This window comes from Microcebus murinus, chromosome 19 (genome assembly GCF_040939455.1).
Source record: "Microcebus murinus isolate Inina chromosome 19, M.murinus_Inina_mat1.0, whole genome shotgun sequence".
Taxonomy (NCBI): domain Eukaryota; kingdom Metazoa; phylum Chordata; class Mammalia; order Primates; family Cheirogaleidae; genus Microcebus; species Microcebus murinus.
Window position 1 is genome coordinate 328,095 of NC_134122.1, and position 108,769 is coordinate 436,863.

Genomic DNA, 108,769 nt, shown 5'->3' on the forward strand with positions numbered 1-108,769 from the left:
TCTGGCCGGGGCGCAGGGGCTCGCCCCACCGCACGCGCGGGCCTGAGCTGGCCGCCTGGCCGAGCCGGAATCCCCAGGCCGGGACCCCCAGGCCTTCGCACCAAAAAGCTGCTACGAGTATGTGTAAAGACACACTTTTATGGAAACGTGAAATAGCTCCTTGTATGCGGTTTTAGTATGCGATAAAGGTGGCGGGATTAACTCCTCACACTTCGCGCTGGAATGGATTCCAAGCAGATTAAAGATAAGCATAAAAAAGGAAACCCTAAAAGCGCTAGACGCTAGAAGAAAACTTTGGGGGGGGGGACTTTGTCAGAGCCTGGGGGAGGAGGCTTTTCTGAGTATAGCACTAGACGTCGGAGGTAAGACTGAGAAATTTAATATGGGAAAGGAAAAAGTTTTCTGCAGAGAAAAACTGCTTAAGTGAAGTTCAAGAAACGAGCCATAAACGGGGATGGGGGATGTGCTGGCAACTCACGCCAGGAAGGGCTAATCTTAATAATATTAATACCAAAGAGCTACAAATCCATAATCCCACCCAGAAATGACCAGAGGATCCCTCGCCAACTGGGTTCCAGAAAAGGAAATGCAAATGACACGGGGACAGGCATCAATCCCGCTCGGAAGGGAAATGCAAATTAAGAGGCACTGAAATGACTTTTTTTGTTTCACCTAATTAATCGGCAAAGATCTAAAAGTTTGACCACTCCAAAGGGGTGAGGTTTTGGCAAAGAGACTCGCTTCAGTGTAGCTGGTCAGCGTCAGGGGGAGCCGCGGGGGAGCCTCCGGACTCCACCAAAGTAGAGCACAGCGCCTGGGATGCAGTCATTCCGCTCGCGTTGTCCCCGCAGCCCTGTTCACAGCCTGTGCGGCTGCACGTGTCCACGGGTGTTCAGCGCAGCACACGCCTACACGTTGGGCATTAGCCCATGGGCGTTCAGAGCCTACGTGTTCGCCCACAGCTCAAACACCGCACTCCAGTGTGGCTGCAAAAGGGGAAATGGGGAGCGCTTTGCACCGGTTGGAAACGGGTCTACCAGATACAGCACTAGCTGGTAAAAAAAAAAAAAAAAAAAAAGGAACGGGCAGGACAGTGTGCTCAGAAAGCTGCTGTTTTTGTAGAAAAAGGAGAAAAAGACATTTCATTTGTGTGTATCAAAGGCACAGAGTAGCCCTGGAAGGATCCAGCAGCAGCTACTCTGGCTGACCCTGGGGGAGGGGGCCTGGTGCCGGGGAGGGTGGTGGTGGTGGTGTCAGCTATACCAGTTTGTGCCTTTCGAACTGTGTTTGGTGGTGGGCAGTGAGGGTCTGGGGTGGGGGAGAGGAAGCTGACCTAGAAAACCCAAGGCCACAGAAGGCCAGAGAAGGGGAGGTGGAGGGTGTTGGCCAGGGAGGAAGGAAGCCCTGGGTACAAAGCCATCAAGAGATCCTTTGTTCCCCTGGAATCTGGGCTGGGCCCCCTCAATCCTGGCTGCAGGGGGCTCCCAGGTGGTTCTCAATTTAAAGGGACAGAGGTGGATTTTGCTGAGTGGTGATTTTACTGTGCCGACGCACAGCCCCCACTGAGCTGGCTCCGAGTCACGCGAGGACAGCAGCTGTGGTCAGCAGCACTGGGACTGTTCCATCCAGGTCCACTCCCTCCCTGCTCCAGCTGGGCTCAGACCCCCCCACACACACACTGCCACCCCACAGCCCTCCCCTGAGTGTGTCACCTTAGTGAGGCTCCTGTGCCCAAGTTCCCCACGGGGAGGAAGGGAGGCAGCAGTCTCACCCTGTGTTGCATTGGAAGGCTGGTGAACTTGCAGGTGAACAAGAAGCCCCGGACTCTGCTGAGTAGCTGAGCGTTAGCAGTGGGAAGGACTCTGCAACACGAAACGCTGCTCAAGTACTGCTCAAGCACGCTGGGGGTCAGGGGACACACTGAAACCAGCCACCTGGTCAAAATGCAGCTCGCACAGCTCGCAACAGACCCTTAGGTCTGTTGCCTCACACAGCCCTCTCAGGCAACAGGCAGCTCACACTTCGCTGGCAGGAACGTGAGCCACCTCACCCTTTTGAAAATTAATGTGGCAATATTAAAATGTAATGCAACACACAAGAGTGCAGCGGAATCATTGATGGTTGCAAAAACCTGGGAGCTCTGTGAGGGGAATGGGTGAATAAATGATGATATAGATATGCTCTGATTTTTTTTTTTTTTAGACAGAGTCTGTCATCCAGGCTGATGTGCAGTGGAGTCATCACAGCTCACTGTAACCTCAAACTCCAGGGCTCAAATGATCTCCTGCCTCAGCCTCCCAAGTAGCTGGAAATACAGGCACACACCACTACACCTAGCTTCTCAATTTTATTTTTTAAATAAGAGACGGGGTTTCACTATGTTAACCAGGCTGGTCTTGAACTCCTGGGCTCAAGTGATCCTCCCATCTTGGCCTCTCAACATGCGGGGATTAGCTCAATCCTCCCCACCTGCTGACTGAATGGACCCCCTTGTGGCCAAAGGAATATCCTAAAACTAAATTGCCTGCCTCCAGGAGGTCCGACATGCCTCATCATGCCTCCCTCCCTTCTTGGAGACATCCTTTGTAACCCATTAACAGACCTAAGGGTATGCAAGACAAACCTGCAGGTCCTCAATTCACACCACAAATATATGACTTATCTCTGATCTCTGACAAACAGCTCCTTAGGTTAAAACATTCCAAGCTGGCTGGGCGGGTGGCTCACGCCTGTAATCCTAGCACTCTGGGAGGCCCAGGCGGGTGGATTGCTTAAGGTCAGGAGTTCAAAACCAGCTTGAGCAAGAGGGAGACCCAACTCTACTATAAATAGAAAGAAATTAATTGGCCAACTAATATATATATAGAAAAAATTAGCCGGGCATGGTGGCGCATGCCTGTAGTCCCAGCTACTCAGGAGGCTGAGGCAGCTCAGCCATGGCACTCACTCTAGCCTGGGCAACATAAGCGAGACTCTGTCTCAAAAAATAAATAAATAAAAAATAAAACATTCCAAGCTGGAGGATGGATGCACTAGAAGTTCTGACTCAGCAGGGGGTGGTGGGGTGGTGGTGGCAAGGGCAATATATGTAACCTTAACAATATTTGTACCCCCATAATATGATGAAATAAAAACCCCCACAACATTCCAAGCCTTTAGACAAAGCTTCATGTCTTTTTTTTTTTTTTTTTGAGATAGAGTCTCACTCTGTTGCCTGGGCTTGAGTGCAGTGGCCTCAGCCTAGCTCACAGCAACCTCAAACTCCTGGACTCAAGCAATCCTCCTACCTCAGCCTCCCAAGTAGCTGGGACTACAGGCATGTGCCACAATGCCCAGCTGATTTTTTCTATATGTTTTTAGTTGTCCAAGTAATTTCTTTCTATTTTTAGTAGAGATGGGGTCTCCCTCTTGCTCAGGCTGGTCTGGAACTCCTGAGCTCAAGCAATCCGCCCACCTTGGCCTCCCAGAGTGCTAGGATTACAGGCATGAGCCATGGCGCCCAGCTTGTTGTTCATGCTTTTGATGTCATATCTAAAAATCCTTTGCCAAATCCAAGATCATGAAGATTTACCCCTGTTTTTTCTTCTAAGAGTTTTATAATTTTAGTTCTTACACGTAGGTCACTGATCTATTTTGAGTTAATATTTTTGTATATGGTATGAGGCGAAGGTTCAACTTCATTCTTTTGCATCTGACTATTCAGTTATCCCAGCACCATTTATTGAAAAGACGATTCTTTCACCATTGAATGGTCTTGGCACCTTTGTCAAAATCAGTTGACCATATGTTTAGGGGTGTATTTCTGGATGTTCAGTTGTATTCCATTGGTCTATACATGTACCCTCATGGTATGCAGCACCACACTGTCACTGTCTAGATTACAGTGGCTGTGTAATATGTTTTGACATCAGGAAGTACAAGTTCTTCTTTGTTCTTTTTCAGAAATTTCTGGCTATCCTCGGTCTCTTGTAAGTTCACTGAATTTTAGGACCTGCTTGTCAGTTTCTACAAAAAACTCAGCTGAGATTCTGGCAAGGATTGATCAGTTCGAGAACTGCCATCTTAACAATGTTAAGACTTCCAATCCATGAACATGAAATGCTTTTCTCTTTATTTATATCTTTTTAGATTTCTTTCAACAATGATTTGTAGTTTTCAGAGTATAGGAATATGAACTCAAAAGGGAAATGAGAAAATACTTTGAGATAAATGAAAATGAAGACACAACATATCAAAACTTATGTAATACAACTAAAGCAGAAATTTATAGCTCTTACTGCGGAAAGTAGGAAAGAAGAAAGCTCTTAAGCCAATAACCTAACCTCCCACTGAGACACTGGAAAAAGAAAGCCACTTCTTTTTAACATTGTACATTTCTATTTAACATTGTAGGAGATTTCAGCCAGAGAAATTAGACAAGAAAATGAAATAAAAGGCATCCAGAGTGGAAAGGAAGAAGTAAAACTACCTCCATTCCCATATGACATGATCTCATATGTAGAAAATCCCAAGAAATTCAGCAAAAAACCCTATTATAACTAATAAATGAATTCTGCAAGGTTGGAAGTTACAAGATTAATATACAGAAATCAATTGCATTTTATACACCTGCAATGGACAATTTAAAATGAAATTAAGGGCCGGGCGCAGTGGCTCACGCCTGTAATCCTAGCACTCTGGGAGGCCGAGGCGGGAGGATTGCTCAAGGTCAGGAGTTCAAAACCAGCCTGAGCGAGACCCCGTCTCTACCATAAAAATAGAAAGAAATTAATTGGCCAACTAATATATATATATATATAAATCAGCCGGGCATGGTGGCTTGTGCCAGTAGTCCCAGCTACTCGGGAGGCTGAGGCAGGAGGATCGCTTGAGCCCAGGAGTTTGAGGTTGCTGTGAGCTGACTCACTCTAGCCTAGGCAAGAAAGCGAGACTCTGTCTCAAAAAAAAAAAAAAAAAAAATGAAATTAAGAAAACAATTACATTCACACTGACAAAAAAAACAATATATGGTTTTCTAAATATTCATTAAGAAAGACCTAGCAGGAGATTACCTATTTCTTTTTATTTTTTTATTTTTTAAATGTTCTTTTTATTCCCTGGCATATTATGGGGGTATAGATTTTAAGGTTTCAATAAATGCCCATTCCCCCCGCCCCCCGAGATTACCTATTTCAAACAATAGCATGTCTTGGCATCTACACTAACACTATTGTACCTGTGATTGCTGTTCGTGCAAAAGTCACAGCCTGAATCTATGAGCAGAGCTTGTCCCTCACATTCACAGTCACATCTGAGGCCAGTAGGCAATAAAGGTGGGGTTTTCCCCATTCAAATTCACGGACTAAGGGGAGGTTGATAAACCCGGGGCTAACCTTGCCTGTGACAGTCGGGCTCCCTCTAGTGCCTTCCTCTTAGGGACGGTGTCATCTCCAACGGAGCCCAGGTCTGGCCTGGCACTCTGGGAGGCCGAGGGGGGCGGATCATTTGAGCTCAGGAGTTTGAGACCAGCCTGAGGAAGAGGGAGACCCTGTCTCTACTAAAAAAATAGAAAGAAATTGGCTGGACAACTAAAAATATATGGACAAAATTAGCTGGGCGTGGTGGTGCATGCCGGTGGTCCCAGCTACTCAGGAGGCTGAGGCAGGAGGATCGCCTGGCCTGAGCCCAGGAGTTTGAGGTTGCTGTGAGCTAGGCTGATGCCCAGGCAATAGAGTGAAACTCCGTCTCAAACAAATAAATAAATAAATAAAAATAAAATAATAAAAAAAAGGGACCCAGGTCCAGGAGAAGGATGTGGTTCTGGAAACTCTGGCTGACCCTCCTGCTAACAGGGCAGCATTAGGATTTGGGTGGACCTTCCCCCACTAAAAATATTTTGAAAGATATCTAACGATGCGTTGGTATAAAGACTAATATAATCCAAGCTGGATGCATTATGATTATATTTTGTTTTTTCTTCTTATTTCAACAGAAATCGACATTAAACATTCCCCCAGCCATGAGCGGTGGCTAGCGCCTATAATCCTAGCACTCTGGGAGGCCAAGGCAGGAGGATCACTTGAGCTCAGGAGTTCGAGACCAGCCAGAGCAAGCGCGAGAGCCCATAAAATAGCAAAAATTATATCCTAAAAATAGAAAAATTATCTGGGCGTGGTGGTGCCCACCTGTAGTCCCAGCTGCTCCGGAGGAGGCGGAGGCAGGAGGTTGCTTGAGGCCAGAAGTGGGAAGTTGCAATGAGCTGTAATGACATCGCTGCACTCCAGCCTGGGCAGGACCTTGTCTCAGAAAAAAAACAACAACACTCCCACGTGCCAGTGAGCCCCGGGCTCTGCAGGTGCGGCGCGCCTGGAGCGTGGGTCAGCAATGCTGCAGGGGCAGACCCGGAGAAGGGCTGTAGCCATGGGGACGGGCCAGGGCCAGGGGGCGGGTCTGCGGCTGGTTGGGGGCCGGGCCGAGCGGGCAGATCCGTGGAGGGCTGGGGGCCGGGGCGGGGCCGGGGCCGGAGGACGGGCCTGGGGCCTGGCACCGCCCTCCCGTCCCGGCTCCGGGCCGCGCTCCCCTCCGCCCCGCGTCATGGGCGGCCTCTTCGGGGTCGCCGCGCTGGTGGGGCTGCGCTGTGGCCTGCGCGCCCCAGGCCCTGGCTTGCTCGCGCGCACCTGCTCGGGTGAGTCGGGCCGGACGACCCGGGAGGCCGGCGGGAGGGCGCGCCGCTCGGCCTTTGTTCGCGCACGTGCGGCGGGGCAGGCCGGGGGTGGGGGTCCAGCCAAGTCTGAAGGCGCAGACTCGGCGTGGCGCTCTCCCCGTCTCCGAGTTCCTCTCCCGCCTGGCCGGGGCCCTGCTGTCCTTCTCCCCAGAGTGCCTCGGATCGGCGGGGGGCCGAGGGCCCTGGAGCAATTGAAATCCAAAGGCCTGGAGGCCGGACAGGGCGGTGATGGAGGTCAGCTCGGCAGGGGGCTCCTGGAGAGGCTCCTCCCCTGCAGGGGAGCACTCCCCAGGAGCCGCTGTGGCTGGGCCGTCTCCCGCCGGGTTAGGCCAGAGTGGGGACACTAGGCCCTGCGTCGGCCTGGCCCACTGCTGCCAACTCGCGGGGTGCTTCCTGAGAGCCAGATATCATAATGTTCTTTCCATAGGCCCTGACAAGTGACTGCCATCTTCCAAGGCACAGAGCAGCTGGCGGCAGAGCCCCCAGGCTACATACAAGAGGGACTGAACTGGCTTTGGGGGGAGCAATCAAGCCAGGGGGTTCCTCTCATGGGCCCCACTCAGTCCTGAAGGCCCGTGGTGGGCACCCAGTGCCTGCTACTCAGCACTAGCTGTGGTTAATTTTCCCTCCCCGAGGTGAGGCCGGACATGCAGCCTGCCCGGACCCTAACTCGCCATTTCTCCTTTGGTTCTGTCCACCCTTTTTCTGGGACATCCAGGGTCTGGGCTCTTTTCAAAAGCAGCATTTGACCTTGGACCTAATGCTAGAGGGTCAGCATCACTCTGGGAGGGGCCTGGGGCTGTAGGAGGTTGGCATGTCTCCTGGCTCCCCGGCAGTGCCCCTCCAGAGGAGACAGGCTGGGGCAGAGCAAAGCTCAGTGCCGACCCTGGGTCTGGAAGCATCTGGCATTGGAACCCCCCAGCAGCAGAGTTCCCCACCTGGCAGGGTGTGAGAGAAGAAGCCCTCTAGAGTCTGCTGGCTGCAGACAAGAACCCTCTCCCTGCCTTCTCCATCTTCAGGCCCCTATTGTCCCTGTGTCCATGGCCCACCTGGTAGAAGAAGTTCACTTCCACCTGGGTCTCTGCCATGCCTTCACCTCAAATCCAGAGGGTGGTCTGGGTTCAGACTGTCTGTGCCATCACGCAGAGGGACAGTAGTCAAAATCGAGGCCAGAGTTGTGTAGCGTCTCCAGGCCTCCAGCAGTCACTGAGCGGGGCTGTGGCTCCCTGGCCCCTAGACTAAGATGTCTTATCAGGGGAAGCTGGCTCCACCTTGGGCAGCCTCTGCTACTGCCTGAGCAAAGCTGTGGCCCCTCCGACAGGCTAGAAGACCCTGGGACATTCTGCCTTGGTATCCCTGACAGGCGGTGCCACGGGGGGCTCTTTCTGGCTCTGGGTACCATGCTTGTCTCTTGCAGAGCTGCCCTGAGTAGAGGCAGACACCCTGAAGCCCGGTGCTGACTGGGCCCTGGCAGAGGAGTCCAGGTCAGGGAGACATTGACGAGTGAGGCAGCAGCAGCCCTGATCCCTCCTCTTTTAAAGGAGGGCCCACTTGGACCCGGGAGCGGACCTTGGTGGCGGTGAAGCCAGATGGGGTGCAGCGGCGGCTGGTTGGGGATGTGATCCAGCGCTTTGAGCGGCGGGGCTTCAAGCTGGTGGGGATGAAGATGCTGCAGGTACCAGGGCTCACGGCTGGCGGGTGTCCCTGAGGGGATATCTCAGGAATGTCCTGGGTTTGGCAGTGGAAGCGGGTAGGGAGGCATCTGTTCTGTGGCTGGGAACTCATGTAGGTGTTATCTTCAAGGTGCTCTGAGGTCAGGGCACCACAGCCACCTGCCCAGTGCCCAGAGTTTACTCTCTGGGGGCTTCTCTTACCCATCTCCCTGTACCACCCAGGCGCCTGAGAGTGTCCTTGCTGAGCACTACCAGGACCTGAAGAGAAAGCCCTTCTACCCAGCCCTCATCAGCTACATGAGCTCCGGGCCGGTAGTGGCCATGGTATGGCGGGCAGGGGCAGTGGAGGGCCTGCAGGGGTGTCCTCCCCCAAGCAAAAGGAAGCGCCCTGGATTGAGCCTGGGAGCCCTTGGTGCTCTCCACTTCTCTCCAGACTGAATCTCTCACTGCAGGTCTGGGAAGGGTACAATGTGGTCCGTGCCTCAAGGGCCATGATAGGACATACCGACTCGGCGGAGGCCGCCCCTGGGACCATCCGGGGAGACTTCAGCATCCACATCAGCAGGTATGGGGCCCTGACACACTCAGCTGCCCACTCGGGGGCAAGGAGGGCCAGTGTTTGGGGTGACGGCTTATTCCTAAGGCAGATCCACAAGACCTGGGTGTCTTGCTGTGCTGAAGGTGAAGCCAAAAGACTTATGGTGGGATACCACAGCTTACGTCGCTGGAGCTTTCTTCACGACCCTTTCCTGCACTTAGGAGGAGATGATGCATTTGCTTTGTGTTGTGTGTGTACTCTGCCGTCATTGCCTGTTACCTGACTAACTGGCCAGACACCCCTAAGGGCTGGCATGGGACAAGCTGGGGGAAATGAGGTGTTCAAAAGCTGGGGTCTGGGCTGGTGCAGGAGGTTGTGAGCTAGAAGCTGAAGCCAGGCTGGAACCTGGTTTCCCAGCCCTCTGTTATTCTTTCTTCTCTGCACAATCGCCCGCCTTGTACCCCTAGACAGGGGGCAACAGGGGAGTAAAAGATGGATCCTGGGACTCCCCAAGGTGCACACTGCAGCCTGAGCCTTACCTTTCCCTCCTGCCACCTGGCACAGGAACATCATCCACGCCAGTGACTCCGTAGAGGGGGCCCAGAGAGAGATCCAACTGTGGTTCCAGAGCAGTGAGCTGGTGAACTGGGCAGACGGGGGCCATCAGAGCAGCGTGTACCCAGCCTGAGGGCTCAGGCTGCCCTGGGCCACCCCAGCGTCCAACCAGGACCAACTACCTCGGTCAACAAGAACTCACGCCTATGCCCATACCTGTCTCCCAGATCACTTCCCTGAGCACCTGCTGCACCCCAGCCTGGAGGAGTTTGAGCCACTAACTTCACGTGCCTTTCTGTATCCAAACCAGCATAAGATTGCGCCAAATCTTTTCTCTACCAAAGTGCCAGACAACTTTTGGGGTGTTTTCCAAGGTGGGTACTGTAACCGCTTCTCCCCCAAAGCGGAGATATTAAAATTCACTGTGCTGGACATGGGGGTGGTGCACTCATTATGAAGTCATAATGACTTCTGCCATCTCTGAGGTAGGAATGACACTTTTATGCAAGTAGTAAGCAGTTTAAAAATGAAGGTGGCCAGGCACAGTGGCCTATGCCTGTAATCCCAGCACTTTGGGATGCTGAAGCGGGAGGATCACTTGAGCCCAGGAGTTTGAGACCAGCCTGGCAACACAGCAGGACCCCATCTCTACAAAAAAAAAAAAAAAAAAAGTAAGAAAAACTAGCTTGATGTGGTGGCATGTGCCCGTAGTCCCAGCTACTGGGGATGCTGAGGCGGGAGGCTGGCTTAGCCTAGGAATTTGAGGATGCAAGGAGCTATGATCATGCCACTGCACTCCAGCCAGGGTAACAGAGACTCTGACTCAAAGCAAAAATAAATAATAAAAATGAAGCTTACTGTCTTGCACACTCAGGAAGGGATCCATAACTTTGTGGAATGTATGAGCCAGACAAGGGTCCAGAGACCTCCAGCCTGAGACCTGGGGGAATACAGGCTGAGCCCCAGGGTTGGTGCTGTGCCAGGAGGAGCAGCCTTCCCTGAGCGGGTAGGAGGCTGCAGCTGGAGTGGGCAGGAAGGGGTAGGAAGGGGCTGAGAGCCCCCAGGGCAGAATGAGTCTGGTGACCACAGACCTCCCCCACTTTGTCGCCCAAAGCCGGAGGGAGCTGCCAAATATCCAGTTGTTGCCACGTTGATGCCACACATAACACCCCACCCCTGGGTCCGGAAGTCAGTGCTCGCTGCTACAGGTGTGTCCTCGGGCCCTCAGCACAGGTAGCAGACCCCGCCAAACATTTCACCTGCTGAAGCCAACTTGGGCGTCACTTAGTCTACTTTCTGACGTGTTGGTGACGGTTGCCTGCGTCCCGGGTTCAGGGCATCGGCCACTGCCTGGTTAGCCACGTGGGGCACGGATGAAGTGCCAGCCGCCCTTTATTGGTCACCAAACCGGTCATGCAGGGAACTGGCCCGAAGGAACGCACGCGAGGGAAATGCTCTCGTCCTTTTCCTCTGCTTTCCCGGCGTTAGTTTGGCGTTAGTTTCCCTTCCCTCTTCCTTCGCCGAATTTGTGCAACAGGGAAGGGTGAGGTGCGGGGGCGAAGGGCCCAAACTCCCCAACTCGGTGTTCGAGGAGCACGGCTGGGCCCGCGGCGGCGGTGGAGTCCGAGAAGCCCCGGGCCGCCGCGCGAGCCCGGCCTCATAGCGGGAACGGGGAGCGTCCGATGCAGCCGGCAGGCTCCGACCACGGCGCGGACGCCCAGGACGGGTGAAGCCCGCGAGGAAGGCACCATCCAGCGCCCGCACCGCACTGCGCCTGCGCCCGCTGCGCGCGCGCGGCCCGGACCGACCTCGAGTCCCAGCATGCCGTGCGCGGGGACTACGAGTCCCAGCATGCTGTGCGCGGGGGCGGGGCTTGTCCAGGAAGAGCGGTCGGGGCAGTTCACCGGCCGGGTCCCGCAGTCCTCGCTGCTCCCGCCGTGCAGGGTGCCATGGCGCAGCCGCCGCCGGACGTGGAGGACGACGCCTGCCTGCCCGAGTACCGCCACCTCTTCTGCCCCGACCTGCTCCGGTGAGCGCCCGCCTGTCCCGCCGCGGTGGAGTGGGCTGGCGACGGCTCGGGTGCTCGAAAGCGGGTCTCGCCTGGTCACCTTCTGAGCAGAGTTGTAGGTCGAAGTCACTTTTCCTGAAGACCCAGAAAGCCCAGAAATACCAGGTTTTGAAAAGCAGTTTCTTCTTTTCTTCCTGTAAAAGTCGCGCACGTTCCTTCTCAACAATTCAGACCGAGCGGAAGCGCCCGGTTGAGAGGGTCAGCGCCGTCCGTGGCCACCCGCCTGTCCCCCTCCGTTGACAGCGATCTTCTAAAAGAGCCTCCTTTTTTCTGCTCTCAGGGACAAAGTGGCGTTTATCACAGGCGGTGGCTCTGGGATTGGGTTCCGGATTGCTGAGATTTTCATGAGGTGAGCACTGCTCTGGAGCTCCTCTAGGGCGTGGGGCGTGGACGTGCCCCGCCTGCCCAGCAGAGTCCAGGTGCCTCCTAGAGGGTCTCAGGAGTTAGGTATTGGCCCAGGGGGGAGGCTGGACTCGGGTCTCCTAGAGGCCAATGGAGGTTTTATGGCTCTGGTCTTGGGGCCTCCTGGGGCCTTAGAGCTGGGGTCAGGGCTTGTTGTATCAGACACCCCCCCCCCCCTACCGTGCAGAGCACATTGCCTCTTGGGACACAAACAAGTTCTGTGACCTTTGGCCAGGGTTAGCAACTTGTCACCCTACCTGGCAGAAGCCCAGAGTTAGGCTGAGGCTGGGGGTGAGGTTCCCCCAAGTGCCCCTACTTTAAATACCAAACAGGTGAGTCCCACAGGAAGAGGTTGGGTGAACTTGTCTTTAAAGCTGAGGCTTTGAGCATGTTGCTTCTCTGAGAAGAGCCTGGCCATCTATGCTCAGGGTTGTTTTGAGGATTAGATGGGCTGTTGTAGCTCCCAGGGACCTGCTTAGCAGGCAGTAGTTACCTTTGTTGTTACTGTGAGGCTGCATTTGTCAGGGTGTGGGGCAGGGGAGGCACCTGCTCCAGAATGGGCTCTGTGCCCTTCACTCCATTTCCATGAGGGGAAGGGGGTTCAGGCATGTGGGGCTGAGCCAGGGGGACAAAGCAGACCCCAGGCAGATGTCTGGGCTGCATCTGTGGGCCACAGCTGTCTCTGCATGCACAAGGAGTTTAGGGTGGGGTCTGCAAGCCTTTGTGAGTGGGATGCCCCCATCCCAGAGGGGCCCAGCTCAGAAACCCGGGAGTGGGCAGCAATGGCATTCGCCTGAGGTTCCTCCATAGTTGCTCAGCCCTGCTCAGTCCATGCCCTCTGCCAGCCGTGCCTTCAGCCCTTAATTGGTACTTTTGCCAAGAAACTCTTGGGTGGGATCTCTGCCACAAGTGCCTGGGCAGGAGCCCACCTGGGAGTGCTCCTCATGCCTTGCTGTCCTCATGCCTGCCTCACGCCTCTGGTTTTGCAGGCATGGCTGCCACACAGTCATCGCCAGCCGGAGCCTGCCCAGAGTGTCTATGGTGAGGGTCTCTCCTGTGGTCCCATCCACAGATAGCTGTGGGGGGCCCTGAGCCTGGGCTAGGAGGGTGCTGAGGTCCAGGGGATAGTGACAACTGAACCTTCTCCTCTCCCAAATATGGAGCTTTGGGGAAGTGATTCCTGGGTCCTGTGAGGGGCCCTCATATTGGGGGATAATATGGCCACCAGAGAGATCTCTGGACTTAGTAGGGTTGTGAAGGTGTCCCACCTACCTGGGTCCTTGACCCTGGCCAGAATCTCACCGGTGCCACCTCTGGCAGGGACAGAAATTCAGGTGGGGCTGCCCTTGACCAGTGATGGTAGAACAAAGGGAGGATTCTGGGCAGGGGCAGGGGGCAGATAGAGAGCATGGGATGTCTTACAAATGCCCCACCAGAGCTCGTGGCCACGTGGAGGCTGGGCTCCCCAGAGTGGGTCCAGCAGCAAATCCAGGGTTCTGGTAGAACCTAGACATGTCATCTTCATAGACTCTGAAGGCTGTTCCTCCAGGCTGAGGCTGCTGGGCTGTCCACTTGTGTCTTTTTGTCTGGCTTCTAGGCTGCCAAGAAGCTGGCTGCTGCCACTGGCCAGCGGTGCCTCCCTCTATCCATGGACGTCCGAGCACCCCCAGCTATCATGGCTGCTGTGGACCAGGCGCTGAAGGAGTTTGGCAAAATCGACATTCTTATTAACTGTGAGTCAGTGTTGAACGAGGCTGGGGGGCTTCTGGCAGGTCAGCAATACCATTTGGAGGCCCCAGAACTCTGGTCCTTGCATGGGGACCGTGCCAGAGTGCCTAGGTGCCCACCTCAGGCACAGCTGCAGTTGCTGCAAGTACCGGAGGTGAAGACCCAGGCTCCAGGCTCTGTCTTGGGCCAGGCTCTGCTGCTTCCAGGTGGTGGGTCAGCACGGCCTCCACTCAAGCCACTGGCCGTGAATGTGACTGATACAGGCCCAGGGGTACCTTGTGTCCTGAAATTCTTCCTTAAAACAAAATAATAAGCAGGGCCTGGTGGCTCACGCCTATAATCCTAGCACTCCAGGAGGCCAAGGCGGGCGGATCGTTTGAGTTTAGGAGTTCAAGAATAGCCTGAGCAAGAGCGAGTCCTCATGCCTAGTATAAGTACAAAGAAATTAGCCAAACAACTAAAAATAGAAAAAATTAGACATTGTGGTGCATGCCTGTAGTCCCAGCTACCCGGGAGGCTGAGGTAGGAGGATCGATCCCTTGAGCCCAGGAGTTTGAGGTTATTGTGAACTAGCCAGATGCCACAGCACTCTAACCCAGGCAAGAGAGTAAGACTCTGTCTCAAAAAAAAAAAAAAAAAAATAGACCTTATTTTTTTAGTACAGTTTAAGATTTACAGAATCGTTGAGCAGGTAGTACATGGAATTCCATATACCCACCCCCAGTTTAGTAACATCTTGCATTTGTTACAGTTGGTGAACAGTATTGATTTGTTATTACTAACTGTAATCCACAGTTTACATTAAGGGTTCTCTTGCTGAAAATTTTTTTTTTTTTTTTTTGAGGTAGAATCTCACTCTGTTGCCTGGGCTAGAGTGCCATGGCATCAGCCTAGCTCACAGCATCCTCAAACTCCTGGGCTCAAGTGATCTTCCTGCCTCAGCCTCCTGAGTAGCTGGGACTACAGGCAAGCGCCACCATGCCCAGCTAATTTTTTCTGTGTATTTTTAATTGGCCAATTAATTTCTTTCTATTTTTAGTAGAGACGAGGTCTTGCTCTTGCTCAGGCTGATTTCAAACTCCTGACGTTGAGTGATCCTCCTGCCTCAGCCTCCCAGAGTGCTAGGATTACAGGCTTGAGCCACCAGCCCAGCCTGAAATTCTCTTTTAGAACTATCCTGTGCATTAGTTTCCTGGGGCTAACAGAGCACCACAACATGTGTGGCTTATAGCAACAGAAATATAATCTTTCTCAGTTCTAGGGGCTAGAAAGTCCAAGGTCAAGGTGATAGCAGAGCCAGGCTCTCTGAAGCTCCTGGGGAGAATCTGTTCCATGCCTTTATCTTAGCTCTGGTGTTACTGGCAGTCCTTGGCTCATAGATGCATTGCTCTACTTTCTGCCTCTGTGTCAAATGGGCTGTGTGTCTCTGTGTCTTCTCTCTCTCTCTCTCTCTCTTTCTCTCTTTTTTTTTGAGACAAAGTCTCACTTTGTTGCCTAGGCTACAGTGAGTGCCGTGGCATCAGCCTAGCTCACAGCAACCTCAAACTCCTGGGCTCAAGCAATCCTTCTGCCTCAGCTTCCCAAGTGGCTGGGACTACAGGCATGCACCACCATGCCCGGCTAACTTTTTCTCTATATATTAGTTGGCCAATTAATTTATTTCTATTTATGGTAGAGACGGGGGTCTCGCTCTTGCTCAGGCTGGTTTCGAACTCCTGACCTCGAGCAATCTGCCCGCCTCAGCCTCCCAGAGTGCTAGGATTACAGGCGGGAGCCACCTCTCCCGGCTTCTGTGTCTTCTCTTATTATGGGGACATCAGTCATTGGATTTGGAGCTCACCCCAATTCAGTGTGACTTCATTGTAACTTGGTTATATCTGCAAAGACCCTATTTTCTTTCTTTTTTTTTTTTTTGAGACAGAGTCTTGCTTTGTTGCCTAGGCTAGAATGAGTGCCATGGCGTCAGCCTAGCTCACAGCAACCTCAATCTCCTGGGCTCAAGCCATCCTACTGCCTCAGCCTCCTGAGTAGCTGGGACTACAGGCATGCGCCACCATGCCCGGCTAATTTTTTGTATATATATGTTTTTTTAGTTGGTCAATTAATTTCTTTCTATTTTTGGTAGAGACGGGGTCTCGCTCAGGCTGGTTTCGAACTCCCGACCTCGAGCAATCCGCCCGCCTCGGCCTCCCAGAGAGCTAGGATTACAGACGTGAGCCACCGCGCCCGGCCCTTTTTTTTTTTTTTTGAGACAGAGTCTCGCTTTGTTGCCCAGGCTAGTGTGAGTGCCGTGGCGTCAGCCTAGCTCACAGCAACCTCAGATTCCTGGGCTCAAGCGATCCTTCTGCCTCAGCCTCCCAGGTACTGGGACTACAGGCATGTGCCACCATGCCCGGCTAATTTTTTATATATATATCAGTTGGCCAATTAATTTCTTTCTATTTATAGTAGAGACGGGGTCTCGCTCTTGCTCAGGCTGGTTTCGAACTCCTGACCTTGAGCAATCCGCCCGCCTCGGCCTCCCAAGAGCTAGGATTACAGGCGTGAGCCACAGCGCCCGGCCAAAGACCCTATTTTCTTTTTTTTTTTTTTTTTTTTTTTTGACAGAAGAGTGTAAGCTAGAAAAAGACCCTATTTTCAAAAGGCCACATTCACAAGTACCAGAGGTCAGGACTTCAGTGTGTCTTTTTGGGGGACACATTTCTATCCATGATATCTCAGGTCTCTGTCCTGTCCAAGTGCAAGGGTCTCCTTCCCTGTCCAGCTTGGAGCACACTGAGGGTCCATATGCTCTACCTGCCTGCAGGACATACGGGCTCCCTCCTGCAGCCTCCCTGCAGGGCCACTGGCATCCCTCCCCCCAGCGCTCCAGCACACCTGCCGTCTCCTTTACTCTGCAGGTGCAGCTGGGAATTTCCTGTGCCCTGCCGGTGCGTTGTCCTTCAACGCCTTCAAGACTGTAATGGACATCGATACCATTGGCACTTTCAACGTGTCCCGCGTGCTCTATGAGAAGTTCTTGCAGGTAGGTGTCCTCTCGGCTGGAGCCTCCCACCTTCTGGTCACCTGCTCACTGCCCCCCCAACCCCCGTGTGTTGCAGGACCATGGAGGGGTGATCGTGAACATCACTGCAACCTTGGGTAACCGGGGGCAGGTGCTCCAGGTGCACGCGGGCTCAGCCAAGGCAGCCATGGGTAGGGGCACCCCAGCCTGCCACCTGGGTTCTCTGTGGGCCCCATTCCTGACCACACTGGAGGCCGGCCATCTCCAGGAGAAGCTGGGCCCAGCTGTGGGCAGCGGAGAGGCCTGGCCTTGGCCCTGGGCTCCCACCCACTCGGGCCACCCCAGAAGGCAGAGTGGCCCTGCGTCCTCCCCTGATGTCCACTTCCCTTCCACGCAGATGCAATGACGCGGCACTTGGCTGTGGAGTGGGGCCCCCAGAACATCCGTGTCAACAGCCTTGCCCCCGGCCCCATCAGTGGCACAGAGGGATTCCGGCGCCTGGGTAAGCCTCTTGGGGAGCGCAGGCCTCCCTTGGATCCTCCCCTGGGGCACAGGCTGCCCATGGAGGTTTCTAGAACCTTGGCAGGTGCATGTTGAAAGCCCTGTGCTGGTTCCTTGGCAGCTGCACTCCTTTGCCCGCTAGGCCTTGGTGACACCGAATGACCCCGTTGTTCCCACATGTGGCTTGGGGAAGGTGCTGGCTGGGGGAATGTTGGGGTCCTGCAGCTCACAGGGTCCTGAGCTTCCTGCTGTCCTCCAGGTGGCCCCCAAGCCAGCATGAATACAAAGGTCCTGGCGAGCCCCCTGCAGAGGCTGGGGAACAAGACGGAGATCGCTCACAGCGCACTCTACCTGGCCAGCCCGCTGGCATCCTACGTGACAGGTGCCGTGCTGGTGGTGGATGGAGGGGCATGGCTGACATTCCCAAACGACATCACGAGGCTGGCAGATTTCGAATCCTTCTCTGCTAAGCTCTAGGTGAGTGTCCTGGGGTCACCTGTGTCCGTGATGCTCCTGCCCTTGCCCTGCTGGGCTGCTGTGGAACTGGAGGGCAGGTCTCTGCAGGAGCGTGGCGGGCGTCTCCCTCGTCCCCATCCTCGCTGCCCAGTGGGCAGACGTCCCCAGGCTATGTGGGAGTGGGGCCCTGTGACCTAGGCCTCCGCTGGCATTTCTGACAGGCGCTGGAAGGCTGAGGCGGAGGAAGTGTTCGGAATGGGGAGCTGCCCTGAGCCTGCTCCTGAGCTCTGGGATGCCTCCTCCCGCCCCACCCCCAGCAGAGCCCAGCACCACATCTGAGTCCAGCCCTTCCTCCAGGGACTGGGCTGTCTCCACAGTCTCCCGCCCCACAGGCCCACCTCTGGGGCAGGAGCGACCAGGCAGGGATCCCGGTCCGTGGCCCTGGCCATGGGAGCATCTGACAGAGGGCCAGCTGGGAGTGGGGGGACAGCCAAGGTGCTGAGGTGTCCCTGGCTTGCCCAGCTGCAGCCCCTGGCTGGCCTCCTTTCTCCCTGCGTGTGAGCAGTGGGTGTCCTCGGTAGCTCCTGCCTGCCTAAGGTGGAGGGCATGGGGCACTCTATGCTCCGTTTTCCCTTCCTCGCTCTTGGCCCTGGGGAATTTGTGTCCTCAGAGGGAAGTCAAACCAGAGAGGCTGGAGGTATGCATCTGAGCCACCACCAGGCCCCGTGTCCTGGGCCCCTTCATGAGGGTGTGTGGGTGGGGGTTGGGATCCTCTGGCTGGATGGGGTACCCTCCACGTCCGCCTCGAGTGATGTAGGCTGGGGTTGCTCACCGCCTGCCCTGGGACTCGCATGGTGTCCTCCCCACAGGAGCTTGTCCTCAGTCACTCAGGGCTCACTTTCCAGGCCCTCGGGTGGCTGGTCCCTGTCTCCAGCACCTTCCCTCAGGACCAGAGGCATTGGGAAATTCTAGCCCCTCCTTTGTTCATTGGGTCCAGGGCCTGAGGGGGTTACCGTGTTTCCCCAAAAATAAGACAGGGTCTTATGTTTATTTTTCCTCAATAAGACACCCTAGGGCTTATTTTCAGGGGATGTGTTATTTTCCCCTCAAAGCCTCAGCTTGCAGCATGCACAGGATGGCTGGGACCTGACAGGGGGAGCCGACCTTGTTGGTGGGGCTGCCTGCACCTTTCTGGTCACCTGGGATAGTAGCTGTCACAATGGGGCAGATGAGAAGGGCTGCTCGTTACTGCTCCGTGACGAAATGCATGGGTTGTGCAGACAATGCTGCATAGCCACACCCATCGCTAGGTCTTACTTTCCGGGTAGGGCTTATATTGGGCAAATGCTTAGAAATCCTGCTAAGGCTTATTTTATGGGTGGGTCTTATTTTCGGGGAAACACGGTACTTGGATCCTGTGCCTTGTTTTGGTTCATTGGTTAAACTTTGAGGTGCCCTGAGCTGCCAGGAGCTGTAGGACGGCCCCCAGGCTGGACTGCAAGTGCCGCCGCCTTGCTGTTTCTGCACTTCCAGTTTGCATCTGCATAGTTCCTACAATCTTGCCAGAAAATGTGTTTTCTTAAACCAAAAATCTTTTTAATATAAAAATACCTATTTATTGGGCTTTGCAAAAGTTTTTAGAAGGAAAAAGAAGATGCTTGAAAAGAATCAGTGGTGATAGTCACTCAGAGGTTGGGGTTGTGTTTCCTTCCTGCCTTTTTCTGTGATGTTGAGAACATTCTTCCCACCTGGTGCCTGAAGCCCTGGTCCTCAGGCAGTGCACCTGCTCCCCTGCTGGAGGCAACCTGCTCAGATGTGGCTGAGACTGGGGGCCACGGTCCAGGACCACCAGGCCTCCTCTGCCCACCTGCTGGTCGCCGCTCTCCTCGAGCTGGTCACTGCCTTGCTTTTCTTCCTCTTGTGAAGGTGGCCCAGCCCCTCTGCACACAGAGGGGTAAGCAGTAGGCTGGAGGGAGGCTGGCTGCCTGTGCCCTCCCTTCCCTTACGGATGGCTCTGGGCCCTGTGGTCCCCACTCTGTTTTTCCACACTCCCAGCTCACTGCTGTCCCGAATCCCAAATGTGTTCAGGCCATACTTTCTGAGAAAGGGGAGAGAAGTGTAGCACCTTGGCACACGCAGTATTGGGCTTACAACTGTTGAGTCACCTTTAGGGAGATGCATTTCAACGTGTGGCTCCTCACCTGTAAAGCAGGAGCAGCCGTAGTCCCCCAGGAGGCAATGTTAGAAGTAGGGTGCACTTACCTGCCAGCAGCAGCTCTGTGGGGACCCCACAGCAGTCAGGACTTAGCTGAGGTCCTTTTCCTGCCCAGCACCATTGAGCCACATCCCTGCACACCTGGTGTCCAACGTGGTCAGCCTTCTTAGAGAGTCCAGACGTGGCCTCTGTGGGGCTTAGCAGAGTAAGTGACTGAGAACTTACAGCCACAGGCAACACCAGACACTCCGGTGCACCCTGAGCGTGGAATTAGCTGGACTAACAGTTGACATCCACACGAGTGCACTGTCTGTAGAAGCCAATCACCTGACCTTCACCTGGAGCCTGTCTGTGGACCTGTGTCTGGAACATGCATCCAGGGTGTCCACCAGCCATGACAGCCAGGCGCTATTGCCTCTGAAGTCTGGGATGTACGGTTGACATGGAAACCTTGTGCAGCACGCAGCTCAGGTTTAAGAAAAATGGCTATCTGCCGAGACCCTTCGGCGTGCTAGCCCAAGAGTCTGGAGGCAGGTGCTCCAGGACCAAGCCTTTTCAAAGCTTTTTTGTACACACACAGTGAAGTCACTTGTTCATCACATGGCTGTGGCTGTCAGTTTGGTTGCAAGAAACTGGCTTCACTCTGTTTGGCTGAGTCTGCCACCCAAAAGTTATAGACACGCCCGGCAGGTGTCTCTTGCCCACCATGAAGCTGGGGAAGGCAGGTGAGAGAGAGAAGGGCCAGGTGTGCACAATGAGGAGAGGCAGTGGGGCTGTGGGCCGTGGAGCTGTTGTTGGCCTTGGTGGTGGCATTTTATACCACAGCAACTGGCGAAGAAGTAGGCTGTCCCCATTCGCATCAACAGTCTCTAAAATTCTCTTCAAATACACCATATCTTGAAAACATAGAAAATGCTGGGTTGCCTGAAAGGAAGGATACTTTTTTATATGTGAACCTTGGTCAGAGAATTTTCTGAAATTGTAGCTGTGGAAGCTGCCAACTCTGAGCTTCCCCTTTGATCAGGATGAAGGTGTTGAATTCCATCCTTTGAAAGCCGTGCGTAAAAACATTAGCCAACGCAGAGGAGGTACGGGGTTCAGTCCCTTCTCTATGTCTTCGCCAGTGTTTCAGGGAGCAGGTGCACGTTTTAAAAAGTGTTGTGTCGTGTGCTGTGTCTGTTGATGAACAAATGAACGAGCTTTCTTCACCCTCTACCTGTTGTGAGCCACACAGTTTACTTCTGAGACATCATCGTGATTCACAGGATGCAGTGGACATCTGTGTGGGCCAATCTTTGTATATACAGAAAGCAAAGATAACCTGAGGACGGCCTAAGTAAACAGTGCTAATTGGGGGCGTTCGTCTGTGCTGCCTTCCATGGCCATGGTACCTGTGCCTTGTGTGTGCTGCAAGCGCCTGGCAGTAAGGTTTCCCATGCCAGACTGCTGCGTGGCTCTCCCAGCCACTGGGCTTGGCCCTTTCCCCACGTGTGTCTCACCCTCCCAAAACATACACTATCTTCCTCCCTTTCCTTCCCAGCCTGGGCACTGTGGTACCTGCCAGGGCTGAGCCACCCCAATGGGTCAGAGGAGACTTGGGCTGTAGGAAAGCTCGCTGGGACATTTGTCCACCGAGTGTGCACAGGCGCCTGCTCTATCCAGGGGTGCTTAGGACAGAAGTGCATGTGTGCTGCCCTCCCAGGGAGGGGCTGGTGCCTGCCTGGCTTCCTGTCTTCTCTCTGCCTTGCACGTGGCCTCACTGGTCACTCAAAGGCAGCGAGAGCAAGACGATGAGTCCCCAAGAACCACATCAGTGGTGAGGTTTGAGGGCTGTCCTTTGACCCCAATGTCATCTTGTCCTTATCTTTTGGGACAAACCAAGCCTGCCTTGCAGCAATCAAGCGCCTCCCCCCACCCCTGTCCCCAGGCTTGGCGAGGGGCTGCTTATAGCACACGAGTTGGCACCACTGCTGACTCACCAACCAAAGTCGCTTGCCACAGGCCAGTGTCCCCCAGTGTGCTGCATTTTCAGTGTGCATCTGTGTGTTCCTTTCCAGTGGTCCAAGGAGTCTTGGGTCTGCCTCCCTGGTGCCTGGGAACCTGGGAAGCCAAAAGGGCAGTTGGAAAATGGCAGATCATCCCTGACAGGTGTCTGTCAAAGAAGGAATGAGAAATGTTTGTCAGAAATGTGAAGAATTAACTTTTAGCTCTTCTATTATCACATGTGATTTGAACAATTTTTACACAATGGGGAGGAGAATGGTGTGACCCAGGCCTTCATCTTTTTGGAAAGTGACAGGCGGCTAAGAAGGGAGCTCTGCTCCCTGCACAACCCCCCTGCGGGCTTCGGTGCCCTCCCCAGCGTGGCTGGGGGGAGGCGTGGTGGGCACAGAGGGGGCTCTGAAGAACTCCAGGCGCAGTGGGGGCTGGAGATGCGTTGTCATCAAGAAGACAGGAAGCAGGTGCTAGCAACTTCAGAGCAAAATGTTAAAATAAGAAAATCTTCAAACCCTCTGGCTGAGTCAGGAGGAGTTAAATGGTGCCTTACAAACTCATGTTCTATTTTTACTCTAAGAAATGTACTTTACCAAATTTGAAGGTGAGACTAAAAGTCCTTCCCCACTGAATAAAATATCAGTAAACACAAGTCAGGCTCTGTGCTCTCAACTGCTGGAGACCACCGGGAGAGTGTCATCTGGACCTAAATTTGACTTCTCGCCAAGTTCCTTACTGAATACAGATTTTAATCTAGTTTTCGAAGTTGTAAATTAAAAATATTTGGCAAGTAGTTTTTGTTTATGACTTTATTGAGGTATAATGACACGTTAAACCACACATATGTGAAATGTGTAATTTGATGAGTTCTGACACGTCTGCGCCGTCAGGCCCTCAGTGCACTCAAGGCCTTGAGTGTCCCCAGCACCGGCCGGGTGCTTCCCCGTCCCTGAGACCCCTCTGTCACCCGTCCCACCCCTCACCCCGAGTGACCGTGAATCTGCTGTCGCTACAGGGTAGTTTGCATTTTCCAGAGTTTTGTGCCAGTGGAATCATGCAGAATGTACTCCTTTTTGTCTAGCTCCCTTTATGGAACATTATTATTCTGAGATTTATGCACAATGCTGTATGTGTCCATAATTCATTCCTTTTTATTGCCGAGTTGTCACCTATGGTATGATGTACCAGTTTATTAGTTCATTTATCTGTTGATACACACTTGGGTTGTCCCCAGTTATTTTGAGACAGTCTCACTCTGTTGCTCTGAGTAGAGTGCTGTGGCGTCAGCCTAGCTCACAGCAACCTCAAACTCCTGGACTCAAGCAATTTTCCTGCCTTGGCCTCCCAAAGTGCTAGGATTACAGGCATGAGCCACCCAGCCTGATTATATGTTTTTGAAGTTTGCAAAAAATGGTATTACGTGGTATGTTATCCTGTAACTTGCTTTCCTCGCTCAGCCGATTGAGAAGTGTGCCCATGTCCATGTGCGCAGATGTTCATTCATCTAAGCTGCTACATGGTCTTCGTCCTCAGACCTCACCGAAGGGATTCAGTTCTTCCTTCAGGGACACGTGAAACCAGCGTTTAAGGCACGCTCCTCCTGTCTCCTTGTGGACACCTGCACCGAGTAGGTGCTGAGACAGGAGAGTCCAGCCTGAAGACCATTCAGGCCTTCAGCTGTGTTAGTGATGCCAAATGCCCAGGTTCTCTGGTGTTATCAGACAACCTTTCACTCCGTCACGTGCTGTATTTGCACATTTCCTTGATTTCCCAATGAGGCTGAGCATCTTTGTTATATGCTTATCAGCCATTTGAATTTCTGAATTGAATATAAGCATTGAATGAATGCTTATTTGTAGTCTTTGCTTTTTCCTACTGGGTTGCTGTTTTTGAGGAATTCCTTGTGTATTCTAGAAATGAGTCTTTTGTCAATTACATCCACTCTAAATATCTCTTCCCAGTTGTTACCCTAAAATTTACATGTTGAAGTCCTACCCACCAAGGTGATGATGTTTGGAGATGGGTCTTTGGGAGGTAATTAGGCATATGTGATCATGAGGGCAGGGCCTTTCGATGGGATTAGTGCCCTTATAGGAAGAGACTATAGACAGCCTACTTGCTCTGACTCGAGGACACAGTGAGAAGGTGGCTGCTATGGCTTAAATATCAGTCCCCTCCAAAACTCTTGTTGAAATTTAACCCTTAATGGGGCAGTATTGAGAGGTAAGGCCTTTAAGAGGTGACTGGAAAAAGGGGTTATCAGGGGAGTGGGACAGGTGGCTTTATAAGAAGAGGAAGAGAAGCCAGATGTGGTGGCTCACACCTGTAATCCCAGCACTTCAGGAGGACAAGGTGGGAGAATCACTTGAGGCTGGAAGTTTGAGACCAGCTTGGGCAACAATATATATCCCATCTCTACAAAAAATGGAAAAAAAAATTAGCCCAGCAAGGTGGTACACTTCTGTAGTCCCGACTACTCAGGAGACTGAAGCAAGAGGATGGCTTGAGTCAGGAGTTTGATGTTGCAGTGAGCTACGGGGGCACCACTGCACTCCAGCCTGGGTGCCAGAGTGAGAGGAAGAGGAGGAAAGGAGACCTGAGTGAGCGTTCTTGGCCCCTGGCCATGTGCTGCCTCGTGCCATCTCAGGATTCTGCAGAGCCCCACCAGCATGAAGGCCCTTACCAGATGCAGCCCCTTGACTTTGGACTTCTTAGCCTCTATAACTACAAGAAATAAATGTTTCTTTATAAATTACTCAATTTCAGGTATTCTGTTATAAGCAACAGAAAAGACAGTGACCATCAGCGAGCCAGGAAGTGGGTACTCAACAGGAACTGAACTGGTTGGCACCTTGATCTTGGTCTTTTTAGCCTCCAGAACTGTGAAAAATAAAATAAATGTCTGTTGTTTAAGTAACTTGGTCTCTGGTTTTGTTATAGCAGCCCAAAAAGGCCAACACATTAATGTCTATGATGTGTCTTTGTCCAACAGAAGTCTTAACTAAAAAAAATTTATTAAGGTATAATTTACATACAGTAAAAATTACCCTCTGTAGTGTACAGTTCTGTGAGTTTTGACAAATACATACAGTTTTTTTTTTTTAATACATACAGTTTTGAACCACCATTACAATCAAGATAACAGAACAGTCCCTTCATTCCAAAAACTCTCCCATTTGCAGCCCCCAATGATCTGATTTCTGTCTCCGCAGTTTTGCAAGGCTTAAAATTTTTAATGTATTTAATCATTCTTTCCTGTTAATGGTTTGATTTTTATTTTTTTTCTTTTCATTTTTAGTGACCCACTTGATTTTTATTCTTATAAAAGAAGACATTTTCTTGCTCCAAGGACATAAAGATATTTTCCAATGTCTTTTTTATTGTTTTTTTTATAATTTTATAAAAGCTTTTTTCTTTTATAATTTTGTTTAAATTATTATTATTATTATTTTTTTGAGACAGAGTCTTACTTTGTTGCCCAGGCTAGAGTGAGTGCCGTGGCGTCAGCCTAGCTCACAGCAACGTCAAACTCCTGGGCTCAAGCGATCCTGCTGCCTCAGCCTCCCGAGTAGCTGGGACTACAGGCATGCGCCACCATGCCCGGCTAATTTTTTCTATATATATTAGTTGGCCAATTAATTTCTTTCTATTTATAGTAGAGACGGGGTCTTGCTCTTTTTCAGGCTGTTTTGAACTCCCAACCTTGAGCATTCCGCCCACCTGTGCCTCCCAGAGTGTTAGGATTACAGACATGAGCCACTGCGCTGGGCCTGTTTTTTTTTTTTCTTTTTTCAGTCTGTGATGAATGTATCCAATGTCTTTTAAAAGTGTTAAATTTTGCTTTCTACCTTTATGTCTTGATTACTCTGTGATTATTTTGCATCTGATGTGAGGTAGGGATCTAGTTGTAAGGTTTCTATGTGGATAACTGGATCCTCTAAAGACTATTAGAGTGTGGGCTATTGTCCATCCTTATGACCAGAAAAGCCACCAAGGTAAAAATGATGGATCTGACTACTCAAAGATTTGTTTACTCTTCCCCATCATAGGACCCCCACAGGGTTCATGGAAGTGTCACAGGCAGGGAGAAGATATCTGCAACATATAAAACTAATGAGGGATTTTGGGGGGAAAAAATCAGAGAATGCAATAGAAAAATAGGCAGGTACTACAACTGGGTGGTTTGCAGAGGTGGGATCCCAGGTGGGCAGCGAATACAGTAAGAAATACTCAACCACCCTAGCATTCAGCAAGTACAAATAGGACAACGATAAGATGCCACCTTATGTTCACTGGACTAGCAAAAATGGGGAAAATCATATGCAAGGTCCCCCCCAAAAAAGAAACCCAAAACAAAACATATGCAAGGTCTACTATAATTGTGTATTTCCTCTCAGTTTTTTTTTTTTTTTTTTTTTTTGAGACAGAGTCTCACTTTGTTGTCCAGGCTAGAGTGAGTGCCGTGGCGTCAGCCTAGCTCACAGCAACCTCAAACTCCTGGGCTCAAGCGATCCTCCTGCCTCAGCCTCCCGAGTAGCTGGGACTACAGGCATGCGCCACCATGCCCGGCTAATTTTATATATATATATCAGTTGGCCAATTAATTTCTTTCTATTTATAGTAGAGACGGGGTCTCGCTCTTGCTCAGGCTGGTTTTGAACTCCTGACCTTGAGCAATCCGCCCGCCTCGGCCTCCCAAGAGCTAGGATTACAGGCGTGAGCCACAGCGCCCGGCCTACCCCAAGTACCTTTTATTTATTTTTTATTTTTTTGAGACAATCCTGGCTCTGTTGCCTGGGCTAGAGTGCCGTGGCATCAGTCTAACTCACAGCAACCTCAAACTCCTGGGCTCAAGTGGTCCTGCTGCCTCAGCCTCTTGAGTAGCTGGGGCTACAGGTATGTGCCACCATGCCCAGCTAATTTTTATTTTTTTAAATTTTTTAGCAGAGATGGCGTCTCGCTCTTACTCAGGCTGGTCTTGAACTCCTGACCTTGAGCAATTCTCCTGCCTCAGCCTCCAAGAGTGATAGGATTACAGGTGTGAGCCACCACACCAGCCCCCCCCCCCCAAGTACCTTTAGAAGGAGAGATTCACAGAGGGAGGATTTTACAAATACTCATCCAGTCCTGAAAACCAACAGATGTGCGCTACACCCCACCCTCCCTTATCTTCTGTGTACCTGTTAACTTGTTAATTTAAAAATGTGGCAGGGCAAGGTGGCTCACACCTGTAATCCTAGCTCTCTGGGAGGTCGGGGCAGCGGATCATTTGAGTTCAGGAGTTCGAAACCAACCTGAGCAAGAGCGAGACCCCAGCTCTACTATAAATAGAAAGAAATTAATTGGCCAACTAATATATATACACAAAAATTAGCTGGGCATGGTGGTGCATGCCTGTAGTCCCAGCTACTCGGGAGGCTGAGGCAGCAGGATCACTTGAGCCCAGGAGTTTGACGTTGCTGTGAGCTAGGCTGATGACACAGGACTCACTCTAGCCTGGGCAACAAAGTAAGACTCTGTCTCAAAAAAAATAAAATAAAAATGTGTGCACAGCTGGGTGTGGGGGGCTGCCTCCCATGGAGCTGGTGCACATCATCTGGAATACTGCAGGTCAGAAACCGCCACAGACCTCAGAATGGCTGACTAGCTGACTGGGAACTTGTCACTTTTAGTTCTTCAAGGACAGTCTCTTTAACCGTCCGAGCAGGAAGGTACACGCTTCCCATGCTGTGGTTCTGCTTGGGCACACCCGCCCGTCCAGCCCTGCTCCGGTTCTGCCGCCTACAGCCTTAGCACACACCAGCAGAGGGATTCTGTCGGTTTTCACCTCGCCCCCGCTAACGCCCTTATTTAGAAAGGTTAACACATCACTGTACCTGCCTCTGGACTCTGAAAATTTCATCTGTCCAAAGGCATCAGTCCAAATTCCAGTTCTTGCCAAAACTGGAGGTGATTTTGGTTTCCTTTGAATGTGGTTCTCACAGGAAAATGAGAATATAGTTCGGGGAGGCGGACCTCTCGCCTTGCTTCTCCCAAAGCCAGCCTCGATCTGGTGATGACTCAGCTAATTAACATTAACAATGCGGCTCCGACAGTGCACTTGGGAGCAGTTTCGGGGCCTAGCCATCTTGCCAAAGCCGCTTACGAAACCCGGCCTGGGCCGGTGCCCACGTGTGTGCGACTGCGAGTTCGCGTCCCCGGACAGCCCAAGCTCAGCACCGCTGGGGCCGCAGCTCGGCGGCCCAGCCCGCCTGTGCCCGCGACCCTGCCCGGCGTCCTGCGGTCGCTGACGACGGGGACGCCAGGGACAGAGGCCAGAGGTCAAAGGCAGCCTCGGCGCTTTGCAGGTTGGCCGGCCTGGCGAGCGACACCGGGCACCCTGCCGCAGGAGCCCTGGGCAGAGGTCTAACGGAAAGGCCTGTGTTTCACTGCGTCCTCTGGTGACCCGCGAGGGCCTCCCGCCCCGGCGCAGACCCGGCCTCTGCCGCCCCGCGGGCCTCCTCCCGGCTGCCGGGCAGCGGCGCGCCCGCCCCCGTCCCACCGGGCTTTGCCTGTCGGCGTGTGCGCCTTTGCTGGGCCCGCGCGTACGTGCGCTCGCCGCCCGCCCCGGTGCAGCGGGCTCGTCCGCACGGCGCGGGGGTGGCCGTCGGGCCCGCTCTGGCCTCGCCAGTTCCCAGGCCTGAGCCGCGCTCGCAGCCTCCGGGCACTCCCGCCCCGGCGGCCGCGGTTCGGATGCCCGGCCCCAGACCGCGGAGGCAGACACGAAACAACAAAGACCAACCGACCCACTGTTACGCCGCGGACACGCCACCTTCGCTCCTGCCTTTATAGCAAGCCGGCGAGGGGCGGGGCCGACGGCGCCGGGACGTGCTGACGTCAGGCCCGACAGAGGGCGGGGCCGCGGCGGCAGCGTTTGCTCGCTCGGTACCTCAGCGCCTCAGCCGCCTCAGCATCCTCGGCCTCCTTCCCGGGCTCTTCGGCCTCGCGTCCCCTCGGCCCCCGGCGGCCGCAACGCCCGCCGCCCGGCCCTCGGCGCCCTCTCCGGGCCGCGCCGCCATGGGCCGGCGCCCGCCGCGCCGCCAGGCCGAGGGCAGCTGAGGCGCGGCGCGAAGATGGGCGAGGGCGGAGCAGGGCCCGAGCGCCAGCCGGAGCAGCCCGGGCGTCCCGCGCGCGCCCGCCCGCGCCGCCGCGGGGATGCCCGCGCCCGCCGCCGCGCCCTGAGCGCCTTTGTCTGCCGCCCGCGCCGCCCGCCGCACCACTAGCCTCCCGGGCCCGCGCCGGCCGCGGGCGCGCCCGTGAACATGGAGTCGGCCCGGCCGGCCTCCCCCCCGGGCCCCCAGCCCCGCGGACGCTGCAGCCGCGCGGAGCCGCCGGGGCCGCAGCCGGGGCCGGGGCCGGGCGGGCCGGAGGGGGTGGAGGCCGCCCAGCGAACACCGAGCCCCGCACGGCTGCGTCCGGGAGCGCCCGCCGCGGGCGCGGAGCCGGAGCCGGAGCCGCCGGGGCGCGCCGAGCCGACCCCGGGGCTGGAGGAGCGGCCTCCGGACGCCGGCCCCGACGTGCCCGGCCCGGGCGCCTCTGGCCTGCCAGCCGTCCAGGCCGTGTGCCCGGACCCCGACCCCCGCCCCGAAATGCAGCTTCCAGAACTCGACCCGTTTTTCTCCTGGGCTGAGGAGCCCGAGGATTACGGCCCCCCGAGCCTCCCGGAGAGCGTGTCTGTCCGCGTGCGGGTTTCCAGCCACGGCTGCCAAGTGCACGGCGAGGCGGACTTATTCCCCGCCTTCCCCGCGCCCGCGGCGGGCGAGCTGGCGCCGGACGCGGGTCCCGGGAGCCCGCACCCGTCCTCGGACTTCAGCCAGGCCCCCGCGCTTCCCGGCGAGCCCGCGGGGTGTCAGGAGGACGGCCCCCGCCTCCGGGCCGTGTTCGACGCCCTGGACGGGGATGGGGACGGCTTCGTCCGCATCGAGGACTTCGTCCAGTTTGCCACGGTCTACGGGGCGGAGCAGGTACCGAGCGTGCCCAGGCCGGAGCGTGCGGGCCGGGCAGGGGCGCGTCTCCAGGGGGGTCGATGTGGGACGGGTTGTCGCGGCCGCTGTAGTCGAGGGGCACGGAGTTAATACCAGTGAGTCCTGGTTTTCCTTTCTATTCACCACTCTGACTTGGAGTTTTGGTTGAATTTCACTGAAACCCCTCTTCCCCCTTAAGACGAGGTTCAATTCCGGGGAGTCATTTTCATGTCCTCCCCCCACACACCTGCTGGATCTTTGTAAACTGAAGTCAGCTCTGGCCTGGGTACATTCTCCTAGGCTGCCTGATACAAGTGCCCCTGCATGGCGAGGTGCCCGGCGGTGCCCCCCTCTGAGGGCCCAGGTGTGGCTTGGCTGGAGTAATTTACCCAGATTAAGGCCAGAGGCCAGGCCTCGTTAGCCCTGAGACCACACCAATAGACACCTGTCTTGAGCAGTTACTTTACTGTGTGTGATTGGCATAGGTTCTGTGTAGGGTCCCTGTTTCATTGTTCGAAGACATTGAATGCTTATAGAAGGTCCAGGAATTAAAAATTTCACTTTGGTACCTTTGGTGAGGAAGGGAAGTGAATGAGCCTTGGAGCTCTGTGGCAGATACAAACACAAAATCTAGCAGCACTCCATCAGGGCCACCTCCACTGTTGCAGGAGAGGTGACACGCATAGACAGGCAGCAAATGCACAGTGCAGCATGGCAGGGTCCCACACAGTCCCCAGGGTGCCAGCTGCTCAGCGGGAAGGTGAGCCTCAAGTGCCAGTCCTTCCTGTCTACCTTAGCACTTAATAAAGTTTAAGTGGAGGTGATAGTAGGGTGTGATCTGCTAATAACCAGGTAGACGTTGAATAAAACCTGTGTTCACTTTTAAATATTTTACTTAGTAGAAGGAAATCCCTGAAGTGCTGGTCTAATTTTTGTATTTTGTTGACTCTTCTCACTGGTAGACATTTGTTAGGTGGGTGTTCAAGTTCATATGCATGTTTAAACCAAGAGATCTATAAGAAAACAGATAAGATTGACGCAGCACTATTTAGGGTGTTAGTCATAGCATTAAGGACCTTTATAAGGGATCTGTGTGCCCTGAGTATTTACAGTATCTGTTGAGCAGTCAGGGTGATAACGAACTGGGTCCTAATAAACTCAGCAAGGGGCCCCTTGCTGAGTTTACAGCCTCAGGTGATGTGCACACAGGTACTTGGAGGGCATCCTGTGATGCTCACATGCTTAGCTCTGGGTTGGAAACTGTCAGGATGGGTGTTCCACCTCTTAGTCCAGTGGGCAAGGAGATAAGTGACTGATAATTTCCTGTGTGGATAGCTTGAATTGTGGTTGCTGGTCCAGGCTCTTTGTGTTTCCTTCTTGCCCCAGGGCTGGAGAGCACCTTGAACATCCTTGGTGGTTTACAAGTGTGATGTGTCTTCTCTCCAGATGTACTGTTGCTTCCTTACAGCAGTCAGAGATGTTAGGAGAATTCCATGATTGCTCTTCCTTACCAGAGCCTGACTCTGGTGGAGCACCTTACAGCCCGTGTGGCTCATGCATGTTTTCACCAGATCATCACAACAGTTCTCTGTGGTGGTAACTAGGCAAAGAGGGTCTGTCCCCACTTCGCAGATAAGAAGCTGGAAGCCCAGAAAGGTTAAATAACTTTCTCAAGGCCTCACAGATAGTGCTAGAGCAAGGATAAAAAACTGTTTCTTGGCTCTTAACTCTTAGATGACCCTTCTTATGTTTCATCAAACTGACTTCCATAAAATTCTTTTATTTGAGAAACCTCTTTTGTTGTAACCTCCTTTATTGATCCTAGTGGGAAAAACTTTGGGTGGGCTATTTGGGGCTGAACTTTCTTGTAATCACAAAATAGAAATGAATGAAAATTCTTTGATAGTTCTTGGTGGGATTTGAAGTTTTGGGTGAGGCCCAGGTGACTCAGGGTTTGGTGGGGATGGGAAAGTGGAGGGGTTTCCTGTGGCCTTGCTGCTTCTGTCTTCTCTTCCAGACTGCTCAGGAAAAAGCAGTGTTGGGTTGGTGTGATTTCTCAGTGTGTGCACTTGGACTAGCTTCCTGAGATGGTGGAGGAGAGCTCTTGATTTCTTTGAGCCCGGTTACTGTTTTGCAGCAAATAATGGACAGGGAGATGAAAGGTCGATTTTTGTGTTATGAACCACCATAGCCGTCTTGCAGTTTCAGCAGTCCTGGTTCATCTGTAAACTCCTTGCTCCCCACCTCCACATTATTTTTGAAGCATATTCTAGACATTTTATCATTTCATCCGTACATGCCTCAGTATATATCTCTAAAAGATAAGGATTATTTTTTAAACATTAACGATTTTTTGAAAACATTAGGAATGGTTCAGATAAGCTGAATAATAGTAATAAAGACTGAGTTTTTGTACTTTCCACTTTGAGGTTTCAAAATACTGAGTTCATGAGAGACTCTTAGGCTGGTCACATTCCTGTCCTTGACTATAACAACTAGATTATCTTGATTTTTGTCAAATTTTCCGAGGCAGCATGTTCAATATCTTTTATATAATCTGTTTATGAAGGTAGCATTTTAAATTATTTAAGTGGATTATATGCATTTTTAATAGAAGCAGCTCCCATTTATGATACAGATGGCTTTTGTGTCTCTCCTTCCCTAGCAATGTCATGCTGTGTTTGGATCTCATTACATCATCTGGTAATAGATCAGGTGTGGTGTAGTGTAGCACAGGGTCATGTTAGCAGGCGTCAGCAGTGGAAGGAGAAAGAGGACTGTAGTGGAGCTTTTTGGTTGTATCTTCTTGAGACAGGAGTTTGTAGTCAGATGTGTCCAGGCATTAAGTGTGAAGTTAGAATAGGTTGTTTTTAAGACTTCTGCCATCTTTGAAGATGAACATGACCATCTTCATACTTAGAGGACTGGTGCTTTTGTATTCACCACAAACCCATCACAAAGTGGAGATTGTAAAATAAATTCTAATAGTGTTGTGAGAAAAGATTGTTTTTTTTTTAAAGAATTATAATCATAAAGATTATCTTCACACTTTATTTTGAAATAAAGTTTTTTATTTTAAGAGTCACTTTCTGGCCGGGCGCGGTGGCTCACGCCTGTAATCCTAGCACTCTGGGAGGCCGAGGCGGGCGGATTGCTCAAGGTCAGGAGTTCAAAACCAACCTGAGCGAGACCCCGTCTCTACCATAAAAATAGAAAGAAATTAATTGGCCAACTAATATATATATATAAAAAAAAATCAGCCGGGCATGGTGGCTTGTGCCTGTAGTCCCAGCTACTCGGGAGGCTGAGGCAGGAGGATCACTTGAGCCCAGGAGTTTGAGGTTGCTGTGAGCTAGGCTGACGCCACGGCACTCACTCTAGCCTAGGCAAGAAAGCGAGACTCTGTCTCAAAAAAAAAAAAAAAAAGAGTCACTTTCTGCTGGTATCACTTTGCTAAAAAAAAAGAGTCACTGATTCTTTCCAGAGAATCTTGCAGATGAGAAGCACTGAATGACCTTCAGTAACCTTGGTGGGCATTGTATAATATGTCCTCTTCAGTACTTGCAGAAGTACTGCTGAAGAAAGTGTTGCTGCTCAGATCTACTTGCTGTTCATTGCTGCTCCTCTGCTGATGGGCAGTAGGAAGTTCCCAGAGACATTTGGCTGTACCTTTTATTTGCCTCAGTGTAGTTTCCAGTCTCTCTTCCAGCTTGGGTTTGAGAGTAGGTGAATGTCTGTGAATGGGAGTGAATGGGTGTGTGTGTGAGAGCAGGTGTGTAAGTGAGCTGGTGTGTGTGCATAGTGTATGTGGGGTATACATGTGGGAGCATGTGTGTGCAGGAGGCTGGGTGTGTGTATGTGAGAGTGGGTATGTGTGTGGAAGTGTCGTGTGAGCCCGTGAGTGTGTGTACACTGGTGGGTCTGCATGTTGACTGAATTGCTAAAAGACAGATGAAACTTGGATATAGGCAGCTTTGTTAGTGTCTTTAAAAAAAATGCCTGTGTCATGTTATAAAAGTAACACGTTTATTGGTAAAAAAAACAAAAACAAAAAAAAACCCCAAAAAACTAGACAACACAGAGTACTATGGGATATAAAACAGAAAATTACCAATAATCTCACTGTCCTGAGAAAAACAACATTAGCATTTTAGTGCATTTCCTTCCAGACTTTCTGTTTTTGGAGACAGAGTCTTGCTCTGGTTGCCCCAGGTACAGTGTGTGGCGTCACTGTAGCTCACTGCAGCCTCAAACTCCTGACCTCAAGTGATCTGGCCTTGGCTTCCCAGAGTGCTAGGATTATAGGCATGAGCCACCTTGCTGGCCTTATTTTTAAAAACTTTTACAAAAGTTTTCAAAAGGTGCCTAGAGCTGTCTGTACGCACAGGTAAAAAGTCCTTCCATAGTCAAAGGTGAGCTAGCCTGTTTATGTTCTCTTTGGGGAGCTTATCAGTGTAGTTGTTGATGTCAGAGGCTTTTATGATTCATTGTTCTTTTTCCATTTTACATAATTTATTCTGATTTCTCCTTTAGCAAGTTTACCCAGTTTAAAGCCTGAAAATCAGGTTATGAATCGAGGTGGTACTTATTGGCTAAGTTTTTTTGTAGGCGGTTTATCTGTTTAGAGGAAGAATTGTTCAGTACATTGTGAAGACCTTTTTTGTTGCCATAAATCATTGGGTCAATAAGCAGAACAATGTGCTTAGGGGCATTTTATCAATCTTTTGTTTAGACTAGATCAAGTGGCCAGTGACAGATTAATGATTTTTATAATAAAAGTTATATGATAATTTTAATTTTACTAATGAGTTGAGTCACAATAAAAGTAATCAAAATTCCACATTGATTAGAGAGATTAACATTTTCTCTGAAAACGTACGAAAGTATCTTTAAAAACTTAAGGCAATGAGAACAATTTTTCTAACTTAAAATAAGGGTGGAAGATGGTTAGAAAGTGATTTGTGGAGAGACCTACCTGAGCAGAGGATGGTCAGCGTCCTGCTCCGCAGAGCACTGCTGATCTTTACGGGCGTGTGCAGTCTGATCCCTGGTTCTCAAGATTTTACCAGTGGAGGGACCTCAGCACTTCCAGGCAGTAAATGTCTGAGGGCATGGCTGGGCTTTCGCCCAGCGTGTTCTTGAGTTCAGGTGCTCTTGGTATTAATTTTATTTTATTTTTATGTTTATTTATCTATAAGACAGAGTCTCATTCTTTTGCCCTGGCTAGAGTGCAGTGGTGTGATCATAACTCACTGCAACCTCAGACTCCTGGGCTCAAGTGATCCTCCCACCTCCCGAGTAGCTGAGACTACAGGTGTGTACCACCATGGCTAGCTAATTTTTTCTTTTATTAGAGATGGAGTCTTGCTCTTGCTCAACCTGCTCTGAGCTCAAGTGATCCTTCTGCCTCTGCCTCCCAGAGGGCTGGGATTACAGGTGTAAGCCACCACACCCATCCTCAGTACTAATTTTAAAAAAACATGATAAGAATCCCAGATAAAGGGCTGATCTAAAAAGACTTAAAGAGGGGCTGGTCTGAGTACAGTGGTGTATACAGCTAATTGATAACAACCAGTTACACAGATTTCTTTGTTCCTTTTCCACTCCCACTGCTTCACTTGACTAGCCTTAAAAAAAAAAGTCAAAGGGGGCCGGGCGTGGTGGCTCACGCCTGTAATCCTAGCACTCTGGGTGTTTGAGGCAGGAGGATGGTTTGGAGCTCAGGAGTTCGAGACCAGCCTGAACAAGAATGAGATCCTATCTCTACTAAAAAAAAAAAAAAAAAAATAGAAGAAATTAGCTGGACAACTAATATATATATACATATATATAATATATATATAAAATTAGCCGGGCTTAGTGGTGCATGCCTGTGGTCCCAGCTATTTGGGAGGCTGAGTCAGGGGGATCACTTGAGCCCAGGAGTTTGAGGTCGTAGTGAGCCATGGTCATGCCACTGTGAAAATCTAAACTATTTATTAATCCATTTAAATAATCCATTATATGTTAACATAAATGACATTTTAATGAAAACAACTATTTCTGAAAATTAGGAGAATGGCTTGTTTTACATTTTTGCAGTTCTCTTTAATGTCTGACTTAATTGAAGAGAGCTAGATTCTTATATCTGATTGTGTAATGTATCTGTTGTATCATGTAGCCTCTGAAAACTTCACTGTACATTTGAGAGTGAGAAGGAAAGAAAGCAAACAATGTCTTAGAATATTATGAGGCTTACTTTGATCTTGGAGGCTCCTTCCCATGCCCCTGCAGCAACACCAGGGTCCCCAGGAACACCAGGACCACTTGTTGAGGATGGTCTCACTGCTCCAGAGTCCTAGGGAGCCTGTCAACATTGATTGCTGGGCCCCACCCTGGAGTCTGATGTAGCCCCTCTGGGTGAGGGCTGATAAATATGTTTCTGACCAGTTCCCTGCTGCTCCTGGTCTTGACTCACTCTTGGAAAGCCAATTCTAAAGTGTATTGAACATGTTTGGTCTTTAAAGACTTCTCCACCCCAGTCACATTTTAATACCATTCTTTTCCTGACTCTGTTGTATTCATTCCAGCGTGAATTTCACAATTTTTTAAAAATGAAAAACCAAATCCATTGCATTTTATTATTAATACATCTGAGATTCCTAGCCTGTATTTTTGCAAAAAAAAAAAAAAAAGTACTAAAATTTTGGAAAAAATCTCAATATTGGACATATCAATCAAATTAATTCTGTGGAATCTTTTGTCTTTTGTCAGTGACCTAGAGAAGGACATCATGAGGTTCCCTGGTCCCAGTAGATAGAAGCTGTTTGACTTTCTGGGATTATAGAAATATCCATGTGCAGCCATATGCTGAGGGGACTGATGTAAAATGTTCAAGTTTTTCAGTGAACCTCAGGTGTTGATAATCCTTTGTATGGAAGTTCTGCCTTAACATAACAGAGCAGCTCCATTTTAGATTCAGTGTCACAAGGTGTGTCTTGTCTAGGGTGGGAGATAGAGGCAGCCACGCAGCCCCATGTGGGAGACTGTGTTTGTGAGGGTTTGCCTTTGGTGTGTGCCTGGATGAGACCAGCCCCTAGGAGGGAGAAGCACCAGACCCCTTGCCGAGATGTGGCTGTTGGCTGATGGCTTAAGCAGGCACATACTCCTTTCTTTTAGGCCCAGGGTCAATGCGAGCGAGCCTGGTCCCACCAGCGCTGGGAGGAGACATGTGACAGAGAATCTTGCTGTGATCTTTCCTCTTTAAAATAGCACTTCAGCCATGCCTCAGCAGAGGATCTATCCATCTGCTCTGTGGCCAGCTCAAAGCGTCTTGGAGGGAGCCGCTGTTGGGTGGAGTCCTCATTTAGTACCTGCTCGCTGGAGAGGTGCAGGCCCGTGGCCTGATCCTCCTGCAGGAATCTCTCCATGGTTTTCTGTGCATTTGTGTACTTGTGCCTAACAGTGAGCTCACACCGCTGGCGGTGAACCTCTGCACCCTGATTGTGGCAGTGGCGTGTCCTCTGAAGCTGCGGTCCCTAACCTTTTTGGCACCAGGACCAGGGACCGTTTTCATGGAAGACAATTATTCCACCGACCAGGGAGGGGGGAAGGATGGTTTCGGGATGATTCAATCGCATTACATTTATTGTGCACTTTATTTCTGTTATTACTACATTGTAACGTATAATGAAATAAGGATATGCCTCACCGTAGGTTGGGGACCCCCGCTCTAAGGTTTTGCAGAGTTTAGGGGTTCAGCGTCTTCTGCTCCATGAGATGCCCCAGACGCAAGGCCAGCCAACTGGAAGAAGCTTTCAAATATTTTTTAGTTCTCGCTTCATTTCCGTTTTCGGGGTCTCTGGTTCACTTAAATCCATTTTGTGACCTTGGCGCTTGCTTGCCACAGGCGCCTGCTTGCACTCTGCCCGCCTGACAACTCCTGCAGCGGCTCAGCGGTGAGAATGGTGTCGGGGTACTGGAGCCTGTACCTAGCGCCTGGCTGACCCAGCTGGGAGCAGGGGGCTCTTGGGGCCCTAAACACCGAGGGCACATTTGGGGCCTGGTTCTACAGATGTCCACTTGGAGCCTGCCCAGCGCCCCTTGATGCCTCAGGGCTTCGGCGGTGCCTTCTCTGCTTACTGCCCACACGAGAAACTGCGACCTGGCGTGGAGGCCCACGCCATGCCTTGATCTGTCGTTGCTGGCATGGCCCTCCTGTGCTCCAGCCTCAGCTTACTGCACTGTTTTTGTACTTTAATTTTGTATTTCAGTTTAACTTTTATTATGTATATAGTTTATATGGTTTTTTATTTTTATTTTTTTTGAGATGGAGTCTCTCTATGTCATCTGGGCTAGAGCACCATGGCATCAGCCTAGCTCACAGAAACCTCAAAGTCCTGGGCTTAAGTGATCCTCCTATCTTGGCCTCCTGAGTAGCTGGGACTATAGGCGTGAGCCACAGCACCTGGCCTATGTATATAGTTTAAAAAGTCATATAGTAGCTGTGCTCTCCTTATACTCCTCCTCCCTCTCCCAGCCATGTTCAGTTCTTAGCTGCTTCCTTCTAATGTTTTGTTTTCAGTTTTGGTTGTTTCTGTTGACTTTCTCTCGTGGAAGGTGCACCCACATATTTCCCTCTGTCTCCTCATTCTTACATTATATTTAATCATAATTCTGGTTACATTTGCATTATTGGCATCTTATTTTGATTGCAGATACTGCTCACAGCTGACCTGTATAGTGTGCTGTGATTGCGTCTCCTCTCTGACACAGCGTTCTGCTTTTCCTGGAGTCAGTGGTCATGCTGTTCTCCTTGGCTAGTTTTCTGTGTCCCCGTCAGCAGCTCTCCCAGCCTCGGCATGTGTGCTTGCGCTCTCATTGTCCGCCAGCCCTGCTTCCAGATGCCGGCCACGGCCACCCGCTCTGGGTCTAGCGTCCTGCTTCAGGAGCACAGCTGGTGGTCTCTCCCTAGTCTCTGGCATTGGGGCATCCCCTGCCAAGGGAGGTTGGGGAGGACCTGAGATTCCACATGTAGGCTCTGAACCAGGCCTTTTTCCTCAGGTTCCACTGCGTGAGTTTGCTGGGCCTGCAGGGTTTTGTTCTTGTTGGCATCCTCGTGTGGTCCTGACGTTGTTTCCAAGTTCTTTGCTCTGAGCTTGCACCTGACTGTCCTTGTGCATCATCTGGAATGTTGGGGTCTCCCCTCTGGAGGCCTTTTTCAAGCAGACTTAGGATGGTGTTAAGATAAATGCCTGTGTTAGTTCACCACGTTTAACCGTGTTTAAGCACTTTTCTCTTTTCGGTATCTCATGCAAATGTCTATCAGAACAGGCTCGGACCCCCACCCACTGAGCAGCATAAGCAGAGCAGACATGGTCAGTGCTGACTCTTCTGCCCCTTTCCAGTCCCACCCCAGTGTGTCAGCAGATGGTCTGGTTTAGCCTTTCTCACTCTGTGTGTGTGTGTGTGTGTGCTAAAGTTTTCGTATTGACAGGGTCCACGTATGTGAAATTAGTTTCTTAGCCCTTAAATATCCCATTGTGTTGATAGACTGGTGGTCAGGCATCGTTTCTGTTGGGAGTCATGCCACTGTATCTCTACCCGTGCTGGTCACTTTTCGTGTACCTAACTTCCATCAAGACCTATTTTTTGTGTTGGGAAAATTGAGGTTATTGTCTTGGGCTTTGGAGTTGTAGATATTTGGATGAGATTTAGTTAGGCTTTCTTAGCATTTCAGAGCTTTTCTGTGGCATCCAAAATAGGTAGTGAAGGGAGAAGATAGTTCTTGGCTGTGCTTTTTGGAAATATGTCATCTGTTTCAGGAAAAGCTTCCTGCTGCTGGCGCTGAAATACAGTTCCTGAAGCCATAAGGGAGGCAGCAGGCTTGGCTGCCCGGGTGCCCTCCCCTCCCCAGGCTGCGGCAGGAGACCCTGAGGGTCAGCTGAGCTGCTTGGCTGTCTGTGAGGAACCCTTTTGAGGAGTGAGGTGCTCTGGTTGATGGCATTCTGGCCAAGTGTCTCTGGCCTTAGTGTTCTTTTGTATTACGTATGTGAGGGCTGTTTTTTCTCTCTACAAAATGGATGCTAAATTCAAGGACACAAAACAGTGTTTGGGCTTTGGCCTTGGACACACCTGGGTTTCATGGCCGGCTCAGCCACTTCTTACTCAGTCACTGGGCAAACAAGCGTGATGTCTGTTCACATCTTCCAGTGCCAGGCAGGGTCACAGTAGCTGGGGTAGAATGATGAGCAACATTGGCCTGTTTCCTGTCTTTCTTCAGGTATTAAACAGGTAGTCTCCAGTAATGGCAAACTATTACAGGTGCTGTGAAGGAAAGGCAGAGGTTGTTTTGAGGTTAACAGGAAACCTGACCTACTTAGGAAAGTTTCCCACAGGAAAGCTCTTTTCTTTTCTCTTCTCTTCTCTTCTCTTCTCTTCTCTTCTCTTCTCTTCTCTTCTCTTCTCTTCTCTTCTCTTCTCTTCTTTTCTTTTCTTTTTTTCTTTTGAGGTATCTTTTGAACTGAGTTCTGAAGCTATGTAGTGTTAGTGAGGCAAAGGGTGGGAGTGGAGGGAGCCTTCCTGGCTTCCAGGTGGAGGCCCAGCCCTGGAGAGCCCTGAATGGAAGGAAGGGGTACACCTTCAGAGAACCTCAGAACAGTGGGGTGGCAGGTGGAGTGGCAGGCAGCAGTGGGGCCTGTGGAGGGTGCTGGTCTTTATTCCAGAGCCTTTGTTTTTTGTTTGTTTGTTTGTTTGTTTTTTGAGACAGAGTCTCACTCTCTTGCCTGGGCTAGAGTGCCCTGGCATCAGCCTGGCTCACAGCAACCTCAAACTCCTGGGCTCAAGCAATTCTGCCTCAGCCTCCCTAGTAGCTGGGACTATAGGCACGCGCTACCTCGCCTGGCTCATTTTTTCTATTTTTGGCTAATTTCTTTCTATTTTTAGTAGAGATGGGGTCTCGCTCTTGCTCAGGCTGGTCTTGAACTCCTGAGCTCAGATAGTCGTCCTGCCTCGGCCTCCCAAAGTGCTAGGATTACAGGCATGAGCCACCTCGCCTGGCCATTCCAGAGCCTTTCGAAGGCACCAAAGAGTTTAAAGTAGAGGAGGGTGGGTGATGAGTGTTTCAAAAGGTGGCTCAGTTTGGAGAGGACAGGAGTGGATAGGAGGCGGGTCAGGACGCCCAGAGGGTTGGGCCAAGGCTGGCCACTGCTCGGACCAGGTGATGCCCCACATGCCCTGCAGCTGGAGCAGGGAGGGCCAGCTTAGGCTTTTCCTGGGCATTTTGTGTGAAGTGCTGGGTGGGTGGAGATCCACTGAAGATGGGCCGTGGAGGCAGGCAGCAGGGGCTGGGCCAGCTGCACGTGGGGTGGGTAGACCCATGGGGTGTCCTGAAGCTCAGAGAAGAGGATGAGGCTGAGTGCAGCGGTAGGAATGACTTCAACAGAAAGTCACACGAAGCTGTATAAAAGTGGCTCAGATAATAAAGAACTCACATTATCTCATGTGGGACAGACCTGAGGCGAATGACACCTTGAGGTGATCCTGGTGTCTGGCTGTCTCTGCTGCCCAGCGTGCTGTTCACTGCGTCCAGAGGCAGAACGACGATCCTCTTTCTCCATTGTGTCTCCTGCCCCCTTTGCTGGCTGTGTGTGCTTACAGGGGTGCCCCAGGCTGGCCCTGCAAGGGCTGAAGACGTTGGCTATAGCACTGCTTCCCAAGGTGGGGTCCCGGGATCACACACCGCAGTGCTGCCTGGGGCCTTGTTAGGGGTGCAGCTGCCTGCACTGCAGACTCCAGTAGGGTAGGGGGCAGGCATGGCAGAGCCACTGGCTCAGACCAGTCAGGGTCACTGTTGGCCTGGCTACAGCAGATCTTACCTTATTTTTCTTTTTGGTTGATTTATATTTTACTTTTATTATGTGAAAAAATTTGTTCTACCTGCTAGGAATCCCCTGTTCCCATTTCTATGGGTGGGAGCAGCATATTCATTGTATCTTTTCTTCCTAAATAGAGGCCTGCTCTGAAAACATTACATTTTCCTGATTGTGTCCTATATATTGTTATATTATTGCTATATTACATATTGCATGACCTGATAAACTGGTAGATAGTTTCAGAAAACAGAAAGTGCTAAGAATGTTTCCAGACCACAATAAGTTTCTGTGTTCTTTTATTTTCCTTTTTATTAAAGACTTTAGTAAATGGCTTTAAAAACTTGAGATAGGCTGGGCGCAGTGGCTCATGCCTGTAATCCTAGCACGCTGGGAGGCCGAGGCGGGCGGATCACTCAACTTCAGAAGTTTGAAACCAGCCTGAGCAAGAGCAAGACCCCGTCTCTACTAAAAAATAGAAAGAAATTAATTGGCCAACTAAAAAAATATATAGAAAAAATTAGCTGGGCATGATGGCACATGCCCGTAGTCCCAGCTACCTGGGAGGCTGAGGCAGGAGGATCGCTTAAGCCCAGGAGTTTGAGGTTGCTGTGAGCTAGGCTGACGCCACAGCACTCTAGCCCTGGCAACACAGTGAGACTCTGTCTCAAAAAAACAAACAAAAAAACTTGAGATAGCGTGTTGGGGATGGAACTGCTTTTTCACCCACTTCCCCCACTTCTTGGTGACTAGAGTACCTGGGCGTGTTCTGTTAGGCCTGGCCAGCTAGCATCTTTTTTTTTTTTTTTTTTTTTTTGAGACAGAGTCTCACTTTGTTGCCCAGGCTAGAGTGAGTGCCGTGGCGTCAGCCTAGCTCACAGCAACCTCAAACTCTTGGACTCAAGCGATCCTCCTGCCTCAGCCTCCCAAGTAGCTGGGACGACAGGCATACGCCACCATGCCCGGCTAATTTTTTCTATATATATTAGTTGGCCAATTAATTTCATTCTATTTATAGTAGAGACGGGGTCTCCCTCTTGCTCAGGCTGGTTTTGAACTCCTGACCTTGAGCAATCCTCCCGCCTCAGCCTCCCAGAGTGCTAGGATTACAGGCATGAGCCACCACGCCTAAAGAATCTTCTTTTTGCTGAAAGAGCGCCCCCTACCCTTGCTGCCAGCATCCTGCCTGGTATCTCTTGGTCAGGGGTTCATCTTTCTCACAAAGATGTTCAGAAGACACAGAGTCTTTTATCCCTGATGGGCAGTGTGTTTACTCCTGACTGTGCTGTGTGATGAATCCGGGAATTTTAGTTCTGGAGACGGGCTACACCGTGAGGGCCAGGCATCCTCATTACCCCTGGTGGTGCACCTGGAGCTGTGAGGTGAGGTAGGGAGCAAGGTGGTGAGAGCAGGTGCTGCCTGTGTGGGCACCTCTGGCTGCATCTGCTGCCATCCTGCTCAGCAGCCTCCCTCCAGGGTCCAGAACATGGGAAGGTCATCGTAGTCCGTTCTTTCTCAGCCTCACTTCCGGCTGCTCAGCAACCTGATGTTCCTGATCACTAAGTCGTATTTGTTCATTATTAAAACAACAGATGCCACAGAAATGCACAGTGTGGGACCCATTGATGAGGTGGTGTGTTCCCACTGGGTGCGTTCACCCTCTCCATGTCCCCTCCAGTAAGTTGCTGCTGATGCATTTAAAGGTCCACATGCAGCACTCTGGGAGGCCGAGGCGGGTGGATTGCTCGAGGTCAGGAGTTCCAAACCAGCCTGAGCAAGAGCGAGACCCCGTCTCTACTATAAATAGAAAGACATTAATTGGCCAACTAATATATATAGAAAAAATTAGCCGGGCATGGTGGTGCATGCCTGTAGTCCCAGCTACTCAGGAGGCTGAGGCAGCAGGATCACTTGAGCCCAGGAGTTTGAGGTTGCTGTGAGCTAAGCTGATGCCACAGCACTCACTCTAGCCTGGGCAACAAAGTGAGACTCTGTCTCTGAAAAAAAAAAAAAAAGATAAATTACTTCAGAAGGAGCTGAAGGTTGGCCACACTGACGTGTGAGGCTCTGCCCCCAGCTGATTACCCACGCTCTGCTCCTCCTCCTGCCTGGCTTGGCCACCATGCCACTGTTCGGGTGCTTCCGTGGGTTTTTGCTGCTGGAGCAGCGGTCCCAAGGGTCAAGCAGGGAGAATTGCTTTTCTTCTCCATCACGGTGCTTTCTTCAGATGTAGTGGCACAGAGGTGTGCAGAAGGCATTTTGTGTCTGCCTTTGGGTTTCACAGGTAGCACTGTGAATGACCCTCCGTGGGCAGGAGCCCATGTTTCACCCTGCTGCTTTCTCAGGTGGGTTTTGAACAAAAGAGAGAGCAGGTCTGTCTTTTTTTTTTTTTTTTTGAGACAGAGTCTCGCTTTGTTGCCCAGGCTAGAGTGAGTGCCATGGCATCAGCCTAGCTCACAGCAACCTCAAACTCCTGGGCTCAAGCAATCCTACTGCCTCAGCTTCTCGAGTAGCTGGGACTACAGGCATGTGCCACCATGCCTGGCTCATTTTTTCTATATATATTAGTTGGCCAATTAATTTTTCTATTTATAGTAGAGACGGGGTCTCGCTCTTGCTCAGGCTGGTTTGGAACTCCTGACCTCTAGCAATCCACCCGCCTCGGCCTCTCAGAGTGCTAGGATTACAGGCGTGAGCCACCCGCGCCCTGCCACAGGTCTTTCTTTATGGGTGTGATTCTCCTGAGAATAGGGAGAGATTCCATTCTAGAGAGGTTACTCTACAAGTGTTTGCTCCTCTCTTCACCATCCTCCACCACCACTCTTTTCACCCCTTCCTTTTTCCCTACTTGTTTACAAAGTTCTGTTTTATTCCAGCATTGGGTGGGTTGGCTTCACTGAAATCCAAGAAAAACAAGGCTGAGTTTTTTTTTGCTGCTGGAAATGAAAAGCCCTTTTTCTTTTGATTATATTTCAGTTTGGTTATGAAAAGCCTTTTTATAAGTAAGTCCATCCCTATCAGCATGGTTTACTTTGGCTGGTGAGGAGAGACGGAGCCATGATGTCACTGGACACTTCCTCTTTGTAATTTGATTTTTAAGAACTCTCTTCAAGCCGGGCGCGGTGGCTCATGCCTGTAATCCTAGCTCTCTGGGAGGCCGAGGCGGCCGGATTGCTCAAGGTCAGGAGTTCAAAACCAGCCTGAGCAAGAGCGAGACTCCGTCTCTACTATAAATAGAAAGAAACTAATTGGCCAACTGATATATATATAAAAAATTAGCCGGGCATGGTGGCGCATGCCTGTAGTCCCAACTACTCAGGAGGCTGAGGCAGAAGGATCGCTCGAGCCCAGGAGTTTGAGGTTGCTGTGAGCTAGGCTGAAGCCACGGCACTCAATCTAGCCTGCACAACAAAGCGAGACTCTGTCTCAAAAAAGAAAAAAAAGAACTCTCTTCAAGGAGCCTGCCTTGTGATGCATCCCACAATAAATACTAGTCAGTGAGGCTTAATCAGCACTTAGGATCAGCACTTGGCTTTCTTGTTGACTGAGGAATATACAGTAGGAGGAATCTTGGCATTTGTAATTTGTGAATCAAGAACCTGATGTTGGCCAGGCAAGGTCTCTCACGCCTGTAATCCCAGCCACCTGGGAGGCTGAGGCCGGAGGATCGCTTGAGGCCAGGAGTTGGAGACCAGCTTGAGCAAGAGCGAGACCCCATCTCTACTAAAAATAGAAAAATTAGCCAGCGTGGTGGCTAACGCCTGAAATCTAAGCTACCTGGGAGGCTGAGATGAGAGAACTGCTTGAGCCCAGGAGTTTGAGGCTACAATGAGCTATGTTGATGCCACTGTGCTCCAGCCAGGGCAACAGAGTGAGACCCTGTCTGAAGAAAGAATAAAAAATATCACATGGGCCTCTTTGTAACCCATATCTGAAGTTGGTTGTCCAAGTGAAGCAGGACACTGGCAGCACTTGAGGCAGGGCGGAGGAGTTGGTTTTATTTTAAACTTTACAGAGAGGCTTTTCTTAGTAGTCCCTTTGGAGGGACTTAAAGAGTGACCCCTGGCAGGCCATCTTCCATGTGCCCCTTGGTACTGCCTGCAGATTAGTGGGCAGTAGGGCTGGGGAGTCCTGTGTGCCGGGAGCCAGCCACTCAGTCCTGTCCTTTGTGGCAGGCTCATGTGGCATCTGCTGCTACTGATGGACTAGAGTCCAGACATGTCACACAGAGGTATCTCGGTGAGGATATTTTTGAGACGCACTTGAGTGACGACTTACTACAGAGTGCCTTTTATTCATGCATCTCAAAGCTTTGCTTTTTTTTTTTACCCGAATGATTTTTTTTTTTTTTTTTTTGAGACACAGTCTCACTCTGTTGCCCAGGCTAGATTGCCGTGGCGTCAGCAACCTCAAACTCCTGGGCTTAAGCGATCCTCCTGCCTCAGCCTCCCAAGTTGCTGAGGTTGCAGGTGTGAGCCACCGCTCCTGGCCCTGCATGATCTTAAGTTGGGATCTGTTACCAAAAAAGAGGGAAGAGACGCTGGACATGAAAGTCCACTCCGGGCAGCCACATACGTCAGCAGAAGCAGGTGCTCTTCCAGGGCATGGTCTGTGTTGGCCGTGTGCAGCCCATCTCAGACCATGCACAGCTTTTGGTTCGCTGAGCACATGTTTGCTGAGCATGGTGGAGAGCCAGGCACAAGTCTCTTTTTGTTCATCTCATTCAGCAATGAGCAGGATGGACCAAAATCCCAGTTTTTTCCTAAATGTTTTAGATAAATGGTACTTATAATGTGCCAGAGTAAAATAGATGTACTCTAAACGACTTAAAGGTCGTTTCATATAACAAATCCCTTTACCCTTGAATTTTATTATCAGAAACATTCTTCTAGTAAAAAGAAACTCCACCTGAAGATCACCCTCAGGAGAAAGTACACACATTTGTGACATCGAGTGGAAGTTAACATGACTGGTGTCCATCAAAGGCTAAACCTAAATCCTGTACTTATCTAACTGCAGAATTCGTCAGGAGAATCATACTCAGAACTATTGTCTGATTACCGTGAGTATCAGAGCACATCTGTGGCCAACAGAAAAGGGGTGAGAACAGCCGGGCACGGTGGCTCATGCCTGTAATCCTAGCACTCTGGGAAGCCGAGGCGGGAGGATTGCTCAAAGTCAGGAGTTTGAAACCAGCCTGAGCAAGAGCGAGACCCTGTCTCTACTGTAAATAGAAAGAAATTAATTGGCCAACTAAAAATATATATAGAAAAAATTAGCCTGGCATGGTGGTGCATGCCTGCAGTCTCAGCTACTTGGGAGGCTGAGGCAGGAGGATCGCTTGAGCCCAGGAGTTTGAGGTTGCTGTGAGCTAGGCTGACGCCACGGCACTCTAGCCCAGGCAACAGAGTGAGACTCTGACTCAAAAAAAAAAAAAGAAAAGGAGTGAGAATAAAGGTTTAAAATCAGCATACAGAGAATAAGCTTAGTTTGCTCAAAAATAGAGTGAATTGATTTAAAACAATAGGATAGAAATTGTATCTCAATAAAACTGTTGTTTTTAAAAAAAGTAGGGTTGATCTGGTAGGCTGTGATGGCTCCCAAAGATAGCCACGCCCCACCCATCCACTCAGACTGGGACACATGCCGAGTCCTCCTTGTGCTGTGCTCTGGCCCCTGATCTTCTCTGACCTTGTGTCCTGCCACCCACTCCCCGCTTGCTCTGCACCCGGCACACCTCGGGCACACTTCCTCCGCAGGCCCTTTGCACTGGCCGTTCCTCTGTCTGGGGCACTCTGTCCCCTACTTCCTCCACTCAGGGCCTCGCGAGGCTGCCATCAGGGCGTCGCCACGCTGTGTTCTTCTCTGGGGCTTGGGTTCTCCATGAGGCTCGTTCAGGTGCTTGGCAGAATTCGGTTCCTTGCGGTGTGGTGCTGAGGTCCCTGTTGTCTTGTTCGTTGTTGGCTGGGAACAGCTCTCAGGCCCTACAGGCTGTGCTTGGGTTTGGCCACATGGCCCTCTTGTGTACAGCGGCCTGCTGCTGCGTGGAGGCCAGCAGGCTCTGCGTGGCCTCACACAGTGACCATCCCATCATTCTCGCAGGCCTGGCCTACACTCAAGGGAGGGCATCTCGGAGATCTTAGGATTCTGCCTGCCACATCAGGCCAATCCCGGTCACTGCCCAGGCCACCTGCAGGCACGCTCACTTGTCGACCAGCCCACTGTGCAGACCAAGCTGCAGTGAACTTTTTAGTGCCCATTTTTAGGTACAAAGGGACAGTCAGGGACCTCAGATATCTGAGGAAAACCTCCAACAAGGGAGACAGAGACCAAGGAAAAGAAAGAAGAAAAAGCAGAAGGCACTTGAAGGGAACAGAGTCTGCAGAGCAGAAGAAAACTTGGAAAATAAAACTTGATTTAGGCCGGGCGCGGTGGCTCACGCCTGTAATCCTAGCTCTTGGGAGTCCGAGGCGGGTGGATTGCTCAAGGTCAGGAGTTCAAAACCAGCCTGGGCAAGAGCAAGACCCCGTCTCTACTATAAATAGAAAGAAATTAATTGGCCAACTGATATATATATAAAAAATTAGCCGGGCATGGTGGCGCATGCCTGTAGTCCCAGCTACTCGGGAGGCTGAGGCAGAAGGATCGCTCGAGCCCAGGAGTTTGAGGTTGTTGTGAGCTAGGCTGACGCCACGGCACTCACTCTAGCCTGGACAACAAAGCGAGACTCTGTCTCAAAAAAAAAAAAAAAAAACCAAACTTGATTTATATTGTCAGAAGTGAAAGGAGACAAGATAGCATGTACAGAGAACTAGTAATAGAAAGGACCCTCATAAATTAAAAATCAAATAAAAGCACTCAGTTAAAGGATTAAAAGATGAAGTCAACAGCATATTCCAGAACATTCTTTAAAAGGCATAGAGGCTGGGCTGGGCCTGCGTCTGTAGTCCCAGCTATTCAGGAGGCTGATACAGGAGGATCCCTTGAGCCCAGGAGTTTGAGGCTGCAGTGAGCTATGAGGAAGCCACTGCACTCTACTGTAGCCTGGGCAGCATAGCAAGACCCTGTCTCAATTTAAAAAAAAGAAAAAGAAAAGATAAAAGTTTCAAAGGGACATTTACACATCCATGTTTTTTTTTTTTGTTTTTTTTTTTTTTTTTTGAGACAGAGTCTCGCTTTGTTATCCAGGCTAGAGTGAGTGCCGTGGCGTCAGCCTAGCTCACAGCAACCTCAGTCTCCTGGGCTCGAGTGATCCTTCTGCCTCAGCCTCCCGAGTAGCTGGGACTACAGGCATGCGCCACCATGCCCGGCTAATTTTTTATATATATATCAGTTGGCCAATTAATTTCTTTCTATTTATAGTAGAGACGGGGTCTCGCTCTTGCTCAGGCTGGTTTTGAACTCCTGACCTTGAGCAATCCGGCCGCCTCGGCCTCCCAAGAGCTAGGATTACAGGCGTGAGCCACAGCGCCCGGCCCTACACATCCATGTTTATAGCATCCTTAGGAAGCTACCAGAGGAGGCTACGCTAAAATGAGTTAACCAGGAAAGGAAAACGGGACTGGCAGCACAGCGGGAGGTGGTGACAGGAACCACAGACTCTGTGGGACCCAGGGCGGCCTGTCTGTCCGGAGGGGGGCACCTGAAATATTCAATTGTATGGAAATGGTCTTGAGAGGTCTTTACAATAGGTGTTTACAAAATTAAGGCAGTGAAAAGGCAAGAGAATTTCTAAGTATGGGGGGAAAAATCTAAGAAAGTGTTACAGTGTGATAAGGTTCAGTGGTGGAAACTGTGTAGGCAAGGAAAGAAGCACTACAGAAAGACCTGGCCAGCCCCGGGGGTCAGGAGAGCACTGGTCCACTTCACTGTGGGAGGCCAAAATGAAGCATGTATATCTGAGAAGCCAAGACCAGCACTGGGGCATGGGGCAGGCAGATGACACAGGAGGCAGGACCAGAGGCGGCACTAAAAGAGCAGGAGGTGGGTGAGGAAACCTAGGAGCCGTGCGGCAACTTTTGAACTCCGCACCTGTATCTGATAACTGTCTAGTTTATTTTTCTTCCTCTTCTGCTTACTCTCAGGGGTCTAGGTTTGAGCCAGGATTTGCAGGGTGTCTCCGTCGGGGCTGATGGGGGCCTTGCTCTGGTGGGGTGAGTGAGGCCTCTGCTCCTCTGTTGTGTGCAGAGGAGACTGAGGGTGCAGAGGTGCCGAGCGTCTCCAGGTCAGAGGGCCCGTGAGCCGTGGGGTCCCCTAGCACTCCAGGGAAGAGCCAGGAAGGAGAGCTTTTTATTAGCCCCTTGGAGAACCCAGCCCTGGGGGTGGCCACAGACCAAGAGTGACCCTTGCTAGGGGCCACTCAGTTTCCTCTCCCAGGGCACAGCAGTTTCTCCATGATAACACCCTGAACTGAAGGGCTGAGCCCCCAGGCTCTGTGTCCTGCAGGGCCACACGCTTTCCTCTGATTGGCACAGTTACTTAAGAGTTAGGTGTGTGTATTCTTTGATTGGTTTTATAAATTCTGTTTCTTTTCCTCAGCGTGTTTGTTTAAAGCTTGATTCTATACACTTGACTGTTTTTCCAAGTATTCTCATGTGCATTTTAGGAGTTTACCATCTTAAAAATAACATGGAGACAGTTATGAATACATAATACTAAAAACCATTGGATTATACCCTTTAAGTTGGTGATTTTATGGTGTGTGAGTTATATTTCAATGAAGCTGCTAACAGAAGTAACCTGGGGAGTTGGCCTGCTGTGTCCCCCGAAGCAGCTGGAGTTCCCTCCCCCTTCCCCCACCTGTGCCCCACCCTCCCACACCCGGAGACCCTCACAGAGTGTGGAGCCTGAGCTTACTGGTGAGCAGCCATCTGCCAAAGTCCTGGTGACCACGGGAAGATTTCAGGGAGAGCAGGTCCGAGCTGGATAAGACCTGCATCCCTGTCCCAGGGCCTGTCAAGAAGAGGGGACCAGTCACTGTGATTAGAAGACTTAGAGATGGGCGCTGAGCAAGCTGCTTCTCACTGGTGGACACACAGCTGGGGATGTTTTAACATCTATGTTTTTTTTTTTTTTGAGACAGTCTCGCTTTCTTGCCCAGGCTAGAGTGAGTGCTGTGACGTCAGCCTAGCTCACAGCAACCTCAAACTCCTGGGTTCAAGCAATCCTGCTGCCTCAGCCTCCCGAGTAGCTGGGACTACAGGCATGTACCACCATGCCCAGCTAATTTTTTCTATATATATTAGTTGGCCAATTAATTTCTTTCTATTTATAGTATAGACGGGGTCTCGCTCTTGCTCAGGCTGGTTTGGAACTACTTGACCTCCAGCAATCCACCCGCCTCTGCCTCCCAGAGTGCTAGGATTACAAGTGTGAGCCACTGCGCCTGGCCTCAACATCTATTTTTGATGGATGAAAATGGATTCCTGAATGTGTTTTATGCCTCTCTGGTGACATGTGGAGTGACCTTTTCCATCTACAACCAGCACAATGCTTTTATTCTAGACGTTTCTAAACCCTCCCCCCAAACCAGGGAAAGCAAATCAGTTCATTACAGGTGATCAGCGCAGTTGTGTGACTTAGAAAGCTATTTTTGTACTTCAAACAAATCCTAGCTCTAAATGAGCACATTCAGTGTTGGAAAACTCTTATATTATTTAATCTACCTGTCTTACTTTTAAATTTAAGTTTAGCAGTAAACATACCTTGCCTTTTAAGTTGCCAAGAAAATAGACATTAGATTTACTTGAATGACTTCATTTTTGTACAGCAGGACCCTGTAATTTCAGTGTGCTTAAGGCATCAAGTGAGTGAGTCTTTGTTTTATGTTCACACAACCAGTTAATTTTAAAAACAATTTTTTTCCTCATCTAGAGCAATCTCTGAAACAGGATCTTTATTTTTTTGAGACAGAGTCTCGCTTTGTTGCCCAGTGAGTGCCGTAGTGTCAGCCTAGCTCACAGCAACCTCAGACTCCTGGGCTCAAGCAATCCTTCTGCCTCAGCCTCCCGAGTAGCTGGGACTACAGGCATGCACCACCATGCCCGGCTAATTTTTTCTATATATATTAGTTGGCCAATTAATTTCTTTCTATTTACAGTAGAGACAGGGTCTCGCTCTTGATCAGGCTGGTCTCAAACTCCTGACCTCGAGCAATCCACCCGCCTCGGCCTCCCAGAGTGCTAGGATTACAGGCGTGAGCCACCTCGCCCGGCCTGAAACAGGGTCTTTAAGCATAAATCGTCAAGCATAAACTCCCAAAAGTCACTTGCTGCAGTAGTTGGTGCTAAGCAGACTAAGAGGGGGTTAAAAAACTGTCTCTAGAACTCTGTCCAAGGTCCCTGAGCCCTGGAGTGACCCAGAACAGAAGCCAGCTTTCATGTGGCTGTAGGATTTGTGACATCAAGACTTTCTCTTTAGAGCTTGTAAGAATAAGTTTTCCTTTCGTTAATCAAAAATGAAAAACAAAGGGTAACCTTTCTTACTTGGTTTGTTCTCTGGGCAGTTGCACATATAAAATCACAGCTCAGAGGAATCTTGAATCATCTATCATTGTGTCTAGCTTTTAAAAGCCCTGAGAACAAAGTTGGGGCATTTTTTCATTCTTGTTTTTTTTCTGGTCTAAGAATTCAAACCAGCACCTGCTCTGGTGAGATGACAGCAGTGTGTGTCATGTCCTAGGAGAGGATCAGGTGTGGGAACTCAGAAGCATGAGCTCCCTTTGGCTTTGACTTAAATCTGGTTTAATTCAGGTTTTATATGAAATGTGTCACTAAAATATTTTCTTCAATAGTCTTACATTTGTAAGAATTTTTCAGTTATCTCTGTTAAAACAGACCAACCAGCAAGGCTCCCCCAGTTGAGTGTGTATCAGCTCTTTCCAAATATTAGTATCACAAATTAAGCTTCTTCAGAGTTCAACCCAGAATAAAGTATTTGTAGGTTCCTGCTGCTTGTGGGTTTTGAAACTATTATTTTCATAGGAATGTCACAGAACGATTGGAATTAGACTGTTACTTTAGACTGTACATGTATCAGGTCAAAACTTAATAACTCTGTTGCATGTGAAATACCTGTCTGCTAATGAAATTACTGTGAAGGAGGGAAGATATTACCACAAATGGACACTGCTTTGCTTCCACTGTCTGGTCGTCCCTGCTTATGCGTCTGTCCGCGTCACTAACTTCTGTGTTCTTATTTGTTTTTGAGACAGAGTCTCACTCTGTTGCTGGGCTAGAGTGCCGATGCGTCAGCCTAGCTCACAGCAACCTCAAACTCCTGGGCTCAAGCGTTTCTTCTGCCTCAGCCTTCTGAGTAGCTGGGACTACAGGCATGCGCCACCATGCCTGGCTAATATATATATATATACACACACACACATATATATATATATATATATATTAGTTGTCCAGCTGTTTTCTATTTTTAGTAGAGAACAGGCTCTTGCTCTTGCTCAGGCTGGTCTCGAACTCCTGAGCTCAAAGGATCCTCTGACCTTGGCCTCCCAGAGTTCTAGGGATTATAGGCGTGAGCCACCACGCCTGGCCTATTTATTTCTTTTTAAGACAGGGTCTCACTCTTGTTGCCCGGGCTAGAGTGCAGTGGCCTGATCACAGCTCACTAAAACTTCACACTCCTGGGCTGAAGTGATCGTCCCACCCCATCCTCCCCAGAGGCTGGGATGACAGGCTTGAGCCACCACACCCTGCTGATTTTTCTTTTTTTCTTTCTTTCTTTCTTTTTTTTGTAGAGATGGGGTCTAACTCTTGCTCAGGCTGGTCTGGAACTCCTGGCCTCAGTCAGTCCTGCCTTGACCTCGCAGAGTGCTGGGATTACGGGCATGAGTCGCCGCATCAGTAACTTCTAATGTGTATATCCTACTGCATTATACGAATGTTTAACTATTGTACTTAGATTTTTTTTTTTTTTTTTTTTTTTGAGACAGAGTCTCGCTTGTTGCCCAGGCTAGAGTGAGTGCCGTGGCGTCAGCCTAGCTCACAGCAACCTCAAACTCCTGGGCTCAAGCAATCCTGCTGCCTCAGCCTCCCGAGTAGCTGGGACTACAGGCATGCGCCACCATGCCCGGCTAATTTTATATATATATTAGTTGGCCAATTAATTTCTTTCTATTTATAGTAGAGACGGGGTCTCGCTCTTGCTCAGGCTGGTTTCAAACTCCTGACCTCGAACAATCCGCCCGCCTCAGCCTCCCAGAGTGCTAGGATTACAGGTGTGAGCCACCGCGCCCGGCTGTACTTAGATTTTGTTAGAGTCATTATATGTGACCTTCTTATCATTACTGTGGATTACAGAAATTCCTGTAAAAAATGCCACTGTATAAAGAAGACTGACACAGTGCCGAAAGGTTTGACTCATCCCCTACTGCCCCCAAACCGTGGAAAATCAGTATCAGTTTTCATTTTTTTTAATTTAATGCTTAACACGTGAGGTTTCTGTAGCCTGTCCCCCTCCTGTCAACTCCCTCGGGTGGGGGCAAGGGGTGTGTGGGCAGGAGTGCTGGGGGCAGACTCAGTTGAACCTGAGGATCTGAGTTCCCACCTCCAGCGGGGCTTCTTGAAGTTGGAGTGGTTTGTGGAAAAGAAGGAAACTGAAATAAATGTCACATCCAGTTCTCTTTCCTGTTGCCTGAGTCGAATAAAAGATTTTTATGCCACATCAGAGAAGTTATTTTTCTCTGTGGGATTGAGTTTTTATTCTGCAGAAAAGCTACTAACAACAACGAATGACATGAGGTGAGTGGAGGCCTCAGAGTAACCACCAGGAGATGTGTGACTGTCAAAAGGACTTAGATTGACACAGCCAAGCTTTTCCCAAACAATTTCAAGTCAGTTAAAATGTCCTCTCAACCCCAAACTTGTTTTGCAAGAATCTGACACGAAAGTTTCCACCATTTTTGTAATCTAATAGGGAAATACAGACAGGATGCAAGTATGCACTTCTACACTCTTGTTTTTTGTTTTGCTTTGTGTGTCTTTCCCTCCTTTTATGGTTCACTGAGGTATATAATTCTGTGGTTTAAAAAAATCTTACTGTTCTGGGAATTTTCAAGCATGTATAAAAAGTAGACACAATAAGTCCCAGACATAGTATAATTTTATTCATAAATGTAAATAATGCAGTATGTATTTCTAAAAGATAAGGATTCTTTTTCTTAAGAAAACCATTATCACATTTAAAAATAATTAAAATAGGCTGGAGTGGTGGCTCACGCCTGTAATCCTAGCACTCTGGGAGGCCGAGGCGGGGCGGATTGCTCAAGGTCAGGAGTTTGAAACCAGGCTGGGCCTGGTGGCTCACACCTGTAATCCTAGCTCTCTGGGAGGCCGAGGCGGGGCGGATTGCTCAAGGTCAGGAGTTCTAAACCAGCCTGAGCAAGAGTGAGACCCAGTCACTACTATAAATAGAAAGAAATTAATTGGCCAACTAATATATATAGAAAAAATTAGCCGGGCATGGTGGCGCATGCCTGTAGTCCCAGCTACCTGGGAGGCTGAGGCAGGAGGATTGCTTGAGCCCAGGAGATTGAGGTTGCTGTGAGCTAGGCTGACGCCACGGCACTCACTCTAGCAATTCTTTAATACCATCAACTATCTTGCCAGCACCATCCTAAGTTAATAAGTCCTAGCATTTGCTCTGTTTGCCGTGGTTCTTTTAAAGAAATAACACATTAGATGCAGGTGTAGCCTTTTGTGTACCCTTTCTCTTCACCTTGTCTTTCCTTCCCCTGGTCCTGCAGAAGTAACTGAAAGCTCCAAGCATGTTTCGGTAGAAAAATAGAACACAGATACCCTTCCTTGTCTCCTGTTTATAAATTGTGAAAGTGGTTTGAAATTTAGTCTTTTCTAATTTTATCAAGACAATTTGGTTTTTGCTATTCTCTGAAATCTAATTCAGGAGATTGCAAATGGTGTCTTGAGTGTTGGTGCTGGGGTTGTGAGCTCGTCCCTCTGGGTGTGATCGCCGGGGTGCAGGGCTGGTCAGCTCAGCATGTCTAGGGTGGCCTCTTGGGAGCAGCAGGGAAAACCCCTTGTGTGTGTTTAGCTCCTTCGTAGGTACTTAGAAAGGAGTGTGGACACAGGAGCTGGGCGAGTGTCATCAGTAATCAGGCTTTTGAGAGCAGCTTCTTTCCTGACCTCCGCTGCCCAGGGCTGATCTAGTGTGAAGGTTACTCACAGCTGGAGGGAGCTCCTGGGGACCATTTTGCTGGTTAGTACCATGGTTTCTGATAAGATAAGCTGAAGTGTGGTAGCAACAGGATGCAGAACAGGAGTAGGTTGTCCCCATGGGGGATGCTTTGCTGAGAGGTACGGTGGAACCCTAGTGCTGTGTCTCCACTGTGATTTCTTTGAGGAGTCTCTGGAGTGCTGGTTAACTGTGGCTAGAGAGCTTGTTCTGGTTCCTTTTCTTTCAGATTAGTGGGTTATGTTTCTGCATCTGTAGTAGAAATGACAGTTTTTTAGTGAATTTCTCATATTGGAATAATCCTGCCAGGAGCCAGCTCCACCCTCGGAGCTGGTTACAGAGTGGCGCACTCCCATGGCGCCTCTGTAGCTCACCGCGTCCACTTGCTGGCAAGGTGCCGGCCGGCTGCTCCGGTTGACGCCTCTCGGCTTGGTTTCCTGGCTCTAGTGGATTTTGCAGGGAAGGGCAACTGGTCTTATTTTTCAGTGTCACTTTTTTCCTGGAAGCCTCTGAATGGAGTACTTTGGGCTTGAAGAATTAGAACCATCCTCAGATCATCAGCTACATGGAACTTGATCTGTTCTCCAAATTATGAAGAAAATGTGGTTGAGATGGAGTTTTAAAAATGTATATTTTGACTCACCCTTCCTCATTCTAACATGGTAACATGAAAAGGCCTATTCATAGTTAATAATTTATTTAAAAAGTGTTTGGTTAATGTTTCAGAATGAACACCTTGGTACTTTGTGTTCAGTTAGTAGCTTGGGTACTGACATTTTTCGAAATCTTAAGGACAGATGGGCCAGTGTGGATTCCAGATGAGACGACTGACTCTTCAGGTACACAGCAAGATTCTCTCTAGACATTATGTGCTTTAGAAATGAAGGCTTTGTGAGATAAGAAGGGAGACATTTTATACAAACTCCAATTCAGTTGTTTCTAAGAAATCAGCTGATAAATGGACTTCCAAGCCCAGTGCCACGCTGAAACACAGGGCCCTCGGATCAAGGACGGTGGCTGCTGCCTCTCATCGTGGGGGCTGGAGAATCCCACGCTGGGGAGGCAGTCAGCTGGGGCCGTCCCTGTGAGTCTGACTTTGTGGTGTGTGTTGATGAATGGTGGTGAGGGGTTGAGCAGGGTGGTCTGGCCCTTTCTCTGCTATCCTCGGATCCGTGGGGTGTCAGCGCTCCCCGACTTCCTGCATCCTGGTAATGTGGCTTTGCTGACCACTCTCCTCCTTCAAGTCTTGAATCGGAGTGGCCGTGTTTTTGGCTTCTCTTTCTGCCTTGATGGCAGCCCCTGCTGGACTTCAGTGGTCATTCTGTGCACACGCACGGCTGCCCTGGGCTGTGTGGTGGCCCCTGCCACCCTGCCTCCCAAAGGTCAGCAGACGACAACTGTTGACGACTGGCCTTGAGGCCTTAGGGTGCTCTGCCTGCCCTGCCTCACTGTGCATGTCCCTGTCAGGGAGGCAGCCTCACTTCTTGCTCTTCTGCCTCCCAGCTGTCTGTCCCCTGCACATCTTGGCAGTTGTGCCTCTGAAACCCCCTCCTTTGCTTCCAGTGCAGGCCCTCGGATCTGAATCTTCCTGTCCTTAGCCTACCTGAGCTGAGGCCCTCTAGATGTGGCCCTGAAGTGAGGGCAGTAGCCCTTGCAGGGCACTGCTATGAGGAGGTGATGCTTGTGATGTCACCTCCCCCGGCAGCCTGGGCTCAATCCTGACGTTTCATGACACCATTCATTTCGCCTGGTGATCAGGTGTGGTCTGTCTGCCTCCTTTCCTGGACGAGGGCCTCCGTGGGGCCTTCTGTGGGGCTGCACCCACTGGGCTGGCCTTCCCCCCACAGAGCGCCCTAGGCAATGTCTGTGGGTTTGGGGCTTCTGCACTTCCAGCCCCCTTCCCCTGACCTCCCTCACGTGGGTCAGTGAGATAACTGGTTAAATCTTTTGCCCGCTTAAAAAAATTGGGTTGTTTATCTTATTGAATTGTAAGATTTCTTTATATATTCTGGATATGAGTTGTTTGTCAGATATATGTTTGTCATCTTTTGGTTTTATTAATGTTGTCTTTTGAAGTGTTTTTTGAAGTGAATGTAAAGAAAGTTTTACATTGTTATGAAATTCAGTTTATACTTGATGATATAAACCTTTCTTCTTCCTGAAGAGTTTCCTTCTCTGTAACATCATGTATGAATTATCTTACTCATACTTAAAGATACATTACAGATATAGTAAGTTTGAAAAAAAATTAAAAATAAAGTCTAAACATCAGAGAATTCACAGTAGAAAGCACTAAGGCACTAACACGTTCATAGGTTACTTTATTTTTTTTTTTTCTCATTTTGTGTGAGAGAAAGATAGGTTACTTTAAATTAGGATGTTGATTGTAGATAATAATACAGGTAAAGTAGACAGTTTATTTGTATGCAGGTTTAAAAGGAGGAGATCAATTTTTTGAGAGTTATAATTACATATAAAGTGTACTTTTTGCATTTTTCAAGAAGAAAATAATGATGTGATTCAGTGCTCAAAGCACTAGGTGTTGTGCTTTCCTTCCTTGTGTCAACGTGAAAGTGTGTTAATTGTTGCTCCACCAAAGCTGTCAGAAGTCCCTCTGTGTTGGGTGGGCGTCATTCGTGTACTTTCCCATGTAAAATTAAAACACTGAAATGTGAGAGGATGGAGAGTATCTAACAGGAGAGGAGCTTTGTGGTGACTTAGTAGTGCTCTAAGTGGTGCCAGAGGTGGGTGTATGGACTACTGTTCTGCATCATAGTAAAAAAGAATTATGATTCTAGAAGTAAATTGTTTTTTTTGTTTTGTTTTGTTTTGTTTTTGTTTTTTTTTTTTTTTTGAGACAGAGTCTTGCTTTGTTGCCTAGGCTAGAGTGAGTGCCGTGGCGTCAGCCTAGCTCACAGCAACCTCAAACTCCTGGGCTCAAGCAATCCTCCTGCCTCAGCCTCCCAAGTAGCTGGGACTACAGGCATGAGCCACCATGCCCGGCTAATTTTTTCTATATATATTAGTTGGCCAATTAGTTTCTTTCTATTTATAGTAGAGACGGGGTCTCACTCTTGCTCAGGCTGGTTTCGAACTCCCGACCTCGAGCGATCCGCCCGCCTCAGCCTCCCAGAGAGCTAGGATTACAGGCGTGAGCCACCCCGCCCGGCCGTAAATTGTTTTACTAATCACACACTAGGATGATAAAATACATTGGATTTTGAAATTCTTCCTTTAGACTATACAGGTACTTGTCTTATTTAATAAAAAATTATTTTTATTATGTAAAAAAAAAATCTGTTTGCCTAAGTTATTTTCTACCAAGGACTCTGCAGGGCTGGGGAAGCTCTCTCCGAACGGGCGGTGTGGGTTTACGCTGTGCAGCATATCCCGAATACTTGCCAGAAGGATACTTGAAACCTCGAAACTCCTGGGCTTCCCTCTTGAGGAGCACGGCTGTTGAATTTTTTCAGAGCCAGGATCTTATTTCCGTGATTCACGGTCCTGAGCACTGTTGGCAGCTCCGTCCCAGGGTGTCACTATCCCGTGGTTGGAGCTGTTTGTAGTGGCCGCCTCTGCCTCACAGATCAGGAGCTAGTGGCTCTTGTTTTCAGCACTGCACCTTGCAAGGGGTCCATGCATGATGTACCCCCACCCGATTTTGTGAAGGCTTTGGGTAACATCGTCTCCTTTGGCAATTGCAGGTGAAGGACTTGACTAAGTACTTGGATCCCAGTGGGCTCGGCGTGATCAGCTTTGAAGACTTCTACCAAGGGATCGCAGCCATCAGAAACGGAGGTCAGTCATCCCCGCCTCCCTCCTATCTACCTTCACTCCTCCAGCATCTTCCGTTTTCTGTGAAGCCCGTACAATACCCTTGGTTTTAAGATGATCTCTCTCCTTTCTTATCGTTGCGCCTCGCACCCTGTCTTCCAGACTCCAGTGACTTAACTATTCATCCATAATGTTAGAAAGCTACTGCCCCTTTCCTCAAAGGTTTATGATTGAATTTTTCAGACATACAAAAACACTGAAAGCACCCTACAGTGAGGGCCCACACAGGTGCTGACCGCCTGTGGTCTACGGGCCACGTTTACTGACTTCTCTGTCTCATCCTCCCATCTCCACCCATCCTTCTGTGTGTCCACAAGTCCGTTTTTCAGTGGGATGCATTTCGTATCAGTATGTTTTCGCACACTTTACGCTAAACTTAATTGTGCATATCAGTCATTAAATCGAATTTCAAATATTTGTTTGCAGCCTTTTTTTGAGTAAAAAGTTACCTACAGCAAAATGTACAGATCTTAAGTGTACCGTTGTATGAGTTTCTGTTGTTTTTTTAAGAGACAGGGTGGAGCGCAGTGGCATGTTCATAGCTCACTGTAACCTCGAACTCCTGGGCTTGAGGGACCTTCCTGTCTCAACCTCCCAAGTGGCTGGGACTACAGGCACGTGCCACCATGCCTGGCTAATTTTTTAAAAATTGTTTTGTAGAGAGGGGGTCTCCCTGTGTTGCCCAGGCTGATCTTGAACTCCTGGGCTCAAGTGATCCTCTTGCCGTGGCCTTCCAAAGTGCTGGGGTTACAGGCTGAGCCGCCACGTCTGGCCCATTCTGAGTTTTGACAGACTCCTGTGCCTATGATGCAGATCACTGTCACCCTGCAATTCCCTCGTGGCTCTTCAGTCAGTCCTTCCTTCCCGTCGGCACCTTCTTGCTGACATCTGTCACCTCTCTTTAACTTCACATAAATAAAACGATCACTATGTGCTCTCAGTGTGATGTCTTTGAGATTTGTCCATATGATTTGCACATGTCAGTGATCTGTTTCTGATGTAGAGCAGTGTTCTGTTGTGTGCTTGTACCATATTTTATTTATCCACTCTCCTGGTGATGGACTCCTGTTTGGGGCTATTATGAATAAAGCTTCTAAGAACAAGTGACGGTCTTTGTGTGGACACATGTGAAAACGTCCTTGGGCCCATGTCTCACAGTGGGATGGCTGGTCATGTACTGGGTGTAAACTTAGTTTCTTTTCTTTTTTTTCTTTGAGACAGAGTCTTACTCTGTTGCCTGGGCTAGAGTGCTGTGGTGTCAGCCTAGCTCACAACAGCCTCAAGCTCCTGGGCTCAAGCAATCCTCCTGCCTCAGCCTCCCGAGTAGCTGGGACTACAGGCATGGGCCACCGTGCCTGGCTAATTTTTTCTATATATTTTTAGTTGGCCAATTAATTTCTATTATTAGTAGAGAAGGGGTCTTGCTTTTGATCAGGCTGGTCTTGAACTCCTGACTTTGAGTGATCCTCCCACCTCAGCCTCCCAGAGTGCTAGGATTACAGACGTGAGCCACCTCACCCAGCCTTAAACTTAGTTTCTTAAACCACTACTGTTCCTCAAAGTGGCCATGCCATTTTACACTCAGCACTCACCCTACACTATCTTCTTTCAGTCATATTCTGAAGCTCTGAAGGGGCCTTCCCTTCTTGCTTCCCATCTTTGGCCAGGTGTTGTGGGGAGGGTAGCAGCCCCTTCCCTGGTTCCTGCACTTGTAGGTGAACCAGACCTCGGCTGGGACCCGCAGAGGGTGTGGTCGGTGAGGGATACCTTTGGACCTGAGCTCTTCTCTGCAGCAGTCTCATCTCTCCCCTCCCCAAAATTACTGCCTGACCGTGTCACTTAGGTGCTGGGTTTCCTAAAATACCAGTCTTCAGATGGCTCTGGGAACGTTCTGTGTGTTGTCACCTATCATTACCCTTGGTTTGACTACTGTTCTTTCACCCACAAATATGTCGTGGGACCAGTATGGCCCTGGCACCGGTCTTAGCCCTGGGGACTCTCTGGTGAATCAGCATCGGGGTGAGGTGCCACTGGTGTTTGTGCAGCAGGTAGGGGCCGAAATGAGAGCTGCACAGGCCAGCTCTGGGCAGCCAGCCCTCTCTGAGGAGGGGTGGGAGGAGAAAGGAAAGCATGATTGCTAGGGAAAGGATACCTGGCTCAGGTGAGGGAGCCATCCTGAGGTGGGGAGAGCTGGCCTGTGTGACAAGCTGGTGGTGGGGGGTGGGGGCTCCCAGGACAAGAGTGGAGAGACAGACCGCATGCCCTGGAGGCTGAGGTGAGGGTATGGACGACTTCCCAGGGATATGAGACCTGCACAGGGGCAGAGAGGCGGCTGGAGACCCTTGAGGAGGAGGCATTGGCAGGGCGGGAGATGAGCGAGCAGCTCCACCTGGTGTTGGGTGAAGAAGAGGATGATTGGAGGACCTCAGAGTCTCCAGGCTGGGATAGCAAGCTGAGGCTGGCATAGCTCTGTCTCTGTGAGTCCAAGTGATAAGTTGTAACCCTTAAGTATCTTTTGAGAGTAGATATGGGATTTAAAATGTCATTTAGGCTGCAGAAGTTTGAAGTTGAAGTGAGCTATGATCATACCACTGCATTCCAGCCTGGGCAACACTGTCTCCAAAACAAAAGTGAAGACGAAATAAATCCTTACAAAACAAAAGCTCACACCACCTTCATTGGGGCCTCTCTCCTCTCTGCAACTGCTCAGTAGCAGACATGAGTGACTCTTTAGCTAGCATACACTTGAACTCCGGAATCGACAGAGAAGAAACATTTGTTCAAGCGTGCACATCACATGTATAAAAACTGACCAGCAAAAAATAGAAAACATTAGCTGGGCAATTAAAAATAGAAACAAAAAATTAGCCAGGTGGTTAAAAATTAGTTCCAGCTACTCTGGAGGCTGAGGCAGAAGGATCTCTTGAGTCCAGGAATTTGAGGTTGCTGTGAGCTAAGCTGACCCACAGCACTCTAGCCCGGGCAACAGAGTAAGACTCTGTCTCAAAAAAAAAAAAAAAAAAAAACTGACCAGCCATCAGACCATGAAACAAACTCAGTGAACATCGAAGAATTGATGTCATAAAGATTGTATTGTCTATTATGCACACAATTAGGTTTGAAATTAATGACAAGATTTTAAAATACATTTAGAAATTAAGATAGCCTTTAAATAATTGATGAACCAAAGAAGAAATCATAATGGATGTTTAAAACTAAGAGAAAAAAAGCCTGTACCTAGAATTTCTCCAGAGTTAACGAATGGAAGCTGCAAGAGGACAGAGCTATCCCTGAGGGTCAGGGGAACAGCTGCCATGGCCCAAGGACGTGATGTGAGGACCAGCCTGTCTGGAAGGCCTGTAGTGAGGGCACGCTGCAGTCTGCTCAGCAGGCACCCAGGGCACTGGGTGCTGAGGAGCCAGAATTCCCACAGAGCTGTCACAGAAACCTTTGTGCAGAAGGACGAAGGTTTAGATAACTTCTCTTTTTTTGAGACAGAGTCTCACTGTTGCTGGAGTGCAGTGGTGGGATGATAGCTCACTGCAAACCTCAAACTCCCAGGCTCAAGCGATTCTTCTGCCTCAGCCTCTGGAGTAGCTGGGACTATAGGCATGTGCCACCATGCCTGGCCTGCCTTTTACTCCTAAGTGACAGATTGGCTGGGTGTAGGCTTCTAGACCTGCAGTCCCCAACCCCTGGGCAGCAGAGTTCTGCACCACCATCTGTGGAAAAGTTGTCTTCTATGAAACTCAGGAACGTGTGGGCAGTGGAGGCGCACAGCAGCAGGTGCGCAAGTGTATTTATTTGCAGTTACTCCCCATCTCTCAGGTCACTGCCTGAGCCCCAGCCCCACCCTGCCACCATTTGTAGAATTGTCTTCCATGAAACCAGCCCCTGGTGCCAAAAAAGTTGGAGACCACTCTTCTAGGTTAATAGTGATGGCTCCTGGGGACCCCCAAAACCAGCTGGTCACTGTCGACTTCCCTTAGCTCTGCCCGAGAGTTTGGGGCTGGAAGGGTGAAGGGTGCCAGAGGCCAAGCAGGAGTTGCCTGTCACCATTTCCAGGAAAAGCAGAGAGTAGAGTAAGAGGGAAAGTACTTCCAGAACATGTCCTGGCCCAGTGATGGACAGCATTGTGCACAGTCATAGCAATTACATTGAATATTCATGTAACCAAAGATGGTGACCGTTTGGGGAGATGGGGGTGGGAACGTGGGGCGGGTGTGCTGAATTCTACATGTACTGTGGCAGGCTGTCAGTAGGAAGTTCCAGAATTGAAGAGCTCACTGGAGCTGTGTGGCCACGTGGAGGGAAGGCAAGGACATGCGTGGAGTGGGAGCACGCTGGGACTGCCTGTCTCCACCAGCCTCGTCACCGGCCGTTTCCTGGCACAGGCAGGAGTGACGTGTGCATGTGAAATAGCACGTAACGGAACTGTGACTCTATTTTGTACAAAAATGGGTAATTCTTTGTCATTACTGCCCGCCTCGTTACAAACGTCACAGTAACCCATTTCCTGGGTGCCGCAGGACGCAGAACACCCAGCGGCCTGGCCAGCCACAGTGTGCCAGTCTCTGTGAGTTGGTGATAAAACTCGTTCTGTTCCCTGGGCTGTTAACCAAAGGTGCTTCAGGCCAGAGTCGTGGTGCCCTGGTGGTTTCAGCACCCTCTTGGCCACATGCCATGGATATGGCTGTCAGGGAGAGTAGTAACAGGACTTTCTTGGATTAAGGCAGTTGCCGTGCTCAGACCACTCTGCAAGGGGAAGGCTGGGGGGAGCAGCGGCCCCTGGCGCCCACGGTGGCAGCCAGCAGGAGATGGGCTGTGTGGGCCCCTCTCTGGTGCAGAGTCCACGATCGTGTCTTCTGGCTGGTAGTTGGTCTGTTCTGACGGACGGGCAGTTAGTGTGTGAAACGAGACAGGCTTGGCTCTAGGGGTTCCTGGGATGTCATGACAGGGAAGGTGGAAGGTGCCTGCTCTTGGGCTCAGGAGTCAGATCCTCCCAGAAAACTTGTGCCCTCGGGTGGGTGGGGCCCCCATCAGGTTGTGATGCGTCTGTTCTCTGAGGATCCTCCATCTGTCAGGTGGGGGTACCAGGTGCTGACCCATGGCTGTCTGGTGGGTCTCATGTCTCTTGGCTTAGTGACTGAAGGAGTGTGCAGATACTTGTCAGTCTCTGGTGAGAGAAAACGGTCGTCTGAGAGTGGGCTGTCTCCCCTGTGCTCCCAGAGTCCCCTCCCTGCCTTCCTTTGCAGGGGCCACCCCTGGCTTGGGCTTCTTTTGGCCTCTTGGCTCTGGTTCCCGGTGCCTGCCTGCCACTGCCGCCCAGCCCCCAGCGGCCCAGCCCTCCCTTCTCCTGCTGTGAGGGGCCCCAGCCTGGTACCTGCGCTTCACATGCCCAGTGGTGCCTGTCGGAGCACCTGGAACTGACCTGGGGAGCAGCCTGCATTGCTGGAGCCTCCATTGCAGGGCCCTGGGCTGGCTCCTACCTCTACCCCAGCACTGCTACCATGCCCAGTCCCACAGGGGTTGTTTTTTTTTTTTTTTTTTTTTTTTTTTTTTGAGACAGAGTCTCGCTTTGTTGCCCAGGCTAGAGTGAGTGCCGTGGCGTCAGCCTAGCTCACAGCAACCTCAAACTCCTGGGCTCAAGTGATCCTTCTGCCTCAGCCTCCCGGGTAGCTGGGACTACAGGCATGCGCCACCATGCCCGGCTAATTTTTATATATATATCAGTTGGCCAATTAATTTCTTTCTATTTATAGTAGAGACGGGGTCTCGCTCTTGCTCAGGCTGGTTTTGAACTCCTGACCTTGAGCAATCCGCCCGCCTCGGCCTCCCAAGAGCTAGGATTACAGGCGTGAGCCACAGCGCCCGGCCCCACAGGGGTTGTTTTATATCTCAGCTTTACTTTTTTTTTTTTTTTTTTGAGTAATATTTCCATTTTGATTTAAATAAAACTAAAAATCTTCTAGGCAGTCCTGGAATTACTGTGGATGCTCAGGAAGTGGTGCTGTGTTTCTTCAATGGTAAGAGCATTCTAGAAACAGAGGTAGCCTCAGAGGCTAAGGCTTGACCTCCCTGAGGCTGCGTTGCAGGAGGTGCCCCTCACCCCCCTCCCAGCAGACCCTGGAGGACAGTCTGAGGGGCAGAGAAGGGTGGAGCTGTGGCAAGGCTGGGAAGGGCCTGGCCCCGAGGCTGGCAGGCTGTGGGGAGGCTGCAGGGATGAGAGCTCGAGCCAGGCTGGACGGAGGTGGCCACAGCCGTGGGAGGGCACGGCTGAGTCCTGTGAGGACCGTGGACATGGACACATGGAGCAGCGGTGCCCTGAGTGCTGTGGCCATTCCAGGCTTCAGGTCATGGCACAGAAGGGAGGCGTAGAACCCCTGTCCTGGGAGCTGGCCTAGTGGGAGGCAGACTGCAGACAGCAAGGTGGGGCCTAGGGAGGCTCCCCGAGCATGTCCAGGCCAGGTGGCCGTGTCTTGGCAGGGCTGCACCTGGCTGCTCTGGGGCTCCAGGGAGACCAGGGTCGGAAGGTGGAGGTGAGGGTGGCAGATGCAGCTGGGCTGTGGATGCTAGGGGAGGACTTGGCCTTGTCTTCGAGTCCTTCCCCAGCCCCGGGCTCCTGGGGAGGCTGGCCTGTGGCGTGGCCCCTCAGCCTCTGAGCCAGCTTGGCAGGACCATGTCTCAGAGCCGCTGTGAGGGGTGGGACTGCAAAGCAACTATGGAGCTGGAGTGGGCTTTGAGGGAGGAATTGGTGGTGGGACGGGAGTGGGCCCCGCCGCGTGCATCGGACGTGCTGGGCTGCAGGCTGTGGGCTTTGCTTTTCTTCTTGTGTGATTTGGCTCCATTGTTTGCATTTCATAAGGAAAGGAGAATGGAAGTAGGATAAAAGCAAGTCGGAGATGATTTTGAAATTATTTTATAGCATTTAAAAGACAGGAAAACATGGTTACACAAACTACATTTCAACTTCAGATCTTACCTCCAGTGTAGCTGCGGATAGCCATCACAGCAAGGCCTGACGCATTGACCCAGTTTGCAGGGAAGTGCGAGGAGCCTACGCTGTCACTGCCTCAAGCCCTATTTCAGGAATAGAATGAGAGACAGGGAATTGTTACAAATAGGGCATTACTCTGGCTCACACACCCCTTCGGGCTGTGAAAGGAAAAGATAAATGCACATTAAAAATTTCCACTTAATTGAAAATTGTTTTAGTTCTTATAGAGAAAACTGGTAAAAGCATTGTATTTAGTCCTTATCAAGAACATAAAAATGTGAGCTGCGTTCACATCCCTCTCTGTGCCATGCAGGGCAAGACTCTTAGTTCTTTGTCCACCATGTCTAGATGCGTGGTTGTGTTTTGGAAGTCTTGAGTTCTATGTTTCAGTTTTTGGAAATGCAGGCAAGAGTGTTAACATTTGGTAGTGGAAAAATTGGCCAGAGACAGTCTAGCCTTTAACAAAGCGTGCATTCAGCCTCAAACTGCACTAGAATCGTTGGTCCTCCTGCACTGCCTTGCTCCAGAAACTGGAAAGTTCTGTGTACGGCCATCTCCCCCCCCACCCCGGTCAATAAAAGCATAAAGTTCTGCTGCAGTAAAGACCCAGACCTCTAAGACGTCTGGGGGCTTCCGCTCACAGCCTGCCTGGTGGGCAGTAGGTGGAGGTCCAGCCTGGGGGGTCAGCAAGCCATACTCAGAGGTTCCCTCACTCCAAGTCACTCAGATCCAGCCACCTTCTGGAAAACTGCAAATGGCAGCCAGAATTCCTTAGGATTCCTAAAACGGAAGCCCAGAGGAGTTTTGGCGTGCGGGCCTCACCCGTGACTGCAGAGCAACACAGAATCAGCCGTGGTGCCTTGCTTGGCCTCAGAAGAATCGGCAGAGCCTCACTTTTTAAAGAAGTTTAGATTAGATTATGTTGAACATGTTGAGTGTGTGACTGATAGGTTATCTATAAGTGGTATATTTTAGGTAAGTAATCGCACTAACGGGGGGGGGGCAGTATCAGGAACACAGCATCTTCCGTCACTTGTGTGCCCCTTGGAATGTGCCTCTTTCCTCTGAACGCTGCCAAGAATCGGGGAGTCGGTGCCTTGTCTTACAGGAGGGGACAGGCGGGTGTTGTGGGCCGTGTCTGTTGCTAATGTCAGAACTACAGTTTGTGGTGAGAAGACAGCCTTTTCTTTAATTGTTTCTTATATATAGTGAAACATTGTTATAGAAGATAAGCAAAAAGAAGAAATTAAAAACTTTCCTTGAGCCCAGCACCTAGGACAAGATGTTATTTTAGTGTTATTTCATCATACCTACACCTCCCCAAAAGTAAATGCTTTTAAAAAATTAAATCTTATTGGTACCTAACATTTTTTTAAAGGCTGTAAGCAGATTTACAGAGCTGGATGTCTTGCTCTTTTACTTTTACAATACTGTCTGGTTCTTCTAAGAAATAAAAAGTTTATCATACTACCTGTGCACCATCTCCCAGAGTCCTGGCAGGAAGCACTGTCTCACGGAGGAAGCGGTTCTTCCCTGGATTTCTCACCCTCACCCCTCACTTCCTGTGACCCCACAGGAGGCTTCCTCCCCGGGGCTGCCAGTCATGCGCCTTCATCCTTGACCTCGCTGGGTGGCTCTGGGCGGCTTGCTGAGCACAAAGTCTTCTCCCCGCAGGTCCTGATGGCCAGCTGTACGGCAGCGTCGCACCTGTCCAGGACGAGGAACCCCTGGCCTGTCCCGATGAGTTTGACGACTTTGTCACCTATGAGGCAAGTGGTTTCCACCTGTGAGATCTGACACCCCCTCCTTTTACACCTTGAATCCTGCTTCCTGTAGGTGCCCCCTGGGCTGTGATCTCTTTATTGTAGAAACTCGCCTAAAGGGTGGGGGTCTCCCTCGCCGCCTGCACGTTGAGGTTCTGTGGTTGGTGGATCCTGGGCTCTGGGGGACGGTGGCAGTGGCGGGAGGTTGACAGGTGTCTGCCCCCGTGCGTCCCCAGGCTTGGGCAGAAGGCTTCCCTGACCCTGTTGTTGGGCCAAGGGTGGGTGGGCAGTGACGTTGTGGTCATCTGCTACCGGTCTGCCAGGCAAAGGCAGAATGGAGGGCCTGTGAGGTTTCTTTTCGCCAATTTTGAGATGATTTTCTGTGTTTGGGGACATGTCACTAACATTTACCCCCTGCCTGGCCCTCCTCCACCCACACTCCAAGATGCAGCCAGGCTTGTCATGGTGACGTGTGTCCCCTACAGTTGTGGGTCCTTGTTCTCCCCATAGCTGGGGAGGAGGCCTGGCAGCATAGCTGGGGGGTGGGGGGGGACAGGCTACTGTAATCATACCCTCCCGTCTGGGGAGGGGTCAGATGCCAGGAGATCCACGCGGCTGGATCAGGAACATTTTCTTCTTTACAGAAAGGAAGAGGTGGCTGACCGCCAGCCCTGGTCAGCCCCCTGCCTCCCAGGGAGGGAATAAGAAGCAGGGCTGGGCTGTTTGTGAGCTGGTGTGAACTGAGGGGCTGCACAGGGTAGTTCTACAGTGTCTTCCCAACTGCCTTCCCTGGCGGTTCATGTCCCTGCTCTGAAAACCTTCCCCAGGCACTAATCACCTTTAGATAACCAGGCTTGCTTGCTGACTGGTGTCCATCACTTCTGCCAACAGGCACCTCCCCAGGGCCACCCCCTCCTGAACAATCATCCCCCATCGTCCTGTCCAGAATTACCAGCAGGGCCTGAGCTCCCAAGGGCTGGGACCTGGCTCCTGTGTCTGGTTGTCCCTTGTGCTTTCTCCGCACGTGACTGGGAGTCAGGCAGTGTGGCGGGAGGCGGGGGCGCCCTTGCACGGCTGCATGCGCAGGACTCCAACCCTGCAGAGACGGCCTCCGGGACAAGAGGAGGGCCCAGGCCAAAGGCTCTGCACAGGCCTCATCACCGTGCGTTTTCCAGGACTGTGACTCGGTCAAAGGAAGAGCGTTCTCAGTTGGGCGTGTCTGGGAGTCGTGCTCCCAAGTGGGCCTGCGCCTCTGCGCCCCTCTTCCTCACGAGTGTTTCTGGTCTTTCCTTGCGTATTTATACCAGGGCAGTATGCTGGTTTTTTACAGTCTGCGCGTGGGTAGGTACAGCGGGCTGAAGGATGGCTCTCAAAAGATATGTCTCCTCAGAACCTGTGAACGTGACCTTATTTGGAAAAAGGGTCTTTGTAGATGTAATTTGCTACGGATCTCAAGATGAGATGGTGCTGGATTGGGTGGGCCCTACGTCCAGTGACAAGCATCCCTGGAAGAGGGGAAGAGGCACGAGGGGAGGCGATATGAGGATGGGTGGCCACAGCCAGGAGCTCTGGGGCTCCCTGGAGCTGTAGAGGTAAGGGTGCGACCTCCCCAAAAGCCACTGGAAGGACCGAGCCCTGCCAAGAACTTGGTTGGTCTGGAAGGGTGAGAGCCCAGCCCCAAGGCTGGGGCTGCCTCCTGAGGCCGGGACAGTGTAGCAAACCCTGCCCCATGTAGGCAGCCCCTTACAGCCCACCCTGCTCGTGGCCTGTGGGGCTCGAGCCTCACACTTGTTACTTGTCAGAAGTGGTGGGAGGCCGGGCGCGGTGGCTCACGCCTGTAATCCTAGCTCTTGGGAGGCCGAGGCGGGCGGATTGCTCAAGGTCAGGAGTTCAAAACCAGCCTGAGCAAGAGCGAGACCCCGTCTCTACTATAAATAGAAAGAAACTAATTGGCCAACTGATATATATATAAAAAATTAGCCGGGCATGGTGGCGCATGCCTGTAGTCCCAGCTACTCGGGAGGCTGAGACAGAAGGATCGCTCGAGCCCAGGAGTTTGAGGTTGCTGTGAGCTAGGCTGACGCCACGGCACTCACTCTAGCCTGGGCAACAAAGCGAGACTCTGTCTCAAAAAAAAATAAAAATAAAAAAAAAAGAAGTGGTGGGAACCCAACATCTCAAAGAATGATTGCTTTGTAGATTTTTAAATCCTAATTTCTTTGTAGAATGGAAGAAACATTTCTTTTTAAGTTTTTGCTACTTAGAATTAATACGCTTCATATTTTAGAGTGGTTTAGGTTGACAGAAAATGGAACAGATAGTACAGGATGTTCCCGTGCACCCCATAAAGTTTCCTCCATCGTGAACATCGTTGGGGTGTGTTCTTTGCAAATAGTGTAGGTACATTGTTGATAACTGAAGTCAGTGGTTGACACTGGTGTTGCTCTTGGTGTTGAACGTTCTGTGGTTTTCACAAATGTACAGTGGCTTAGGTCCACTATTAGAGTGTCACGCAGGAGTTTCAGGGTTCCCACAGAGTCAGTCCCCCGCCCAGCCCCTGGCAGCCAGTGATCTTCCTGCTGACTCCGCAGCTCTGCCTTTTCCAGAACGGCGTATAGTTGGGACATCCAGTGTGCAGCCTTTACAGATCGGCTTCTCAGTAACATGCACTTAATGTTCTTCCTTGTCTTGCTTTTTGAGGTTTGGCTGTAATTTTCAGGAGAGTGAGACTAGATACTATGAAACTTACCAGAAACATTGCTCTTTAAAAAAGAACTTTTACATCATATAATCTTAAAATGTCTGATAAAAATAGGACTGAAAGGCCGGGCGCTGTGGCTCACGCCTGTAATCCTAGCTCTTGGGAGGCCGAGGCGGGCGGATTGCTCAAGGTCAGGAGTTCAAAACCAGCCTGAGCAAGAGCGAGACCCCGTCTCTACTATAAATAGAAAGAAATTAATTGGCCAACTGATACATATACAAAAAAAAAATTAGCCGGGCATGGTGGCGAATGCCTATAGTCCCAGCTACCTGGGAGGCTGAGGCAGAAGGATCACTCGAGCCCAGGAGTTTGAGGTTGCTGTGAGCTAGGCTGACGCCACGGCACTCACTCTAGCCTGGGCAACAAAGCGAGACTCTGTCTCAAAAAAAAAAAAAAAAAAAATAGGACTGAAAGCCTGGTGTGGTGTCTCACACCTGTAATCCTAGCACTCTGGGAGGCCAAGGTGGGAGGATCGCTCAAGGTCAGGAGTTCAAAACCGGCCTGAGCAAGAGCGAGACCCCATCTCTACTAAAAAAAAAAAAAAGAATGAAATTAATTGGCCAACTAAAAATATATAGAAAAAATTAGCCAGGCATGATGGCACATGCCTATAGTCCCAGCTACTCGGGAGGCTGAGGCAGGAGGATCGCTTAAGCCCAGGCGTTTGAGGTTGTTGTGAGCTAGGCTGACGCCATGGCACTCTAGCCCGGGCAACAGAGTGAGACTCTGTCTAAAAATAAATAAATAAGACTAGAGAATATATGTGTTCCATCCAGATAGGACGTGTGGAGACTCTCCACTGGGGACCCTCAGAGGTGAGTAAGCCCTTCATTGGTTTTTTGATGAAATGGGTTCTAGTCAGAACCCATTTTTCCCCCCTGAGAGAGAGTTTCGCTCTGTCATCCATGATTGAGTATAGTAGCGTTAGCCTAGCTCACTGCAGCCTTCAACTCTTGGGCTCAAGTGATTCTCCTGCCTCAGCCTCACAAGTAGCTGGGACTACAGGTGTGGGCACAGTGCCCAGCTAGTTTTTTCTATTTTTGGTAGAGACAGGGTCTCACTTTTGCTCAGGCTGGTCTTGAACTCCTGAGCTCAAGTGATCCTCCTCCCTCGGCCTCCTAGAGTGCTGGGATTATAGGCGTGAGCCACCTTGCCCAGCCCAGAACCCATTTTTGTTGGACTGGTGACACTGTAGTGCTCAAGTACCCTGTTGGCCAGGGGTCTTGTGTGCTGCTACTTAGTGATGAGCTACGGCGTCCTGCTGGGGACGTTTTGGTGGGTTTCCCGATGTTTTCCCAGGGGTCTTCCTGGCCTACAGGAGGGATATCTGGGTGAGAAGTGGAAGGGCCGCGCAGGGGATGAGGTCTGCCACTGAGTTTGTGGGCACGGTGATGAGAAGAACGCTCCTGTCTGAGAACTTGGGCAGGGGGATGCGGAGCAGCTTGCAGGGTGGTAGGTGGGCATTTATCAGGATTTCAGGAAGGGCCGTGGGAAGTCACAGAGAGAAAAGGCGCAAACTAAAGGTGAGGTGTGTCCCACAGACTCCTGCTGTGCTTTCTCTCTCCCTCCCTTCTTCTCCCACTACCGGTGATGTCCGGAGAAAAGAGCTGCCTTAGTGAAATGATGGGGAAATATGTCTTTTGTACAAACTGTTATCAGAAAGTCAGAAACAAAAGCCTCTCTGTTGTGAGCCCTGACTAACTATTTGTTAGAACCAGCAAGGACACTTCCTGAACTTTGCCTCCACTCCCTGGCCAGCACCAGCAGGAGGTTTAATAGAGCATATCGGGGAGCAGTTAAACTTTCTCCCGGGCAGTGATGGGCCTTAGGTGGGCACGAAGGCTTTGCAGAAACCCCAGCGTGACCAGCAAGTGGGAAGGAGGTGTTGTTGTTCTTTGAGAAAAGCCAGCGCTCGGCCTGGACAGAGTTACCAGGGGAGACCGTCTCCAGCAGGTAGCACGCACTGGGATCCCACATGCAGGCCACCCAGCCCGGCGTTGAGGGTAAGAACAGAGACGGGCCCGCACTGGGCCCAACGTTCACTGTTTTGTGGAGAAGAAAGGTCAGGGAAGAAGGAGCCCTGACCCAGCTGGGGTTGGCCACACCTGAGTTACTGATGACGGCCCCGAACATGGCTTTGTTCTCTGTTTGGTGGCAACTTAGAGGACTTGTTAACTGATGAATGCGATGTTAATAGGTAGCAAAGGTTTCTAAGATGCACTTTGATTTTCAAGTGAGTTCATCTTGACATTTGTAATTTGTAAAATTTTTAAAAGTTGGCTTCTGGGCAAAGCTATGTCCCGTGTGGCTGGCAAGTATAAACTGGTGGGGCGAGTCTGTGAGCTGCTGTCCAGCTCAGTGGCTGCTTATCCAGTAGCCTGTGAGCAAACACGCACTGTCTTCAGGGGTGATGGTTTGTCCCCACTCCTCTCTTGAAAGGCAGGTGGTTGACCTCACTGCACTGGAAAACCACCCGGCTCACCGACACTTACATAGCCTGGCCTTGGCCAGTAGAAGCCAGGCTGCAGCAGGGGCTGGGCAGTGGGGCAGCTCTCAGCACACCCAGCCTTCCCTGACACCTCGAGTGACTGTCACCACCTGGCCCCAACAGGTGTCTCCAGGTGTTTACTGCAGCAGTGTGGGGAGGGACCTCCACAACCCCATTGGTTGATACTTGGAGCAAACAGGGCGAGTGCAAACACAAAGGCACCGAGGGGTGTGCAGCTGTGTTCGTCTTTGTGTGCTCCACTAATGCAGTGGACTTGAGTCACTCCACACAGCAGGGAGGGCCCTGGCTTACTTGGAAATGAGGCATGAAGGTGGGTGAGCAGCCACCCTCTGTGCCCAGGAGGGACTGTGTGATGGCCGGGCCTGGCGGGTTCCCCAGCCTCTGACTTGTGGGAGTCTGAGTTTATGTGGCATTCTCCTAGTTGTTCCTGTGTCAGGGGAGAGTCATTTTCAACGTGGACCACCCTGTGGCTGCAGCTCCCGGCTCCCGCCCACAGGGCCATCCTCGGCTGCAGACTTCCTTGTCGGGTGCTTGTCCCCTTCCTGAGACATACGTTTCAGAGAAAGGAAGTGTAAGTTTGTTCTGTCAATAGAAAAGAGCCTAAACTCTGTAAAATAGTTTAAAGAGGTTCATTCTGAGCCTAATATGTACAACTATGGCCCACAGCACCATGCCCAAGAAGCCTGGCTTGGGTAACGTTTACACGTTTCAGGGAGACAGGAATTGCACGTAAAGTTGTAGTCCATACGTGGAAGGCATGTGTTGATTTGGCCCTGAAAGGCAGGACATCTTGAAGTGGGAGATTGCAGGTTCTGTGTGGGCTCAAGCAATCCTCCTGCCTCAGCTTCCGGAGTAGCTGGGACTACAGGCATGCGCCACCATGCCTGGCTAATTTTATATAATTATATATATATTAGTTGGCCAATTAATTTCTTTCTATTTATGGTAGAGACGTGGTCTCGCTCTTGCTCAGGCTGGTTTCTCTGCCCGCCTCGGCCTCCCTGAGTGCTGGGATTACAGGCGTGAGCCACCGCACCCGAGCCTTAAAGATTCTTTGATTGGTAATTGGTTAAAGAAATGAAGCTCTGTGTACAGGCTTGGAATGTTTTGAGTTAAGATAAGGATGTCTGTTACTCAGAGACAAGCCACCAGCCCTATAGCCAGACTCAAATGATCTGTTAAGTAAATTGATGACCTTTTTCTTACATGGCCTTGGGCTGGTTAATGGTTTTGTATCTTATTGTTACAAATAATAACTCTGAAAGCGACAGAGCACACCTAGGCATGTCTGACCTCCCTTCTCCTCATGGCCGGTAACTCAGCTTTAAGGGTTTCTGTTTGTTTTGGGGGGGATCTCCTTGGCCAAGAGGAGGTCCATTTGGTTGGCTGGCGGGGGCTTAAGATTTCATTTTAGTGCACAGGTCGCACAAATGTCTGAGCTGCTGGTTGGGGACACAGGGCCTACACTGGCCAGAGAAGAGCGCCAGGCATCTGTCAGAAGTGCCAATTCTTTGGCTGTTTTAAAAGCTGACCTCAAGTCATGTTCTGCTATAGACAGGAAACCGTCTCTGAGGGAGCCGGGAGGAGCAGACCCCTGGTGATGTCTGGGCGGCCCTCGGCCTGCCTGGTGAGGGCTGGGAGGTCTCCGTGGGGTGTCCTCACAGGCCAGGAGCAGTGTTCTTCTGGACATCTTTGGCTATGTGCCAAATAGCTGGATCTGGTCTTTGCTGCTGTTGTTAATAGTCACACTTTCTAGAAGTCTGAGGTCTTCCCGGTGCTCGGTGAGTCTAGCTGGAGACTGAGGCGGCATGGCCCCTGTGCCTGTACACTTTGGGTTTGGGTCCTGCCGTGCTGCACCTTTCCTCCTGCCACCCTGGCCTGCTGTTCCGGCCACACCAGGGTGTGCCAACTGGTTCCCACAGACCCAGCTCAGAGCCAGCCCTGTGCTGGGTGGGGTCCTGGAGAGAGAGCGGCTCAGTGACAATGAATAAAACTGAGCTGATGTCCCCACACACCTGGTCTTGCTCTGTCACCCAGGCTGGAGTGTAGTGGCATGATGACAGCTCACTGCAGCGTCGAAATTCCCGGCTCAAGCGATCCTCCTGCTTCAGCTTCCCAGGCATGAGCCACTGCACCTGGCTGGGCTATTGTCTCTTAAAGTGATTTCCTGGTTTCGGATTTTGAAGTGAATGCCTTTTATGAATTATTTTTCTAGAATTACTTTCTTAAATTCTAGGGAATTCTAGGGTTTTTTCCTTGGAAATATGAGTGACATAATAGAACGCCTTGTATATTTTTTCCTATTTTAGCCTGGCTTTACACGCAGCTGGCAGGGATTTTCCTCCCAGGTGTACACTGTGATCTTTACTTCCATGCTTTGAAAGCACCTGACTGTGTTGTCTCTCTTGATTCCATGAGGTTGCTACCTTGTGAGATCAGTATTTACAGCCCATGTTTGACAAACGAGGCAACAGACTCCACCTAAAGTCACACAGCTGTTAATAAGTGGACCAGGGTGGAACGGGCTTCTCATCAGCCACGCCAGGGTCCTGCCAGCTCAGCCCAGGCCCCTCGAGCCTTCTCAGATGAGGCCGGCAGGTGCTACTCAGGGTGAGGCCCTCTGGCAGCCGGCTGAGCACCAGTCTGAGCACACAGTCCTTGCTGCAGCGGACACCAGACCAGAGTACAAAGGGCATCGCCGTCCTGCTGGAACTGCAACTTTTTGGAGATCTAACATGTTTGCAAATTGTTAACCTCAGAATCTTCTGAGCCTGAAATGTTGGCCAATTTTTCTAACCTGCAATTTCATTTTAATTAAAGCTGAGATTATAAATTGAAAATGTCCTGTTTAACAGTTCTTTTGTTTTTTGTTCATCTGCGCAGTCTACACGTGTATTTTCTGTCTATCATAAGCCGAGCCCTGTGCTAGGTTGCTAAGTCCATGGGAGTGAAAACAAAGATGTGTCTTGGAAGGTCGATGTTTAACCAGTCAGTAAAATTGATTGGTTAAATAATTGATAAATGAGTATTTCGAGATTAGATCTTTAATTTGAATTTCAAAGCAGTATAGCCTGAACACATACAACAGCTGTTGGTTGTGACTCTTTAATTTGAAAAGGCACGTTCTTACACTATTGAATGTTAATTCCTTGGATATAAATAATTCCAGTGTTGGAAGCCACAAATAGTGGTTCTACTGGATTTATCAAATGATGTTGGGATGCTTAGTATCTGTTTTAGGTATATTTTTTTAACCAACTTTAAAAATTACTCCAAGTAATATTTTCTTACTCTTGGACATGTGCCTATTTTTCATTTTTTAAATTTTTGAATTTTTTTTCCTAAGGTAAAGTCTCTGCTCAGAAGTGATGGGGACTTCCTGTGCCGTGAGCCGTCTGTCGGCTGCGTGGCGTGCAGCGGTGTGCAGGGTCCCTGGTTCCCGTCCCCGGCATGACTGTCTGCGTGCTCTCTCCTAGGCCAACGAGGTGACAGACAGCGCATACATGGGCTCCGAGAGCACGTACAGCGAGTGTGAGACCTTCACTGACGAGGACACGAGCACCCTGGTGCACCCCGAGCTGCAGCCCGAGGGGGACGCGGACAGCGCCGGCGGCTCGGCCGTGCCCTCCGAGTGCCTGGACGCCATGGAGGAGCCCGACCATGGCGCTCTGCTGCTGCTCCCAGGCAGGTCTGTACCCATGCCGCTTGCCTGGAGACCACCTCTGGGCAGGTGCGCACTGCGTGGACCTGTCTGGTGGGCGCTTCGGTTCTTGGAGGAGTGGGTGTCAGACTGGTTTAGAGTCCACTGCGTGGCTGCGCAGGGGACAGGATGCAGCGGGGCTGGGGCCCTGCTCACGACCTTCCTTGGAAGAGCCCCCCCTCTGCCCGGAGTAGCCTCTCTGTCCCCCTACTCCCCTGTCAGGAGAGCCCCTCCTGCCACAGCAAGTGACTGTGGTTGTGTTTGTTGCACAACTTCTTGGGCTGTAGAGGTAGAAATTATAGCAGGAAAACTGTAACTCAGTGGCTTGGATTTTTGTCAGCACAGCTCCTGAACCCAGAGCAAGGCGACAGCATGTCCAGTGACGGTCTTCTGGCACAGTCTTAATCCTGTTCATCTTTGTAGCACCCTGAGCCAGACCACATTCCCCTCTGCCTTGTCCCCTCCCTGCCCCCGGGTGTGTTTGGGAGCTAGTTAGGGTTAGAGGGACGGGAAGGGGGGAGCATCCTGGCAGGAAGTAGGATCAGGGAGGTGCCCGGTGGCCCACAGGGACCCAAATAAGAGCTTTTGGATTTACCCTGAACTACTTGGGAAGTCACCATGTTTACCAGGCTTGGAAGTGTGTTTTGTTTTGTTTTGCTTATTTCATTTCATTTAATTTCATTTTGGTTTACCCTCACAGTTTTTGGCTTTTTACTCTTCGATAACTGTAATATGTACAGGTGGGTGCGCATGCCGTAAGTGCACAGCCATCTGGTTTTTCAGACTGACCACTGCCGTTCTCAGGCCAAGAGAAAAACACGCGGGCACCAGAGTGGCCTCCTCCCTCCTCCCAGGCAGCCACGTGCTGACAGCTCTCTCTCCCTGGCTCTATATCTTCCGTGGATGGAGCACACAGTGTGTCCTTTCTGTTCCGACAGCTCTCTCTCCCTGGCTCTGTGTCTTCTGTGGATGGAGCACACAGTGTGTCCTTTCTGTTCCGACAGCTCTCTCTCCCTGGCTCTGTGTCTTCTGTGGAATGTGTCTTTTTAGATTCTCTCACTTAATATTGAGGCTATAAGATTCTTCCCTGTTGCACATAGTTGTAAATCATTCACTGCTTATTATTATTGGAGGATTCCACTGTATCAGTATGTCAAAACTTTAAAATTTATTCTCTTGTTGATGTGCACTTGGGTAGTTATTGTTTTTGGTTTTGAGCATAAAGCTGCTACAGACATTATGTGAGAAATATTTTTTATTTTCTCACTAGTTTTTAAGAAGCGTAAATGTTTTAGGGGGTGAATAATTTGAGAAGCTTATTAGTGGCCAGGACTTGATCATCAGTGGGTGTCACCCCATTTCTGTGGATGTGGTGTGGGAAGTGTGTCCGTGTGCAGAACGTCAGGTTTGTGGAGCGCAGCTGTGCAGTCCGGACCTCGGTCTCCAGACATGCGGCCCTCGTCAGTTCCATCAGACTTAGGAAAAACTGCCCTGGGGAGAGGCGGGAGGGCGCTGAGTCCCTCATCATCTCTGAGGGGGACCAGGTCTGGTCCCAGCATGACCCCACTGTGGGGGAGCAGGGGGCCCCTGGCCTGCTGGAGCCACGTGTGTTTTCCTCTCAGGGATTCTCTTCCCTTCTGAGGGCAGTTTTCTCTCCCAGGGCCTGGGCGTGTTGACAAAATAAATACCTAACCCTGAGAAACAGGACTTCGTATAGAAAAACCAAAACCAGCCTGATTTAATGTGGTGACTGTCGGGAGGAATTAATTCTTCCTGTCCCTGTGTGAGGGATGGGGCTGATTGCAGATAGCTGACAGCCAACTTGTTTCAGCTTATTTAGGTAGAGTTTGAGAATATACCAAGTTAATAGCACACAGTGCTGATGTTTTTACTGTAAGCACCTGTGTTTAAGATGTCTCGATTCATCCTAAGTTGCCTCAGACTGTCAGTGATGTGCATATTTTGTGGGTGTGAAAGTGTAACTTCTCAGCCGTGGCCTTCCCGACTGCCGACCCCCCTAGGCGAGGGCAGTCACCTCATTCTGCGAGGCCTCTCTCCTGCCCAGAGGAGCAGGTTCTCACCAGGACCAGTGCAGAGGCTCTCTGAGGGCACAGCTGCTGCCCGTGGCCCCTGGGAGTCCCAGAGCTGGCCAGGCCTGGCTCAGTGCCCAGGCCCCCAGGTGTGGAGGAGTCGCCCTCCTGTCAAAAGGAGAATGGGTGCTTGGAAACCCCTTCCCTTTCCTACTTGGGATCTGCTATTCCAGATGTTACGTTAACACAGACGTTGGAACTCCAGGTCAGGGTTGTGCGAGGACAGCAGCTCCCTACAGAAGAGGATGGGCTGGGCCCTAGAGTCGGTCTGTGTCCACACGTGTGCTGTCCGAAGTGAGCCCTGGAAGGAAGGCCCATGCAGACTGAGACATGCAGATGTACGGTACACACTTGCTGCAAAATCACAGATGTAAAAAGTCTCACGTTTTTGAAATGATATTTTGAGTATATTGGGCTAAGCAAAATACTTTGCTAAAATCAATTTCATGGCTGGTGTGTTGGCTCACCGCGGTCCCAGCTACTATGGAGGCTGAGGGCTTAAGCCCAGAAGTTCAAGACCAGCTGGGCAAGAAGCGAGACAGTCTCTTAAAAAAAAATCAATTTCACCTTTTTTTTTTTTTTTTTTTTTTGAGACAGAGTCTCACTCTGTTGCCCAGGCTAGAGTGAGTGCTGTGGCATCAGCCTAGCTCACAGCAACCTCAATCTCCTGGGCTCAAGCGATCCTGCTGCCTCAGCCTCCTGAGTAGCCGGAACTACAGGCACACCTACCATACCCGGCTAAATTTTTTTGTATATATATATTTTTTAGTTGGTCAATTAATTTCTTTCTATTTTTAGTAGAGACGGGGTCTCGCTCAGGCTGGTTTCAAACTCCTGACCTCAAGCAATCCGCCTGCCTCGGCCTCCCAGAGTGCTAGGATTACAGGTGTGAGCCACCACACCTGGCCTATTTTTTTTTTTTTTAATGTGGCTCCTATGACATATGAACTCACATGTGTGGCTTGTGGCACATTCCTGCTGGGAAGCACCGTCCACACCTTAAGCCACAGTGTGTCATTTCTGTTTTCCTTGGCAGGTCCCACCCACGTGGCCAGTCTATTGTCACAGTCATTGGTGGGGAGGAGCATTTTGAGGACTACGGTGAGGGCAGTGAGGCGGAGCTGTCTCTGGAGACGCCATGCAGTGGGCAGCTCGGCTGTGGCGACCCTGCCTTCCTCACCCCCAGGTAAGGCGGCCACTCTCGGCATCCTCCTTTCTCGCCTGCCCACGTTAAGTCACGAGGAAGCTTCCTTTGGCTCATAAACTTTTAAGAGAGGGCTTGCTTTATTTGATGTAGTGTAATTAAATACACCACACTGAAAAATTTTAAATGTAGACCTGGATGAAAATTGGTTGAAGTTCCTCTCATCTAGTTATAGTCCCAGATCACTCCAAGTTTCTGCGCCCAGCTGGGCCCTGTGATACACGGCCCTGTGGGGACGGAGCTTTCGGGTCCCTGGCTGTCGTTATGAGTCACGCTGTGGGCCGTGGCAGACTTCTGAGCGAGGCTTTGGGTCTCAAGTGAGTCTTTGGATGCGTTTCCTTGTAATCACCTGACGTCCCCAAACTGTCCACCACCGGTCCTGGCTCTGAGTGAACTGCTGTGTGACGTCTAAAGAGGAGACTTGCTCTTGGGGAGCTGGTGCCTTCCCAGTGGCACGTCCTCTTAGGCTGTGTGTGTGTGTAAGTCACTGGAGAGTTCAGAGTCTGCCTGGCTCGTATCCAAACGAGGGATCTGAGCACGCGTGTCTGTGGGCCTGGGCAGCCCCTCAGGGCACTCCTGCGTCTTCTGTGAGACCCACACCTGGAGGAGGGGCCTGTCCACCTTAGTCACAAAGGGGGAGCCCTTTGCTACGGGTTCTTGGAATTCTCCATCTCTGCCAACAAAAGAGGCTGAATATCTTTAAACCAGCAACCCCAAGATTCTTCCTTCACCCACCAGTTGGGAGGCCCAGCAGACTTGGTGTAGGGCAGTAGCCAGAGGGGCCGTCCCCTGAGCCAAGCCAGCCTGGCGGGTCCCCTTTTCCTCCCTGCTCCATGCACCCACCCCAAAGCTGCCTGTCCCCTGCGCAGGCAGACGGGAGCCGGTGTGCTGGTTCCTGGCAAGTGTCTGCAGGAGCTAGTGCGCAGGGCAGGGCAGGCGGTTCTGTGGAGTCAGTGCCTTGTTCTGCAGCTTTCCTCTCCAGACCGTGTGTTTGGGGTGATGTCCACAGAAAGACCGAGGACTTGGGTTTCTCAAACTTGGTTTCTGTCCCGTCTTGGTGATCTCTTCCAATTTGTTCAGTATGTCCCTGTCTCTGTCCAGTGTTCTCATTTTGTTCTTTCTAAAGTGTAACTCTATGGTATATTTTATGTTTCACTTTTTTTTTTTTTTTTGAGACAGAGTCTCGCTTTTGTTGTCCAGGCTACAGTGAGTGCCGTGGCGTCAGCCTAGCTCACAGCAACCTCAAACTCCTGGGCTCGAGCGATCCTTCTGCCTCAGCCTCCCGAGTAGCTGGGACTACAGGCATGCGCCACCATGCCCAGCTAATTTTTTTTTTATATATATACATCAGTTGGCCAATTAATTTCATTCTATTTATAGTAGAGACGGGGTCTCGCTCTTGCTCAGGCTGGTTTTGAACTCCTGACCTTGAGCAATCCGCCCGCCTCGGCCTCCCAGAGAGCTAGGATTACAGGCATGAGCCACTGCACCCGGCCTATGTTTCACTTTTAACTGCTGCCATTGGCTGCTCTTTTCCAGTGGCAGAATGTCACAGCTGCCAGCACACTGGAGCCCTCAGGAGTTGAGTTGGGGACCCAGGAGGTTATAGAGTCACCAGAAATTAAAATTCTGAACTTTCAGTTCAGGTCTTAAAAATCACAAAATTATGGTTTTTTGTTTTTTTTGGGTTGCTTTTTAATTTTCTAATACTTTATTAGGCAATTTTTTAAACATACAGTATAGTTGAAAGAATTATACAGTGATCATCCATGCACCAACCACCTAGGTTCTATAACTTTTTTTCTTCTTCTTCACATGTAGGGCATTTGTTCATAGGGAGGCCACAAGCTTTGCGTCCCTCATCACAGCGACCCGAGGTTCCTGTTGGGGGTGTTGTAAACAGAAGAGCCATATAAAACTATTGTTGATTCACCGTCCATGCACAGTTTTTGATACTGGTGGCTTTTAGAGCAGTTATTAACACAGCGCAGTAACTAAAACTCCACCCAGAGACGACTTTGCTGTCACGTTGAGGCATTGATGTGTTTTTGGCCAAGGAGAAAGTAGGGAGCTCAGTCTCTTACCTTAGAGAAGAGCCTTTTGTTATACAATGAGGCTCTCGGCCACACCTCTTTTCTTCTGTGCACCTGACCAGGAAGGAGCGCCTGTGTGCAGGACCCTCCTGCTGGCGGGTGTATGCCACAGGCCCCCAGAGGTCACTGGAGGGGTATGGGCTCACCGCAGTCAGAAGTAAGAGCCAGAATGTCCCACAGCGCATTCTCTTCTGATGTGTTTTTGTTCAGCCCCCGTCCTGTCCCATCTTGTCCTGCCCTATCCTGTCCTGTCCTGTCCTGTCCTGGTCACCCTTCAAGAGGAGTCGCAGGTAACCTGCCGGGCCCTCGCTCTCCTCAACTGACGCCTCTCATCTCTCTAGCGCCGACCCGCTGGCTGCAAAGCTGCACAGCATCCTCATTGATGAGGCTTTTGAGTTTTACTGTAGCCAGTGCCACAAACAAATCAACCGCCTTGAGGATCTTTCTGCGCGCCTGAATGATCTTGAAATGAATAGGTAACTGACTAGTGCCTGGCTCACTCTTTGTGCCCGGGGGGAGGGAGACTCGCCTTGCTCACAGCCCCCCACTGGCCTGGCCTGGGGCAGCACTCCTGCGAGCCGGCCCCAGCTCCTGACTGAGGGGAGTGCTGAGACGGCAGGACTCTCCCTGTGGCCCTGCCCGCCCTGCATGCCTGAGCCCTGCCTGGCGCTCCGCCCTCCACTCCTGTGTGCATGCAGTGGTCTAACCGGGGCGGAAATGATCTTTAGATGCCGTGCTGGCCATCGGGTGCAAGAGGATACTTTCTGCATGTTACTAAAAGATTTCTTTAATGGACCTATATGAGACAGAATTGGGAAATTTAAAGATTTGGTCTTTAAAAACTGATTTGTGGGAGCTCTGACTTGGGTGGGGCAAGGGCAGTATGTGTAACCTAAACATTTGTACCCCCATAATATGCTGAAATTAAAAAGAAAAGAAAAAAGAAAATTCATAATTTTTGCTTGTGAAAAACACTGTTAAGAAAACAAAAAGAAGTCACATGTTAAGCAAAAATAAAATCTTTGCAAAGCAAAATAAATAAAAACTGATTTGTAAACACTTTCAGGAACATTCGTTTAAATCAGAGTTGGGTATATTCAAGGTGAGCCCCTCCTGGAACTCATTTTTGTTAGGCTGCCTTAGACTCAGTTACCAGAGGAAACCCCTTTGGTTACTGAGTTACCCAAAATGCTATTATATGAGGTAGCCTTGCTACCCTGTTTTTAAAAATGGGTGCTTGGGATCCCAGCGTGTGCCTGCTGCTTCCCGCCCCAGCAGTCCCCATTCTGTCTCTGTTCCTCACCCCCAGGGTGGTCGGTGCTCAAGCCCTCAGTTCCTGTCTCCATCTCTGGACCCCGTCCAGCCTGGGTCAGGCCCGTGCTGGGCAGACGTGCTGCGGGCTACAGGGCAGCTTCCTGCAAGAAGGGGCCTTGGCCTGTTGGGAGGGAGGGTGAACTGTCCTGATGGTCTCAGCATATTTGGAGGTCTTTCTGGGAGCTGCTTACCTGTCCCAGGGAGCCTGCCTCCACATCTGCCCCGCATCCTGGGGCTTCAGGAAGGCTGGCTCCTTCTGTTCAGCGATCCTCACTGCTGACAGCCTCGTTGGACCTGCTGTCCTGCTTCTAGTTCCAGTGCCAGCACATTTAATGTTATGTCCCGCACAACACTGCAAAACGCAAGGCCTCCAGATACCCAGTTAGGTGCAGAGGATGGGTAGGGGCCTCGCATTTGCACCAGGGCATCTTGGCAGGGTTGGCAAGAAACCAGAAGTGCTTTTTGAGGGGTCTTCCTGGAGACGTGAGGCAGTCTGGCATCTGGCAGTCCAAAAGGTCTGCTGCCATCTATTTTAGGGGAAACTGGTTTTTTACTTCTTGTGTATGTTCAGCATGGTGTTCAGTGCTTGGGGAAGGCAGCTCCAGCTAGTTGGTTAGGAGCTGTTTGTTTTCTCCACGCAGACTTGCTCTCAGCCAAGTGGGCTTGAGTAGAGGTCTGTCATCTCTGTGTTTTAGGGTAAGCACAGAGACACGTGTCTCATCGCTCATTCTCTGAAGATTTTTGGCAGAGAAGTAATCCTCTCCCACATTGAGAACCTGCCCCAGGATGGCCATGGTTGCCTCTGCTGGGCTTTGTGGGCAGAGAGGGGACTAGGATGTGGCTGAGCACGTCCAGGGGCCCTGTGTGCAGCCTCAGGCCTGTCTTTCCCTAATAAAGATGCCACGAGGGTGGGTCAGTGTGCTGTTAAATACAGTGTAATCACAGGTGCAGCTCTCAGAAAATGTCTCCCTAAACATTCAGTTAAGGAGATTTAAATCTTGCCTCCTGGTTTCCATGGAATTGCCAAAAAAAACTTGGTCATGCTTGGTGGATGGTAGAAGGTGACTTAGCCCTCCAGACCATGCGGAGAAGCTGTGATGTCAGACATGACATCTGCTTGGTGGGTCGCAGAGCACACCGACAGCGGTCGAGTTTCCAGACACCTGGGTCCTGTGTCAGAGCAAACGTTATGCAGAGACTGAGACGTCTGCTTTGCCCAGAGTCTGTGTCCAGTACAAACCCAGCTGCTAGACTGCCGTGTGGTCCCTGAGAGGCCAGTAGGTGGACAGAGTAGCCAATCTGTCCTGTCCTATGAGTGTTAGGGAGTGTCAGTGATATTAGGATAAAATTAGGATTGTATTAAAACATACATTTTTAGTCAGGGGCCAGTCAGAAGAGGAGCCACGCCGTACTTTGAACCAGAGTTTAAGGTAAAGAATCACAGGCCTGGACTGACGAGGGTCAGCTGGATGAGCGAAGAGACTCTGAAGAGTACACAGTGGCAGCCCCCACCCCATGGTCTGTGGGGAGCACCCCAGAGAGAGCCACTCCCCATCCAGCTTGCCGTGGACCTGCGGGGGACCGCCAGCTGTGGCCCCCTGGGTGGCAGAGGCATCGTAGTGGTGCTGTGTGTCAAGACTGGGCTCGCTTTCCAGAGCTCACTGGAACACGGCCCTCTGGCACTGCACCACAGGACTTCCCGGGAGCTGGCGACAGGGAAGCCACGGGGAGGCTGCACGTGCCGCAGGATCCTGCCAAGGGGCCCCCTGGGACCAGGAATATACCTTCTTCCTGGCAGGTCCCCGTCTGGCACCTTCCATCGAGGAAATGCATGCACAGGGCCCTGCTCCACTCCCACAGAACTAGTCAAAAGGAATAACCTGGAGCTGAGAGGCAGCACATTGACGACTGGCACAGCGTGTGCTTCTCCCCAGATAGGGTTTCTGCCCCGTCCTGAAAGAAAATCATGGGTGTGTCCGTGTTAAGTAAGTGAAAGAGGGAGCTGGCCTGTCTGGCTCCTGTGAGTTCAAGAGCAGCGATGATTGTCATGCTCGGGGAGGTGCATGCGTCTTCTTGCAGGTTGAGGCTAATAGTTTAGCAGTTAAATTGGAAAATATAAAACTCCGGAATTTGGAAATGGGAGATAAGGTAAGTTTGGCCCTTTTTGCTGTAGTGGGTGGCTGAGTCAGACAGTGTGTAACTAGCCACATTTACGGCCCTGAAATGGCAACAGGAATGGTCTCCCAAGTCAGTGCCGCGGCAGATGTTTGGAGCGTGAAGTGTCAGTGCCTGAGTTGGAACCAACGACAAACGTTCCTGCTACAGATGAGCCCGTGTCCTGTTTTGCTCGGGGCGTCTATTGGCCACGTGTTTGGGGGGTAACATGGCTTCAGAAGCATCTTGGGACATAGCGTCGGCCGACGGCTCAGACCTGCTGCAGTTACCTGGCGGGTCTAGGCCCGACCTCTGCATTGAGGTCTGGTATGGCCTCCTCTAGAAATTTCTTATGGGGGTGGAGTGATGAGACTTCACAGAGGCCTTGACAGAGCCCCTGATGCTGTGCGCTGACCTTGCCCGTTCTGCCGCATGGCTTTCTGTGCATGGAGCCTGCTGGGGAGGGAGCCACACAGCCAAGCATGGAAAAGCCGCCCCATCCCGTATCTCTTCAGCCCAAGTTTCCTGTCTCCTCCTGTTCCTCTCTGTTCTCTGACACGATTTTCCTGTTTATTTTGTTTTTTGCACAGTCCAGCAAAGCGGCTTTCCAGCAAGAAGGTGGCAAGGTAGGCAGATCCTTGATTACTTACTGAACAGTGTTCTTCTGAAATGCATGACTCACCATAGTTTTAAAAGAATCATTTTAGAAAGTATCCCTTTCCAAGGCATTTTAAAAAAACTTTTAAAAGATTTTTTTCATGGTTTGGGACTGAGTATTTTGAGGGAATAGATTGTAAAAAGAATTTCCGGGGCTGTGGATTTGGACCTGGACCTGGGACCAGAAAGTGTGTGTTGGAAGCTTCTGGCTTTTGTCCTGTTTTGTTTGTGCACTGTTTTGTCCTGTCCACTGCACGGTCTGGACAGGGCCACCCACCCCCAATGTCTGCTGTAGGTTAGCTCGAGGTGAGGCCCAGCAAGGGGTCTGGGGTCTGGAGCCTTCCACCAAGCCAGCGACCTCCCAGTCCTCTGCACTTCCCAAGGTGAATCGAAGTCAAGGGCTGGGCCAAACTCCGACTCCTAAGGACGTCCCCATCTGCATTCCTGGGCTCTCAGCAGGCTTCCTGCCAAGGAAGGTGGCCAAGTGCACCTTTCCCTCCCCACCTGCCGGCTGTCACTCAGATCAGCATCCAGGGCTCGCCAGGGGCCTGTGCGTTTCAGGGAACTGTGTCGCGCCTACTGCACCCCCTTCCTGGGACGAGTCATGCTGCTACCAGTGGCGATGGCTACCATGTCTTCACTTGCTTCATCTCGAGTCACTGTCCTGGCTTCCCTGCAGAAGGGCACGAGATTCCTCTCTGGCTTGTTCTGGGACATTCCTTTGCACAGGGTGCTGTTCAGGCTTCACGGCTGTGGTCCTGGCCATGTCTCCCTCACACCCCCTGAGCGGCTTTGTTTCCAAGTTGAATCCTCTCGCTCCCTGATCCCTGTCTGCCTTCGTGGGTTTTTCCCTCCTTTTTTGTCTAGCACGTCCTCCTGCGCTTCTTGAGAAAAGAGCTACCCCAGGGAATACCTTTTTTGAAACTTTGGTAGTTACTTTACTTTTATATTTTGGATTGGTGTGGAATTCTAGATCGTAAATAATTTTCCTTTAGACTTTTTGAAGGCGTTGTTCATTACCTCCTAGCACGAGAGTTGCTACCAAGAGGTTTAATGCCTTCTGATTTGTTTTCTTTGTGACTATTTTTCCCTCCCTGGATGGCTTTCTTTTTTATTTTTTTAAGAGTCGGGTCACTGTGTGGCTGGGCTGGAGTGTGGTGGCTGTTCGTGGGTACGATTGTGAGGCATCATAGCCCTGAACTTTCTGGGCTCGAGTGATCCTCCCGCCTCAGCCTCTCAGTAGCCAGGACTGCAGGCATGTGCCGCCACACTCAGCTTGCTGGAACCTCTTAAAATGATTTCTTTGTCCTTAAAGTTCAGAAATTTTATGATGCATCTTGTTTCAAGTCCTTATTTTTCATTAATTTTGCTGGGCAAAATGAAGATTGTGTCTTTTCCATCTGGAAGCTGGTGTCCCATAATTCTGGAATTTTTCTTGCCCTGTGTCTTTGACAGTTCGTGCTTCTTCTTCCACTTTCTAGAGCTCCTCATGTGGCTGGTGCCAGGGGCGCCGGTGGACCCTCTTGCTACTTTCTTCACTTTCTGGGTCAGGGTCCCAGCTCTCCTTTTGCACCTCCCCATACATTTTTTTAGAAATTATTTTCTTTTCTGGGCATGGTGGCTCATGCTGTAATCCTAGCACTTTGGGAGCCAAGGTGGGAGCCGATTGCTGGAGGCCTGGAGTTCAAGATGAGCCTGGCAAAAATTTAAAAAAAAAAAAAAATTAAAAAATTAGACAGGTGTGGTGGCACACGCCTGTAGTCCCAACTACTCTGGAGGCTGAGGTGGGAGGATTGCTTGAGCTCAGGAGTTTGAGTTTGCAGTGAGCTGTGATGACACCATTATACTCAAGCTCAGGCAACAGAGACCCTATCTCAAAAAAAAAACCAAAAATCACTGAATTTTCTTTTTCACGGCAGCCTACCACTAAAGCCCTGTATGTGTTTGAAGCCTTCTCCTGTCTCTGTCCCTGGAGTTCTCTGCTGGGCCCTGTGCTTTCCGTCAGAGGTTTCCCCTTGGGCATCTGAGGGTGCTGTCATGTTGGAGTGAGTGCCCACGCCCAGCGGGTGGCCCTTGTTGGCGTGTGGTTGACAGGCCCAGGTCTCTTCTCCAGGCAGAGTGCCGCCTGGCAGCTGGCACTCCTGTGCTGCGGCCTGCCCATCGTTAGGTCCCCAAGCTGTGGTTTCCTTTCTTGTTTGTGGCCAGTGTGTCGCCCCCCCCCCAATCTCCCAGTGTGGTGCTGACTGTCCCTTGCACAGCCTCTGTCCACCCTTGTCTTGGCTTCTGTGCACTCAGGTTCGAGTTCTCCTGGGCTCTCTGGAGGGCTCTGGCTCTCTGGTCCACATGTCCCTTGTCCTCTGCTGCCCAGCGTCCGCTGCCATCTCCTCTTCTGCTCTGTGACCTTGTGGATGGAAGCCCTGTTTTCTGTTTCCCATCCCCTCGAGGGCTCAGGCTCTAGAGGAAGCAGAGGTGACTGTCATCGCACCACCTCTTCTGGTGGTTTTCTTGCTCACCCCTTTCAGCATAGCATCGAGCTCGTAGGAGTAAGGTAAGAATTCCCAGGACACTGCAGGTGCAGTTTCAGCATCACCTTCCTTCTCACTCCCGTCATGTCTTTTACCCCAAACAGGCGACGGTTGGTGAAAACCTGGCTGAGTCATCGCCTTGTGGCTCCCACGCCTGGGGCGTGGACAGACCCTGGGGCTTGCTGTTGGGGCTTCATGTCTACTTGTCCCTTTGAAACACCCTCTAGAATTAAATTTTAATCTGCTGCCATTTTGCCCTAAATCTGCCACCAGAATTCTAAGGAAACACGAAATAACTGTCATAATTCACTTTTCATAGTTTCCAGCCCTTCGCATGTGCATTGTTGCTGGGACGGTGGGTTTTGCAGTCACCAGTTGTAGCTTCTGTGACCTGACTACATCCCCAACCTCTCTGAGCCTTGTTTCTCCCTGTGAGATGGAGTGGCTCTCAGGTCCGCTGAGTGTGCAGGGAGCCCATGGCTCCTCGCGGAGCTGGCCCCAGCCAGGACAGGAAGAAGCACTAGGAGGCCCCCCCAGCCCTGTCCCTGGGGTGGAAGGCAGGTCTCAGGGGTCCTAGTGCCTTGTTCACCTGCCAGACTTCACCTGCCTCCCTTTGGGTGCATTAGGCATTTCCACAGCTCCCTCTCCTTGGGGGAGTATCTCCCAAGTGGGGGTGGATGGCTTAAGAATTCTCCCTTTCTGGTAGGTTTATATAAAATCCCCCAGCTCACCATTCCAAGGACCTTCAGTCTTATCCTTGGTGGCCACGTGCTAAGGCCGCATGCTGGGTGCCTAGGGATGGTCACGCCTCCCATCCCTGGTCAGCCCTTGGACGCACCTGAGCCTCTAGTAAGGTTCAGAAGCGGTGACAGGCCCCAGGCCATGGCCCCTCCTCAGGGTGGCCTCTGGGGTCTGTGGTCGGCAGCTTCCTGCCCTGGGGGTGACATCATGTTCGGAGTCAAGACCACAGGTGTTTAAGAGCAGCAATGGCCCAGGGCGCAGTGGCTCATGTCTGCAATCCTAGCACTCTGGGAGGCCGAGGCAGGAAAACTGCTTAGGGTCAGGAGTTCGAGACCAGCAAGACCAAGACCCTGTCTATACAAAAAATAGAAAATTTAGCCAGGCATGGGGGTGGTGCCTGTAGTTCCCAGCTACACGGGAACCGGAGGCAGGAGGATCGCTTGAACCCAGGAATTTGAGGTTGCAGTGAACTATGCTGATGACACTGCACTCTAGCTCTGGTGAAAGAGCAAGACTCTGTCACAAAAAAAAGAGCAGCAGTTGGCCAAGAACACGTCCATCGTCGGCACCCGTTTGAGAATGGTGAGATCCACAGACAAAGCCCCAGATAGCACTTGTGTGTCCCCCGGCTGCACATTCATGGGCTCTGTAGTCCCTGGGGGTGGAGAAACCCTTCCTTCCCTCCTCCTTAGAGCATTTATAGAAAAAAAAAGGAATAAATGTACAAGCTCAGTTGGTACTAAAGAGGAAATAGAATTTCATATACTTGGTAATATAAAAATTTTCAATGTAATTTTTATTAGCATTTTATTCAATTCTTACTTTGTGCTTTGTCCTTAGCAAAGCTATTTATATGCATGTCCTTGTTTAAGCCTCATGATTGCCACAGATCCCCATTTCATAGGAGAGGAAGGCTCACAGAGGGTCCATGCTTTCTCAGGTCACACAGCTGTGAGCATAAGGCTGTCTGGGGCTGGGCGCAGTGGCTCACGCCTGTAATCCCAGCACTCTGGGAGGCTGAGGCAGGTGGATCGTTTGAGCTCAGGAGTTCAAGACCAGCCTGAGCAATAGTGAGACCCCATCTTTACTAAAAAAAAAAAAATAGAAAAGAAATTAGCTGGACAACTAAAAAATATATAGAACAAAATCCGAGCATGGTGGTGTGCACTGTAGTCCCAGCTACTCGGGGGCTGAGGCAGAAGGATCGCTTGAGCCCAGGAGTTTGAGGTTGCTGTGAGCTATGATCACACCACTGCACTTTAGCCAAGGTGAAAGAGTGAGACTCTGTCTTTAAAAAAAAAAAGAAAGAAAGAAAGAAGAAGAAACTCAACATGCACACTTGCTGTTGGCACTTCCGTACAAATACTCTGAGAGCTTTTTATACTCCAGGCAAATTAGGGTAGATATAGATTTGCCACAACTAGTGATGTCAGTGTAAACTCGTGGTAATTATGAACGTGTGCTTACTGAGCACCTGCTAAGGCACCAGCAGTGAACGAGCAGCTCCTGCCCTAAGGCTGTGGTGTGTAGGGCACCGGGGGCTTATGCTAGACTGCAAGGTCACGTGGCCCTGCCACGGGCTGGCCAGTACCTTTCACGGCTGCAGGACCTGGTGCTGCAGAGGACACAGGTGCCCATGTGCTTTCCCAGCGTGGGTGGACTAGGCTCCAAGTGTGACCCTGAGTGAGGCTTCTGGGATCCACACCTTCCTCGGGTCCCCTGCTGTCACTGCCACAGGAGTACCTTTGAAAATCAGACATCGAGAGTGTGCAGAGGTGATGTGTGTAGAAGTCAAGATCCTGAATGAAGGTTTCATGGGCCTCTGGTGGAACGAGATCATTTCATATTGTGGTTAAGAACAGTGTTGTGTTTTATTGCACCTGGGTACAAAGTACCCTGGTGCCATTAGCCGGCAAGGAACAAGGTCGTGTTCCACATCAGGCTCCAAAGAGCGCGAGGAGAACTCCGACCACAGAGTGGGACCTGCTTGCTCCCAGCCCCTTGGTAAAGCCTTCTGGCCCAGGACACCCCCTTTGTTTAGTGCTCTGATCGGGAGGTGACCTTCCCAGAGCAGGGGGTGCCCAAACCCAGGCAATGCTGTTGTCTGCTTTTCAGATTGACTTGGAAACACTTGTGTTTAAAGAACTTGTCCTTTGGTTTTTCCCCTTTCCTCTGCTGCTATTTCTTTGCCATAGGTACCTGCACCAGTCGGGGGCCCTGACCATGGAGGCCCTAGAGGACTCTCCCACCGAGCTCGTGGAGGGCCCAGAGGAGGACATTGCTGACAAGGTAGGCCCTGGGCGGCTGGATGGCCCCACGTAGAGAGCAGGGGCAGCATGGAGAGAACAGCCCCTGTCTGAGCAGCTTGGCCAGGCCTGCTGCCGTGTGAACGGGGAGGGGAATTTGGAACATCAGGTGAACCCCCTCAGGATAACTAGCACAGCAGGAGGCGGCAGTGGCGCCATGGGGCTAATGAGACCACCGGCCAGCCCTGACACTCCGTAGCAAGTTTCCTCTAGGGGTGTAGCTGCCTAGAGATAAAGAAGGAGCACTTTGTGTCATACACGAAGAGGCAACAGAAAGGAATGTAATGGCTGCGAGAGGCACCTCTTAGCATGTGTGATCCTGTGTTCCCAGAGTCAGTTCAGGAGGAGCAGGGTGATGCTGGCAGCATCATGGGGACCCCAGAGATGGAGTTCACCAGACCCTTGGAGGCAGGATCTGAGCCTTTGGGTGTGGGAGACGAGGGTCTTGGCCTGCAGGGGTGGCAGAGCCACCAGCATAAGGAGCGGGCTCTTCCCTGAGCTTCGCATGGGTGGGTCACACCTGGAGGCAGGGTGGCCTCTGCCATAACGGCTCTGCTTCTCAAGGAGCCACTTGACCCCATGAAGGGGAGGTAGCAGCAACCCCCCACCTCCCTCTGCACCCCTGCCTCCTCCTGCACCCCACATCCTCCTATACCCCCACCTCCTGTACCCCCCACCTCCTCCTCTTGCACCCCTACCACCTCCTCCTGCACCACCACTACCTCCTCCTGTACCACCCCATCCTTCTGCACCCCCCATCCTCCTGCACCCCCCACCTCCTCCTATACCACCCCATCCTTCTGCACCCCCACCTCCTCCTCCTACTCCCCCACCATTTCCACCCCCCATTCTCCTGCACCCCCACCTCCTCCTGTACCCCCTGCTCCTACACCCCCACCACCTCCTCCTGCACCACCCCACCACCTCCTGTACTCCCCACCTCCCTCTGCACCCCTACCTCCTCCTGTACCACCCCCACCACTTCCTCCTGCACTACCCCCGCGACCTCCTGCACCCCTGCCGCCTCGTCCTGCACCCCTGCTATCTCCTTCACCCCCTGCTCCTGCCCCCCCCCGCCACCTCCTCCTGCACCACCACCACCTCCTGCACCACCACCCCCGCCGCCTCCTGCACCCATGGCTCCTGCACCCCCGCCTCCTTCTCCTGAACCCCCTCCTCCTTCTACACCCCCTGCCTCCTTCATCCCCTCCTCCTCCGGCACCCCCTGCCTCCTTCTTCAGCCCTGTCTCACTTCCTGCTATAACCCTTCCCTATGACATCTCTGATCTCACACTGTGCCTGCCTCTGCTTGCCTTCACTTCTCCCACTTTGTGGGAGTCTGTCTCATCTGTTGTGAGCTCCCTGAAGGAAGGACTGAGTCCTGGGCCTTTCTGTCCCTCATAGCTTTGGACACATGGCGCCTCCTTTGACTGGGTCTGCAGAGCTGGGCCCGCTCCTGTGTGTGGATTGGGGCCTGGGCCTTGCTGCCCCAGGTGGCCATCAGCCCAAAGGGCCTCTTCTGCCCCCAGGCCTCAGAACTCCTGGTGATGTGTGCACTTGAACTGTCGGGTGACATCATTCCCCAAGCTCTCATTCCGTGGGGAGCCGCACTGCACTGGGTTAATAGGACAGCCTCCAAAACTGAGTTAGACCCAACCCCAGCTTAGCCGGGTGGTTCTGATTCTGTGCCAGTGCTCAGAAGGTCCCCAGCGCTGCCTTCCAGGTGGCTCCCTGGGCACAGCCCCCACTTCCTTCTACTTGACCTCAAGCTGTGGTCTTGTTGCCAAGGTTGTCTTCCTGGAAAGGCGAGTGCTGGAGCTGGAGAAGGACACTGTGGCCACCGGTGAGCAACACAGCCGCCTGCGGCAGGAGAACCTGCAGCTGGTGCACAGGTGAGCCTGGGGCGGGAAACTGGGGTCTGTGGCTTCGTGCCCCCTGTGCACTCCTGTTACTGTGCCGCTTTCTATACCGCACAGAGCAGGTTGTGGCCCCTGTGCGGCGTGTGGCTCTCACCTTGAGCTGCCCATCTGTTCTGTGCTGGGAGCGGCGGGTTGCCTAGCTGTGCGCTCGAGGCAGCTGACTCAGTGCTCTCCATGGCCACGTCTGCAAGCCCTAGACACACGTGGGGCCTAAAGGAGAAGCCAGGGGACAGCACTGCCTCACGTCCCAGAAACAGCTGACGGCCGCACCCACACAGAAGAGGAGGGCTGGCAACAGAGGGACACAGGACCTGGTGCTTGGCCCACAAGCAGTCAGGAAAGCGTGGAGTGAGGCCACAAGGAGACGTCATGCTCCTCGTCACTCTGCTGGGTGTGCCGTGAGCCTCTCTCAGCCAGTTCTCTAGAGACCTGAGAGCCCTCGCGGGACAGGGTGGAAGTCCACCTGCAGCTGGTTAGCAATCACTGTCGGGATCCTCCAGCTTGTGACCCTGTGTCTGAGACCCCATCCACCCATCCTGAGGAAATATGCCCAGCTGTGAGCACTTGTCCCAGGATGGGGTATCTGCCCTGTGACACGATCTCACCTGTTCTTACACTCTCCCTGGGAGGCAGGTACTGCTGCTGTCTTCATTTCATAGATGAGGAAACCGAGACTCAGGGAGCTCAGGTGACTGCCCAGGGCCTCGGAGACGGCAGGTGGAGGCACTGGGCGTGAGGGGCAGCCCCAGGCCTATGTGCTGGAGGAGCAGGAACAGCAGTGGTGTCTACGCAAGGGCTGGATCTATCCTTGAAGAATATAGGTTGTAGAAGTTCCTAGCAGCAGAGAATGAAACGAGTGGAAACTGCTACATCAGGGACAGAATGGGCAGCCTAATTACCACTGGGCGGGAGTGCCTAAGAGGAAACAGTGTAGCTGTGGTGTTTGCAGGGAGAGGGTACAGGTGTTCTCACCCGTAGAGTGATGTTTGATTTTCAGACCAGCACCAGTGTGCAGTGAGGTTTCTGGTGCAGAGTAAGATGAGCTCAGCCTGGGGTATTGGCTCTCCAGGTGTGCCGCAGGCAGCTGGGCACCGTGGGAGCACAAACAGCCTTCTAGGGGCTGAGGCAACAGGGAGGCCCGAGAGGCACTTGTGGGACCTGAGCCTCTGTCCTGACAACCGGGCTACCTCCTAGCTCCTCTCAGCCTCCCACCAGGGCTCAGACCTACTGCACCTCAGCTTCCTGATCCTGCACCTGCGCAGCTGGACTCAGTTCTGAACAGCGCTGGACACAGGCCCATGTGCACTTGTGTTGGCAGCAGGGCATTTGCAATGTGACCCAGGCACTCCCGCCACAGAGGACATTTGACTCCTGCCTCAGTGTTACCATCCTGCAAATTAACATTCATAACCTGTCCTTCAGCTCCAGGAGGTGTCTGCCCTGTGAACTTAAAATGCGTCGTATTGTAGGCATAACTTGCACATTTTAACAAACTGAAAACTAGTTCTCTTGTGGAGTGGAGACCGTGGGCTTAGCAGCTGCCCACTCTGGTATCCTCACCAGGGAAGTGCCTGCCCCCAGCCCCTGCGGCAAAGCTTGTTGGAGGTGCCAGCCACAATCTTGAAGGGGCATGGGTTCCAGTGGTGTGTTGAGTATACGTTGCATCTCCAGAGACCATTGCTACTGTCTCCTTGTCTTCTCGAGCTGAAAGTCAAGATTCTGTTCTAGAATGTCTAGTCTGGTGTGTACGTGTCAATTATCCATGTGCGTGTGGCTTCTCCTCTCCTGCTTCATGCCAGCCCTCGGCCAGGCCTCCGCCCTAGGCTCGGCCGGAGTCAGTTCTCCTGAGCAACATGTTTATGCTGCTGTTTCTTTTTTCTTTTTTTCTTTTCTTGAGACAGAGTCTCGCTTTGTTGCCCAGGCTAGAGTGAGTGCCGTGGCAACAGCCTAGCTCACAGCAACCTCAAACTCCTGGGATCAAGCGATCCTACTGCCTCAGCTTCCCAAGTAGCTTGGACTATAGATATGCACCACCATGCCTGGCTAATTTTTTATATACATATTAGTTGGCCAATTAATTTCTTTCTATTTATAGTAGAGACGGGGTCTTACTCTTGCTCAGGCTGGTTTTGAACTCCTGCCCTCGAGCAATCCACCCGCCTTGGCAGAGTGCTAGGATTATAGGCGTGAGCCACCGCACTTGGCCTATGCTGCTGTTTCTTGATGTTCCCATTTTTAAATATCTGCCCCACTCTGAGCTAGTTGCTCTCTAGCCCTGCTGCATGGCTTTCTTCCACTCACCACCATCCTAGGAATTCTGTGTGCTTGCTCCTGTGTTTGGTTCCTTATTCTCTGGAGCCCCCCACATGTTTTATTTTTTTGCATATTCATTTTCTGAGGACATCCCCTCATAGGGACCTGGAAAAGGATACATAGGAGCCAATTTCTTTGAAACCCTCAGGTCTGAAAATATGTTTATTCTCCCCACCCCAGCCTCCACCTACAGTTTAGCTGGGTATAAAATTCTACATTAGAAGTCGGGTTCCCTGAGAACTTGAGGACTTGCTCCAATAGCTTCCACCCCAGGCTGGTGCCAGTCCCTGCTGTTCTCTGTGCAACCTGTATGTCCTACCCTGGGTACTTGATGAGGATCTTTTACTGGTTTCTGTGCTATACACCCAGTTGTCAGCCTTTAAATCTGGAACATGTGTCCTTCAGCCTCAGGAAGGTTTCTGGAGTACTTTTCTGTACAGTCTCTTCCTGTCCCGTCAGTTACTGATCACACAGTCGACTACTCGGCCTTTTCTCTCAGTTTCTTTTCCTTTCCCAATCTCTAACTTTGTCTTTATGTTCTTTTTCTATATAGTATCCTAAAATTTTCTCCTTCAACTCTTTTTTTTTTTTTTTTTGAGACAGAGTCTCACTTTGTTGCCCAGGCTAGAGTGAGTGCCGTGGTGTCAGCCTAGCTCACAGCAACCTCAAACTCCTGGGCTCAGCAATCCTACTGCCTCAGCCTCCCGAGTAGCTGGGACTACGTAGTAGGCATGCGCCACCATGCCCGGCTAATTTTTTGTATATATATATTTTTAGTTGGTCAATTAATTTCTTTCTATTTTTGGTAGAGACAGGGTCTCGCTCAGGCTGGTTTTGAACTCCTGCCCTTGAGCAATCCGCCCGCCTCAGCCTCCCAGAGTGCTAGGATTACAGGCGTGAGCCACTGCGCCCGGCTTTTTTTTTTTTTAATTTTTGACCTAAAGTCCTAATATACAATCTCCTTCAACTCTTATACTGGGTTTTTAAATTGTTCTTCCCATGCTTATTTTTTTTTTGTTTGTTTGTTTGAGACAGAGTCACACTCTGTTGCCCGGGCTAGAGTGCAGTGGTACAGCCTAGCTCACAGCAACCTCAACCTCCCAGGTTCAAGCAATCCTCCTGCCTCAGCCTCCTGAGTAGCTGGGACTACAGGCATGCGCCTCCATGCCTGGCTAACTTTTTTTGCTGAACACCAATGGTGTTCAACTGCCATGGTCCACATGTCGGATCTCATGTTCACTTTCGGGAAAGGATGTGGACCTTGAAACCTGGTACTTTCTGGCTTTACCTCAAAGCCCTGCGTGTCTGGACTGGAAGCTGCTCATCATGTTTGGTGACTGCGAGTGGATCCAATGTCAGTGAAGAGGCCCTGGCAGGCCTGGGGCCCTCTAGGCAGGGCTTCTATCCACAGAGCAGACAGCGCCTATGGGTGTCAGCTGGGGTGGAGGTGCAGGGAGACTGTCCCTGCCCCTCTGGCACCTTCATTGTGGGGGCCCAGGGCCATTTGGGAGGCATGTTCCTGCTTCAGAACTGCCCAACCAGGGCTCTGGGACACACCCCTGTCCTCCTCCCAGGTGCAGGCAGTGCTCTCTCAAGTCCTGGAGCTGCCCCAGGCACAGGTGGAGAAAGGATGAAGTTGGGAGCCACTGCACACCCCGGGCCTCCAGTAGGCTTACCCCCTCCCCTTCGCCTTTGCAGAGCTAATGCGCTGGAGGAGCAACTGAAGGAGCAGGAGCTGAGAGCCTGCGAGGTGGTCCTGGAAGAGACCCGGAGGCAGAAGGAACTCCTGTGTAAGATGGAGAGAGAGAAGAGCATCGAGATCGAGAACCTGCAGGCCAGGTAGCGCGTGACCCTCCAGAGCAGTGCCCTGCCCCCAGAAGGGTGCATGGTCTAGGGATAAACTTGATTTGGGGAAATGGGAAAAACCTATGTGGATAAAGCCTTAAAAATCTCCTAAAGGCCACAGACCTGAGTTCAAAGACTTGACCCTATGTGGGTGTCAGCTTCTTTGAATGCCTATCCTACTGATGTATCTCAATCGAAAGATCAAGCTCTTTTCAAGGAAACTTTTCAAAATTACTTTTATGCTCATCTGGAGGCATAAGCCTTAAATGAGTCATAAAAAGTCGGAAAACACAAGGCAAGGAGGGAAGTAACTACACCGTCTATTACAGTAACACACAGCCTAAAGGCATGAACTTTAGAGCAGTAGGTGCTGCCTGAGTGGCCCCCACAGCTCTGTCTGCAGGTACCTGGCGTGCGTTTACAGACATGCTTGCCAGGGGTGGTTCTTCACGTCTTTAAAACGTGTCCACCAGCAGGTAACGGAAACGCCTGTTAGCAGAGGAGCCTGGGTCCCCATCCTAGCGTGATCTCTCACTCAGCACTCCTCTCCTGTGCCTCTGGGTCATGAGAGTGAGAGAAGTTATCTCTTACAGTTTAACCGAGCCTGCACTGCTGTAGATTTTAGTGGCTTTAAATATTCATAAAAGAATATGCCAGCTTCTTTAGCTTGTGTTCCTCTCCAGCTCTTAAAGGCAGGATGATACATTTTTACCTTATCTAAGAAGAGCTCCTGGGCATTTTAAAGGTGGGTGGCAGGAAGAGATGACAGTCAGCTGTGCCGGGGTCACCTGGACAGGGAGGCCTCCTCACCTGCCGCTGCAGTGGTGCTCTCTCCTGGGACACAGAGCCAGGGCAGCCAGGACAGTGTGTGTTCCCTGGCCTTGGCACAGTGCAATTGAGTGGGTGCAGAATACAGGTGTGCTTCTCACCTGCCAGCCCCAGGTGGCATCTTCTTTGGGGCCTTTCCACTGGGGCTGTGGGGTGGGGCCCAGACGGGGGAGCAAGTGGAGCTCAGTGTCACCACCTCTCCCAAGCAAGCCTCCTGCCTGCCCCAGGCACCGAGTCAGTGCTACTGCATTCTAGACCCTGGCGGCCTCCTGTTGCTTAATGAGGTGACCACCAGAGGCCAGCAGGGTGTCCTCGGGGCAAGGAGTATGTGGATTTGCTCTGCCACTGTGCTTAACTGTCGGTTCTGCAAAGCAAGAATAGCCCCTCCTTGGTCCAGGGCACCTAAAGGCCCTCCTTCTGCCAGCCCTGTGCTGCCCAGAGGGTCCAGTCTCACACCAGATGCTGTGAATCAGAAGGGACAGCAGGGTGACAGGATGGTGAGGACAGTTGGACTATGGAAAAGAGCCAGGGCTTCTTGGAGAAATGGCCGATTCTGGGGTGGAGCCTGGAGTAGCTTATAGTCCCAGAAAGCAAGGAAGTGCTCAAACTGAAACAAATCACACATGGACACACTGGTGGGGTGGGTCAGAAGGACACAGGGATCAACTGAAAGCTCCTAGGGACCGATGATCTAAGCATCAAACTGGTCAAGATACTCCTGGACTTTTGCCCAGAGTATAAAATAAAAGTGCCTGAGTCTGTAGTGACACAGACCAGTGACTGTTGTACAAACAAATGTGGCAGACGTCTCAGGGACAGGCTTCCAGAGGACAGAGTGGGTGAGAAAGCAGGGACTTGCTAGGAGTCGAGAGTCGTACGGTGCCAGGTGCACTCATGTGCAACGAGAAGGGCCCCTTACCTGGTCTAATCACAAGAAAACATCAGGCCAGCTTGCAGTGGCTCATGCCTATAATCCTGGCACTTTGGGGGGCCAAGGTAGGAGGATCATTTGAGCTCAGGAGTTCAAGACCAGGCTGAGCAGAGGGAGACCCATCTCTACTAAAAAAACAGAAATTAGCTGGACAACTTAAAACATACAGAAAAAATTAGCCAGGCATGGCGGCACGTGCTTATAGTCCCAGCTACTTGGGAGGCTGATGCAGAAGGATCACTTGAGCCCAGAAGTTGGAGGCTGCAGTGAGCTGTGATAAGGCCACTGCACTCCAGCCTGGGCAACAGAATTAGACTCTGTCTCAAAATAAAACAAACAAAAAGAAAGCATCAGACAAACACAGTCTATGTGACCAGGACTGCTCAAACTGTCAAGGTTGTGACAAAGTAGGAACGTCCAGGAGACTGTCACGACGAGAGGGGACGTGGAAGACACAAGGACTGAGTGCAGTGGGGGAGGGGGGCTTGGGACGGGAAGGACACCTACGGGAAAAACGGGATGCTGTTGGTCAACAGCATGTCCCAGTGTTGGGGTCCTGGGTGCACCGTGGTGACAGCACCGGGGGCTACAGAACTGGGCAGGCCCATAGAGACTGCGCTGTGTCTGCAACGTTTCTGTGAGCTTAAAATATCTCCAAACCCAAAGTGTATTTAAAAGCTATTGTGGGCCGGGCGCGGTGGCTCACGCTTGTAATCCTAGCACTCTGGGAGGCCGAGGCGGGCGGATTGCTCAAGGTCAGGAGTTCAAAACCAGCCTGAGCGAGACCCTGTCTCTACTATAAAAATAGAAAGAAATTAATTGGCCATCTAATATATATATATATATATATATATATATATATATATATATATATATAAAAAATTAGCCGGGCATGGTGGCTCGTGCCTGTAGTCCCAGCAACTCGGGAGGCTGAGGCAGTAGGATTGCTTAAGCCCAGGAGTTTGAGGTTGCTGTGAGCTAGGCTGACGCCACGGCACTCACTCTAGCCTAGGCAAGAAAGCGAGACTCTGTCTCAAAAAAAAAAAAAAAAAAAAAAAAAAAAGCTATTGTGGACTACAGAAAGCTTTGCTCTCAAGCCCTTGGGTGGGTCCCTAAAGACTGGCCATGGTCACCGGGGCATCTGTGGGTCACCAGGCAGCACCTAGCAAGGCTGGCTGGGGACACCGCTCCTCCTTGCCCCGCGGATGCCCGTTTCCTGGGGAGCAGACCCCAGCCCTGCTCTTGTGTGCAGGCTGCAGCAGTTGGACGAGGAGAACAGTGAGCTTCGGTCCTGCACACCCTGCCTGAAGGCCAGCATCGAGCGCCTGGAGGAGGTGAGCTGCCGGTGCACTGCAGCCCTGGGCCCTCTGCTCCCCACACCGACGGGGGTCTGCGCAGCCGCCACGGTGTGCTGTGGGGTGCGGCTGCTGACCAGGGAGCTGTGCTGTGAGTGAGGGAGCGAGGCCAGCTCCGGGCTCAGGTCACTGTCCCTTTGCTGGAAGACACCGGGCCTTGCCCAGCCTCCGGTTCCCCCCCAACCCAGGTTCAGTATCCACAGGGCCCAGAGATTCACTCTTAAACTGAGGGTCTGAATCCAGGGAAATCCAGGGAGCGGTATTCTCTGAGGGGCAGGCTCCAGGGCCACCATGGGGTACCCATGTGCCAGCTGGTTCACTTACAAGCCTCCATCCCCTGCCTTCTCACCAAGGGTCTTCTGGAAATCTCCAAAACTGTAGGATGTTCCGAGACTACCTGAGCCAGAGGAGCCAGGCTGGACCCCACAGCCACGGGGTCGGTCCTATCCGTGTGAGGGTCCTTTCTGCCTCCCCACCACTGAGGCGTGCCCCTCAGCCACGAGGCAGGGTGGCCTTGGTGGGAAGGCTAGGACAGCACTCTGAGCACGGGGCCACCACACCAGCGTCAGGGAATGGAGGGGTCGTCCTGGGGGACAGATGGGTCGGGCAGCTGACACGTGTCCATGCAGGCTGTTGTCTTTGCAGGAGAAGCAGAAGCTGCTGGATGAGATTGAAGAGCTGACAGTTCGGCTCAGTGAGGAGCAGGCGAATAAGAGGAAGATGGGGGACAGGCTGAGCCAGGAGAGGCACCAATTCCAGAGGGACAAGGAGGCCACCCAGGAGGTGAGTGAGTGCCCCGTGCCCGCCCCTCTGCTCTCAGCCAGGTGCTGAGATCCAGGTGCAGCTGCTCCTGCAGCAGGCGGCGAGGAGCCCTTGTTCCCGTGGCCGTGCTGCTCCTGGTGTAGTGCTGGCGCGTGGCAGCTTTGGGAAACGTGTCATTATCCCCCTGAGAGATGGTGGCCAGACCACTAGGGTTTCAAAGCCAGTGGTGACTGACAGTGGCCCCTCGGTGGTCACCCCGCAGCTAATTGAGGACCTCCGCAAGCAGCTAGAGCACCTGCAGCTCTTCAAGCTGGAGGCGGAGCAGCGGCGGGGCCGCAGCAGCAGCGTGGGCCTGCAGGAGTACCACAGCCGCGCCAGAGAGAGCGAGCTGGAGCAGGAGGTCCGCAGGCTGAAGCAGGTGCGGCCCGTGTGGGCCACTCACACCCTCGTACCCCTGTGGAAGTTTCCGGAAGACTGGGTGGGAAGGGAAGCACATGGAGGGCCAGTGTCCACACTGGAGGTCCTGCCCTGGCTCAGCCACTAGCAGGAGCCGTGGCCCAGCAGTGACGCTATTGTGCCCCCCAGGACAACCGTAGCCTTAAGGAGCAGAACGAGGAGCTGAACGGGCAGATCATAACCCTCAGCATCCAGGGCGCCAAGAGCCTCTTCTCCACCGCCTTCTCGGAGTCCCTGGCCGCAGAGATCAGCTCTGTCTCCCGGGATGAGGTCACGTACCCTAGTCTGCACACTGTTGTCTTTAGGCCGTTGCCTGTGGTCTGTTTGCTGTAACACGTCTGCGTACTGTAGCATGTGGTCTATTTGCTATGACATGTCTGTGTGCCGTAGTGTATGTTCTATTTGCTGTAGCATGTGGTCTGGGTGCTATGGTCTGTGGTCTGTGGCCTGTTTGCTGTGGTCTGTGCACTGTGGTCCGTGGCCTGTTTGCTGTGGTCTGTGTGCTGTAGCATGTGACCTGTGTGCTGTGGTCTGTGCACTGTGGTCTGTGGCCTGTTTGCTATGGCTCATGCACCACGGTTCTGACCCTTTGCTCTCCCTACAGCTCATGGAAGCAATTCAGAAGCAGGAAGAGATAAACTTCCGCCTGCAGGACTACATCGACAGGATCATCGTGGCCATCATGGAGACCAACCCGTCCATTCTGGAGGTCAAGTAGAGGCAAGAGGGCCCAGCCCAGGCTGATTCAGGACTCCGCCAGCACCCTGGGGTGGCCCCGTCACACCACGAGGAGCTGAGACCAGCAGGTCCCACAGTCAACTGAGCCCAGAGCTTACAGGGAGCCCTCACATGGCTGGGCTGGGCCCAGTGAAGACCGGGGCTGCCAAAGGGGCAGGGGGCAGAGGGAAGTGCAGAGGGAGGGCGAAAGGGAAGCCCCAGGGCTGCGGCCCACAGCAGGTGAGGGCTGGCTGGGCCTCCGTCAGCACTGACGGTCCTGGGGCCAGAGCCTCCCAGCCCCGAGTCGGCCTGACATGGACGTCCACACTTCTGCTCAGCAGTGATGGGCCCGAGAGCCTCTCTGTGCAGAGATGCAGGTGGTTTCTCAGGCTGGGCTCTTCTTCCTGCTGTCCATCCCTGTCAGAAAGGAAGGAAGAAGGCAGGTCCCACTGAGGGTGCTGCTTGCCACGTGCACCCTGACGCTGCGCTGCCCACGCCTGGCCACTCCCGCATGGCGTACAGGCCCCTGGATCCTCACACTGGGCGTGGCGGTATGGGAAGGATGGGGAGGTGTGGTTGGCTTGTGGCCCCACCCGGCTCTCCCTTAGCTGCTCAGGCTGTCACCCCGCCTGACAGGGCCACCACAGTCCAGCTTTGGGTCCAGGGTCCTTCAGGCCCTGCGGCCATTCCCACGGCCCAGCCCTCGCTGTCGTAGCTCTGGGGGATCTATCCCCTATGGGGGCTGGGCGGGAGCCATTGGGACCCTCCTCTCTGAAACCAGGACTTGAGATTCTGACTGTGTGGAACTCTCCCTGGACAAGGTGGATGCCACCAGCCCCCTCTGACCCTCAGGTGCAGGTGCTGCTTCTCGACAGGTGTGGCCCAACCTGGCCTCCTGGAGTCCACACCCTCTCCACACGTTGCTGCCCTGGGTAAAATCTGCGTTTCCTGGGCCAGAACCAAATGTCTGGAACCCTGTTTCCCGTGCAAATCGTTGTTCTTCGCAAGGGTGCATTCTGCAGGAGGGTGGGGCAGGGAAGTTTCTCCAAGGATGTCGGGCAGAGCGGGAGGCCTTCCTGCCCTGCGCCTGGCGCTTCCTGGCACCTGCACTACCCAGGGGCGGTCGGGAGGCACTGAGCCTGCCATGCCCGGGGCGTTCCCATGTGGGCTGAGGCCACCCCATTGTGTGCACACGTGCACTGCCCTGCACCGCTCTGTCCTCCTCGCGGCCCACCTTCCACACTAAGATTGAAGATGTTGCCTCGTATTGTACATTTTGGGGAAAGCCTTGGGTGTAAATCAGTGTAAACTTGGAGGAAAGATTTTTCTATCATGTAGAGTAGGTATTTTTTATAGATTGAAGGTTGATCAATTTTTTAATACTTTCAAGAGAGAAAACTATCTGTGTATACACATGAAATATATATATATATATATGTATAATATATAAATACTGGAGCCCTGCCTCTCTGTGCCCAGGTCTGGCCCTGGTGACGTGGGCTCTTGTCCTGCTGCCGCGCAGCAGTGCTGACTGTAAACATGAGTTACCAGGAAACGGTGTGAGAAATGCACAGGCACCACCGCACACTGCGCCTGCTTCAGTCCCGAGAAACGGTTCTTCCTGCCTGAGTGCAGGAGGGTGAGGGGCCACCACTGATTAAAGCTGTTACCGCACACACCGAGGCTGGCTTCTTCCTCTGGACGGGCCACGGGGCAAGGTGGGCTTGGGGTGCTCCTTGGGCCTGGCCCAGCCTCCCCCAAGGCATCTGGGGCCATCGGTCCTGTGGGCTCAGACCAGAGGAGACCAGCTCTGCAGCTTGGTCAGGCCAAGGGCCTGGCTGGGGCCCCAGAATTGCACCTGCAGGCTGGGCAGAGTCTGGACCCTAAAGCCCTGTGGCCCTGGCAGCCCTCACACATCCCTCTGGTAGCAGGACTCGGTCCCCAAGCTCAGCCCAGGAGGGCTGCTGACAGGACACTGAGAGGTGGCTGGGCATAGGGGCAGCACAGGGCTGTCTGAGCGTCACAGGTCAGAGGTACAGTGCCCTTACCCCCAGTGACAGACGTCCACGTGAAAAGGGCAGTGATGTGAGAGGCCACACACAGCACCTCACCAAAGGCAAGGGAGAAGGCAAGGGCCCAGGATGGCACTGGGCTCCGGGAGGGTGGAGGGCAGGGCTTGGCAGCCCACAGGCATTCAGATGCCACTGTAGTCACAGGGACAGCAGAAAGAGGGTTCTAAGGGGAAGTGACCATATCTGATGGGGAAGGGCAGGTTGTTAGCAAGAAGTCCCCATAACACATGCTTTGAAAAGTTCACCACTCAGCCCAGGCATCGCTGGAGCAAACCATGCGGAGGCAGAAACCAAGGCCCAGGGAGTCTGAGGACCCAGGGACAGAAGGCTGAATCTGAGGGGCTGCAGCAGAAGGCCCCAGGGTCAGGACTGGGAATCCTGGACGCTACGTGGGGTAGAATGGAAGAGCAGATTGGGGGGGTTGGGTGTGTCCAAGGCCAGATTCCTGCCCTCCCACCTACCCAGGGGAGGCCTGCACTCTCAGGGGCCTCAGCACCTCCCTCCTGGGAGGTGGCCCTCCACCCCTAACCTTGCAGTAGCCTGGCCAAGGGGCTGCCTGCATCCCCCAGGTGGGTCCTGTCCCATTTGGCTCCTGACACTCGATCTTGAGTCTTGATCAGTTCTTCCCCCCCCCCAAGAAGATCTGCTGGCATGTAGAGGTGGCCTCCAGCCTAGCCAGGCCTCGTGGTGCTGCCCAGATGGCACCCTGGCCCCTCCACCTGCTGGAGCCCAGAAACCTGGAGAAGGAGGCCCAGAGAAGGGCAGCAGCTTTGGCCAGAGACCTTACCCGAGTATATTTTACCCACAGGTAGGCTGCCCTCCTGGGCCCAGGGATGTGTGGCTCACAAGCAGGTAATCACAGCACCACCAGGACAGTCTGTGAGTTTGGTCAGAGATGAGCCAGCCCACCTGCTGGCCATGGCACCCGTGCCCATCCCATCCACCTCCCAGTGTGCTCTTCCCACGACAGTCTACGCTCCATGGCGGCAGTAGGGTCTCTTGTTTACTGCTCTGGCCCCAAGGGTGCCTGAACGGACACCTCCCACCTCTGCTCAGCCCTTTCTGCCTGGCCCTCCCTGCCTCTTCTCCAGGTGGGATCATGCCTTCCTGTCATGCCTTCTACGCACGGGCGGGCTGTCCTGTGTTAGCTGCTTGGGTCTATCTCAATGTGAGGTTGTGTACAGGGGCAGGGATCAATCAACAATAATCCAGAGTCACTTATCTTCTGCTCTATAGTCCTAAAATTCACGCTTGTGAAACTGCCCTTTACAAATCAACAAAGGGTGTAAGGTGAAAGCTGTGGTAAGGGCCTAAGATTCTGCAAAGGCACCAGGCCTAGCTAAAAATTATAATAACCAGCCACTGTCCCGTTTACTTCTCTGTAATTGCTACTCTGGAGTCACACAGCTGGTGATCATAAAGATTCTTAACTTTCTCCATAGATAACATCACCTTTTCCAAACCTAAAGGTAGTTTCTGAAAACTGGCTCAATCAGAATTGTTACACCTCCCCCCCTCCATCCCAGAAACTGACTCAACTCAGGAAAATGATTTCTATACCCCTATAATCATTTGCTACCAAACCCCATCTCAGGGAGGCGCATTTGAGAAATTCCTCCTGTCTCCCTGCTTAGCACTCTGTGGAGTTAAATGCTTTCTCCATTGCAACCCTGACGCCCCAGTGTACGGGCTCTTCTCTGTGCAGCGGGCAGTACAGCCCAGTTGGGCGATGCCTGGTGTCTCGTGACATAGCCTTTAACGTGACACACATTGCACAGAGGCAGCAAAGACCCCATCTCTCATCTTCCCATTCCCTTCAGTTCCCTCCTCAGGTGGTGAAATCTCAACCTTTAAGCCTCCTCCTGCTGTCTTCTGGGTGGGTGGGCTCTCTCCCCTCCATGACAGACCTTGGCCGCTCTGTAGTAAGCTGGCAAGAACCTCTGCTGTCACATCAACAAGCTCAACTTCAGTTGTTTCTCTGGTTGGCAGGTGGCAGGGCCACAAGCCCTCTGCTGGCTGGACCAGCAGCCCCCAGCCAGGGAGCCACACCAGCCCTGACATGTACAACCACCCTGGGCAGGGCCCAGGGATGACTGGGAAGGGAAGAGAATCTGCAGTCACAGAACCCTCCCTGAGAGGCAGCCCTGGCTGTGCTTCTACAGCCACACCTGGCTAGTCAGCCTTCATGCATGTGAGGAAGCTTGAGAGGACGGGCCGAGAGCCCTATCCAAGTCACAGGAGAGCCAGCTCTGCAGCCCTCAGTGCCCCTACCAGGCATGGAAACACCTGGCTAGGGACAAACAGCTGCCCTGCCAGTCTCCACAGAGCAGGCAGCAGACCCAGGGGGACATGTTCCAAGGCAGGGGAATGAAGTCTCCTCACCAAAGGCCTCCTAGGACAGAAGCAAATCTCCTGCCACCTAGGGACACTCAGGATGCCAGCTTGTCCTGACTGCAGCTAAAAGCTGAAGCTGCCCCCAGGTTGTGACTAGGTATCCCCATTGCAGCACCTGGTGAGCGTGGTGAAGACCCGTCCGTGGGTCGCTGGCTTTCCTGGAGCATGAACGTCCTCCAGGGAACACTAGCTCTGGCCCTGTAGGTCTTGTTGAGATTGGCTCAGTTTCTGGGCCTTAGAGTGAACATCACCCCACTTCCCACTTGTGAGACTGCTCCATCTCCCCGCAGAATCGGGCCACAACCAAACACTGTCTCTCCCGGATCTCACTGCACCGCCAGTGCCCTGTCGGGCTCCTTATCTGCCCGGATGCCCTCAGCTTCCCCGAGAGCATGAGAACCGGCCTCCTCCCCAGCTGCTCCTGGGGTGGGAATGGCTTCCTTCCTGCCAGGCCAGGCCCGACGACCCCCGCAGCCTCCCTCTGTCGCCGAGGAGAAAACAGGCTTATTAGACAGGCGATGTGCTCAAGTGGCCCTGCAAATGCCGAGGCACCCAAGTGGGTCCCGCTACGTTTCCTCCTTTTCACCACTGGCTCGGTGGGGAAACTGAGGAAGCCAAGTGTGAGACGGCGCGGAAA

The 108,769-nt window shown here is 51.5% G+C and overlaps 3 protein-coding genes, 1 long non-coding RNA gene and 1 other non-coding gene across 11 annotated transcripts; 3 read left to right on the forward strand and 2 right to left on the reverse strand.

Moving 5' to 3' along the window:
* Positions 1 to 6,484: 6,484 nt before the first annotated feature.
* On the forward strand, positions 6,485 to 9,901 carry NME4 (NME/NM23 nucleoside diphosphate kinase 4). 2 transcript variants are annotated; one of them, XM_012737810.2, is made up of 5 exons: positions 6,488 to 6,664; positions 8,245 to 8,378; positions 8,599 to 8,700; positions 8,829 to 8,941; positions 9,479 to 9,901. In XM_012737810.2, the coding sequence occupies exons 1-5, from the start codon at positions 6,574 to 6,576 to the stop codon at positions 9,600 to 9,602; spliced, it is 564 nt and encodes a 187-aa protein (XP_012593264.1). In that variant the 5' UTR covers positions 6,488 to 6,573; the 3' UTR covers positions 9,603 to 9,901. The 2 variants fall into 2 exon arrangements, with proteins under 2 accessions (XP_075851020.1, XP_012593264.1); XM_075994905.1 differs by lacking the exon at positions 8,599 to 8,700 and having other exon boundaries at positions 6,485 to 6,664.
* A 49-nt stretch (positions 9,902 to 9,950) lies between these two features.
* On the reverse strand, positions 9,951 to 11,241 carry LOC142862406 (uncharacterized). The gene is made up of 2 exons (XR_012913462.1): positions 10,328 to 11,241; positions 9,951 to 10,117 (listed from the first exon to the last, which is right to left on the reverse strand). It is a non-coding gene; the product is annotated as an uncharacterized LOC142862406 (long non-coding RNA).
* A 90-nt stretch (positions 11,242 to 11,331) lies between these two features.
* On the forward strand, positions 11,332 to 24,755 carry DECR2 (2,4-dienoyl-CoA reductase 2). 3 transcript variants are annotated; one of them, XM_012737803.3, is made up of 9 exons: positions 11,332 to 11,498; positions 11,818 to 11,886; positions 12,929 to 12,980; positions 13,537 to 13,672; positions 16,568 to 16,692; positions 16,769 to 16,862; positions 17,069 to 17,173; positions 17,432 to 17,649; positions 24,605 to 24,755. In XM_012737803.3, exons 1-8 carry the CDS (start codon positions 11,419 to 11,421, stop codon positions 17,647 to 17,649), a joined length of 879 nt encoding a protein of 292 aa, XP_012593257.2. In that variant the 5' UTR covers positions 11,332 to 11,418; the 3' UTR covers positions 24,605 to 24,755. The 3 variants fall into 3 exon arrangements, with proteins under 3 accessions (XP_012593257.2, XP_012593258.2, XP_012593261.2); XM_012737804.3 differs by lacking the exon at positions 24,605 to 24,755 and adding an exon at positions 21,901 to 22,631; XM_012737807.2 differs by lacking the exon at positions 11,332 to 11,498 and adding an exon at positions 11,505 to 11,642.
* A 4,303-nt stretch (positions 24,756 to 29,058) lies between these two features.
* RAB11FIP3 (RAB11 family interacting protein 3) lies at positions 29,059 to 105,342 on the forward strand. Of its 4 annotated transcripts, none has more exons than XM_012737811.2 (15): positions 29,064 to 29,841; positions 59,597 to 59,690; positions 68,398 to 68,492; positions 77,233 to 77,444; positions 80,583 to 80,732; positions 83,185 to 83,319; positions 86,902 to 86,937; positions 92,430 to 92,523; positions 94,329 to 94,432; positions 98,471 to 98,611; positions 101,629 to 101,710; positions 102,377 to 102,514; positions 102,756 to 102,911; positions 103,079 to 103,219; positions 103,554 to 105,342. In XM_012737811.2, the coding sequence occupies exons 1-15, from the start codon at positions 29,140 to 29,142 to the stop codon at positions 103,665 to 103,667; spliced, it is 2,394 nt and encodes a 797-aa protein (XP_012593265.2). In that variant the 5' UTR covers positions 29,064 to 29,139; the 3' UTR covers positions 103,668 to 105,342. The 4 variants fall into 4 exon arrangements, with proteins under 4 accessions (XP_075851021.1, XP_012593266.2, XP_012593265.2 ...); XM_012737813.3 differs by lacking the exon at positions 29,064 to 29,841 and adding an exon at positions 56,305 to 56,731; XM_012737812.2 differs by lacking the exon at positions 83,185 to 83,319 and having other exon boundaries at positions 29,061 to 29,841.
* Positions 82,564 to 82,688, reverse strand: LOC142862512 (small nucleolar RNA SNORA11). The gene has a single exon (XR_012913598.1). It is a non-coding gene; the product is annotated as a small nucleolar RNA SNORA11 (small nucleolar RNA).
* Positions 105,343 to 108,769: the final 3,427 nt, after the last annotated feature.

Coding starts and splice junctions, on each gene's coding strand:
- NME4 (XM_012737810.2), top strand. CDS start 6,574: ATGGGCGGCCTCTTCGGGGTCGCCGCGCTGGTGGGGCTGCGCTGTGGC. Junction 6,665..8,244: donor GCTCGCGCGCACCTGCTCGG/GTGAGTCGGGCC, acceptor CCTCTTTTAAAG/GAGGGCCCACTTGGACCCGG. Junction 8,379..8,598: donor TGGGGATGAAGATGCTGCAG/GTACCAGGGCTC, acceptor TGTACCACCCAG/GCGCCTGAGAGTGTCCTTGC.
- DECR2 (XM_012737803.3), top strand. CDS start 11,419: ATGGCGCAGCCGCCGCCGGACGTGGAGGACGACGCCTGCCTGCCCGAG. Junction 11,499..11,817: donor TTCTGCCCCGACCTGCTCCG/GTGAGCGCCCGC, acceptor TTCTGCTCTCAG/GGACAAAGTGGCGTTTATCA. Junction 11,887..12,928: donor ATTGCTGAGATTTTCATGAG/GTGAGCACTGCT, acceptor CTGGTTTTGCAG/GCATGGCTGCCACACAGTCA.
- RAB11FIP3 (XM_012737811.2), top strand. CDS start 29,140: ATGGAGTCGGCCCGGCCGGCCTCCCCCCCGGGCCCCCAGCCCCGCGGA. Junction 83,320..86,901: donor AATGATCTTGAAATGAATAG/GTAACTGACTAG, acceptor TTTTTTGCACAG/TCCAGCAAAGCGGCTTTCCA. Junction 92,524..94,328: donor AGGAGGACATTGCTGACAAG/GTAGGCCCTGGG, acceptor CTTGTTGCCAAG/GTTGTCTTCCTGGAAAGGCG.